Source organism: Clarias gariepinus, chromosome 4 (assembly GCF_024256425.1).
Source record: "Clarias gariepinus isolate MV-2021 ecotype Netherlands chromosome 4, CGAR_prim_01v2, whole genome shotgun sequence".
Taxonomy (NCBI): Eukaryota; Metazoa; Chordata; class Actinopteri; order Siluriformes; family Clariidae; genus Clarias; species Clarias gariepinus.
This window is the reverse complement of record NC_071103.1, coordinates 4,944,928-5,066,823: the sequence shown is the minus strand read 5'-3', so window position 1 is coordinate 5,066,823 and position 121,896 is coordinate 4,944,928. Positions and strand designations below refer to the sequence as shown.

Below are 121,896 nucleotides of genomic sequence, written 5' to 3'. Positions count from 1 at the left end.
AGGTCATGGCTTAAAACTGCAGCTCAGGAAAAGGATAAACAATTTCATTTCATTTTTACAACAACAAAAAAAGATAATTTAATTAAATTATTGTAAGAAATAATAAAAAAAAGAACTAAATAACATAATTATTATTATATATAAGGGTTATTTTGAATCCTTAATGTAAATTGTTTGCATCCTCTACCTGACATCTGGAATCCATGCACATCAGCAAACGCTGAATTTTTCACCATTGGTCTGCTCTTGCAGTGCTCCAGCTACCTTTAGTTGTTGCTTGTTTTTAGGTCTTCGTGCCTTTGTTTTGTCTTCCGAAAGTAAAAAGCAGGTCAAATGAGTTGAAGTCAGCCAACTGACTTGCCCATTTTAAAACATTCAATTTCTCTGTCTTAAGAAGCTCTTGAGTTAAGTTCATGGTATTTCTTCATTCATTAATTATTCATTTACTGTACAGGTTCACGATCTGAGGTGAGACTCAAACCCATGACCCTGGAGGTGCGAGGCCATAGGCTTTAATGCGCAGTTTTAAATTAAAGTCAAGTTAGTCTAATCTGGCCTTTCTGAGTGCTACCAGTGGTCTGCATCATGATGAAAATCATCTGTATTTACATTCATGAGGATGTCTCTTTGACAATGATACATTTATCTCCTCCGTAGGGGCCTTTTCTTGGCTAGAAGTTGTAAAAGTTGAAATTCTCCTCACCAAGCAAAGAATTCTGCGATCATCCACTCTATTTATCTTCTGTTGGCTTTTAGACCTTTTGGTGTTACTGAGCTCACCAGTGCATTCATTTATACCAAATTGTCGATTTGGCCACTTCTATCTCACTGATAGCTCTGTTTTTTGGGTTTGTTTATTATTTTCCGGCATAATAATGGCCTTATACACTCTTTGGACTACATATTAAGACTTCCGAAAAACAACCGCCAAATGTAAAATTGGAAGAAAAGAAAAACACTTGGACTCAATTCCAGACTTTTTATCTCTTTAATTTCTTATGCAATAATGAAGTACCAGGCCACACATGGTCATCAAACTGCTTATCAGTCAGCTCTCTGTTTACTGTTGAGCATCTAAAAATAGTGGGACTTTGTAAGAAAATGGCTGTAATTTACAAACGGTTAAAGAAGTGATTTTGTTAATACACCTATTAAATCTAAATGTCAACACATGCACAATGTGGCTTTAAACAACCTCAAGGGCATGAACAAGATACATTTTTTTTTTCAGGAATAAATAATTTCTTGTATAAAATGCTTGTATGAATAATGCATATATTATTGTGTCTTTTATTTGTTTAATTTTTTGGTCTTGATTTAACAGTTAGAAAATAATTTTCCACCAAACTTGGAAACACTTAAGACTAATTTGCATAAATAAATAATTTTTCGGAAATGCTCAATTTAAAAAATGCCAATCAGATTGTGATATCTGTTTATATATATCTCTTTATAATATATTATATTTATATAGAGAGAGGGAGAGATTGTGATATGTTATAGATCCAATTCGTCTGACGTAGCTAAAATGAAACAAATTCAAATAAAAAACTGAAGACGCAGACACGCGCGCACCACGCCGCCAGCGGAGCTCTATCACACGCTCTGTTTATCCAGCGTGCGCGTGCGGGGGGGGTGTGGCCACAGCGCCGCGTCTTATTGGCCAGAAGAGGGGCGGGTGCCCTGTAGTGGGCGTGTCCCTGTGAACAACAACTTTGAGCCTAAGCACACACTGGTTAGGGCGCAGCGCGGCATGCTCTTCACTCTTCACAGGTAGGGAAAGTCTTTCTTTCAGCATTTCTATTTATTTAAAAAAAAAAAAAAAAAAGCTCTCGAAAGGAATTAAAAAATAAGTGAGTAAGTTAAATGGTGAGTAAATTAAATATTTACATAAATTAGGGGAAATTGTGTGCTCATACTCATGAAATTGGCGCGTGCTGACTGATCTCCATGGCTACGTCCAGATGCCAAACGCTACGTCATCATCATGTTAACATCTTATCACTATCTATCTATCTATCTATCTATCTATGGCATTTGTGTATATTCTTATACAGAATGTGAAAATACTAATACTCAAGTGTGTGTGTATAACACTGAGATGCTTTTCTGCTCACCATGGTTGTAAAGCGTTATTATCATTTATTACTTAATAATAAAAAAATACTATTTATAAACACTACCTCAGTCCTCCTGCATCATCTCGATACAGTTCTCCTCTAAACTCCCTCCTCCAGGCCTGCCCACCCACAACAGTTCCACTCCCTGGATTTCTTTTGTTATTTTTTTGCTATTTTTGTTTGATCAGCGCTTTTGCAAATACTCGAACCAGCACCAGGACCAACGTCCATACCACAGTTGAAATCATCTAGTTATTTCCCCCCTTATTCTGATCAATGTGATCATTCTTTAAAGCTCGATATTTAAATTACATTTACATTTGGACATTTGGCAGACACTTTTTTTTTCTTTTCTTGAGAAGGGGGAGTTTAACCCAAATATCTTTTAAAAAATGGTAAGGTAAAAAAATATATGTCTTTAGTAGTCACTTAAAGATTGCAAGTGAGTCAGCTGTACGAACATCTAGAGGAACGTCATTTCATCATCTAGGTGCCAGAACAGAAAACACGTCTTCCTCGATCCCTGAGAGATGGAGGGAACAGTGCTGGAGGATTGGAAGGAACGTGATGCAGTGGGGGGTATGATTAAATCTGAGAGGTAAGTGTAAGTATGCCTGTCCATTTTTAGCTTGATAGGCAAGCAAGCATCAGTGTTTTGAATTAGATGCACGCAGCTACAGGAAGCCAGTGGAGGGAGCGGAAAATCTGTATCTGTGTGATTTTCTATGTTGCACTTCTGCGACATGATTGGCTGATTAACAGATGTTCCTATCAAAGTAACCAGTGAGTAAGTCACTTAAAAAAAGTAGTTGGAGATACCAGAGTGAGCTTTTTCTCAGATGCACTTTTTAAAGTAATAGAGCAAAGTGCCATCAGCCCTCTTCCACATACGTGAATGGCTAGTTTCGGTGTGATTGACAGATGAATAGTTACCCCATCTCTGCTCTGCAAAGAGCAGCAACCTGCTGTGTCCTTTTGGTCTCCATCCCACAAGTGGCTGACAGATCATCATCAGGAATCACCCTCCTGACCTTCTGACAACTGGATGAACACTTTTCAGTCACACCATTCATGAGTCTGCATGTTAATAAAAAATTGTTTAATCACATGTAAAATGTATAAACATGCATGTGGTTTCCTGAAGTTTTCCATTATGATTTAAGTAAGGAGTCTCAAGTTTAAACCACCTTTACAACTCTTTCTTAGTTAGATGAATAATTGCTGTGTTGTAAAAGGAATAAAACATTTCCAGACATGCTGTTATGGGAACATAATCGATGTCATGGTGGGAACAGTTACTGCTTCACTACACAACGTTTGATTTTTCCTATAACAGGTCACACCCAGGTTTTATATTACATATAAATAATAAATAATAATCCTTATGTATTAATAATGAAATTGTAGATAAATAGATAGATAGATAGTTCTGTGAAAATTCTTAGGCACCATATTATCTTTAATACAAATTCTTTTATATATTTTTATCATGTTTGCACAACCATTTCTATTTTCAAATATAGCTTAAAAACTAATTTTAAAAATGGCTGTAGGCCTCCAAGTGGCGCAGTAGTAAAGTGCTCGGCTTATCATCCAGAGATCGCGAGTTCGATCCCTGGGTGATGCTGTAACCTCTCACATACGGAGGTCTAGAGAGAGCTGATTGGCCAACTCTCTCAGCGGGAAGGGATGAGAGGTACTTCGGGCTCCCACATTAATGACGGCTCTACAGTCAATCAGGGGCGTCTGTGAGCTTACGCAAGCAGAAGGAGCGGATAGCGCTGTCCTCCGAGTGTGTTATGCTGTCCCTAATGATGCGTGAGCAAGCAGTTCGAAAAAGATGCGGTCGGTGACGTCACGTGGGACGGAGGAAACACGTGATAGTCTTCGGCCCACCCGACTGATTGGTAGTAGAAGCTTAATGAGGAAGCCCCCTAGTGATGGGGAGGAATTGGATACTGAGAAAATCAGGAAACAATCCAAAAAAATATAAAATAATTTTTTTAAAAATGCCTGTAAAGAAAGTGACATATTACATGACAGACCAGTTTCATATGGAAACAAAAAGTCCTAATGTAGGCTCCTGCATTAAAATAGAAAGGAGTGAGTGTGACAAAGTTACTATAAGAACTGTGGCATATTCTCCAGCATGCTCAGTAAAACCTCCTAGCTGTTTTACTTATAAAACGTATCTAACGCCACTGATTATTTAAAGGCAAAGTGTTTTCACATTAAATTTTGATTGTTGGTTGTTTTATTACCATTTAGTGCTCTTTATAGAAGTTTCTTTCACGTAGAGATTTTTTTCAAACACCATAAGCAAAGACGGCCTCGTAAAAAATCTACATAAAAGAAACTTCTATAAAGAGCAGTAAAATAACCAACAGTCAATATTTGACTGTTGCTTAAAAGTAGTGTAAGATAAAGAGTTTTATAAGTAGAACAGTTGTTAGGTTTTACTGAATATGCCAGAGTTCTTTTGGTAAAAGAACTGGTCTGTCATGTAATATGTTGCTTTCTTTACAATCATGCAAATATTCTCTTGTAATGTATATGTATACTGTATAATATTTTTTAAATATGTTTGAAAATAGTAAACGTTTTTTGTACATAATAATAATGCAGGCCTGGTGAAATGTTGAAAAACACAACAAAATTTGTACCAAAGATAATAAGGTGCCTAAGACTTTCAGACATCTCTCTCTCTCTCTCTCTCTCTCTCTCTCTTTCACTTTCTGTGTGTATGATATGAGTCAGCCAAAAAAAATCAACACACTACTTACGAAAAGAAAAACTTGTATAAATATCTTAATACTAAATGTACATTATACATTGACATATATGACAATATTTTAATTTTAATATGATACTATTATGAATATTATATTAATATAATATACATCATACTATTTTTCTGAAGTGTGTGTACATTCATATGTGTATGTGTAGTGCTGTGAAAAAGTCTTAGGCTCCGTTTACTCACATACACAAATATATATATATATATGTATATATTCTCACAATATCTCATATATATATTAATATATTAGAGATGTTGAGTTAGTGTATCTTCAGAGTGATGAGTGATTAGGGTGTTGTATTGTGTAATCAGTTACACCCTCAGGGTTTTTTTTTTGTGTGGAGTGTGTTATTTCTGTTATTGATAAGGGTGGGCTTGCGGTTCTGCACGTAGTCTGCGTGTGCGTGTTAGGGAGAGTTCCAGACGAGGGGCGTGGCTTGCTCGTGAAGTGGATGGGGTTAGAGAAAATTGCGGGCGGGGTTTGGTGTGTGTGTGTGTGTGTGTGTGTTGAGAAAGTCAGCTGGGGGAGATTGTCTGTGGGAATAAGAGCGAAAGCAGTGAGAGTGATCACCATCGTGGCCGAGACAGCACTTTGGGGGTGAGGAATCCACTTTTTTTTTCTTTTTTTTTTTTGCATCGCGCAAAAATCCTGGCACCCTGTGCATGTGCAACGCTGGGGAGGGGAGAGGCATGGGTTGGGTTGGGTTGGGGAGAGTTGGGATGGTGGTGTTGGACCGGTGTGTGTGTGTGTGTGTGGAGGCTTCGGAAAGTGTGCTGCTGATAGAAAGTTACATGTTTAATCGTGCGTCTTGGATACAAAGATCAAAGCGTGTCTCCATGCGCACGTTTGATTCATTTATCTATTTATTTACTCATTAGCTTGGATGTTTGTTTGTTTGTTTATTGTCAGCAGTTGATTATCTTTCCTTTGCAAAGTTCTGGCCTGGGTGGACTCACTGTGTGTTACACTCTGGTTAACGCGGTGTGTCCCGGACGGTCCTTTAAATTCCGCTCACGTTGCTCACGCGCCCCGTCGCTCACGCGCCCCGCTCTGACCCGCTCTCGCCTTGGTCCCGCACTCCGTACAGAGCGACATGTTCATGTAACAGCCCCAGGAATAATCACATACACGTCGTACGAGCTACTATTGATGTACAATAACTTTACCTCGGAATGCTTGCAGCCTGTTTTTTTTTTTTTTGTAGTTGAACGATTCGCCGAGGGAGTCGACTCCTTTGAGAGAGTCGTGCACGCGAATCGGTTCAAACGAGTCTTCTCAGGGGCTATTTAATAGTTGGGTTTTTACTTAATTAAAGGTAATCAAAAGGAAATAAAGGCCTGTTTTCACAGTTTTTATGAATTCTGCATAGCATTATGTAGTAGATTTTTGTTTTCTTTATTAGTATGTATTTTATGCACGGCGGTGTAGTGGTTAGCAATTGCACTAGCCTTGCACCTCCAGGGTCCGGGTTCGATTCCCGGCCAGACCGATTCTTATCTCTGTGTGCATGGAGTTTGCATGTTCTCCCTGTGCTTGGTGGGTTTCCTCCAGGTATTCCGGTTTCCTCCCTCACTCAGAAGATATGCAGGTTTGGCTAATTGGCATTCCCAAAAGTGTGTGAATGAATGAATGAATGAGTGTGTGTGTGTGTGTGTGTGTGTGTGTGTGCCCTGCGATGGATTGGCACCCTGTCCAGGGTGTATCCCGCCTCGTGCCCTAAGCCTCCTGGTATAGGCTCCAGGCCCCCGCGAACCTGAATACAGGATAAAGCGGTATAGAAGATGAGTGAGTGAGTGCTTATTTTATTAGTAATGGAATGAATTAAAACTTATTTAAAAGAATCAAATCTATCAAATGACCTGTGATCTCCATCTGTGATTCGCAGCAACTACCTGTCCTTTAGCTAGATTTTGCTAAAAATGTAAAATTCTCAATTCCGATTAATCCACAGATGTTGATCGAATAATTTTCTATTACCACAGCAGTGCTGGCAAAAGGGTAAAGTGGTACTTTTAAAGACATGTAGGTGATAAGTGAGTGCATTTGAGGTGGTAATGTGTTGCAGTTTTTCTATAATCCTGAAGGTATCGTGCTGTAAAATATTCACACATTGGCCAGCAGCGCAACATCCTGTGTGGTCAGTGCGACTAAATTTGTGAGCAAATCTGAAAAAAAAAAAAATAAATTATAAAATCAGGACAGAATCACTGTATCAAGATAATACTGTATAGTGTCTTCTTCTTTTTTTTAAGCACTCCTGTTATAATTGAGCTTTCTGTAAGGTTTTTTGTTCAAAGTTTTAAGAAGAAGGAGTCTCCAGTGCCATAGTTTCCATGAGCAGAATGTTTAGCATTATTTAGTTACTTGGGCACCTGATGTTATGTAACGTTGTCTGCTGTAACATAGCAGTCATTTTTGAGACATAACGCAAAGTCCTAAACTCCTGCAACAAGGTTGGTTTTGTTTAAATTAGACTGTGGTCATGTAGTGATCCATGAGTTGAATGGTTTATGTTCAAGTCACTGACTTACCGCCTTTCTGTTTATGTTCAATGTCTTTAAAAGTATAGGAATTTTGAAAGGATGGGAGACTTTCCCCAGTCGGTTGGATTGCTGTAAACCGTACGAAAGGCTTGAAGGCAGAATGACCTGCCACTGAGCAAACAGGAAAGATTTGACTTCCTTTCTACTTTGTTTGCGCTGTCATTGCTTGCAAAGAGTCGAACAAAATCCCCATTGTATCAGATGAAGGAAGGTTAAGACTGTTTCTCTAGGCAGCAGAGAAGAGCTGAGTTTCGAGAATGATTGCTGTTAACTGATAAAGTTGATAGAATTGAACTTTGAGACTGGGATGCACTCATACTTATACCGGTAGGAAGGATCAGTATGAGGGCATGCATGTTCATTCATATTCATAAACCTTGTGATGTAATATAAGCAACCTTTGCCATTCTATTGAAAGGATTATGGCAAAAAATCAAAGCAAAGCACACTGTAAAGTGTACTTTGTGAAGAGAAAATGCTGTATCTTAGACTGAACCCTATACAACTTAGCACGAGGAGCATGCACAATAAATATAATATCAATAATAACAACAATAATAATAATAATAATAATAATAATAATAATAATATATTAATGCTCACACCTCATATTTAAAGAAAACAAAACCCAGCATAATTTTTCTGCAGAAAAACGACTCGATCTAAGGTAACGAGCGTGGCTAGGCAATGTGTTTTTGTTTTAATTAACAGCTAGTTGTAACTGCTGTTAAGAACAAGTGCAATATCCTACTTGTGTGAATCGAAGTGTACACTTTTCCCATCCACTACGTAAACCAAATGCACAAAGAAAGTAAAGAAAAAGTTTTGTTACATGTAGGGCTGTAGCTATCGAATATTTTAGTTATCAAGTATTCTACCAAAAATTTTATCGAATAATTAAGTAATCGGATATAATGTACTTTTGCTTAATTAAACAGCAATGTAAAATATATAAGAGAAACAAAGATTAATTGGTGTTCTTTTTAGAAGGCTATACAAGGAATAGCTTAAAGTTGACTGAGATGAATTAAGTGCATTACTGTGCCATACATTATTTGGTATTTCAAATGACTAAGTATAAAAAAAAACTAAGGCACACATTAAAATAAATATTATATATACAAAAACACTAAGGTGTGCAACTAAACTTTCAGAACTAAAAGTTTTAAAATCTACAGCTCAGGCATAACATACAAGCCTTTACTAACAATTTTCTCTTGCTGGTTTCTTCTTCTTCTCCTGGCTCACTAATAATTTTATCGCTCCGTTCCATTTAAATTAATTAAAAAGCTTTGAGGCGGAAGATTTTGCCTCCATCATTTTTTGTAATCAAATTACTCGAGTTACTCGAGGAATCGTTTCAGCTCTAGTTACATGCTTGTTTGATTAATACTAGGTTTAAGTAGTTAGTAGTTATTGGCTGTCTTTGAATATTTCTTTTGGAATATAAAAAGTGATAAAAATAAATAAATCCAAATTGGAAGAACATGCAGACCGAGGTCATTAAACACCCAGAATTCAGGTTGTTAGTTTGAAAATACAAATTCCGTCCCATTATGTATACAAAGCTCTTTGTAACTTTCATGAAACAATGACATGAAATAATTTGCTCATGAAATAATGTAATGTATTCTAAAATCATGTTTCCGCATCAGTTAGGTGTTTCAGTTTACGCTCACACAATCAGAGTTAGGCCATGTAAATATCAGTTTTGCGATGGCAAGCAGAAAGCTTCATGAGTCACTACACAGGAAAAGCAGTTAATCATATGCCTCGGGTCAACTCCCGATAAAACATTTAGCTGTCTAACCTGCCTCCAAGTGTTTGTTGGCCAGATTTCTTGCCAAGATGTGAATTTTGCATATATTTATTTTCTTCCCTCCCTCGATTCGACTCGTACAGCTCTACGCTAGCAAGTTGCCCAACATGCCAGGATTCCTAAGAGGAGTTTTTCCATCTTATTAATTAATGCCCCAGCTGGCTAAGATGAACTTGGCTAACGTGTATGAGTGCACTTTCTGATCAATTTCACAATCTGTGTTGATCTTCTGAATTAATGAATGTCTGTCTTTTCTGCTGAGGCTGGGGAGATGGCTAACTTTGCTTTTTAACTGCTGATAATATCTACTGATTGATGTGAGCTAATCTGATTTGATTCCTGAGAGGAATTTTAAATAATTTGTACAAATGCTATTTACAATTGACCTATCCAAACAAACATTGACCTATCTAAATAAAATTTTAGATCATATATATATATATATATATATATATATATATATATATATATATACACTGTATATATATATATACACTGTATATATATATACACTGTATATGTACACACAGTGGCCTCGGCACAGTTCTTAAGGTGAAATTTCATATTGCCGTAACACATGTTCCCATAGGGAATAGTGTAAATGCAGATAATGCGTTCCAGCAACCCAAAAATATTACCATCAATTTCCAATAATATAATCATATATATATATATATTTTTTTTTCAAAACAATCTAAACATTTAGAAAATACATGTAAATGAAGTAAAACATGAAATAAATAGACATTAAACCTCATTTAACCATAATTTATTATTCAAACTGAAAGTGACTCCCTTTTTTTTCTTGTTATCGTTCTTGCTAACATTATTGGGACACATGATGCTATGTCTTTACTAAATCTTGGACAAAATGCAAAGAAAAATCTTGTGATCGTTTTCTTTTTTCTCATTTTTTTTTTTGGGGGGGGGGGTATTTGATCTATTAAAGATCTATGAAGTTTGTATTTAAACAGCTCCCGGACGTAAACGAGACTTAGCCAGCATTCGGTGTGGCTCGGGAAGCTGAAAATGCTTTGTATGCCGAAGCAAATTTCTTGCCAAATTTTAGCTAACCTGCCAAGTTTCTAAATGCTCTAAGTGACCATCCTGAAAAAGGACTTAAAAACCAAAGGACTTTGAAGATATATTTTAAACATATTTTTACTGAAGTGGAAAAGCAAGCTGGCTAGCAAAGATAAACTGATTATTTTCTGTGAGGAAAGTTAAATAGTATGTAGTCCATGTAGCTTAATGTTCCAATTAGCAAACATGAGCTAGCCCTACAAGTTTTCTGACAGGAATATTACATAATTTTCAACTAACCTGACAGGGTTTCAGAGGCAGATTTTGGGAACACCATTTCACAATATTTGCCAATTAAACAGTTTCATAATCTGCACTTTTAATGAAAGTCAGCTGGATAATTTATGCTAACAAGACCAGAAGACTGTGAAAGATGTTCGAGCACAAAAAAAAAAAAAACCACATTGATTGCCAGAGACTTACTCAGCTGGATTGTAAAGTTTTTGGCTTTTCAAAGTATCGTTTTAATCATAATTTTTTATTTGTCGTTATTAGTTTGTTTTTATGCTCCAGACAAGAATCCATGACTATGACTTCATTCTAATCAAGGATTATCAGAGATCTTCCATACAGCCATCAGGCATCCCTAATGAGCATCTATTTCTACGTAGGCCCCATGTGTCCATGGTTTGCCACGGCTCCAGGGCAACCATGTGTGAACCAAGCACATTCCGTTCACTCTTGCGTCAGTTTGCAATCATTCATTACAGCCTATAGAGCGCTAATACCCTCAGAGACGCCGGGCATGCGACGCTATAGAGAGAGGTGCGTTCAGCAAATCCCTGCTAGTCAGTCTTTGTGCTTTTCTGTATATTGAGGCGGTGCATGTTTCACAGAGTTTTTAGTTTTTAGGTTCCAGTCGGTTAACCAGCTTGAATATTGGTTAACGGATTTTAAGTTCATATGTTAACGTTTTCACAGCTAGCATTAGCCTACGGTTCTCACAGGCTCAAAAAATATCATGATAAAAAATAATTAAAGATAACGGCAAAAAAATATTCAAGAGACAAAGTAATTTAGTCATATTAAATGTGTAAACCTATGTGTATATACAGTATAAGTCTTGTTAGAGATGAACCTGTTTTTAAGGTGACGTGACGAGACGTGACGAGTAAAGCAATGTCTCAAACAACAATATTGAGTCAAGCACTTTCAAAATTAGGCTGAATAAAAATCAGTGTGTGATGGTGTATGAGTCACTACACAGGAAAATTAGTTAATCATATGCCTCAGTTATACTTTCAACGGAACCTTTGGCCTAATTCAGCCTGCCTCACCAGGCTTGATGGTGAGATTTCTTGCCAAGTTTCCTGTTTTGGCTGTTTTGCCGTAATGGTGTTTATAGCATGTTTTGCATTCATTTTAATCAGTTGGCTAATACAAGTTGAACTGCCAGGACTCATAAGTGGAATTTTAGATTCTATAAATAAAAAACAGTTTGATGTACTTTATAATAAACTAGCGTTAATACCCGACGTTGACTTTTTTTTCTTTTTTTTTTAGAAAGAGTCGAAAGGTTAAAGCTACAAATAATCTGATGAGCTTTAATGTAATCAATGATATTATTATTTCAGGTTACAGCCAACATACATGTCTGTCTATTTTTTTTTTTGTACGGCCTAATTCTCTAAAATAGAGAATGAGACAGTAAGTGGAATTATAAAGTAAATCTCATTAGTTTCTAAGGGCTTCTCAACACCTCTATTGTTTATTCTCTTCCTATTTTGTACCAATAATAATTTAAAGCTACTTTCACTTCTTTCAGTTACACTAATTGTAGGTCGCTAGTTCAACGTTAGTTGAATAGCAGGATTTGGAGGAGCAAAATAACATGTTAAATAAACAAACAAATCATAGTCTGTTGATAATTAATAGTGATGTAAAACTGTTGTATAAAAACCGTATGATACTCCAGGTCAAGCACTCCCTCACTGGAAGGCTGGAAATTATTTAATTAAAACATAAAAAGAGAGGTTTTGAACACGTGAAATATTACAATCAAAATCTTTTTTTTTTTTTTATAATAATATCACAAGAGAGGAAGTGCTGTTGTGCCGAATATCGTAGGCACATGAAATGTTCCATGAATGAATGAATTTGTCTTTACATACCGGACAGTGCATCTTTGTGGATCTTTTCTCGGTTACTTGTTAACCAACTTATAGATTTGATCTCAATGATCAATATATTGCACCAGATATCAGAATCAAAAATATTAGTATAAAATTCTGGTATCATCACCATGCTCGTTCTCGGATATGTACCATCATTAAGTTTTACCAACAGTTTTAACCTCACGGCTGGAAACTTTCTAAGCACACTAAAGTCATACCTAACACAGTGTTCCATTAAGAATTTGATTAAGGAGACTTTAATCCCTAATCTTTAATACGATTTGTCACCGTATAAAAAATGTTCTTTGAAAGCTGGTATGTAGTATTAAGAAGCATGATTTAAACGAACTGTATGCGTTTCCGACTGGCAACTTTGCAGCAAATCTCATGTACATGTTGGGCGCTGGAATTTGCAGACGAATGTTATGGTGAGCGGGCCTGTTGGAATCTTGGATCTGATTGGTCAGGAAGTTGGCACGGCTTTAAAAGAAGGTGAATGCTAAATCACAGTTTCAGGAAGAGCTAATACAGTGGGACTAATATTTTTGAAGGAGTCTCCAGTTTTAGCACATTTTAAGAGTTAGATGTAAAGCTGTAAGTGTTTTAGCACAGGAACCTCTTCTGTATTGTAATTATCAACAAATTGCTTATAATTGATTGCTGAAATGATAATATAGCATAAGAGATGCATAAAGTTATAAAAGTTTAAAGTATCTCTGCTTTTCTTTCGGCCATATCATAACCTGTCTAACTCATAATAGTCTAATGTATTACAAAAGGCCTGCGCTTTAAAAAAGTCCGGCCTCACCTTTAACCTTGAAGTTACCGCTACCTCTCAGGATGTTCCTTGGTTTTGGTTGTTAGTAGCGCATAAACACTATCCATTTACCCCTTTCTCACATCAGCGACACTGTCCATGATGTAAATCTTACTTGACAACCCTATTTTTGTTGCCTTTCTCCGAAGCGTGAATGGGACCTGTTGAATTACAAAGTTAGAAGCTTTTTTCCTCTCAGCCCACCCACGAAGCAAACACGGGCACTGGGACAAGAACTCCTATCCTATGAGTTCACTTTCCTATGAGGCTTGTTCCTCCTCACTGACTGAAACCGTCCTGCAATTAGTGCTCGTCTGTGTTCCCAAAGCCTTTGTTTGAGTGCTTTCCTTTATCCTTGTGTACATAATATAATAAAATGCAAAATAATATAACGCAATGTAGTGTAACATAATATATTGCTGAACTGCTGAAAGACTCAACACTGATAATAAAATAATGACCAAGCACCAAAGACGCTGTATGGCCTGAAGTTTTTGGATCGCCCGTCTTAATAATTGAGGTCTGGAGCTTCAGCCACGTCTAACTGCTTAGAAAATCAAGCCATGTAATTGTCTCAACGAGCTCAGTGTTGAAGGTTACCACATTTGCCACAAGTCAGTTCGTAAACTTTTGGTCCTGCTAGATGAGCTCCCAGGCCACTTTAGGTTCTATTTTTGTCAAATGGAAGCTTGTAGAACCAAGAGCTTTATAAAATGGATTTCCATGGTCAAGCAGCTGGATACAAGCCTAAGATCATTCTCTATGCCTCATGCTGAAAATCGGCTCAAGTGGTGTAAAGGACATCAGCTCTGGACTCACGTTGAAACACGTCCTCTGGAAGGATGGAATCTGAAAGTTATCATTCATTTGTCGTAAGGTTTATTCTTTTGTTGGAGCTGGTAGGATTAGGAATAGGAATTAAGTCTTCTTTGCCTTCTCACCTCAATTACTTAACAAATAAATATCTGTCTCTATTGCAAGTTCCTTTGGGGGCCCCAGCATTATTGCCAAGGAAAACAAAGATTCCCACAAAGAGTGATTCTGATATCATCATGCCACACGCCGGCCAAAAACAGAGCTTGTTTATAAAGCAGAAAGGGCTCAGCCATGCGCTAGTATTTCTTATGAACCTGCTAGAGTAATGTCTACACTGTGAACCCAAATAGCTACTTCGAGCCTACCACATGCTAGGCCAGGCTATTTCTGTTATCTTAGCCTACCCGCTTTAAGTGGAGATACAGCGGCTGTTGTCACACCACCCAAGCTTGACAACCATGTTATGCTATGAGTAGATCCCTTCTGGCCTGGATTAACCTCCTAAGCATAGGACTTTGAGCTTTTGGTATGCAGGCTACATGTGAAAAATCACATAGCACATACTGTACATACAGTATATAGATATAGCAAAATGTACAGGCTTTATCAGGCTTAACTGATGTGAGTGGGGGAGTTTGGAAAATCACTGGATCCTAATCAGACAAGGGTACATTTCAGTTTTTTTTTTTTTTTTTTTTGGCCCTCTTTACCTATCCTTTCAAACTGATACGCATGTTTTGGTTTCGATAGATAATATCAGAGCATAATCTGTTTCCATCATTCTTCGAGTGTTTACTTCTGTGCCCCTGCCTACATGTGTGTACTTGTGCGATGGACTAGAGATGGTTCCCACTAGAGAGTGGAGAGAGAGAGAGAGAGAGAGAGAGAGCATTTGCACATATGGCTGATGTTGGAGATTTGAGCAGTACAGTCATGGCATATCAACTCAAAGCCTGTCAACACGGTTGTAAGTCGACACTCTGCTTTTTCTTTTGGTAATCTGGATCTTGACAGGCTCGTGCAAGGGGTATTTGTATAGCCTTGAAGGGTGTCTTGTGCTCGAACGCATCAAAGTCAAAGCTCGGCTGCAAATTTATGGGGCTTTTCACCCTTATCTGTGCCTACACTGTCTCCAGTTTCCATCAATCTGCAGACTCATTTACTGCCTTTCATGGAGATCGTGTTGCAGTAGTTACAGTAGGGCATCTTGTGGACTTGCTGACTGGCACATTTATTTATTTATTATTTTTTTTTAATTTATTATTTTTTTTAACGGTACCTACCATTAATGAGGTTTGATAAATGATTGATACCCAAAAAAAGATTGACTTTGGACTTAACTGAAAATTATCTTTAACTTGGTTTAGTCTTTCATTTTCCCCTCCTAACACTTCTGAGGCAGTAGTGGCTCAATTATTCTCCAGTATCACCAGGTTGCTGCTCCGCCCCGATGACTGACATAATATGTGAAGAAAGAAATCATCTAGCAGAGGTAGCTCAGATGATCGGAAGGTCACAGGTTCAAATCCCAGCACCATCAAGCTGCCCTCATCCCTCAACTGCTCAGATGCTTAAAGAGATAAATGGAAGTGGATGAGGGCGTCTGCCAAATGCTGAAAATGTAGCATAAGACAACATATGCCATGTATTATAGTTCTCCCTGTGCATGAGTTCTAGCCTATAAGGCTAAAGTTGCTTTGGAACAAACATGCGGCAGTACTTTTACTTTATTGAAGGCGGCCACGTCTGCGCAGAAATGCCCCAAACTCTGGAATTCTGATTGTCATTACAAAAAGAATTTGTCTGTCAGTAAGACATTACATTTCACCTTTGTCCCAGTACTTTTGGCCACCACTTCACAGAGAGATCCATTACTAGCGTCTGGATGGAAAATGTTTGTTTTATAGGCAGAATATGACAATAACACAGGACTGATTAAATCTTCATTCACCTTTTACAATTTGCATTTGCGACAAGTATAATTATTAAAAGTGTGTTTTTTAATGTTAATTCTTTTTGCGTGAAGTGTTTGCGGCTGCGGGAAACTCATCAGGGTAGAGCAGGTTCTGGTTCTGGTTTCATTTCAAGCTGTAATAATTTTTTTACTGTTAATTTCCACTGCAACACAAGCAAACAGACTGTAAAAGAGAATGTAATGCGTCTACAAAGAGATACAGTATATTGAAGATAATAAGTCTGACCTGTTTTTTTTTGAGCATCTTGGCAGTAAGATTAATCAGGCCTGCCAGGTTGCAACACTACAAGATTAGAGTTAAAATACTTTCTTGGAACTGATGTGCTTAAGCTCTTGAAATTAAATTTAGTTGTTCAGGAAAGCTTTCAGAGTTGCCCAGGCATAGACTGCATGTCTCATCTGAAGCTAAACAAGGCAAACGCTGCAATTAGAGCCGTCTCGCCCTGAGAGAGAGAAACACAATGAGAGCGCTTATGATGACCCCTGCCGAAATGGTTTGATGATGTCGATGCAGAAATGCTGGTAAATAAATAAAGCGTGCAGCCATGAGTCAGACATTCAGGGAACTGTAAGGTTGTAAGTGCAAAGCTCAGGACCGGTGCCAAAATAAATATGTAGGTTTCTTCAGGCGCACAACTCCGTCCCCTGTGGGCGGGCCTCTCAGACCCTGGATGCTACAGCTGGACAAGGGTACAACCCACATTCCAGCTTTTCATTCTCCTTGCCAGAGGTTTGTTCTTTTCCCTCCTTCCTTTGCACTTTGGCCTACAAATCAGCGTGTGCATCTCAGCTGCTCTCCTTTAGACACACCATATGTTAAAAAAAATAATAATAATAAATGCCTGACCAGATAATGGATTTGGCATTAAACAAAAATCATTGAGTCTGTAAACATAAACTTTTTCTTTATACATATACAACAAATATGAATACATTTTTCTGACAGTTATTACTCCTAGATTGTTTAAATCATCAGGCATTCAGGTACGTTTGAATGACTTCTAACTGTTGAACTGAATTACAACCAGCACATTGATACACACCTTTAACCTTAAAAATACACCCGGGACGACTGTATGAAACATATAAAAGCACTAAAACCTTCTAAAGACATTTTTTCCCCACCCGAACGTGATCTCTATCAAATGAGGTCTAATAATAAATCTGACTTGATGCCTCTCTGTAGCTGAAGCTGCTTAAAGATTAAGTCTAAAGTTTCACTTATACTTTTACGAGGGGCATTTAACTCAAACTCAAACACCACTTGCACATTACAGGAACTCAGCTGGGAGTTATTGCCACATCCCTGAACAGTCTTGACCTCACTCCAAGCTATTTCCGGAGTTCCTGGGAGGCCTGCGTTTCACACGTGGTGCAGGCAGTCCGTTCAAGGCTCCAGTGTACTTAAAACGCTTTCTACCTTTAATTTAATTTAATTTGTATAGTGCAGGTTATTTATTTGTATAGTGCAGAATCAAAAGAAGATTTTGTAAATGTGTAGGAATTGTGAGAAAATGTGTATCAAATCAAAACACAGTGATGGTATCCAGGCAGAAGGGAAACACCAGGATAAGTGCATTAGTGTAGCAGGGGATAATGTAGAGAAATAAAGGGAGTTTCTGTTACTCTGTACAATCATCAAAAGTCCTGTATTTATTTTTGCTAATTTATAGTTTACTACGATCCATTTTAATGATCTGTAAGTGTTTGGTGGTTGTTAAATCTGTTTACGGGGTTTATTTTATTCATATGTCACTAACATGGAAATATTATGGTTTTATTTATTTTCCCTAAGCACAGGTCCAAAAATATCTTTCCAACATTCATCTATATTTACCTGCTTAAATAAAATTCTTATGGAGATGAAATCTGAAAACATCCCCAATGACACATTTTTTAATTCCGTACTATAAGTTCCAAACTTTTTCATTATTTTGTTTGGAATCATATTATTTAGTCACTAATCATTCACCAAATAAAAGGAACCAAATATACAAAATTCATGTTTTTAATAATTTTTTTGCTATTAGAATGGCTCTCAAGTCTTTGTAAAAAAAAACGGCTTGGTGTTTGTCCTTTTCTCCATCTGTGTATTGGCCAGGGTTTAAACAAGCAAATCAGAATTTCCTGCTATTGTGACCTCATAAATAAAGTGACTCTGTCTCATTTTGATGCTCAGTTCACTTCCACCCAGCTGTGCAGTTCCTAGGTGCCCTTTTTAAGTGCTAGAGCAAATAAGGCTAGCCGCTAACCAAGCCTCCTTCAACGACTTCTATTAAAGATGTATGTTGGACAATCATTTCGCCCCAGAAAAACAAGCCGTCCTGTAGTGAAGCAGAGACTGTTTTTGAAGCCTCTCAAAGCTGCAGTATGTGTGGTACTTCAAGCATGCGTGCCTCCTGTGTTGCTGTTTTGACTCGGACAGCCGCGTCTATGAATAACGTTAATATTTTTTAGCGCGGCCCAATTTGGGAGAAAGAATTTATGACCTCCTGAATGGCGTGGAGCTGGGGTGGGACGCCGAAAGATCTCAGCAGACACAGCACTTTTTGTTGCTCTGGCGCTACCCGCGAAAACATCCCTTGGGGATTTTGTGTCATCGTGCTGGCACAGAGCTCAGCCTCTCCCAAAGCCAGGCCCTTATTTTAGACTGCTGCATTCTGCCTACTTATACTCCAAGACCCTTGACCTAGATGTTTTGCTTTACAAGTCAGCTCATGTAAATTACATCTGCGATTTTGTCGTTCCGTTTTTTTTAAAGCCTGTCTTGCATTCCTTGCAGTCGTCTGTAGATTTTTCTCATTTACATTAAAGATGTAAAAGTGATTCTCTAGAAGATCTTTTATAATGTTTAAAAAATAATAATAATCGAACACCTTGGAAAGTAGAAAAGTATGAAATTTCTTTTAGTAGTTATTTTTAGAAGAGAAACTTATTGTCAACTTCTTCTAAAAACACAATAAATATGCTCCCAAAACTTTCTTTGCTTTTTTGCCCTTAAAAGTTACAGCTTAATTAATATAAGAACCAGATTTCTAAATACAACACTCCTCCCAAGTTTAGCTCTGTTCCTCCAGACGGAATTCCCAGTGAATAATTCCGAGATCAAGCCCCAGATGATTAGCTGTGCTAGTGCGCCTGGGGGAGTCGTATGTCTTATTCGTCTGTATTAAAGGATTTAGTGTTCCCTTCCTTCTGTCTGAATATACGGTAAGTGCCATGATTTATGCTATATAGAATACATGAGCTGATGCAAAGCTTTTTTTTTGCATCAACTTTCTCTGCTTGCCAAAAGCCTGCTATAAAAAAAAAACTTAAATTATTCATTGAAGCTGAACATGAGTCTGTTAACACTTATGCAATATCAACTGACTTAGAAAAGCACTGGTTAATTTAAATTCACCGAATGTTTTCTTTAAGTGGAAGGACCTCATCCCGTTTCTGGTGTTAATCACAGCACAACATTAAGCCTTAGCTTATTTGTTATAAGTACTCAAACTTCTTACTACAAAGCCCACCCCTAGATCTTATTTTGTGCTACAAGTCATCTGTTAGCAGCATCTTTTGTCCTTTAATGGGATTCTTGCTTGCTGCAACACCAACCCTTTTACACATGCCAGTATTTAAACCCCACCCGTGTTTCTGTTGACCAAACATGGCACTGTCGGGGACCGTTCCTCCAAACCCATGTTAAATCAGAATATTCCCTCAGCATCAGTGTGAAAGCCATGGACCTGGCAATATTGATGGGTTCCTACATTTTGGAACAAATAAGTTTTTTTTTTTTTTTTTTACATCTGTCTCTGTACACCTCTGAAACCCATGGGCTAACCAAATGCTGAGTTTTCTCCCTGGCAATGCTCTGCCAGGCCTTCGGCTCCTGATTGTTTGTGGATCTTTCTGACAGCGGTCTTGTCTCCAGTAAGTGAAAAACATGAGCTGTTGGTTTGGGAGCAGGTGACTAATTTGGCCAGTTAATTATATCCTATTTCTTTGCCTTGAGAAACTCTTGGGTAACTTTCACTTTGTATGTTTTTGATCATTATCTACCCGCAATACAAAATGGCATCTCATGCAGCATATGGCTGAATGTGAGGAGAGATCCTAACCCTATACACTCCAGAATTCATCCTGCTACTTTTATCAGCAGTAAAGTCATCAATAAACACCAGTGATGGTGTGAAACTATTTTACTGGTCACTTATGGTGCACCATAACATTGCCGCCATCATGTTTGACAGATGATGTATGCCTTGGATTAAGAGCCTTTCTTTCAATTTTGGTTTCATTAGTCCAAAGTGCAGATTTTGACAATGACTCTTTGGATCTCATGCTAAGAGTTCAAATGAACAGCTTTCAAATGCAAATGTAACACCCAGAACCACCTCCAGGCCATTTATCTGCTTGATTAGTCATGGAGTAACAAGGAAATGCTAAAACTCTTTGAAAGTTATTACAAAGTCTCAAATCTGTTGTTGCACAGAGGCCAAATATCAAAAACTTACCTTTGCTCAAAATGTATGGCTCCGACTCCAAGTGGCCTTTTGACATGACCTGAACTGCTTTGCTTTTACAAATGCTAGTGAGGCTACCTAAAAACCAAATCTTCTCTACAAGACTCATGTGTCCAACCCTGTTTAAGTCCTTACATACCTAACATCTGAACAGGGTTGCAAAGGATTTAGGAAGGAACCCTAGTCCATCTGAGTTAATGGACATCAACAGGTCAATGAAGCCTAGAGGCAGTTTTCCAGCCATTTTTAATCTTCATTTGGGTCCTTTGCCACTTCTCACCCACCAGCTCTCACCATCACTCAACAGCTACCAACAGTGACTGGGGTAAACTCATAGACACATGAAGCCATTGGTAGATGTGTAATTGTTGAGGCGCCAATGCTCAAGTCTGCTAAAGATAGACACCATAGGAAACATGGCACGGCAGTAACCCAAGTTCCAGATTGATCCCTGGAGCCGTGAGGTGGCACTAACTGTGCTGCCCACCACCAAATTTTCCTAAGTTTCTTTTGCATAACTTACTCTCAGGGGGTAGGGGAAAGGTGCATACCGACTCACTGAGTTGCTCATACGGGACTTTTGGATATCTCAGTTGTTCTCCCTTGCTGAACATTTGCAGGAAGAAACAAGTATGTGTGCTGGCGCGTCACTCCAAGATTTATGCTCTTCGTGAGTCTAAAGAATTCCTTATCCTTAGCCTGAGACATAAATCAAGCAATTAGCGTTGAGTTTAAAAAATCTAAAAAAAAAATCTGCGATCCCAAGTTTTGGCTTGAGATTTGATTGTGTAAGCAAAGCTCAGAGCTTAAATCAATCCAGAGACCTTTTCAGTTGGAAATTTATTGCATTTACATGCATTATGGGTTAAGCTTTACATGAAAATGACTTGAGTCATTTTCATGTTAAGTCAAAATGATTTAAGTCATGGCTTAAGTCATAGATAGTTGTAGCAGTCAATTTACAGTTTGTAAAATTATTCAGACTAACTATTTTTTTTTTTCAAAATGATGAGGGTTTTTGAAAACAGCTTTTTTTTTGCAGACAACACATTTTTCCGAAAGTACTTTAGTAGTTATGGGTGGTTGGTGCATACTGCCACTTACTGGACTGGAGCATGGAGCTTGAAGGAAAACACTGTCTTCCCTCTTCTGCATCCATGAGTTTGCAGATAAGGCATCATGCCATATGTTTCACCTGGGCACAGTTAAGATCCCATCAGCTGTTCCTGACACCGGTGACGGCTGTGGGGTCGGCAGAATACAAACTCCTATCGTTCTGTGATAGTGCCGAAAGTATTTTATTTAAATTTTTTTGCACCTCAATTACCCATGTATTTAACACCAGCTCTGTTTGTTTTTTTCGTGCTTGGTTGCTCGGTTTCTGTGACTTCTGTGTGCTCCTGCCAAATGTTTGTTTACATTTCCTGTCTCCGTATTTCCGACCAGCGAAACAAAGAGTACATTCTCGGCCCAGGCTCTTCCCATACATCCCTCACCAAAGGCTTTTTATATTGCTTTTTGGTTTGTGTAAAATATGGTGGGGAAATGTATTAAACCCAGATAGCAAATAACCCAGAACATATCGATTTTGGTGGTGGTTCAAAAATTTGTTATTGTTATTGTAAAAGTTGTTATGGAGGTTTCTGTTGAAATCTGTGCACTGCTTTATTTTCTTTTTGAATTTATGGAGAAACCTTACAAGGTCTTCAAATTGTTTTTCTACTGTTTTGGGCTGTCTTTTTTTTTTTTTTTTTTTTTTTGCTTAAGTTTTTTGTTAAGCTTCTAAACCATATTTCGGCCACAATTTTTATTACTAAAAAACAAAAGGGTTAAAAGACAAAAAACAAACCAAAGGCGTTAAAAATAAATGATTGTTAAATGATTATTAATTCCTGTGTTTTTGTTTTTCAGCTTTTTTTCCAGCTCCTGTTACAAGTGGATGCCCAATCTGGAGATAAAAGTTAACCAACATGGCAGTAGCTGAATGTCCAGATTACTTCCTACACCGCCCAAATTATAAGGTAAATCATGGTTGTGGGGTCATCCTTTTTTTTATTTCTTCCTCAATTTCCATTCTGCATTACAGTCACATTTAAAAAAAAAAAAAAAGAGAGAGAGAAAAAAGGAGCATTAAAATAATTTTAAATGCTGTTCAGTCAATTTGATTGAATGATTGTTGGCTGAATGAGAAAAAAATAGTTTAACAAGTATATTTAAAGGCTTAAATAAAAACGGAAGGAAAGCATAAACGTAGGTGCTGTGGTGTGTTTTGGTGACATTTTATGGTTATTATTATATCTAAAAATGTTTTTTTAGACTGTACTTAAAGGATAAAGGTTCATAAAATCTACTATTACAGAACATGGTTTGTTTAAGTCCTGCACTAAGTCATCTATTAATTAAGTATTAATTAAACAAAAAAAATATATATATATTATTTTTTATGAACTGCTGCCAGATGCCCTGCAGCTCCTTTGTGTATTTCACACTCCATTTAGTTCCAATGAAATAATTTCTTGGTTGTGTTTTTAGAATGTTGACTCAACTTCAGGCAATAATTATGGTTTCTGTGTAAAACTCTCATAAAACAAACAGTCAAGATGCCGTCCTGCTCTTACGTCAGATCATCTGCACTTTGCACCAGGGAATTTTAGACTTTTTTCCAGGGACTCCTTTAACTGTATAATCAGTTCTCCAGCTTTCCATCTGAACCAGCCATTCCAGTATGTAAAAGTAATGTATATAATAGTAATTTAACAGTTTTTTACAGTTGCATTTTTAATTTCAGAATATTCCACACATTAATTATTATATATTTTTTTATACATGTACCTCGTTTGAGTCTAAAAAAAGAAATTAGTGTTGCACAGTATACCACGGTAATAAAGTTTTAAAAATGGTATCCTAGCAGCATTTTAAAATAATGCGTACTTTTACTATGTGTGGGTCTGTATGGTCTGACTAATAGGGACCTGTCTCTTTAAGCACAGCACTTACAGCAGTGACGTGTTTGTGACGTCCCAGGGAAAGAAAAAAACTGAAATAAGAGAGTGGAGCACTTTTTCGTTTCATTCAGGGACTTAAAAAGATGGCCGCAGCAAACAGGCGACCCGAAGTTTTAAAGCATGGAAGTTAGTTTTACATCCATTACAAATTTGGGATTGTCTCTTTTATTTCTTAAAAAACAAACACATAAAAGTTATGCTGTCTAACTCTGGAGTGAACAGAGAAGTACATAAACCATTTAACATGTTTGCCCTGTAAAAACATACTGAATCTAATCTCTCAGAAATGCTGATCACCAGCACTTTAAAGCAAATGAGTGGGTTAAGGGACATTTTGGGACAGTTGCATGATCTGGACACCTGTGTAAGATTGTCTAAAGAATAAAGTTGTCTATTGCACAGAATATCTAAAGCACATACAGGATTTACTTTCCTTTTTTTGCTTATATTCGTATTTTATGAATGATTATTGACAATGTGTATTTTTAAATGAGCATTTATTAATATTAACTTATTGTACCTCAAAAAACGCAGGGCTAATCCTAGCAACTGCAGCAAGCTGCTGTGAGGAAAAAGACGTTTTTAATACTGTAGCTGTTTGTTTCTGCAAACAGAGAGAAATGCCGAAAAACAACTTTATTTCACTTCAATTCAACATCATGGCATAACGAACTCTTGCATTATGATTTGTCTGATCAAAATGTTTCACAGGCTAAGCAGGCCTCTGCTATAACACATTTATCGCCACAATTTTCTAACCCAAGCACAGGCTCGGAGATGAGGTATAAAAGTTCATGATGGTGCTGGTATCAAAAGACAAATTTAGGTATCAGGACAAAACTAAAAGCAATAAATAAATAAAAGCAAGCAGCGTTCCAGGCAAACTTAGAGACTTTTTGTGGATATAATGGCTAACGAGCCAGACAGACAACCACAGAGAGAGAGAGAGAGAGAGAGTGAACTGCCTTTTGTTTTCAGTGTACCTGTCATAGCTTGTAAATTTAGAGCCTGTGCTTGAATGACAATGAGGAGAAAATGAATGGCCGTGGCATGGACGTGCATTCCTTTGGGCTGACCACATCTGATTCTCATGGTGCACCCTGACGTAAGAGCATCTAAACAAAGGCTTAACTAGCTTGTTTTGAAGGGCTCTCTTCACCATTGTTTCATTTCCACGTGCAGTGGTTCAAACCCAGTGGGAGATTTCCATCAGTGGCATCGAGCCCCGCAGAGAGCTGGATACGGCACAGGCCTTTCATTTAACCGCGGCTTTCTCTTGCTCGTCCACCATAGGACCTTCAGGACGCCGTTACAGGCTAAGAAGCATGGACGTTTAAATGCAAGTGCTTGTTGCATCACAACGATATACCCTTTTGAACAATGGGAGAATGAGGCCTTTTATAGCTCCGTAGGGGTATGGTATATTCAACGCTGAATTCAGGGAACCATTGAAGTTTGAACTGCGGGTGTATTTGTGTCAAGCCAGATGAAGATATAAGTCATCTGTGGAAGATTATGTAACTCCGGGAGTGGTGGGACTCTGGGCTGAAGTCCAAGAATAAAAGGCTTTGGCTTGACCTAACACTCGTAGCAAATCTCCCTTAACTCCTGTCTCAAATGTAGAGCTTATAGCGAAATAATAAAAGCATTAATCTCAGCTTGGGTTTAAACCCACGCTGGGGCTTTAACACATAATTAAAACGGGTAGTTTCTGCCGCAGATCAGTCATACAGCTACTTACTGTAAATGCAACATCCCTATTGATGAAACCTCACTAAACATCAAACAACATAAATCTCCTGTTCATCTCCTGTTCATCTCTGTCCTCGTGGCTACCGAGTCCACATTGGTTTGGCCATGCGACGCATCTGGCATCTCTAGAAGAAGATCTGCTCTCGGAATTCGGGTTTGACGTGATCTGCACCCTGCATAAGTCGTTACAGAACCCCACCAGCTCCCCCCTCCCTCTCCGGACACATCAGCAGCCCAAGGGCCATAAATTTTTCGCCTTGGGTTTTGTGGATGTTTTAGGAGTGAATCAAGTCGACTTTTGGCAGCATGCGGTTCCTGTTCCTGGAAGTCAAGCTCCTAGTCGTTGGAATTTCTTGGAACTGGTGGATTCAGGATTTGGCTCTTTTTATCGTGTTGTGTTGAGTTTTGCTCGGGGCCGAATCGAAATAGAAGCGCTATTCACTAACAAAAACGGCGCTGTGCTCATTTGAGGTCAAAATGAGTCCTCAGTGCTCCATTTTACTTTCCAGTTTAATCAAATACCAATTTCAGTGTTGAGCAACATGTTGCAGGGCACTATTTTAAGCGACTGGTTTCCATTTATAAAAAAAATACTGCCGTCATATTTGCTTTTTTATATCCTGAGAGCATTATTATTTTTTTATTTTCGCACGCGCACGCGCACACACACACACACACACACACACACACACACACACACACACACACACAAACACACACACACACACACTTTCATGCTACAGTCTTTTCTTCCGAGGAATGCACAGTAGCCTGACCTTTCGAGGTCAGAAGCTAAGCTAATCTAAGAGGATTGCTGAGTCAGAACGTAAGCCCGATTTTGGTCAACTGCAGGGTTGACATTTAAAACACCATGTGGAATTTTTTAATATCCCCCATCTAGGGGTATGGGTTTAGAGCTCGTCAGTCGATGTGTTTGCGCTGTGGCCTATATTTAGAAAGCAGGTTGCTGACTGAAGAATCTGAGTGTGATCAGATATCTAATATCTTGTTGTTGTTTTTTTTAATCACTGATTTTTGTCTATGAAAAAAAATCTAATCTATAGACATGCTATAGGGAAATAATATCGGTGTGGAGTTAATGTCATAGATCTGATTCCTTTCCAATTAATACAAAGTACAGTACAGCTTTTATAGTTATATTATTTTAGTTCCGTTTATTAGCTATAATCCACTGTTTTCTTGCAAAGCTCACTTTTTTCCTCTCTGTCTTCTTACGTTAAAGTACACTGAGCACCTTAATGGAAGACAAAAATCTTCTTCTTTGTCTTTCGGCTGTTCCCTTTCAGGGGTCGCCACAGCGAATCATCTGCCTCCATCTAACCCTATCCTCTGCATCCTCTTTTCTCACACCAACTAACTTCATGTCCTCTCTCACTGCAATGGAAGACAAAAATGTAAATGATAAATAACATGAGGACAAAGCACATAGAAAAATCAAAAGAAAAGAAAAAAAAGGTATATCCAGGTCATTGTTAAAAAGTTTCTGTACGGTATTGAGTAAAAAAAAAAAAAAAACTAAATGGTTAGCGGGCCTCTATGTGAGGCTCAGAAATCTCACTTTCTGCATTATGATTGGTTAGAATAATTCTCTGTTTTCCATGGGAAAGATACAACTGTATAAAACAAACTAAAGTAAGAAGGCAGGAATTATACAGTTGTGTTTAGCACAATATTTCTTATTTATTAAATCTAAGCTAGGCTAAAGTTAGTCAGCTTTTGTTACAAGCTTATGGGGGGTTAAAAAAAGTCATGTAGACGATGTGTCTTATCTACAGTGGGGCATAAAAGTATTTAGTCAGCCACCAATTGTGCGAGTTCTCCCACTTAAAAATATGAGAGAGGCCTGTAATGTTCATTATAGGTATACCTAAACTATGAGAGACAAAATAAGAAAATTTTTTAAAGAATCTATTTCCAAATAAATGGTCAAAAATAATCTCCTATTTGGTCAGTAACAAAATGTCATCTCAATACTTTGTTATATGCCCTTTGTTGGCAATGAGAGAGGTTTTTTAAAAGTCTTCAGAATGTTTTTACACACTGTTGCTGCTATTTTGGCCCTATTTTGGTCCATGCAGATCTCCTCTAGAGCAGTGTTGTTTTGGGGCTGTCGCTGGGAAACACAGACTCTTAATTCCCTCCAAAGATTTTTTATGGGGTTGAGATCTGGAGACTGGTTAGGCCACTCCAGGACCTTAAAATGCTGCTTGCGAAGCCACTTCATTGCCTGGATGGTGTGTTTGGGATCATTGTCATGCTAAAAGACCCAACCATGTTTCATCTTCAATGCTCTTGCTGATGAAAGGTTTTCACTCAAAATCTTATGATACATGGCCCCATTCATTCTTTCCTTTACTCAGATCCTGGTCCCTTTGCAGAAAAACAGGCCCAAAGCATGATGTTTCCACCCCCATGTTTCACAGTAGGTATGGTGTTCTTTGGATGCAACTCAGCATTCTTTCTCCTCCAAATACAAATTTTTTTATTTTGGTTTCATCTGACCATATGACATTCTCCCAATCCTCTTCTGGATCATCCAAATAGGTCTGCATTCCCGTGGCTCCCCCGCGGGACCCAACAAGGTTTTTTGCTACGCCGGAATAAACATGCAAACAAAACGCGGTAGCGATCGGTAACTCTGGTGTAATTTGGGTACTGTACTTGCGCTCCCACAATAATCACGGCTCTACAGCCAATCAGGGGCGTCTGTGAGCTCGCGGAAGGAGCGGCTAGCGCTTTCCTCCGAGTGTGTTACTCCGCCCCTAACGGTGCGTGAGCAAGCAGTTCGAAAAGATGCGGTCGGCTGACGTCACGCGGTTCGGAGGAAACACGTGATAGTCTTCGCCCTCCCGGCTGAATGGTAGTAGTAGCCGTAATGTGGGAGCCCCCTAGTGACGGGGAGGAATTGGCTACGACTAATATTGGGGAGAAAATTGGTATATATTGGTTATAATAAAAAAATTATAATAAATAATAATAATAATAAATATGCTACAATTTTGTACATTGTTTCTACATTTTTTTCCCTGCAACACATTTCCGTATTAACAGCATCTTGACAAGAAGAATAAAAATAAAATAAATTGTTGTACAACCTACAGTTTTTTGTTATCCCTCTCTTTCGGTTTAAATGTGAGATTCTGGAAACAGATAAAAATTTAGCGGGAATGGTCGTGTCGGGAAGTAAATTATTCTAAGCGGGCAGGGGGTGAACAAAGACTGACGATATAGTGGGAGCGGGTGGGGGCGGAATAAAACCTCGCGGGAGCGGGACTAAAAAAAAAAACAGTCATGTGCAGACCTCTACATCCAAATGCTCTATAGCAAACCTCAGACGGGCCTGGACATAAACTGGCTTAAGCAGGGGGACACGTCTGGCACTGCAGGATTTGAGTCCCTGGCGGCGCAGTGTGTTACTGATGGTAGCCTTTGTTACTTTGGTCCCAGCTCTCTGCAGGTCATTCACTAGGTCCACCGCCGTGTGGTTCTGGGATTTGTGCTCACAGTTCTTGTGATCATTTTGACCCCACGGAGTGAGATCTTGCGTGGAGCCTCAGATCGAGGGAGATTATCAGTGGTCCTGTATGTCTTCCAAATTCTAATAATTGCTCCCACAGTTGATTTCTTCACACCAAGCTGCTTACCTATTGTAGATTCAGTCTTTCCAGCCTGGTGCAGGTCTACAATTTTGTTTGTGGTGTCCTTTGACAGCTCTTTGGTCTTGGCCATAGTGGAGTTTGGAGTGTGACTGTTTAAGACTATGGACAGGTGTCTTTTATACTGATAACCGATGCCATTAATACAGGTGGAGGAGCGTCTTAAGGAAGAAGTTACAGGTTTGTGAGAGCCAGAAATCTTGCTTGTTTGTAGGTGACCAAATATTTATTTTACAGAGGAATTTACCAATTAATTCTTTTAAAATGTGATTTTTCCCTTTTTAAGTGGGAGAACTTGCACAATTGGTGTCTGACTGGTGCCCCACTGTATGATTGGTTAAAAATCTAAAAAAAAGAAGGTGGGACTTAAATTGTTGTTTTTAGTCCAAATATGTTTTAGCCAAAATAATGTTTAGCAAAATATTTTCTATTTTAAATCCGTCTCAGTCTTAACCACATTTATGCATAATTAAATGTTTTTGTAAATAATAATAATGATGATCGGCGGCACGGTGGTGTCGTGGTTAGCACTGTCGCCTTGCACCTCCAGGGTCTGGGTTCGATTCCCGTCTCTGTGTGCATGGAGTTTGCATGTTCTCCCTGTGCTTGGTGGGTTTCCTCCGGGTACTCCGGTTTCCTCCCACAGTCCGTAGATATGCAGGTTAGGATAATTGGTATTCCCAAAAATTGCGACCCTAAATACAGGATAACGTGGTATAGAAGATGAGTGTGTGAGTGAGTAATAACGATGATTTTTAAATGAATAGTCTTGGTTATGACTGGTTGGAAACCTAGAGCATGAAGGCATGAGTTAAATTGTTGTGTGTTCAGCAAAAAAAAAAAAAGAAAAGTTATTAGGACTCAATTTAAACCATATTCATGCATAAACAAGTGGTTTATAAATAATAATCCCTTTTTATTATAAAAAAAAAAACAACTTTTTCTGTTACTTCTATTAGCAAGCTTATGTGAGGTTAAGTGATTCTGCCTTCTCTGCCATGATTGGTTACAAAAAATTGTCTGATGTTGATTAAATCTTAAGTCTCAGTTTTATAAGACAGAAGTATATGTGACACTCAGGGTTTTGCAAACTCTTTCATTCTTATTTTCATATCCCTGTAGAAATAAGACTGCTTTTATAGATAATTAATCAACATATGTAAGTATGTACATTTTATATAAGAATAAAGAAATCATGATAATAAAAGCTTTTTAGTATTTTCTTTGTAAAATTCTACTTGAACCTTCAGCTTCTCTTATAATGCCTAAAACTATAGCATGTTCTGGTCAAATATTAGTATTGGCTTTCCCACAATGACCAGGAAAACTGTTTCTGCAGGAGAAGATTTAGGTCAAGAAGTTGCATCCATTCAACCATAGCGCCATCCCATGCGACACTCACTTTCGGCAAGTTATCCTGTTAGAAGTAGCATGTTTCTTTTATTTTTAAGTGCCTTGCATTCGAGCTCTGCTATAAACCCATGCCAGCCATTAAAAGCAGTATAGACATGTTTTATAGGGGCATAGTGCAGTGTTGCAAAATTTTATTGTTGAACTCAGATTCTATGTAATTACCGCATTTAGGTATTACCTGGGCATGTTGCGCTTCTTTCGTGTTTCCATCTGCATGGAGAAAAGAATGTGTAGAACGTTAATCTTTAAGCGTACATATGCTGATATTCTGTGGGTTTAGTGTTGATTTGCTTTGTTTGTTCATTATTTGTAGTTGTTCAAATCAGCACACATGATAAGACACATGAAATCTTCTCCTAGGCATTCTCGCTTACAGATCCTTTAAGGAGACAAAGCCAGCATTGTAGTACAGGGTACCACAGAACACGTGGTAATCTCTGCCAATGGGGATGATATAACATGCAGAGTTTCTTGGTGCTGTCCGAACTGTTTCACTTCAGAACTGGGAGGCTTAAGGGTACTTGGGTTTTAAGAACTTCTGGTTGATGCTGGCTCTGGTCAAAGGGATCTGTACGCTCTGATGCGCAGGCCAACGAAAGAACCCAAAGAAGCAGGGGACTTTTTAATAATTCCAGATCTGGCATGTGTCGCTGGGAATTTGCAGTTCACTCTGCAGGGAAATGTCCTGAGATGTGGAGAAGGGGTCTGGGGCATCAGCGAGGTGCAGTCAGTCAGAACCAAAGGAGCTGCTCCTGCTGTGACTTCGGGTGGAAGTGAAGATGGATCAGTCACACATGACTTGTTGGACGTTGACCTTGAGGTGCTGGTGCCCCTCAACCCCCAAGAAGCACACACACATAAGCTTGCATACTCGTACAAAGTCTTGGTCCAGACTTCCGGACATGGGGATTAGACTTTTGTTTGGAGACCGTCCAAAGCAATCTACATGGTTTCCATTAGATCCTATCAATATGGCATGTCTTTACACTATCCATGGAGATAATTACAAAGGCGAAGGTGCCATCATGAAATGCTGTGGATGAAATCACCCCAGACTTTTAAGATGGAAGAACAGTAATTTCAAGACCCACCCCAGACCACAATGACCTTGGAGAAGATAACTTACTTCCTCTAAGTTAAATAGTCATAATACTGCTGTCCCAGGTGCTGTATTCTAACGTGGCAATAAGTGGAGGTAGTTGCAAATATACCAGTTGGTCTGAACTCCAAAAGAAGGTTTTGAGCTGAGCTGATGCAAAAAATATCATTCCTACCATCCCAAATATCAGTTTCTGATGCTATGGAAAGACTTCTAGAACAACCAGAGGAAATGGCATGGGCTTATAAAACGTCTGCCTTCTAGGAAACGTGTAATAAAGTGTGTAGTATCGGGTGTCCTCGTGAAGCTATGACTAATCTGTTTTCTCAGTAAAATGAAACACTTTCAAGCACTCAACGACTTTGTTGTTGTTCTTTCCGAAGCATGCTCGTCGTGCTTCATTGGGCAGCTTTTAAGAACTTAACATTGCATCTGCATGTGTGCAGCACTCGTAAACTGTGAGCGGTGGCATTGGGAAAACAAGGCCCTGCTCTAATTTCGTAAAATAAAAATCTTTGGACAGCCTTTGTGGCAACATTAGAGAGTGCCACTAGGCTTTGCGGTCTGCCTCGGAACACCGTCTTCGAGTAGAAGAGAGCCGTAGGACATTCTGTTCCTGGCTCCTGCTGTGAAAGCCCCAATCAGTGCCGCTGCTCGAGATATCACATCCTACTCTACTCGTCTGTCGCGCCTTTGTATCCTAGCCAAGAACGAGAAATAGGAACTTTTCCTATTCCTGCTTTTCCTTAGTAGAGAGGATTAGAATACTTGAAGTGAGCATTTTGTTCTTACTTATGGTCTACCACTGGCACAAAGTCTTCACTTCCCAGGATAATTTTTGTCTTAAAAAAAGAGATGCAAGTTGGGATACAGTGGTGCAAATGCTACCCGCTGCTTGGGTATGCTGCTGCCTTTGTTATATATTTTGTTGTATGAGTTATTATAGTTTATGAGCAATCCAATATGAAGATTCTGGGTATTCTGGTATCTTAATTTTCTTTTGTTTAGGTGTTTTAATGCAGCGTGCTAGCTAGAGCTGTGTGATTTAAATTCATGATGCAATTGAAGCGATTTTTTGTTAGTTAAAGTTAAACATGTTTCTGGAAATTATGCAAGTACTTGCGATATACTCTCTTTTTTACCAGATTATCACTTGTTCTTAAGTTTATGCAAGGTCATTTGCATCACCACCACCTACTGGACTGGTGTGTGGAGCAAAATGTTGTCACTCACATCATGCAAGCAACCACAACTCATGTTATGCAGCATTAGAAATTATAATGAATACTTTAAGGTGTTTTGTTCCATCAAAACCTGTAGGATATAGTCCTGAGACCCGGAACTCCATTATTGTCCATTGCAATTTCTACCAACTGTTTCTCTTTATACATAGCTGATAACTATAAATTTAATCACTGTGCTTAACCAGGAAAAAATTTGGCAATAGAACTATCTCTAACTATAACTTAATCTTTGTACCTAATGGTACAAGGATATATAGACAATGTAGTTGGAAGACAATGTCATGCGCTCATATGAGGACATTCGGGTCTGAAGAGGATCTAGTTGTTTGAGTCCAGTTGAATTGAATCAAATTGAAGATTTTGCTCTGGATAAAATTCTAATATGTTATTTGTATCGACAAATCTACCTCTGATTAATATCTCTAATGCTAGCATTGGAATGGAATAATAGGTTGTAACCAAACTCCACTTCAGAGTTTCTATTGTAAAATTTGTAGAAATAATGTCTTGCATCTATTCCATGCAATACCTTGAGTATTGTTTAAGTAGTCTCATGAACTTCTGAGTATTTCCAGATGAGTGGCGGCCCATGCAATAGCTCAGTCTGTGCATCTTTTCTTTTTCTACTTTTGGATCTTTTGTTTTCAGTTGCTTATTTTTTTTACTCATTTCTAAGTTCTAATTTCCTTCATATCAATAAAGGATCTACTCTCTCTATTATTCTATCCATTCATCCATCCATTCACCCATCCATTCGAAGCAGTATAAATTGCGTATATGTGCAAGTGTAGCTTGTTACATCTAACTCATCTTTTGTTGCTGAAAGAGTGATGTTAAAAATAATGACAGATCATATCTACAGCATACTGAACCCGGGCATCTGTTAATTATTATAATCTTGGTGTCCCACCTGGCCAGGCTAGAAATTTGTCCACCTCGTTCTTCTATTACAGACCCCCATCTTAAAAATTAAATTAGTGTTTTTTGCCTCAGCAGGACAATGTCGACCGAACCGCCAATCACAGACCAGCGAATCTAATCGGGTCAAGTTTCCAACAAGCAGCCAGTCGGAACTCTCCCAACCAGCAAGGTTAGTTTTTTTTTTTCTTTTTTTCTTAACAAAATATGCACATTTTTAGAGTTATGAGCACAGTTTATAGGTGGGAAATTTGCTCATTAAATCTGATTTATGATGGTATTAACTTTGTAGTTTAAAGGCTTAATAGGTGTCCGGCTCATTAAGATAACCTAGTTTAAAAAAATAAATAAATAAATAAAAACTGGAACCTTGATAGGAAATACTTAGTATGGGAAGAATGTCAAGTGTCTTTGTTTCTTTTCTATTTTAGGAGGGATAACTGTAGCAGGAAGGTTGTCTGTTTAATGTCTTGATTTCACACTAGTGAATGGACACCAGAAGCAGGAAGATTTACATGGCTGCTACATTTAAACTTTTATGACTGCCTCTTGCTTCCCTTTGATCCTGTCTGTTCACTGCTTTTTCATTTAGTCATTTTTCTAATGTTTTTTTTTTTTTTGGGGGGGGGGGGGGCAGTGTTTGATTGCCCTGATTAGAAACCCCTCCCCCAGGGTGTGGCTAAGCTCTGCTGTTTTCTGACAGGGCATGGCTCAGCAGTAGCTCATTTACATAGACGCTGAAAAGGCGTGTTTGCAGGAGGAGTGAAATGGAGAAAGTTTGAGGTGTGAAAATATTTTGCATTATCTAAGGGTTCTTCAGCTGGTGCTTTAACAGAAACTTTGGTGGAGCACTGTGTTAACTTGTTAAAGAAATAGTAAAATACGGGACCTTTAAGCTCTTATCAGAGTGTTGTCATCTTATTTATTATAATTGTATAAATTAGGAAGACAAGAACATCTGCCTCTATATTTGTGTTCCAAAGTCTTGGACTCTGCACCAGTGAGCTCTTGTACTTCTACAAGCTAGATGAAATCTCCACAGGTCTGAAGCGAAAGTTCCTGGGATAGGATCAAATTGAAGGATCTTATTGCCTTTCAAAGTCTTCCCATACGTGAAGCAAAGGCCTTTGACTCAGGGCAGATCATGATTGCCCTGAAAGGTAATATTGCCACTATATTAAACAGACTGTTTTCCATAAGAACAGGTCCTGATCTAAGTCATTGTACTCTTCCTGATGTCTTTCTGTCCTTGCTGCAGGTTCCCAGGGGTACGTTTGTCTTGTATCCAGATAAATGGATAAAAACAATGACTTGCATCTACCTCTTTCCCTTTATATTGGCATGCTAATGCCTTTTGTCCAACAGTAAGCCTAAAAATGTTGAAATAAGTGTTCAGGCTCTGTCATTGTTTTGACATTGTAGGAAATCTTTTGTTTATTCTTTGTTGGATTTAAAGCTTGTGAGTCTTCGGTACTAATACTTTAAGTTCGGTGTTCCTTAATAGTGATAGTACTAATACCATCAGTACTGCGTCAAGCCAACAGTAAAGCATCCTGAGACCTTTAATGTGTAGGGATACTTCTCAATCAAGCGAGTGGGTTAATTCACAATTTTAAATGGTACAGAATGGTACAAAAACTTCCTTAGAGAGCAACTTCTCCCAACCATCCAAGAACAGTTTGGTGACGAACAATGCCTTTTCTAGCATGATGGAGCTCCTCATCGTAAGGCAAAAGTCACAACTAAGTGGCTCAGGAAAAGAACCATTGAAATGTTGGGTCTATGGCCAGGAAACTCCCCAAACCTTAATCCCATTGAGAACTTCCTGGTCAATTCTCAAGAGGTAGGTGAACAAACAAAAACCCACAAATTCTAAAAAAAAAAAAAAAAAGGGTTTAAGCGATTCAAGCCCATTCCAAGATTGGGCTTCCATCAGTCAGGATGTGGCGCAGAGGGTGACTGACAGCATGCCAGGGCAAAAAGAAGTCTTGGAAAAATAAGGGTCAATACTGCAAATATTGACTCTTTGTATAAACTTGATGTAATTGTGTATAAAATACACATATACATATATATAAAATACACACATACATATACACATACACTGTGGAACCTCAATAATAACTCTGGGTAATTCTCCTTCAGGGGTTTTCTCTCTTTTTTTGTTTCTTGGCCCCTAGTTTGTACATGGCAGCCATTTTCACTAAAAATCTATCCAGAGATAGACACACACACACAAACGCACACAGGGGTTGGACAATGAAACTGAAACACTGGCCAATTTAGTGTTGGGGGTTTCATGGCTAAATTTAACCAGCCAATCTTCACTGATTGCACATTCCACCAGTAAGAGCCGAGTGTGAAGGTTTAATTAGCAGAGTAATGGCAGAGTTTTGCTTAAAATATTGCAATGCACACAACATTATGGATGACATATCGGAGTTCAAAATAGGACAAGTAGTTGGTGCGCGTCTCGCTGGTGCATCTGTGACCAAGACAGCAAGTCTTTATCCTGGATACCGTGGCTCTTGATACATGACAATGTCAGCGTACCAACAAGAAGGACGAACCACATACAACAGGGGTAAGTGTGGACACAAGAGGAAGCTGAATGGGATGTCCAGGTGCTAACCAGGATTGTATTCAGAAAAATAAAACCACACCTTAACTCACCTGTTCGTCGGCAGCGCCACAGGGACAATGTACATGGCTGGGCTGCTAAGGGCGAACCTTTGGTCCCTCGTGCCAATGCCAAACATTGGTTTTAAGTGCCAGCAGCGAAAATCCTGGGCTCAGGACAATGTGAAACATGTATTGTTCTCTGATGAGTCCGCCTTCACTTTCTTTCCCACATCCGGGTGTGGAGAAGCCCCAAAGAAGCGTACCACCCAGACTGTTGCATACCCAGGGTGAAGCATGGGGGTGGATCAGTGATGGTTTGGGCTGCAATATCCTGGCATTCCCTAGGCCCAATATTTGTGTTAGATTGGCGCGTCACTGCCAAGGACTACCGATCCATTCTGGAGGACCCAATGGTTCAAACATTGTATCCTGAAGGCGGTGCCGTGCATCAGGATGATAATGCACCAATACACACAGCAAGACTGGTTACAGAGTGGTTTAATGAACATGAAAGTGAAGTTGAACAGCTCCCATGGCCTGCACATCACCAGATCTAATTATTATTGAGCCTTTTTGGGATGTTTTGGAGAAGCGCGTCAGGAAACATTTTTCTTCACCATATTGACCTGGGCACTATTCCGCAAGAAGAATGGCTCAAAATTCCTCTGGCCACTGTGCAGGACTTGTATATGTCATTCCCAAGACAAATTTATGCTGTATTGGCCACAAAAGACCCTACACCATACTAATGAATTATTGTGGTCTAAAACCAGGCGTTTCAGTTTCAACCCCTATACATACTATATATCTCAGTCCTGGAGATGTAATGGACATGCTTTAGCTCTTCAGATATCTCTCTAAGGGAAACCTAACATGCTTACTACAACATGCAGCTGCGGAAAGGAAAATGCTCAATTGGCATGTATCAGGTTTTAACATTTAATGCTATTAAATATCCAACCTGTCACTTAAAGCATCTAATATTGCCTGAGGTCCAGGTATAAAATTTAGCATCAGAAATCTCTTGCTTAGTAATCTTCACTAAGATAGCCAGAGAGTCGGCTTGTAATGTGTAACCATTAATTAATGATGTCTTCTGATGTAGTAGCCCATCTGCCAAGAGATGCGCTATTTCGAAAATGCTTTTTACCTTACCACTGCTGCGAAGATGTTTTTTTATTTATTTATTTAATTTTTGTTTTATTTTAAATATACTGCAGATTTCTGTCAGCTCAAGACCAGTCCAGTTATTCCGCTCTGACATTTCTTATCTTGCAACAAGAGGTTCACCTTATGAGCCAGTGCCTTTCAGGGAAGTGTAACCCATCTGTGGAACCCTCTGGCTGATTTGATTGGGCCGCCTCAGGAGCCTTTCAGCAGAGTGTAATATGATTAGAGTGGTCTGCATGCTGCAGTACAAATTGTTCTCACCGTAGCAGTCACGTAAGGAGCGAAACACTCATGGGGTGTGGTGGTGGTGTTGGAGACGGCATGGTGTGTCGTCAAGGTTAGAGTGATCAGTTATTATTTTTAATGCTTTGTTGTTGTTTTTTTTAACGAGTGTTTGACTGAGGCACTTTCTTCACTTGTCCTTTTTGGTCTTTCCAAAACGACCACGCTTTAACCCTGTTTATAGCTCCCTGGAGTCAAATAGCAGTTTTGTTTATTACCCTGTGATTCAGCACTTTGTCAGTTGTCTTGCCAACACACGCCACAGTTACAAATTCCTACCCAGATTTGAAAATGTGATTGGGTGTGATGGCTATTAGTGGCGTTGTCGCAATAGCAACATTTCTGTTCATTTTTCGATACAGCCATTAATTTTGATACTTTTTGTGATACCTTCTCTCTGAGCTGGAGGCACTAGACTTTTGGAAAAAGAAACGTGTTAGAAAATATCAGGTGATAACTGGAGGAGAAAAATATTAATCATAAAATTTGTTGTTCGCAGAAGCTTGACGTACTCGTTAAAACCACTCCTGGATTTTATGAGGCAAAATAAGGTTACATGTGTATTCACTTATTTCAGAAGGTGTATCATTAATAATCAGGTGTTCGATATCCTGCGCAGTAGATAAGTTTAATCTTTAACGAATCTTATACAGTCCAGACATTTACACAGACACTGTCCAGGTCATGCACTTTTTAGACGCTCCCTAACTGACTCCATAAACAACCCCAAAGTCTCTCTGTCCACTCCAGTCCACGTTTTGTCATTTTATATCTTTTTATTTTTTATAAAATGAAAGAACGAATTTCCTAAATGTGCAGTTAATTTCCAAATAATATATAAACCAGCTTAACCACGTTGTAAAACGGCACGTGCGCTGAACTCACATTTTTCACTCCAGGCCTTTTTACTGTAGCTCAACTTTCTCCAGTGTCACATTTCAGTGAAGCTGAGGCTTAAGCTGAGTTTTGTGGTTTAAAAGAGGAGTGTCAAATCATCCGCAATTTCCTTGATGATCAGCTTCAAAACTGAAATGGTTGCACAACTAAAAAAAAAACATCAGTACTTTCTGTACTTGTCGCTTGAGGTTAAGGATAGCAATACTCTACACTACTACATTACTACTACTTCAGGGAATACAGTTCGCCTTTTCCCCCCTCATGCATCCTGTCCTTCTGTTATATCTCTCATTGAAATTCTTAAATGGGTCCACATAGGCAATCTTTTTTTTGTTTTTTTTCTTCGCAAACAGTGTATTGCTATTGAAATTTTCATTTAGGCTTCAGTGTAAACCTCCTTGGCTTCTTGGTTGGAAAAACAGGCAACCGTGTAAAAAGGACCTTAAGCCGACAGTGGTGCTGCAGACAGAATCTGAAACTGCTGAGAGAGAAAAGGGAAAAATCAACACAAACTGTACGCCTACAATAAGCGCATTGTGGTAAAGTGCAGTGTTTGAAAACCCCAGTAGCACTTTTGCACCTGATACGGTCATACCGGCAACGTGTCGCCGACTCTGAAGTAGATCTGATAACCCAGAATCCATGAGCAGAGCTTACCTGTGTCCCGTTAATGCTCTGAGATTAGGCAGCAGGGAGCGGTGCAGGGAGCGGTGCAGGGAGCGGTGCAGGGAGCGGTGCAGGGAGCGGTGCAGGGAGCGGACACAGTTTCAGACAGAGGTTCCCGAATGTACAGGTCGCTCTGTCGAAATGAAATCAGATTAGTGTTTTTATTGTATTTATTTTATTTTTTATTATTTATTTTCCATTCTTCTACTACACCATAAGTCGCCGTTTGGCCTCAGAACCTCGATTATTATTATTGTGACTTTTATAACGAGAGCATATACAGTACATTTATGTAAAAAGTCTACACAGTTAGTTAAAATTGCATTACGCATCAATATGAAGAGAGGATGTAGTATGGTGCTGCCACCTTGTTGCATCACTGCGAGTGTGGTGTTTTAGTCATGGTTTTAGTGCCAAATATATTTTCAAATAATTAAAACAATTTTTTTACCTTGACTCACCTTTGTCAGTTGTATTTGTTTTGACCTTTAAAAAGCCGCCCATATAACTGTTTCTTTAACATGGTTTCAAGATCTCACAACTCTCCCAAAGTGTGCGTGCGTGCGCGCGAGTGTGTGTGTGCGTGCGTGCGTGTGTGTGTTTCACTTCTTTTCCTTTGTTTCTTTTTGGCTTCTGCTGGGCTGTACCCCTTTAGAGAACAGCAGAGCAAAGCAACAAGCTGGGGGAGGAGTTTCTTCTTAAATTAGGTCACAATAGAAGGAAAAATACCCAATTAACTTTTTAAAATGCTGTCCGAAATCAAAATAGAAAGGAAAAAATTAGCAGGTTTGTCTGAACCTGTATGAATATCTAAACATGGTTAAAAGGTTGATTTTGCACAATAGGTGACCTTTAAATGTGGGCTGTTGTACTGTATCACAAGAAGGAAAAAAAAACAGCCAATATGATTGTTCTTGGTTCATTTTTGTAAACAGGAGTGTAAATGTATTTATTAATTTATTTATTATCAAGTGTATTACACTTCTGCAATGTGTTTTTAAAAACATAGCATTTGTATTAAAATGCGAGTTTCTATACTCTAGTTAAAGTCAAAAATTAAAGCTATGGTGCCCTCTAGTGGCAGGAGACTGACATTCAGGTCCATACATTTGATTCTACTCACTGATTCATCGTCTATACCACTTTATCCAGTATACAGGGTCTCAGGGTGCCTGGAGCCTATCCCAGGACACCTAGGGCACGAGGCGGTGTATAGCCTGGACACGGTGCCAATCCATCGCAGGGCACACACACAGATACACACTCGCACACTACGGCCAATTTTTGGACTGTGGGAGGAAACTGCAGTACCTGGAGGAAACCCACAAAACACAGGGAGAACATGTGAACTTGATGCACACAAACCCACGGAGGGAATCAAACCTGGACCCTGAAGGTGCGAGGGTCTAGGAGACGAGACGGTGCTAAGCACTAAACCACCCTGCCGCCCACTAAACTCTACTTGTACTTTATATTATGTTTTTTTTTTATTATTATTCTACTCACGATTCAGAACCATCTGTGTTCCACTGCTGCTGTGTAAGAGTGTAGTTGAAAATGTTAAAATATTCATTTAAATTTAATTGAAACATTTTGCATTCTCTTCAGTAACAGCTGAAGAGATGCTAAGTTTAGCTCTTAGCGTTTCTAATGTACGGCTCCTTGCTTCTATCATACAAAAGACTTTTTTCTTTTTCATTTCAGTGAATGGGAAATGATGTGAGACAGATTTGTATTATGCTAAAAGCTACTTTAGCTTTATGCTGAGGCAGTCTCTGGTCATCAGCTCGAGCTAGAATGTAGCCTACCGTTTAGCCCCTCTGCTGTTAGCATGAAGTCACCTGGTACACCAACACATGCTAAAGTTTCTGTGCGGAAATTCCTCGTTAGCAAGTTTCACAGCTCGGTTAACTGTTTAAAACAGAGATCCATTTGTTTTTGTGAGCTGAAGACGACTTTATCATTTCAACCAGTATGTCAGGTGTTTGTTAGCATGCTCACGCAGGCGGTGAGATTCCGAATTCTCGTAATCCCTGCTTGGAATTCCTACTTAAGTGAAGGGTCCGTTAGACTTTTTTACAGTTCCATAAACATCACCACAGGCTTTTTTTTTTAAATCATTATCATGATTATTATTTTGTTACTGTTTGCAAATCATAGCTACTCCCCAAATTAAAGACTCTAGCTGGCATACAAAAGATAATGCTTTAATAATGCATCTGACCAATCAGATTAGAGAATTTAGCGCGCGTGTATGTGAGAGTGCGTGTGTATGTGAGAGTGCGCGCGCGTGTCTGTGTGTGTAGCCCCTCGTGAACCTGTATACAGGATAAAGCGGTATAGACAATGAGTGTGTGTGTGTGTGATGATTGTTTTGTTGTTGTTGTAATTGCAAGTCAGCCCCCTCGCTGAGCGTCCTCACCTGCTATTTGTTTCATTAATGTCCCTGTCTTTCTTTGTCTTTCTGTCCCAGATGATGACGTGGATCTGGAGGCGCTGGTGAACGATATGAACTCGTCGTTTGAGAGTCTGTACACCGGCGGCAGCGTGCAGTGCGAGTCGGCCCCCCTGTTACACAACGGCCAGCACATGCACGCCCACGCGCACACACACACACAGTCCTTCTTGCCTCACCAGAGACTGCGTCGCTCCCAGCCCATGCACATCCTTGCCGTCAGGTAACACACACACACACACACACACACGTTATACACATAAACACACACGCAGAAAGAGAGAGGGGGGGAAACGAGAAGTGGGTCAAATCCACAGCGCAAGAATGGTTGTGAGGTGTGTGTCCCGTACCATCCCGTAGTGGACTAACAATAGTTAAATATTTTGTCTGTGTGGTTTGGGACCACGTCCTCACTTGACTGAGGCTTGTCTGGTAGTGTATATGTTGCTGAGACGCACATGATCAGGGACATGTCCACTTTGGGATGATGATGATGATGATGACACAGTTATAATGGTTTCTGTGTCCTGTGTAGTATTTTTGTATACTATTTTTGTACTATTTCTGTGTGTGTGTGTGTGTGTGTGTGTGTGAGTGAGACATTTGGGGCATATCCGTGATGGGCTGACGAAAGTTAGACCATTGGGGGGGTATTTACTGTATATGATGAAATGGAATGTTACGCACATCACACTCACATGCACACTCACAAATACGCACCACACTTTCACACACACACACACAGTTTGCCATTTAGCAGCCGGACAAACACGTGTACACTTAAACGTCATGCCAGCTAAAGAATTTAACGCCCTGTGGCTGTTTCCAAAACAAAATAATCCTTGTACTCGTTAGTGCTGAGTCTACTTTTAGAACGTTTCGCTACTTCGCCCCACACAAAGCCAAGCTGAACCAAAATCCTTGAGAGAGGAACTGTTGTAAAGGTGTCCTCCTAAAAGACAACCTGGTCTTTAAAAAGAAAAAGACTGGCAACGCCTTCCTTAAATTTTAAATACATTTTTAGCCAATTATTTTCAAAATATTTCTTTGCTAAGTCATCTTTATTATTATTATTATTATTATTATTATTATTGTTGAGCAAATATTCTTAACTTTCTGACGTACCTGCTGCCCAAGTGGCTTATGCTCCCTCAAGTATCTTCTGTCCATCTGGAGGATTAAAAAGTGTCCACTAGATGGCACTTTAGAGCCAAAACGCCTGTGCATCAGCACATGTGAAGCGTGACATTTGGCTCTTACACACACAGAGACGTTAACGAGACATAAAAAAAATTCTACTGTCGTTGTGATTGGTGTCATTAGCGTCGTAAATAAAAATAAAATAAAATAACTCCAGAACCCTGGTACAGCAGACCATTTGCTACTTAAAAAAAATTCTGACATTTAATTATATTAGGAAAAGACATAACAGTTTAAAGTAGCGTATACATGTTCGATTTGGGACGCAACTTTACATGGTTTATTCAGTTACATACGTGGTGTCACCTGTAGAGAAGTTGTGTTAGTATCATGTGTGTCTGTGTGTGTGTGTATATAAAGTGGTCTTAATATGTGGCGTTTAGCTGCCGTGTGTGTATAGGTGTGTGTGTGTATATAAATATGTACGTGTTTATGTATGTGTGGGGGTGTGTGTGTGTGTGTGTGTGTGTGTGGGTTGAGTTTCTTTTAACATGGGTTCACACGGGGGTTAGCAGTCAAACTTAGCGCTGACCTCTTTGCCACACACTTCAGAGCAGACACACTTCAGAGTGTGAGACCCTACTTCAAAGGGTTCTAGTCCAAAAACACCCCCCCAGGTCAGTGCTGACACACAAACGCAGTGAGTGAGTGAGTGTGTGTGTGTGAGTGAGAGAGAAAGAGAACTGGTAATAGCTTACCTACAATTGAGCAAAAATTGAGACCACACCTCTTGTACTGTGACTGACAGGCACATAGACCACAAACATGAATCCAACACGACAGGCACATAGACCACACCTCCCTTACTGTTGATTGACGAGCACATGCCCTCTTTACTCTGACTGAGAGGCACATAGATCACATCATCTTGACAATGACTGACAGGCATATAGACCACACCTCCTTCTCTGTTGACTGACAGGCATATAGACCACACCTCCTTCACTGTTGATTAAAAGGAACATAGACAATGCCTTCTTTACTCTGATTGACAGGCACAGAGACCACGCACCTTGCTTACCTATATAGACCACACCTCCTTCACTGTTGACTGACAGGCACATAGACCATGCCCCCTTTACTGTGACTGACCTGCACAAAGACCACACCTTCTTTACTGGACAGGCACACAGAGACCACATTTCTATCACTCTGACTGATGGGCACATAGGCCACGCCTCCATCACTGTGACTGACAAGTCCACACCTCCTTCACGGTTGATTGACAGGCACAGAGACCATGCACCTTGCTTCCTGTGCCTGACAGGCACATAGGCCACACCTCCTTTGCAGTGATTGACAAGCCCTAAAGTCACGCCCTTTTTCAATTCAATTTTTGATTGATTATATGCAAAATATCACAGGAGGCGTTCAGGTCAAACCGGGACTAGTGATAAATTTCTGGTGAATGAAGGCGTAAACGCGATTCCCGCACGTGACGAGACACTTAGCCGCAATTTAAAAGAACAGCTTACGTCTGTGAATGATCCTACAGTCGGAGCACACTACAGTCGTCCTGGGGGCATTGAGTGAGTCGAGCGCCTGAGCCATGAAAACCGACAGATAACCTGTAGTTGTGTACCACAGGCACATTACAGCAGGAACTCGTCTGGGAGTTATTGCCACATCCCCCGTACAGTCCTGACCTCGCTCCAAGCCCTCTCCACATGTTTAAAGGAGGCAGGCGTTTCAGACGTGAAGCAGTCGGTCCGATCATGGCTCCGGCGTCCTGAGAACACTTTCTTACCATGATTGTCGAAATGTTTTGATGGATGTCAGAGTTCAGCGTGTGCTCATGTTGTTCCAAGCACGCAGAGTGCAGAGAGAAAATAAGCGAACGTTCTTCACGCTTACGAGGACGTTCTGACCCCGGGTCTGGAATAAGGAGCCGTGATGTTCAAAGACTTCATAAATCATCACAGCTGAGCACTTTTTTTTTCTTTGCATGCTGTTTTAAAGGTCACAGCAAACCTGGAATCGATTGTTGATAATAAATCATAGACATATGCAGCAATATAAGATCAGACTGAGTGAAAACTTTGCGTTTTTTTGTGTTAATTTTTTTTTTTTCATTTTCAATAATATCTATATAAAGGCCCACGCAGTCTGGTCAAATAAAGATGTTATTTGTTTACCTCTTTATTTCTTTTTCTCACTTATCATTTATCCCTTCCTTTCCCTTATCTTTTTCCTTCTCTTTTCTTCATTCTATCGCTGTTTTATTGCCTCCCTAAATTCTTTCTCTCTCTCTCTCTCTCCCTCTCTCTCTGTAGGAGGCTGCAGGAGGAAGAGCAGCAGTTTCGGACATCGTCTCTGCCTGCCATCCCGAACCCCTTCCCCGAGTTGTGCAGTCCGGCCAGTTCACCCACAGCCTGTCCCGGCTCTTTACCTCCATGTCAAGCCTCAGACAAACACGTAAGTTCGGTTCTGTGTGCGTGTGTGTGTGTGTGTGTGTGTGTATACATGATGGTATGGTATTGATTGCTGGTCATTTTCTCTTTAATATTTCATGCAAATGTTCCAAGCCTGAGGGTTTAGCCATTACATCTTACACATACACACCATACAAACACACACGTGCGCACACACAGGGAGTGAAACACTTGCTGATTTTAGAACAATGCACAGACCTGGGATGTCAGCTGGTGGCTTTGTTTGCATAGGTGTCTGTGTGTATAGATCTTTATTGTCAGCTTTGTTAGTACGTATATATACATACACCCCCACACACACAGGTCTGCACTCTATTCATCCTCTCGTGCGGGTTCACACACCTGCACCATGATGCTATTGAGGCTGTATAACCAGGTGGTGGAAACACCTCGCGCTCTCGAGGACGCATCTCCACCCGACTTACAGCCCCAGCTTGTCGTTCCTTCAGTTATCACGTGCATAGTTGCTGATATTCACAAACCCCCTTTCTTGCTCCATCACTTTAATCATCTCCACATGGAGTTTCACTCCGTTACCGTAACACTCCCTCCATTCCTGTAAAAAAAGAAGAAAAAAAACCCCAGCGCGTGCTTGATCCAATTACTCTAATCTTCCTCTCTTGACTTTTATTGTCGTATGGATTTGACCCAGCGGCCCTTTGAGTGAGACACAACCCTCCTAGCGCCCCACTCAGGCAGCGAGCGAGAGTCTGGAAGTAATTGAGAGCAGTCAGCACGCACGCCTACACAGGCTGTCCATAAATATCAGCGAAAGATATTCACACGTGAGGGCTGCTTTGCACGTGAATAGCTGAGATTCTGTTCAGCCTAATCTTGATGTATTGCTTTATTAATATTATTACACTCTTGCACAACAAAAGGACAGTTTTGTGGTGTTTCTTGTTCTTTTTTTCAACCTCCCAATTCCCCAGAAGATCCCGAATATCTGGGATTTTTCTGACGCTGACAGGAGCAGAGCGAGATCCTCCACAGCCACGGGCAACGGCGCGTCCATGTCCTCGACTCTCCTGCTTTTCGTTACACGCAAAGAACATTGTTCGTGCAGATGTCCCTCTGGGCTCTCTCGCTCTCTCCGAGAAGCCAAGCGCAGTGTTTACGGAATTTTCCAAGCTTCAGGCTTTCTTTTTTTTTTTTTTTTCTCCTGACAGGCCCTCGTTGCTTTGGCCGACCCCCACGTGGGAGGCACGCGAGCCAGAGTCCTTCGCAGGACCGGCTCTTCATGCAGTGTTATTCCACGCTGCTGTAATCTGATCGCTGTTTGCCGTTCTCTTCCCCATTCTGTCTTCCGTGGACCTGTGGTACTTCATGGCAAGCTTTTTTTTATTTATTTGTATTTCTTTATTTTTTGCCCTGTTTAGGATTTTGTAAAAATGAAGTTACCACCAAAGGCTAATGCTTATCCGTGATCTAGATGCGTGCTGAGAGTGTTAACGTCGGGAACGCGTATGATATTAGCGAGAATGGAGTCATGCATGCATGCTCCCTGACACGTACACTTGGTACATGTGCCTGTTATGGCATCCTGTTTAACCCAGTTTGAACTAGGCTTATTCAACAGAGACAGTGAGTATAGAGAAAACTCCACTCCTTGTCATGCCTCTACCCATTCTGTCGCTTTTCCTGCACCTCCACCTCAGCGACACAGGGCTTACTGTGAACGCCTCAGTGCGTGGGTTTTAATCCATTTAAAGCTTGCGCTGACCTCAGACTCTGGCGCTGGCTGCAAAGGAGCGGAGCAGAAATAAAGGGATGAGCAATATCTATAATAGCATCTTGCCTTTCTTTACAGCAGGAGCTGCTTATTTACTCCAGGGTGAGGTAAGTGTCTGAAAATAGAACGGCTTCACACTGGCCCAGCTGTTCAGCCTGATCTGCTTCTGGAAGGCTGCCGTTTCTTGGAATTTTGAGTCGGGATTTTACGTCTTTTTTTGTTCCCCCTTTAAGGCAGCGATGTATTTTTATTTCTGCAATAAATCACTAAGAGCAGTTTAATAATAATAATCAGGTGCGGGACATGAAAACTGGTACGTCGTTAAACAGCAAGAGCACGGTCGCATCGTAAAAGCGGGGGCAAGTTAGACGAGTTATAAGCGCTCTCGTATCCTCCTACTTGACACGTGACGTGTTTTACACGTGCTCCAGACGGATCGTCTACCGTAGAGGTAATTTTAATGAAACCTGTTAAGGGGGTTTGTGTTTAACTTGTCGCGTGTGCAGTGCTGTCCGGCATCGCCTTTAAAGCAAGGTAACGAAGGACTGTCAAAAATAAAAATGACCGCGTGTGTATAAACTTTGAAGTCTGGGTGCTTCTGTCCCTCAGTCTCACACACGGATTCCGTACGCCAAAGCTCGATATGTTTGCTCAGTGTGAACACTCCATATCCTACCTGAGCATCAATCAAAGTACCATCGTACTCCGGCGCGGCTCGAATCAACTACGAAAGCCGACCGTACCTGAACCGCGGAAATGGACCACTGTTTAGAACGCGACATCATCAACTGTGTCGTCTGTCTTTCTGAAGTCTTCATGGTGTACAGCACGTACGCTTTAAGGCACATGACCGGGCTACGGCTGAAAGTTTGTATGAAGATAATAACTAATATTAGTGCGAAGGTTTGTTTTTATTATACTCTTCTTCTCTCTGTGTTAACCCAGTGCATGCTGCCACCTACTGTATGGGAGAGTGTAAATGCCTAAGTGTACTCGATAATGGAGCAGCAATAATAATAATCATGTGAGTGGGAAGCGGAGAGTGATCATACCCAGGGTGCAGCACAGTGCAAATCAGTCGTGCCTAGTCTGAAAATCAACAACTTGGATCGAGTCTGTTGGACTTAGTACCAGTAATCCACTTGAGCTTAATTTGCACTCGGAGCTACTGTTCAGTTTATCAAAACATGTGAGGTTGTTTATGGAAAAACTAGTTTTTGGCATGTGGAATGGCTACGGTAATGGTTCACTGTTTGTTTTTGGCATTCTGTGATAAGCCAAACAGTTCCAGAGGATAAGTAGTAATAAGAAGTCAACTGAGCAAAATAAGGCCCGTTGCAGGCAAAGCAAAGACCAATGGTCTTACTTGTGCCATCTTTAAAGACCCAGTGCATGCGATGGGATCTGTAAATTAGCATGGATTTAAGGGACACAAACACTGCAATATTTGGCTGCGTTGCCGATCAGAAGGACTTCGAGCAAGACCTCTAACCAGCAGTGGCTCATTTGTCTCAATTCAAAGGCTCTCCGTGACTCAGGAATCAACTAGCTCCGATCAGATTGGCACAACTATCTCCGTTAAAGCCCTACATAAATAGTGCAACACACCCCGGTGGACCACACACATCTGTAAACATGGGTTTGGTTCACCTGGTTAGGCTAACACCAAATGTAGACACAGACTGGCACATCATAAACCATCAAACAACAGCTTTATCCCTGGAGCACCTATGCATGCTTCAACCTGGCCGGATTACCCACTGTTGCATAAGGTGACATGGAAAAGAGGTGAGAGTTCACAGAAGTGCTGTTATTAAGAACAAAAAAACCTGCTGTTACTCATCTTAAGATTTTACTTTTTTCTACACTTTTTCATATAGATCTATTGACACAGGATAACCTCATCACCAGAGCCAGAGGCTTATGGATCTTTGTAACTAACTCTTGCGTCTCAGATGTTACTAGCATTATTCTAGTAAATTGCTAGAATTTTGCTGGGATATGTTGTCTGTGCATTGTTCTGAAATCAGCAAGTGTTTCACTCCCTGGGTGTTAGTGTGTTTAAGTATAGTGTGTAGCATGAAGTCTTTTTTTTTTTTTCTTTTTTCTTCTTTTTTTTTTTGGCTGCATGTGCGTGCCAGTGAAGCACATCTCCACCTCATATTAAATGCTCAGCAAACTGCTCCAAGCTTTTTTTTTTTCTTCCCAGGAGCCCATAATAAAACAACGCACGCAATTGAACTTGTCGCCAAAAGATGGTTCGTCTGTTGATCGCAGGTCACGCAGACTTGCAGTTCGCCCGAGCGGCATGCTCTCGACCCGAGTCGAGAGGGAAGGGTCCTACCTTTTCAATCAACAAATCCGTGGAGAAAGCCACGCAGCTTATTCGCAGAGAGTGTTAATGATGTGTTGCATGATTGGAAACGACAGGGAAAGTGAACGAAGCGCCTGTTAAGTGGCGCCTGGACTTGGCAGGGACCCAGAGAAGCCTCATTACGATGGACTCGTTGAGACAGAATGTACTGTACTGTACTGAGCAAGCGAAGCAGAATTGTCTTAAATGTGAGAACGTTTTCTTCTCTTTTTTCACTCATCCTGAACAACCGACTGGCCCAGTTTGAGCACCGCACGCTTGCCTGCAAAGACCCCCAAAAACCAATATCATGATGTCAAGCCTGTTGATCCCTGTTGTGGTGGTATGTGTTCTTGCCCCCTGCCACTAATCCTTCATTCGTACTTCACATAGGTGTTAAATAACTGAGTTATTCTTGTGACAAAAAAACACTTGCCAGGCAAGATAAACCAGTGCGTTTGGAAACAGGCACCGGTTTAATTCCATGTCATCATCTTTATGAGAACACAGACTACGTTTAAGCCTGACCTGTCATTATCCACTCTGTCGGACTCTACAGTATGATTAGTTAAACAAATCTGCAAACCAGTTTGTCTGCTTGTCAGCTTAAGTGTCGCATTATAGCCAAAGTACACCAGACTTCTGTGTTTATAATAAAATATGTATTGCTTTGGTAGGTTTTTAAAATGCATACAATGCATCTTAATTTGTTTATTTTTTTGAATGTTCTTCTATTGGATCAGTTGCCAAGTTGCAACTGGGTGGCCTTAAGACGTGGGCAGCATCAATGAAACGCCGGACAGACAGCAGCGCTTGTCCTAAATTGATTTGTTTGATTAAAGATGATGATGTCATTCTCCCTGGGCGTCCGGCGGCCATCCCCAAACGCACAATGGTGTGCTGTTGGGGCAAACGGCTTCCCCTCGGTTTTGAGGGCACCATTAAAATGCCCGCTGCTATTGAGGAAGCATTTGGCTCTCCCTTGAATTCATCTTCGTTGGAAGCCAAAGGCTAAAGAGGTCGGCCATTTAGAAGCATTTTGTTCTAGAGGCTGTGTGTGTGGCAGACGGGCGATGAGGAGGGCGGCTGGACGTGAGCGCTGTCCCGTGTAATATATCTATATACAGTTATGTTCAAGAGTTAGTAACCACTCCTTTAATTCTATGTGGTTTTGTGTACAAACATATAAAAATCTCAGCTTAACATAGCAGCTCTTAGTGTAAATCAAATACAATCCTGAATTTTCCTGTTCGCCGTGTTGCCGCCTTGGCATATATCAGTACTTGCACTGCTAGTCCATTTTTGTTAAAAAAAAATAACAAAAAAGTTGTCAATATAACGTAAGTGTAAGCTTTCCAATTTACCATGCGTTTGAGTCTGGAATTATTTTTGTTACTTGCCTTTAGCATGATAGTTAGCATGTGGCAAGAACGCTGATGGCAATGTGTCGTTGCTGTGGAACTAGAAAACCTCAAAGTACCTTCAGAGAAGCCTCATGCTGCAAAGTCAGCACTTTTAGCCCACCAGGGAGTGTCGCAAACTATTTTAGAGCACTTTTAATCATACCTTTTTCCCTGTGGTGTCTGTTCACGATCAACCTCGGTGCCGTAGACGTGAAGCAACCATGGTTCCAAACACATAGGTGGAATAACCAACAGGTACTTTTTGCTTGACGCTGCTTTCTTACATCAGTCGTTCTAAGGAACCTCGACCCCAGATGATTAGCTGCAGCGAACTGGTGTAGAACTTGACTAGCGAGATTCGTAGTATTGCTCTTTTTTGCAAGCAAAGTAACCTATGTAATTTAATGCAGGGCTTTTGGTAAAAAATGAAAGAAGATTTATTCTGCCTTGATGCATCAATAGCTACGTTTCTGTAAACAATATTTCTTCGATCTGATTGAAATCATTTTAATTAGCGATTCTGACTTTGCACAGATGTTGATCTAATCAATATAACCTGTTGGAAATATAACAGAAGTAGAAGAGATTTCTTTTTCCCTCTCTTTAAATTTGAGATTAGATTAAGTCTTCACAATTTCTGCGATAAACTCAGCCTTTTGCATTATAATTGGTTACAAAAGTTCAGTGTCATCTGTGATGGGTTAGATGTGAAATGACAAGCCAATTGGTGCTCCTTCCTCAGCCAGAGACCCAGCGGATAAAAATCTGAAGTGAAAACAGGTCGGAGAGATTCATTACTCGTTCTCACAGAGTTTACTGATAAGGAATGGATGCTAAATTTCCCTGCTGGAAATGCGCCACATCATCTAATCTTAGCCCAATGTGGAGCTAACATACGCAGAAAGAACATGATTGTTCCAGCAATAGAGAAATTATCAGATCAAGTGTTTACACAGCTAATATTTACCAGATTATTAAAGGTTTTACACCTTGACCCCTCTAATTCCGATCAGGCTGTTCCTGTTTTGCAGCTATTCTAGTAACTTACAAGTGGCGTCTGGCACTAAACTCAGAATTCAGAACAGTTAGTCATAAAAAAGAAGGGAAGGGCATGCTTTCTCATCTGGAGGTCTCTCGCAGTTCCTCCTTGGGTTTTCTGTCATCGGCTTCATACAAGCAGCATGACTCGAAGGAGTCACTACAGATGCAATTAAACAAAGGGACGATGGTTTGGACAATATCAATGTGGTCGGGTCATCTCATTTACTTTGGAGCTACTTTGGAGGTTAGTCTGTAGATAACCTTAGGTCAAATGGGGTTCTTCTCATTGTGACCTTTTCATATAGATATCTTTTCCTTCAGATCAAAGCATCTTCAATAGCTTAGAATATATTAATTCTGGAATGAATCCATAATGAAATACCGTTCCGATCCAATTACCCTTAACTCCTCTTGACGAATGTCTCGATCCTTATGACTTGTGGTCATTTGGCATCATTTTGGTCTTTCCTCAGTAGTGACATTTGATAGTCAGCCACCGTGAGATTGAATGACTTGAACGACTCATTTCAATCCTCTGCAGTTAAACCTCTTGAGGCATTGCTTAGATTGGATTACATCACCGGGGGTAGCAGGGGCCTTTTCCTGTTCTTTGGACGTGTGCCTGACTGATGCAATTTCACAAAGAAGTATTCGGAAGTATCATTTTCACACACACACACCCACACACACACAGACACAAATCTCTGATCCGGCTATCCACAAACGTAGGTGAAGTTTCTGGCAAGATACTTAAAAAAGTGAAAGTTCAAACAAGGCAATGTGAATTTCTTTTACTCAAATCGAAATCTTGCCCGCGTTTACAGGAAACGCAAAACAGCCCCGGATCAGGCAGGAAGGACTGGAATAAGTCATCGGTAAGGATTCAGTGGAAAAGTTGAGCTGAATATCCTGCTGACTCAGCCTAAAGGCATGAGCAACTCCTAAAACAGGAAGGGATTTTTCTTATGGGATTGTGTGTATGTGTGTGTGTGTATGTGTGTATGTGTGTGTGTGTATGTGTGTGTGTGTGTGTGGTGGTCGTTGGTGAGTGTTAAGGAGGAGTGTCAGTCCTCGCTCGGAGTTTAACACCTTATTAGTTGCCCTGCACTTTTAAATTAAGGCTCTGTACTCGTCTCTTTGCGTGAAGGCTTTTCCATATGGTTTGTGAGAGACGTCCTCTGCAGCACATTCTCCTCTTCCTCTTCTGATTTAGATTTACGACCTTCCAGCCCAAATACTTTTCTGCTGTGATGCCGGAATGTTCCGTCGTGCCTATGGCTGCAAACAATCCCCCCACTTAGATTGGTGCTCTGAACTGCTAGAGATTCTGTAGCACATCCAAGTGAACGTGGAACATCACACACCTCACACGCACAAAGAAAGACAATTAGTCGATTTGGAGGATCAGCTAAAACATGAGGCAGAGTTTAATCCACATGCAGACCTTTACACTTACATGTGGAGAGACCTGGAGCAGGGAGAGCAGTGTGTGGCAGCTCACTGTGTAAACTCACCTGAAAGACAGAAAGAGAAAGAAACTAAGAAATAGCAAGGAAAAAAGAAAGAAGGAAAAAGGGAAAGAGAAGGGAAAAATAAAGGAAGCCAGCTAAAAATAAAAGAAAGAACCTAATAAAAAAGAACAAAAAATAGAAGGAAACAAAGTGACGGGCAAAAAAAAAGAGGAAAGAATGAAACAGGAGAAATAAAGGCTAAAAAGAAAGAAGGGAAAAAAGAAAGGAGGAAAGATAGACAGAGAAGAACTTTTTCAGAGAAGAACAAAAAATAGGGAAAGAAAATGAGAAAAAATTAAAGAAGAAAAGGAAGGAAACAAAAAAAGGGAAAAAAGTAAAAGGAAATTAAGAAAAGACGGGAAATAAAAAGGAAGAATAAGAGAAATAGGGACAAGAAAAGGAAAAAAGGGGAAATAAAAAGAAGGAATAATGGAATAAAGAAGGAAAGACAAGGGGAAAGTAGTAGGAGAGAGAAAAAACTGAAACAATTAAGAGACAAATGGAGGGAACAAAATGGAAAAATTATTTAAAAAAGAGTGAAAGAAGAAATAAAGGAAGGAAGACTAAAGAAAAAGGAAATAAAAAATGGAAAAATAAAAAATGAAGAATGAAAAAAAAATAGAAAGTAAAAAAAATGAAAAAAATGAAAAGAAAGAAAGAGAAACTAAGTAGGTTGTAGAGTAAGAAACTAGGTACAGTTTACAGTAATGATCAGAAAGAAAGAAAGAAATATTTGAGATTGTGCCTCTAAGATAGTAAATAAAAATTGAAGTTTTTTCTTTTTCTTTTTACTTGTTTTAATTGCCATAGCAGCTGCAGCTGTGCTCGATCAGTTTCTCAGCTCTGCCTTCGACCTTTGCAGCTTCGTCTCCTGTAATCTCCGGTCATCGCTTGACCAAGCTACTTCCTGTAGGCGTCTGCGGTCACCATGGAGACGCACCGCTGCGTAATGAAAGGCTTTCATCACTACATATCTGCCACTTTGACGGGGGGCAAAAAATGTCTGGGGGCACACTTGAAAGACTTGTTTGAAAAGGTCCGGCCTTTGAAAGATGTGTGTGTGTGTGTGTGTGTAGTATATTGTGATATGAATTGACGCGAGCGTTCTTGTCGGTCGCGCACTCTTCTCCTAGAGGCGCAGAAAAATGTTCTTGTAGTGCTCTCCGTGAACTGTTCATGCATGATGGGGAAATCACCTGCTCCGAACGAGAGACACTGAGGGACGAGGAATTCCCCAGTCTGTGCTAACACACACATAAAAACATGCACGCACACACACATGCATCCACGCACACACGAACACACTCTCTCTTCGGTCTGACTGCATGACGGAGCGATAGGAGGGAGAGGGGAGGGCCGTCTTGTCCAGCTGGAGCTCTGGAGAGTTAGCATGCCTTTTATGTGACTCTCCTAAAAAACTCTGCTTTCTTTCGCTTCCCCCACTCTCTCCTTCTCTCTCTCCTTCTCTCTCTCTCTCTTTCTCGCTGTCTGTCTCTCCCCCACCCCCACCCCCATGACCAAATCCCCCCGAGGCACTGAAAGAGCCTGAGTCATCCTACGCTTTCTTTTCCCACCCTGCCTTTTTTTTTTTTTTTTTTTTTTGAGTGGTTGTTAAAGGTAATTTTCGAGGCCGTGCAGACGGTGCAGCGAGACAGCCGCACCAGTTTTAGAACGAGTCACAGTGAAGCTCCAGAGTAAAGTTTCTTCGTGTCACAAGACAAACTGTGTGCATGTGTGTCTTGATTTTGTGCATGTAGGCGTTTCCAGGGCCATGTCCCTTCCAGTACACTAACGAGCCACAAGCTTCTGAGTTTGGGAGAAAAAAAAATAGTAATAATAATAAGTCTTTTCTCTGGACGAAAGTTTATACAGAGTGACATTTAAGCAACTTGACGACTTTACTGTAAGTCAGAAAGCAGGAGGCTACGGAGCGGGAAAGGGAAAGAAAAGTTTGTCATGCATGCGCATGACTGTGCGTCTGTGGGCTGTGCATGCATGCGAGAAGGGTGTGTGTGCGTGTGTGCGTGTGTGCGTGCGCGCGCGCCCAAGTGTGTGGGAATGATTACATCAGCCTCAGCGAGGCCTACGATTGGTTAGGGAAGTGTGGTTTGATTCGCTACCTAAAAGGCTGTGCCTTGTAACCCTTTGTGAGGAGAATAGTGCGAAGTTGTCGGCCAAGCTCGGGAACAGTTGCCATCCGCTTCCTCTGTCCCAAACCAAAAGCCAGATAGATAGTTAGGGAGGGAGGGTTTGGAGAAAAAGAGGGTGAAAACAGGAACGAGAGAGAGAGAGAGAAGCAGAGAGAGATTAAATGACAGGTACGATCCAGTGAGCCACTGACAGCCAAGCATCTGTCCTGGAACAGTTTCTTTTTTCTTTTTTTTTTTTTGTTCTGCATATTTTTGCTGAGTTGTGGAGAGCACCGGACACCAGCTTCGGCACTCGGAGGAAGCAGAAATGCCATCGTGCTCTCCCGACTGGTGCCTTCTCAGGCCTGGCGAGGTAAGGAACCGTACGTCACCTCCTGCAGGGTGGAAAGGAAGAGCGGTTCTCCTCTTTCAGGGATCCGGAGACAGAGGGATATGGAACTTTTTTTCTTTCCCCTCACAGGAAGCTTGTGGAAGCGATGGTTTTGGAAATTTGGAAGATATTGGAAGGCTGTGAGACAGGATTGGGAATGTGGGAGATGTGCGGGAGGCAAAGGGGTGTGTGTTCCACAAAATAAAGCTTATACTTTTGTGAAAGGGTGGCCAAGAAAAAGGCATGTTTTTGTTTAAGGGATTGTAAATCGAAAGTAGGACTGAATCTTAATTTGTAGTTTATTTAATCCTTTTTTTTTTTTGGTCTATTTGGAGATTGTAGATGGGCCAGCAACATTCAAAACTTTAAACATAACCAGTTCTTGTCTGACTTGTGTCTCCATTCTGTTCAACTTTCCATTTTTTAAATCGTTCCCTTTTCATGCATCTGTTTTCGGTGTGAAGGTGAAACCGGCCTGTGACGCAGTTTCAAATCTGCTTCGTCCATTCGCCGATCGAGAATCTTTTACGGTGTGAATTGGCTTTCCAGGCAGTCGAGCGGTATTTCTCAGGTCTCTGGTACACAGTGACTTAAGCGATGGCTTTTTTGTTGCAGATTGTAAAAATCTTCAGCGAGGACGGCACGGGCAAGGTGGTGGAGATCCCATCTGACATGACGGCACGAGACCTGTGCCAGCTGCTCGTGTACAAAAGCCACTGCGTGGACGACAACAGCTGGGCGCTGGTGGAGCATCACCCAGCCCTGGGGCTAGGTAAGGACGGGAGAAAGAAATTTGCACAAATAGAACACAAATCATTGAACTCGTGCATCAGTTACAGATAAAAAGCCATTGGTGTTTTTGGCTCGACATGTTTGTTTCCACAGCTGTAGCGCGAACTTAGGGTCGTCCCTGAGCTGCATAATCTACTTTGGTTGCAAACAAGTGCTACATCATGGATTATTAATGTGGAAATAATTTACTAAAACTGACAAAAAGAAACATGAACTGTTGGAACATGTTTAGATCCTATTTTTGTTTTTATTTGAGTTTTTTTTTTTTTTTTTTTTTTGGTTGTTTTCTCTTGTTTAGGTTTTGTGTTTGGTTGTTTATTTTGTTTTATTTGAGGTCTTTGTTTGATTTCCATTTTGTTTTGATTTTTGTTTTATTAGTTTGCTTCGCTTGTGTTTTTTTGTTTGATTGGTGGGTAAGTTAATCGTGGTACTTTGTGCTGTTTATCTTCTTGCAAATGTTTTTACAAAACAGACGCCATATCTCGTACTCTTTTATTTATTTCTTCCTGCCTCAATTTATCGGCCCACATTTCAAAGGGTCTCATATTTGTTCATGTTAATGAACCCAGTGTGATGTGAAATGATACATGAAGCAAAGTTGTTGTTTGTTTTTATTTTTCTTTCCCCTCTTTCCAATGTCTTTTTTTTTTTCATGTGGGCTTTATCCTTTCTCACTAAGCAATTTCACTACATTTGTCAGAAGTCTTATGCAAACAATAAGAGGAATAACAGGATAATGCGGGCAACCAAACATAATGGGTATGGAAGGAGTGTTTTCCTAGTTTTTAATTATTAATATACCAGGACGTAAAACATAAAGCTGTGGCGTTTCAGTTTAACTGCAGAATTCGCATAAAAACAGATGGAGGGAAAAGAGACTGTGAGGGACAGAGAGATGCCAAAACCATTGAACTTCTCAGAGGCTGAGGAGGTTCATAAGGGGAAAACTTTCCATGACTATGTTTTCACATATGGCTGGTGCTTGGAATTGATTAATGGCATCATACGGACCAATCAGGATTCAGAGATGGACTCAGGCACTCGGTTATCAGCCGAAAAAACCCACAAAACTTTGGTCGTCTTCCAGGCTGCACAGCTGTGCAACACGTACAGGTGATGAATGGGGCTTAAGTGCATGAGTAAGCATCGACGGTAAAGAATGATGAGGTGATATCTCACACAAGGCTATAGTGAAACTGTCTGTACTGGTGTCGGTGAATACTGGTTAAATCCGTCTGTCTCTCTCTCTCTCTCTCTCTCTCTCTCTCTCTCTCTCATTCCCCATTCAGTTGACTTTTGTTCTACAAAAGCTATAATCCGGCAGTTAAGACTAAACCATGAACCCAAGCCTATGGTATAAGCCTTTCCTTTCAGTTTTTCTTTTCCTACTGCCCCTTGTATTCGTGCCACCTTAAAGTAACGCTCTTTGTTTTCCCATCATCCTGCGAGATTCCCCGATTTGATATTCCGAGCACAACCAGCACCGAGCACGTCGCACTTTCATTTTTTATGTATTCGCCGTGCCGAAAGCGTGCTGATCGCATGACATCATCCCTCTGCAGTGGCCGATTCTCTGTTTACGGGAATGGGTTCTCTGTTGACCCAGGCGGCTCTTGATCGTAATGCAGTACACTCGCCGGATTCCATCCACCTTGTTATATCTTATTATTAGTGATGTAAGCAATACTTCCAGAACCCCCAAAAAAGCCTCTTTAGCATGTGAAGGACATTGTGGTAGCAGGCTGTAGAGAGAGTAAGAGATTAAAAGGGGTGAAGTATTATTTGTATTGTGTAAGAGGTATCTACTAAGGCACAAAAAAACCCTCAATTATTATGTACACTCTTTTTAATACAAAATTATGCTAGGTGCTCAATAACACACCCGCAAAGAGTTATTGTTCTTCTTATTAAACTAGGATAAAAAGAAGGGAATGATGGAGCTCGATGGATTTTTCTCAAGCGCTTCCTTCTGTCTCTACACCCAAATCTCTCTGATATATTTTGGTATTAATTCCACCTTGGAATGAAAAACTAATTCCATCTAAACAGGTTTATTTTAACACATTGTTAAAATGCTATGGTGTAGGAGCAATAAAATATTGCGTTAAAGTTTTAAGTGCCGATTTTAAACTGGATGATTTTCACCCAGGGTGTCCAAGCGTTATCTGCCAAGTATCGTCGCTGAGAAAGGCATGTTGGAGAGTTTCCGTTTAAACCCTGTTGAGATAATGTCACACAAAATATAAGCTAGAGAACTCCACTGGGGGGAGTGAATAAGACAGGGGGTGGTTCCTGTCTTCCAGACAAACTCGCTTTTCATTACGTGAGCGCCGCTTTCCGTGTTTATTTTTCGCTCTAGCCCCCGAAGGGAAGGCGAGCAGACGATGATATCATCCCGAACACAAATATAAGTACATTCGAGGCCTTTGCTTGCAAATATGCACTTGTCATTACTCGCGGGTGTGAGTTCCATGAAGCGGCAAGTAATTATGGAAACGCGTGGCTTTGTAGAGAACGAACAGTTAGGCCCTTGTCTGACTTTCTGCTTCTGCCCACAGAGAGATGCTTAGAAGACCATGAACTTGTGGTCCAAGTCCAGGCCTCTATGTCTAGCGAGAGCAAGTTTGTCTTCAGGAAGAACTATGCCAAATATGAATTCTTCAGAAATCCTCTGGTACGTCAATCAACACAAACACACAGCCATAATTTGGAGTTTTTTTAAATTGTTTGTTTGTTTGTTTGTTTTTGGCCGAAGGGGCAGGATTTGTATTATTTGCCTCTGCACTAGGGAGTGTGATGAATGACTTTATACAGTACCAGTCAAAAGTTCAGACAAAAATTTTGATTTATTTTCTAAATTATAGAAAAATACAGGATTTTTTTACATTTATTTTTAAATAACACATACAGAATTATGTAAATAAGTAACAACAGTCAGTCAGTTGTTATTTTAAGACATGAAGGTCAGCTGTTCTGGAATAGTTCTTGCAAGAACAGTGTATTGTCAAGTGCATTTGTAAACCCATTAAGCGCCATAATGAAACTGGCTCTCATGAAGACCTTCCCAGTAAAGCAAGACCAAAACTGAGCTCTGCTGCAGAGGAGAAGTTCATTTAAAGTTACCAGCCTCAGAAATCACCAATTAACAACCAGCACCTCAGATTAGAGCCGTTATGATGGATTTAGAGAGCAGAAGTAGCAGAAACCGTGTGGGTATCAACTGTTCAAAGAAGATTATTGCATATGTTGGATAAACACCTTGAGCATTGTTTTACAGAGTAGAAAGAAATAAAAAACAGGAAAGACCATAAAATTAGAAGGTGTGTGCAAACTTTTGACTAGTTTTTTTGTGTTTTGTCCTTTGTTGCTTACTTTAGTCAGACCTGGATCTGTTCTGGTAAAAATAGGACTTAAAAATATAAACGCTGAAATAAAATTGAAGTTTTTTTTTTTTTTTTTTTTAATGCCTACAGCATCAATACAACCTCAACTTAATCTCTCTACCTCATAATTGGTTTTGACACAAGATGCAGACTCGCATCGGACATAGTTGAATCTATGACATTAATTTTACCACATTGAGTACCTGGAGTAGTCTTAATTTTATCTTGATTCAGAAATTAAAACTATTTCAAAGTGACACAATTTCCTTAGAACTCTTTAATGTTGCTAGTAACATAATCATTTCTATTTGACCTACAGCCTTTAAAGGTGATTTGGTGATCGAATGTATATAGCATTCAGATCTAAATTAGACAGATTCTGTGGCCATGGCAATAAAGCATGTCCATATATAAAAAATAGCTGGACACCAGAATTGCACCTCAGAATGGACCAGAGGTAGCTCCGGGACCGTCCCTGGTGGGTGTCTGCTGAAGTTGTAACGGGTTATTTCCACTAGACTGAGACCATGGGACAGCCTCAGGATCCGATGAAGGAGTATTATGTCTCACAATTGGCAGTTGGTTTGGGAAAGTCTAGGGATTCCCCAGGAACAACCGAAATCATTGGATACGGATAGACTGACCTCCTCAGTCTGTTGCCAGCACCACCCAGAGCAGGAATGGTGACAAGATGATAAACACATAACTGGAACATACTATAGATCTGAAACTTAAGACTTTTAAAAGGAACTCAAAAGGTCTATGTAAGGAAATATATCTGGCATTCTGATGGGAATGGTCTCTCCATGCATGATCCTCGCCCATCAACAGGGTTATGATTGGTTTGATGTAAATCATGCTGTCGCCGTCCTAATCACCAGAGCTATAAATATGAGCTTTTTAGAGGAGATTATGGACCGCACCAAGTTAGAAATACAGTTTGGAACAAAGGTAATCATATTTCTGTTGTTTCAGAGGCTTGACTGTTTTTGGTAGCTGTGAATGAGCAAATATCTTGCTAGCAAACTTTTCTTTCTAGGTTTTATTATCTCTAGTTGAGGTATTCTAGTTGTTGGACATCGAACTTGTAGAAGAAAGTAATGTCCACACCAAGATACATCTTTAAGGATCATCGATAGGGTTTTACCTGGTACGATTTTTGAATGAATTTCTTACTGAAGAACCTTCATCCTTGTCAACAGAGCTTCTTTCCAGAGCAGATGGTGGCGTGGTGTCAGGAAAGCAACGGGACCATTCCTCCATCTCAGCTGTTGCAGGTATGAAAAGCTGCCCAGTTGCCTCTTTCTTTCTGGCTTTATTTTTAACATCATATTTAACTTTATACTAAAATGGTATTTCTGGAACTGGTTACATTCTTGGCCTCATTTGTTCCTCAGAACTTCTTAAACTCCAACAGTTGTCCAGAAATCCAGGGTTACTTGTATGTGAAAGAGATGGGCAGGAAGTCATGGAAAAAGCCGTACGTGTTTTTGAGACGCTCAGGATTATACTACTCGACAAAAGGAATGTCAAAGGTATGCCAAGCTCTTCTGTGTACAATAAAACAGCGGCTTATATTAATACATCCGTTCTAATGAGTGTTTCTATAATAACAGCTTATGGCACATTATCTCATAATAACAATTAACGGATTGGAAATGTTTGTTTTATAACAAGGAGAAAAAAAAACACTGAATCATTTTACACAGTAAAACTATAACGTGTACGCAGAAGAAAACACTTGAGGACATGCGGTCAGTGGAAATGAATAAACTTTAAATTTCATGTGTTGTTGACTGTTTTTGTATAAAAGCATGACCACAAGTCTTTAAGGTCCTATTTTATTTAATGCTTGTATTGTAGTCATCATTCGAGAACTTTGGCTGTAGAAAGTGAATTTTAAATTTAACCAGTGACCAGGGTTAAATTTCTTGCCTGTGTTAGAGTAGATTGCGTTAGAACCAGTTCTTCTTCACATTCTGTCTCAGCCCCTAATCGGGTAAAGAACCACATGTAGTAACTTAGAAGTGCCAGTATCGGTACCTCACGGAAGAAAAATTATTATTATTTTTTTTTTTTGCACATTTTTATGTTTAAATATACAGTATGATATATATTACTTTGAATTTTTTTTTTTAATTATGCCTCAGCTTATTACACACACCACACATTTGTGGGCACCACACACAAAATTGTTACTATAGATGGGCAAGGAACCTGACCTGGATTAGGATTTACAACATAAAAATGGCTATTAGAATTTTGTACACACTCCAAAATGATAATTTTGGATTATTATTATTATTATATATATTTTTTTTTTAATATAGTTAAATTTACCTACAAATGTCTATATTAAGCTTCTTTCTAATCAAAAATTACTAAAAAATTTAAGGAAAATTTCTTCTTCTGTTGGCAGGTTATTTTGCTAATTTTAGGAATTTATTTCTAGAAAAAAGCAAAATTCTCTGCCAGTAGAAAAAGAAATTGTCACTTACAATTTCTATAACATTTATTGGAAATAACCATAAACTTGTATTTGATTTGTGTTAAACCTACTTTAAGAATTAACAGTTATAGGTTTGGTTAGATTCAAGTCATCCAGTCTTTGATAACAAAGTAATGTGACCTCCTTCAGGAACCGAGGCACTTGCAGTTACTAGCAGACCTTGAAGACAGCAATATCTTTACCGTAATAGCAGGCAAGAAGCTTCACAACGCCCCAACAGAGTACGGGTTTTGTATAAAGGTAAGATTATACCACACTTCCCATAAACCGTTTGGATAAAGGCCAATGCATAGCGTAAATATGAGTCATGGCTAAAAAAAAAAAAAAAAAAACTTGGCTGGAGCCATTCTTTCTTGAAGTTATTTTGGTTCACTTGTTTCCTTTTTTCTCAAGACTCATGCTGGCAGAACGTTAGAGTGACGCTAAGGCACCTGCTTTTATGTCCTTTTCTTTCTATTAAATTGCATTAAGTGCTGGCAAAATTTTTCTGGTCACTGCTTTGGCTGTCTAGGCTGTAAAATAAAAAAAAATTGCTAATATCCTAGAGAGAGAGAGACACTTTGCATAAGAAGTCATCATTGTGCTAGTTTTAGTTTTCCAATTAAAATCTTTTGCAGTTACCGCTGTAGGCTAAAGATTTGACTTCACCTCAGGATGAACACTAACACTATGTGGGGTTTTATACATTTATTTACTGTTTTTTTTTTTTTTTCAGTCAGTGCAAATGCTAACACAAGACTCTTATCTCGCTCAGCCCAACAAGGTTCGGATTGAGCAGAAGGAACTGAGGATGTTGTGCGCGGAAGACGAACAGAGCAGAACGTGCTGGATGACGGCCTTCAGATTGTTTAAGGTACGCCAAGCTACTCGTCCTGAATTAAAAAAGCAAGTGTTTTCAAAACCGAATTCAAGGTTTGTTGAAGTCCACAAACTTCTTCTTTTCTTTTTCTCCCTGTACAGTATGGGATTCTACTTTATCAGAACTATAAAATTCCACAGCAGAGAAAAGCTTTGCTCTCACACTTCCCAGCACCAATGGTGAGTTTTTTCCCCGTGTACACCTCATAGAATATTTTGCGTGCCTTGTTTTATTTTGATTTATTCTGGCTGAAAGTGTTATATGATGCACTTTTTATCCCTATTTTAGGAAATATGTATTAACGTCCATTGGTGACGAATATGTTATTCCATTAACTGTGTTAACATTCAATCTAACGCCTTTGTAAGGGAATGTTCTTTTTGCTTATAAAGAACATGTCCAATTTTAAGCAACTCTGGCAGCCTTCAAAATCCAAACCATATCTTGATGTTTAGTTCTGCTTTAAGCTTTCTGATCTTATGACTCACCTTCCAGTGCTTTAGTTGGTTTCACATGGATACACTTCTCAACAACAATTTACTGTATATCCAAAACTTACTCATGATTTAATATCTTTTATATATATATGATGATAATCTCACCATCCAGCTGTAGAAGATGATAGACCCCCTTCGAGTCAGGTTCCTCCCAAGGTTTCTTTCTCATGGGATTTTTTTTTCCTTTATCCTGGCTTGCTCATTAGAAATCTAAAGCTACATCTGGACTTCTAAAAAAGCTTCTCTTTTCACTTTGAAGTTTTTAATTCCATGTAAAGCTTAAAGCTGATGATTTCCCAAATCTCTCCACAGAGGAGTGTGTCAGAGAACTCTCTAGTAGCCATGGATTTCTCAGGGACAATAGGCAGGGTGATCGACAATCCTGTGGAAGCTCAGAGTGCTGCTCTGGAGGAGGCCCATGCCTGGAGGGTGAGCATCACTACCCATAAGAGACCAGAGTCAGGTGCTGTGTACAGGTTTGTTCCAATGACTGTGCATGTTCAAATTTGTGGTCCTTTTTTTGTTGTTGTTGTTACAGAAAAGAAGTCAGCGCATGAACACTTTGGGGAGCCCTAGTCCACTCCACCCCTCATCCTTAAGCGGAGGTACTTGTTTTATTCAAGTTTTTTTTTTTTTATGTAATTGATTACATTACAAGATAAGTCTAACTTGTTAACTCATGCTGAAGCATGCTTTACACTTTTGCCTAATCTTTACCACTCAGTGATACACAAAACTCAGCTTTGGTTTCACGGTCGAATCACAAGGGAGGAATCGCACAGGCTGATCCACCAACAGGGCCAAGTGGACGGGTACGTGATTTATTTTGAATACCTTAGTATACAAATTAAAACAACATCTTATAAGTATAAATTTGACACTTCAATCAAATTTAGTATTATTTCTATTTTGTAATTTGCTCTGTGTACTTTTCTTTTCCTGCGGTCAGATTGTTTCTCTTGAGGGACAGCCAGAGCAACCCAAAAGCCTTTGTGCTTACCTTGTGTCACCATCAGAAAATCAAACACTTTCAAATACTACCGGTAAGCAATATACCACCGCTCTCACAAATTCATATTTTAAATCCAGCAAATCTGTGCAAAACACAACGCTTCATTCAATTAACAGAATTCTTTTTCGAATTTAAACTTCAGTGCGAAGAGGACGGTCAAATGTTCTTCAGCCTTGACGACGGCACCACCAAATTCACTGACCTGATCCAGCTGGTGGAGTTCTACCAGCTTAACCGAGGAGTTCTGCCTTGCAAACTCAAGCACCCCTGCACCATGGTTGCCTTATGATCCCGCACCATCTCTGCTGCAAACGTACCACTGGTTCTCTGAGAATCTGACCGCTGAACCTGATTTAATGACGTGCAAGTGACTGGTTGTCTGCCGACAAGTTCTCTGCAGATATTCCTATATGACTTTCAGAGGAACTACACGCACCACCAGGGCTGCTATAAAGCTTCCAAGATGATGTTGAGAAAGATCTTGGATGGCAGCAAGCCTTGAGCCACTGACTGGTAAAGGTTCTTCCATGTTCAATCATCAACATGTTCATCCTGTTCAATATAATCAGATGGTCTGTTGTTGAAAAGATCTCCATGATGATAGAAGATGGACCATCACAGTGTTTTTTGTTTTGGAAACATCTCTCGAACCTGTAGATGGGTGCAAGACGGGAACTTTACATCTACGAGTTTTCTTTAAAGCACAGCCAGGAAACAGCCAAGTGGGCAGAAACCCATGAGTCAGTTGAATCCTTCTGTCTTTGTATTGTTGCTTGAGGCAAAAAGAGGTAGGAGGTCAAAGCACACGGATGTAAAAGATACTTTGGACATGGTTTGTGAATGAAATCATACGTTTTGCTTTTTGCTAGGCCTCTTTCTTCAGCCTCCTCCATCTGGATCAAAAGAATGTTACACTGCTCATATGGTTTATACATATATAGTCGATAAGCTCTTTCAGATTGCTGTCCACGTGCCGCAGTATCCTTTTGCACTCTGTTTTGACTCTTTGTCACTGTAAAGCCTCAGCTAATGTCCAAATGTTTCACCACCCTCCTATTGTTTAAACGTTTGAAGCGCCCTCTGCTGGCCGTCCAGGGTAATACAGCCTGAAGTGGGAGCTTGGATCAGCTTCACTACTGCCACCATCATTAAGGGCGCCTTGAAGTGGACATAAAATTTAAAAAACAGTGGAAAAATAACCACTACGATCCCCTGAAAAATGGCAAACTGCAGGGAGCTCTGTTTTAACGGATGCCATCTTTTTTTTTTTTTTTTTTTTTTTTTGAGAGACAAAATCAAGAGGCAGGAATCCCCAGATCTGCTTGTTTTGTCTTTTCAGTGTATTGACAGATCAATAGGACAGTGCACTGTGAAGTTTCCAGAACAGCTGGGGCTCTGTTTCTTTTACTGCCTTGCTCAGTAGTAGCACGACATAATGGACGGATTTTCAAATTGTGACTTTTTTTGGAAGAGCCATCTTCTTTAGTATTTTACTTAACATTTTTAAGCTAAATGGAAAAGGCCTGGCCGCAGCATCTACGAGCTCTGCTGAGTGATCACGACTACGCAGACATAAATGCAAACGATGCAATCATTTATAAGTGTTGTTTCCGTGGATCTATTTATTTATCTGGATCTGAATGATTACTTGAAATTTAGTGAACTTCTCAGCGCTGTTCCGTACTGCTCTTCCACAATTTCGTTTTTGTTTTTAGTTTTGAGCCTCATGTATTTTGTTTCACCTAATATCAAAAATTTGTTATACTAACCATGTTTTAGTGAGCTCTTCACCATTATCTGCTGTATTGTTGCATTGTACATTTGGCCTTATTATCACCAGTTATGTTCACAAATACAAAAGTTTGTACTTGTCACCATATTTCCCCTTTGTTCAACGATTTTATTTGGACTTTCATGAAAAAAAGAAAAGAGCAGTACAAATGAATTTGCACACGATCGCGGAGTGATTTTTGCTCTTTTTTTTGTGCCGAACACGGTGGGTGGCCTGAGAGCAGTTCCCAACTGCCGTCTTGTGAGGAAACAAAAGCAGGCGCCGTTTCCCTTTTATTAGCACTTTTTATTACTTTCTCTTTCTATGGAGAAGAAACATGAAATGCAATACACAGACAGCATTGATTTTTGTTCATGAAGTGAGGACGATGTGTCGGGCTGAAAAGCAAATCTGTTCTGTTCGTTGCGGCTGCATTGCTCGGGCTCGAGAGGGGTTTGCTTTTTAGGAATTAAAGGCCGACTTGTCGATGCATTTGTTGCATTTCACTTCCTCCCGTGGGTTGCAGATGATCCGCACAGAAATGCAATAACTATCCAGTCACAGGGGAGCACACTCACAGGGCATTATGTAGTGTATTCGAGGAAGGGCTAAATGCATTCAACATCTAGCTAAAGAATATTGGTTGCATGGAGCCTTCCCATGTATCTTTCTAGAAATCCTGGTACAGATCACAGATATCATGTGCAACATTCCCAGAAGGAAAAAAAGTCCTAGACGTCGCTGGTGTGGTTTCAACGGGGTGTATCTTGGGTATCTTTCACATGGTAATCTGAACGGAGTATAAATGATTTAAGGTACAAAGTTGCGTTTTAAGGACCTTTTTTTATGGGTTTTAGGTTAAATGCACAAAAAAGCCACAACACATGCATGCTTGAGGGAACCAACCCACCAACAAGCAAAGACAACAGAGTCCCTTTCTTTTCTTGAGTGGACAAACACTTTTGTGTGTGCTAAATCACATGAAAAGCGAAGGTTATTACAGATGTTTTAGATTTTGCAGTCAGTTTTTTTGCTTTTTAACTTTTTCTCATTTGTTCTTTAGTAAACTTTTTTTCTTTAAAGGAAAATGGGCTCCTTATGCTTCAGTGTAAAGAAAGGGAAATCATCATTTGTTGGTTTGATGAAAAAGCTGATCTTATTTGGGGAAATAGAAAAAAAATTACTTCAGGTGGCTGTTCGTTCGCGAATTTGTAAAAATGGAGAATTTTCTAATCCACTGAAGGGGAAAGGGAAGAAAAAAACAGGCATTTAGTTTTAGTGATGGTTTACCCGACTTTCTCTGGTTAAACTTTAACCTTTGATTTTCCAAACCTCATAAGTGTGAGCCAGTAGAAAACTAATGGAGGAGCTGCAAATTATTCATTAACAGTTACACCAGACCATATCCCTTCCCCTGACATTGTAAGATTTCCTTTATATCCTATAGAACCGAAGCCCTATTAGGGTTTGTAGAGATACCGTTTCAGCTCGGTCTGTAATTTCATCCATGTCTAGTTTCAACCAGTTGCGTTTTTATCCTGCTTTTGTCCTCGTTAAAAAATGATCCACTGTTCTGAATCCGCAAGAATGAGCTCAATTTCATATTTCCTTCACGAAACTAACAAACAATTAAGAATTTTTTTTTGTGTGCGTGTGCAAAAGAAACCGTAAAAAGTCTGGAGATTTGACACTGTATTTTAGGTTTCAAATCACTATTTTCATTATTTTTTATTTGATTCCTTCTTTTTTCATGCTTACAAAATGAAGAAACTTGACTCTTTTTTTTTTTCTTTTGTTTGTTTGGAGGGGGAGTTTGGTTTTATTAGTTTATTTTGGTAAAGTGTAAATGTAATGCTTTGTTATATTTTCCAGTGTTCAAGTCCATTTAACATTTAAATTAAGCTGGCTTAAAGAAAGAAACTGGAGTCTGGGGCTGTACTTCTTGTGGTCACAGTAACTATTAAGCTAAACAGCTTTTCTCCACAGAATACACTTTAAAAATGCTGACCTAGCCCTCGTGGACAGTGTGCTAAAGCATAATGTCCTAAATGTTCAGATGAGCTGGAGTTGCGAATCATTATTTACTATCGAAAGTGTATAAGCGAAATAATAAAATATTGTTTTACATATATACATATATAAATATTTAAAAGAAATGAATGTAACTGGGTTTGCTCAGGGTTGATGTGGAGCCTGGTGAGGCCCGGTCCCCAGGACTGGTGCCTTTATTATTATTTTTTTTTGCTAAAACTTTTAATATTCTTTCTAGTGTTTTATCTTTGACAGCTCATGGTGTTATCAATGAGTTTTAGGAGATTCCTGTCTTTTCTAGTTTCTTCTGTTCTCGTTCTGTTGAACTGTATACTGGATTGTGAAACATGCTAAAATATTAGTAACTTCTTGGTTTTAGCTTTACTTTGTATTATGAAACCTATAAAATCCAGCAGGTGCCTCAGACCTCTACTTTTGTCTCCATTTTACACCAACACACTAACCAGATTTTTGTTTGTGTATTTGTGTGTGTGTGTATATATATATATATATATATATATATATATTGTATACATCAGCCATAACATTATGACCACTGACAGGTGATGTGAACAGCATTTGATTATCTCATTACAACGGCACTTGGAAGTTTGTGAGATATACTGTATGAGGCAGCAAGCAAACTATTTGTTCCTAAAGTGGTCATGTTGGAAGCACAAAAAAATGGGCAAGCTTAAGAATTTGAGTGTCTTTCACAAGAGACTGATTGAGATGTCCAGACATCTGGGTCAGAGATACTCCAAAGTCAGAGTGGGGTCCTAGTCTGCAGTGGTCAGGACCTACCAAAAAGTGACCATAGGAAGGAAAACCGGATCATTAATAGACATGGGGTGCGATGGCACGCATGTATAGGTGCCAGAAAGGACAAAATCAGCAAGGACGGTGCATCACAGTATGGGGCTGTGTAGCCACAGAGTGTCCATGCTGACCTGTGTCGACCTCCAAAAGTGCATTTATTTTACATACTGTGGATGGCTGGGTGTGTGTTTGTTATTAACCTAAAGAAGAGATGGCACCAGAATGCACTGTGGGAAGAAGGTGAGCCTCTGGAGGCAGAGTGATGTTCTGCTGGGAATCTTTGGGCCCTGCCGAGTACCAAGTACCCACCTTCATGGAAATGGTCTTCCCTGATGGCAGTGGCCTCTTTCGGCAGGATAACGCACCCTGACTGCGAAAATGGTTTGAGGTGTTGATTCTGCTTCCAAATTCTCCAGATCTCAATCCAATCGAGCATTTGTGAGATGTGCTGGAAAAACAAGGCTGATTAATAGAGGCCCCACCTCACAACTTACAGGACTTAAAGGATCTGCTGCTGACTGCTTGGTGCCAGATACCACACACACACACACACACACCTTCAGACGTCTAGTGGAGTCTATGGCTCAGTGCTGTTTGGTGGCAAAAGTGTGACCTACTCAGTATTTAGCGGGTGGTCATAATTTTATGGATGATCAGTGTATATCAGACAGCTAGGATCAATTTACTGTCTTTCGTATCTCTACATAAAATAGGCCAGCATTCCTAGTCTTAACCTGAAACACCGCAAACATTTAGGAGAGCATCTTTTTATGCACCATATGTAATCTGTGTGGTGACTAGATCTTAGTAACAGCAGCATGTCTCTGCTCCTGTTGTCTTCTTGCAAAGGAATTGTGACTGTACATACATATAGATATATACATAAATAAGAAATATATGTTTTCAGGGAATCAAAACAAAAATCAATAAAAAATGCTTTTCCTTCCGTGTTTTTTTTTTTTTAAATGTCCTGTATTGATAATGTGCTTGCTTGGTCTTTTAAATAGCTGCCTGTCTTACAAACGCTAACTGTAACCTTTTCAGGTATTTTTGTACAAATAAGGGTCCGCTATATTCTGTTTATTGTAAGTAGAATAAAACATTAATACATTGCTATAACTTTGCCTGGCCTCATGTTATCTTAGCGAGGGACATTCAGCCTTAAATAAATTTGTCGTCATGGATTAAGTGTCTGGCTTTCTGAAGTGACCCATTTTTTCATCCAGAAACAAGCAGGTGGATGAATGAGCATGTGAATTGTGCATTTTAATGGACTGGTGGCTCATCTGGGTATAAATTCTTCTACTACATGACCAGTGTGGTCGCCAGATTCAGCACAACTCTAAACTAGAATGAACTGGTTAGAAAAAAATCGTATTATCTGCTCGTTACAATGAATGTGTAATTCCAGTGTCCCACCTGGACATTCCATCCATGGTCCTGGAGAAGGCCTTACCCTAAATATTTTAGTTACTCCTGCTCCCTAATATGCCTTATTCAGCTAATCAGCGTTCCTGATTTAGTGTCATCTTAAACCAAACCCTAAACCAAAATTTCATAACAGTGGGTTAGTGGCTCTTATCCAGAGTGACTTACAAAAAGTGCTTTAAAGTTTACATCACTGGATAGATACTTACACTGGGTTAACTAGGTTAATAACTAAGTCCCATTAGTCCAACACAACTGGAAAGAGGGTTTTTTGGGGGGGTATTAGTCCAAGTACTGGAGAAACAGATGCGTCTCGAGTCGTTGTTTAAAGATCGTCAAGGTTTCTGCTGTATGGACATCTAGAGGAAGTTTGTTCCGCCACCTACAGTAGGTGCCAGAACAGAAAAGAGTCTGGATGAATGCTGCCCTCGATCCCTGAGAGATGGTCGGATGAGGCGAGCAGTGCTGGAGGATCGGAGGAAACATGGTGCAGTGCGTGGTGTGACAAGAGCAGAGAGGTAAGTGGGTGCTGGGCCATTTTTAGCTTTGTAGGCAAGCATTAGCGTTTTGACTACAGGAAGCCAGTGCAGGGAGCGGAGGAGTGGGGTGGTAAGGGAAAACTTGGAAAGTTTAAAAACGAGATGTGCTGCTGCACTGTGGATCAGTTGCAGAGGATGAATCGTGGACAGAGGCAGGCCTGCCAGGAGTGAGTTGCAGTAGTCCAGTCTTGAAATAACAAGGGACTAAACAAGCACCTGAGTAGCCTGTGAAGAAAGAAATGGGCGGATTCTTCTGATATTGTAAAGAAGAAATCTACAAGAGTGAGTAAGGTTAGCGATGTGTGGGGAAAATGACAGATGATTGTCGGTTACCGCAAGATTACGGGTGGTGGCTGAAGGAGTGATTTGATTGTTGTCCAGTTATATTACAAGGGATAAGCAACAGTTCGGTTTTACTCATATTGAGCTACAGCTTATGAGCTGCCATCCAGGATGAGATGTCTGCCATACATGCCGAGATCTGGGTGGAAACCTGAGTGTCAGAGGGAGGAAAGGAGAGAATAAGTTGGGTGTCATCTGCATAACAATGGTATGAAAATCCATGCGATGATGACCTTACCAAGAGACCAGGTATAGAGGGCGAACAGAAGAGGACCAAGTACTGAGCCCTGTGGGACACCAGTAGAGAGTCTACGTGGGGCAGATGTAGATCCCCTCCATGTTACCTCATATGACCTATCTTCTAGGTAAGAAGCTAACCATTGCCACGCTGTTCCACAAATTCCAAGGTTTGTAAGAATAGATAATAGAATCTCATGGTTCACTGTGTCAAATGCAGCTGACAGGTCCAGAAGGATGAGGACAGATGACAGTTTAGCAGATCTAGCGGCATGGAGCTTCTCAGTGACTGACAGAAGGGCAATCTCTGTGGAATGTGCCACTTTGAATCCAGATTGGTTGGGATCATTAAGGTTGTTCTGTAAGAGATGAAGAGACATTTAGTTGTAAACAGTCCTTCAAGAAATTTGGAAATAAAAGAGAGAAGTTATACTGGGTGATAGTTGTTAACTTCTTATAGGTCCAGGCAGGGTTTCTTGAGGATGGAAATAACCCTTGCTTTCTTAAAAGCAGCAAAAACATGACCAGATGATATGGAATGGTTAATGATGGTTGTGGGGAAGGGAAGAATTATCTTCAAGAACTAACACCTTACTGTGTTATGAGTGAGCTAGTGTGTGCTCACACTCAATACCGCTTTACACTCTCTAAGCAGATGCGCCAATGTCTAGAGTTTAGCCATAGCATTTACAATTTTTTGACACCTGCTACACCAAAACCATACAAACCAATTAGACGCTTCACCTGTTTAATCAGTTAGTCTTACATTTAAGTGTTAGATAAGCCTTGGGCAAAAAAAGTTCCTTTGGGTGCCTTTGTTTTAAAACAAAGGAACTATGCAACCTATTTCTCTTGGTTTCAGGCTACAAGGATCCTACTACAGCTGGTCCTAAAAGCAAATAAATAATGTCCTTCTTTTTTTGCTTAATGAGGCCAAAACAAAGATCAGTGTTCAGATCCATGATTCTTTCTGTTCGTGGGGTCAAAGGATTGTGAAACAGTCATGACTTTAAGAAGATGGCATACTGAGACAAATCATTATAATTCAATTTAATTCAACTTTATATAATGCTTTTAGCTGTGGTCGTTGTCTTAAAGCAGCTTGATAAAATAAAAAGAAAATCTATGGAAGTGTGTTTAGATAATCATAAGATTGTTCCTGATGAACAAGCCAAGGGTGTCAGCAACAGAAGCAAGGAAAAACTCCCTAAGATCCTAAGATGGCAATAGAAAGAAATCTTGAGAGGAACCAGACTTAACAGGAAACCCATCCTCATTTGGGTGATAACAGAAATTATATAATGACATCATGTGTGTTAGGCTGCTGGAAGTTTAGTATAACAGAAGTTGTCCAAGTTATCATGGAATCCAGTTCAGCACCAGGATGATTCAGCAGGTGCAGAGGACAGAGGATGGTGTGGATCACTGGGAACTCAGGAGCAGCATGTGTAGATCCAAACCATCATGAAGCAGAACTCGGCTGGAGGTGGTTCTTCACTGGATGTCTCAGGATCATTGCATGGTTGCCCTCTGCCTACTGGAGCTGGCATATTAAAACATATAAAGTATACAGGGAAAACAAAATGTTACAAGGAAGAATTCTACAAGCCTTCTCAGATGCCAGTGGAGACATATTCATAAATAGGAGTATATTTGAAAAACTGATAAACAAAAACAGGTAGTTATTTTTTTTATTATTCTAAAAACTTTACACTCTAGACATCGGCAAAGTTTGTACAATATAATTTTGTGTCTGGCACTGGTAAGAGAAATTAAATCCGTTTATCGAATTTGCTGAATTGTGTTAAATACAATTTTAAATAACATTTAAACATCTTTAAACACTGTTTTATTTCTTTTGTACACTTTTTGACATTTTAAACATGAAAATCAAATTTTAATATTCAGTTATACTATAGATACTTGATTTTTTTTTAAATCTTGTAAACACTTAAATAAAACTACAGTTTTGTGAATTGTGAACAATAGTTTGTTATTCAAAATTTTAAAAATTAATAGGATTTTATTCTATATTTTGTGGTAAACTTTTTAGGTAACTGTTTTTGTGAAATTTAAAATTTTTGGTAAACGTCTATTAAATCATACTAATATGTAATAATAATAATAATAATAATAATAATACATTTGTAAACTGTGAACATATTTTTTCAAATGTGTATGTTCTTTTTGTCTAAGCATCTGTGTACAACTAAACATTTTTGTGCGTAGAAAAGTGCGTAGAAATAGAATGTGCTGTATTTCCATAAGCTGTAGTAATGCATTTTAAATCATTACATATTTGTTTGAAAAATTTTATATAAATATTTGTCTCCATAGAAAGAACAGAATTTCATGATTTATCCCCTTTACTCGCCCTCGGCTGATGCTAATAGCTGTTGTTTGAGGACTTGTGACTGTAGTTGCTACAGTAGATACTGTAGTTCAGGACTGGAGTTTTCCACAGTCTACCTGAGTCTCCCATTACAAACCGGACTCCATATTAACTTAAAGGCTTCCAACGTCCTAACACATAGTATGACTGCAAAACCATTCCTGCTATCTGTTATCACCCAAATGAGAATGGGTTTCCTGTTGAGTTTGGTTTCTCTCAAGATTTCTTCCTGTTGCCATCTCATTTTGCCACCCTCGCCCTTGGCTTGCTCATCAGGGTCTATCTAATCATTTTGATTTATACACATTTTTTTCACATTATATGCATATTTTCATAATTTATAACAATAAAAATTGTTAAAAGCGATATAAAAAAATATTATTTAAACTGAATATAGACAGTATATGCTTTATAAGCTGTCTGACTTGGAGAGGGTGACTTGAAACCATAAACCCCAACTTAAACTGTCACCATAAGATAAGTTTTATCAAATAAGCAATAGGTTAAGATATGAAAAGCTGTTGGAGAATGACCAGTCATCAACTCTAGAATATAAATTAGTAGTTAGATAGTGATCTTCATATTACCCAAGAAAAAGTGAATATCTTACATGCTATATCTAAAATGTGTAATGCTTGCTTACTTGAGAGGTTAATTTCAGAGCAGGTAATTACCTCCATCTCGAGTGATTTTCATACTCAGCACTCTGAGAATGAACCTAGAATATGATAGAAACATAAAGAAACAAATGCAAGGGTACTAAATGATAGAAGTCCTTTTAAACTAAACAATGGTAAACAAATCCTGTAACTGATGATTGCGTGTGGCCTGGGACAACAGGTTCCTGAGCAATTGGAGCTGTCCTGGTGGCTCACACGATGATCTTTAATTACCAAAGCCTTATTGTTCTACCTATAGAGAAATGAGAAATGAAGACGGCTTCTTTCTTTAAAAAAAACAGGCAATTTGAGGTTAAGGGTGGGAACATACAAAGCGGCACATTTGTCAACGGGTACTGTAAGTAAGAGCATTCACACCCAATCGCCATGTTACTTTCTGTGACCAGGTGTGTCTATCCATAATTTAGCTGTCCATTTTTGTTCTCTTGCTATGGAAATGGGACACTAAGGCCTTGTTCAAGTTTTTGGATAAACGAACGCGCTCTGAACGTCCTAGACGTTTATGTTGCAGTTTGTAGTGACGCTTAATTGACTTCTACACCGGCGTTCGTTTGTCTCTGTCTAACGTCAGCCTGTAGCCCAAATTGTAGTTTGTGTGTTAACCTGTGGGGGCAGTGTGTCGGGAACTGGATATGAAAGCCTGCCGCTACCGGGTTCACTCTCTGACTGCACAACGTCGGATTAAAGGAAGTTTTTTTGTGGTTTATGAAAAAATAAAAATTTCCGCGTAAGTTTTTCAACAATGAATTTTTTTATTTTGCCCTTTTCCGCATTTCCCTATGTATAGCATGTAGGATCATGGGATATATCCGGTCCTCCGAAGCGTAAAATGAACGCGCAGAAAACGAACTAGAAGCGGTTTCCTTGCGTTCGTTGGGATTTGAATGCCAAGAAAAAGCTGCATGTAATGTTTTTTTAATGCCGTATAAGCGCGCAGCCGGACAAACGCACGTCACCAAAGCCCGTGTGAACACACTCATTGACTCCTATGTGTAGAAAACACTCGCTGCTTGATCCGCGATTACCGGACGCTACAAACGCAAAAAAAACGCTCGATTTTAACGCCCGTGTGAACAAAGCCTAATGAAAAAGAGGAAAGGTCACTGTAATAAAACTGTAAGGGTTCTCTCTCACATTACTGCATTTGATCCAGGTCAGTGAGATTTTAAGATCATAAAAAAAAACATCTGTATGTCCTATGGTGCAGGCGAAACCAAAAATTCATTTAGATGAAAAAAATTAAAAAACATTTGTCACAGTTCTTAAGTTCAAGGGTTGATTATAACCATTTGTAGGTGGTTTGTGCCTCTTTACAATAAATCGTAGAATCTGAAAATATGCTGAAGTGCTAATTAGGGCAGTTTTTGAGCTGTCACTACTGGAACACTAAAATAAAAAGTAAAAAAAATAAAAAGTAATAAATTCATGGCTAAATCCAGTTCTGTGCCCTAAACTACTAAGTAGCATATTCTAAACGATGCTACACTTATATGGTGATATTTATCACAGATGTGCGTAGGAGTTTAGTACAGTAATTTCTGTAGCCATAGGCAAGTTTTGTAGTCAATGTATTAAGTTCAGAGGCTCTATAGCGTGTGACTTCATAGAGTTGGATGATCAAGAACATCAGGAATAAAAAAAAAATTATTTTATTTATCACTTACACAACCATACGCAGTATGATATGAAATGCTTATACAGCTGTCCATGACCTGAATTAGAATGAATACAATGAAAATGTTATACTAGAGAGCAAAAGGAAACTAGATATAAAAGATAGAATTTTCAATAAAAAAAAAGTAAAAAAAAAATTTGGCAGAAAATTTTCCAATTACAAAATAAAACAGAATTAAAACAGAAATATATCGATTGCACAGGAAAAGAATGTTCAAAATGTAAGTGTAAAGTGTTTTGGCATACTCCAGCGAAAAAGTTTTTTTGGGGGGAGAAATGTCAAGAGCAATTCCAATGCTGATTGGAGGGTTGGGGGTTCAAGCTTCACCACTGACAGTTTGTCACTTTTGGGCCCTTGAGCAAAGCCTTTAACCCTATGCACATATACTGTATAATACCCAGCCACTGGTTATACAGGATGTCCCCAGTGCCTGTCACACACCGAGAGAAATGGTTGGGCTGCAGCAGGAAGAACTCAGCGTAAAACCTGTGCCAACAACTTGCGGATCAAATTCGAATTTATTTGTCACATAAATAAGTTTAGTTTAAGTTTAGTTGCAGTTACTTTTTCTTCACTCTTTCCCTGTGTCCAAGCAGGATCCTCTGAGTTTTCCTCCAAATGAAGAAGCTGTTACTGTCATATATACCTTACAACTAAGTAAAATTATTTCCGTGCTCTGCGGATTGAACCCACCACCTTTTGATCAGTAACTCAGAGCCTTTAACACTGAACCAGTATTGCCCCATATGCAGTACATGCAGGTCATACTAAACTGGTTTTGTACTGGTCATACTAAACTGCCCCAAGGCATGAATGTGTGTCTAAATTGAGCTCTCTTATGACCCGGAGGCCCATCTCAGTTGTTTTCTCCAACCTTTTGGTCAGTGTTGACAGAATTGAATTTAAGTGGTGAACAAGGATGTGTCAGTCGCAATAAACTAGTGACAAAGACACAAAAATATGTAGGCGAATGAAAAGTTATTAAAACTGGAAGATGATTAGTAATCTGTAGCAAAATAATCTTCTATTCCAAACTTTATAATTAATGTGATGTGGCTAGGGAACTCTTCATAAATCATAAAGATGCTAATTCCATGCTAGAGGAAATCTGCAGGTCCAGATGTCTTTGTGTTTAGTGTTAATGGTGCAACAATAACTGTATGTGCCTTATAAAACCTATGATGATTAATGATTGAAAATGGTAATTTTGCACAATCTCTGTATACGTCCAACAGTTCTTGTATCTCCATCGTCTTCTAAATTGTGATCAGATTGTGGCCAAGGTGTCAACATTTTGTGATATTTGTCAGAAATGAAACAATGATCTCAAACTGGGATGCTCAATCTTGGAGCCAAGGAATATAAACTGTCTCGATTTCCTTATTGTGGATCTTTATGCTGCAACCTCTATCACTGTGGTCATCATCACCTTCACCTTCATCCTCTTGATGTTCAAGCACAAACCCACCTTCCCACTTTCAGTCTTTCTACTTGCACTTTCAGGATGACTTGCTCCAGATTTTTTCTGCTTTCAGCCAGTAAGGTGGTTGTTGTTGGTCTTTCGGCTGCAAGAGGTCGCCAGTTCGCACAACAACTTGGCACAGGTTTTTTACACCTGACGGAATCCTCCCATTTAATCTGGGCTTGGGACCGGCACTGCATCCAGTGCCTGGGGTTTGGGCACTGGCTGGGAATCGAACCTGGGCCTCCGGTATGGCAGGTGAAACACCTACCACTGAGCCACCAGTGCCCCCCAGTGTCATCCGCATACTGTATATGTATACAGTATATAGATTGTTTATGTTAATGTTCCTTTGTCAGGTTTGCCAGGCAGTCACCAAGGTAGATGTATAATTGCTCGCAATGCTGTAGACAACTTGCATAGCCTCCAGCATTGCCTCTGCACTGACTTGACACAGAAGCATAAATCTGGATTTATATGCAGATGATTTTGTAAAGCTAAAATAAGTAAAATGATAGAGCTGAAGTCATTTAACAAGGAACAACTGTGACACGATCACAGTATGCATCACCTCACAGTCACTAAAGGAGCAAAGGTACAGTACACACTCAACATACAAGCACCATCTGTGACAAAGAATCGCCATCTCACAGTCTCTACTTTGATGTAACTATGATGTAACAGTATAGGGTCTGTGTATAAAAAAACCTGCGTGTAAGAGACTACAGTCAGCAACATGTGAGACAGGGAAGCACACTGGCTGTTGGTCATCTCAGGGACCCTGATGGTATGATAATACCGCTCTTTACTTATACAAAGTATGAGTGCTCATTACAAGAGGAAAGCAGTAACTTACTGTATGTTATACTATTATTGTTGTTTAAGTGTTTGAGTGTTTTCTGTCGGAGCGAACTAACCTGGAGTGACCAGAAGATGTAGCTTAGCGGTTAGCCCTTTGTGTGCATGGTAAACCCAAACGCGGAACCAAGCGAGTGGGCAGGATAACCACGCGAATTAGTCTAAGGACGCTCACAAAAGGGGAGCAAGGAAAAAACTAATTTAACCCGCGTCCTATAAACGCACACTCAAATTAGAAAGTACTCACGAATTGGTAGAAACTCAATGACTGAGCGATGTTCCATGGTTTGTTTACCTCTTTTATACTTCCTGGTTCGCGACAGCATTACTTCCGGGTCCTAGTGCCTGTCGCGGATTGAGTGTATATGACAGTACCCCCCTGTCCAGGACCGACTCCCGACGGTCCTGGGGTGGAGGATACTCGATGACGGTAGTCCCGTATGAGCTCAGGGTTGAGTATGAACCGAGCCGGAATCCAAGACCGTTCCTCGGGGCCGTAGCCTTCCCAGTCGACCAGGTACTAGAGGCCTCTGCCCCGAGGGCGTGAATCAAGGATTTGGCATACGGTGTAAGCGGGACCACCCTCTATGATACGGGGAGGAGGAGCAATCATGGGTGATGTAATGAAGGGTTTAAGTTGGGAGGTATAAAATACTGGATAAATCCGGAGCGCCGCAGGCAGCTGGAGCCGGTAAGTGACAGGATTGATACGGTGAGTGATGCGGTATGGGCCGATGAATCTGGGTGAGAGTTTCTTGGATTCTGGATGGAGATGCAGATTCCTTGTAGACAGCCAGACTTTGTCAACTACATGGTACAATCGTCCCAGTGGGTGTTGACGGCGATGTTGGGCAATGTAGCGGGTGTTGGCTCGTTAAATGGCTGCATTGGCTTGGCGCCATGCCCGTAGACACCTGCGGACCAACTGTTGGGCCAAAGGTACATCAACCTCCGGTTCTTGATGTTCGAACATCGGAGGTTGGAAACCGTGGCACACCTCAAATGGGCTTAACTTGGTAGTGGTGGACATGTGAAGATTGTGAGAAAGTTCCGCCCAAGTGAGGTGGCGGGCCCAGGAGCGCTGCCGATCAGCTACGAAACATCTCAGGTAGCGCTCCAGTTGTTGGTTGGTCCGCTCCATCTGACCATTAGTCTGAGGGTGATAACCAGATGAGAGACTGCAGGTGGAGTTGATCAGACGGCAGAAAGCCTTCCAGAACCGGGCAGTGAACTGGGGCCACCTGTCCGAGACGATGTCCTTGGGGAACCCATGCAGACGGACTACGTGCTCTAATATCAGCTCGGCTGTCTGTTTAGCTGACAAGAGTCCGGAAAGGGCTACCAAGTGCACAGCGTTGGAGAAACGATCTACGATGGTTAAGATGGTGTTCTTCTCTTCCGAAACCGACAGGCCCGTGATGAAGTCGATGGCAATGTGCGTCCAGGGCCGGCGGGATGGTTGGAGTTCCCCGGGTGTCGGTTGGTTAGTGTCCTTGGCCCGTGCGCACACTGGGCGCGCCTGAACAAACTCATCAATGTCCTTGGCCATAAATGGCCACCAGAAGGCGCGTCAGATGAATTGGAGGGTACGCTGGGTGCCTGGGTGTCCGGAAAGAGGAGTGGAGTGACCCCACTGGATGACCTCATTCCTCACGGCGTTGGGTACGTAGAGTCGTCCAGGCGGCACACCTGCCAGTTCGTTCTCCGCCGCCTATGCTTGGCGAACCCTTGTCTCCAGTTCCCAACGGAGTGGGGCGATGATTTAGATGAAGGGGGGACAGGCGTGGGATCCCCCCGGGGGATGTTCTCTTCATGCTGTCGTGAGAGAGTGTCGGCCTTTGTGTTCTTGGACCTCAGGCGGTAGGACAGATGGAAGTTGAATTGTTTGAAGAACAGGGCCCACCGCGCCTGTCTGGGATTCAACTGCTTTAGATTGCGGATAGTGAAAAGATTTTGATGATCGGTCCAGATGATAAATGGCTCTATGGCGCCCTGGAGCCAGTGTCGCTATTTCTCCAATGCCCACTTTATGGCCAGCAGCTCGCGGTTCCCTTCCCTATCGCTGCTGAATGGGGTCAAATTTTTTGGAGAAGAAGCTACAAGGGTGCAGCTTCTGATCTGGACCTCGTTGGGATAGAACGGCCCCGGCGCCCACAACCAAGGCGTCCAATTCCACAAACGGTTGATTTGCATCTGGATGGAGGAGAATAGGGGCTGTGGTGAATCAGCGGCAAAGCTTGTGGAAGCCAGAGATGGCAGCAGGGTTGAGTTGAAAGTGATGAGCTGATGGTCATGTCAGAGCGGTTAAAGGGGCCGCAACTGTACTGTAGCCCCGGATAAAGCAACGATAGAAGTTCGCAAACCCAAGAAACCGTTGAAGCTGCTTAAGGGTCTTGGGTAGGGGCCAATGATGCACAACTTCTAGCTTCTGCGGGTCCATGGCCACACCCTGGGGCGAGATGACAAAACCCAGGAACGTGGTGGAGTGCTCGTGAAAAGCACACTTTTCCATCTTACAGTACAGTTAGTGGGCGATCAATCTCTTCAGCACCGCTCTGACATGTTGGATATGTTCTGTAGGGGTGTGTAAGTAGATGACTATATCGTCTAGGGCCAGGGGTAGCTCAGTGGTTAAGGCATTGGACTACGGTTCGGAAGATCCCAGGTTCAAACCCCACAACCACCAAGTTGCCACTGTTGGGCCCTTGAGCAAGGCCCTTAACCCTCAACTGCTCAGATGTGTAATGAGATAAAAATGTAAGTCGCTCTGGATAAGAGCGTCTGCCAAATGCCCAAATGTAAATGTAAATGTAGGTAGACGAATACCCACCGGCCAAGCATGTCTCTGAGAACATCATTGATGAAGTGTTGGAAGGCTGCTGGTGCATTGCAAAGTCCAAACGGTATGACTAGGCTCTCGTAGTGTCCTGTGGGGGTGATGAAGGCCCCCTTCCACTCATCGCCTTCTCTGATACGCACCAAGTTGTAGGCGCTCCGGAGGTCCAACTTCGTGAAAATGGTGGCACCAGAGAGGGCGTCCAGGGCTGAGTTGGTAAGAGGCAAAGGGTGTTGGTCCTTGATAGTTATGTTGTTGAGCCCCCGATAATCGACACATGGGCGTAGTTCGCCGCCTTTTTTCTTTACAAAGAAGAACCCCGTGTCGGCAGTTGATGAGGAGGGCCGGATGGTACCATGACGAAGCTAGGTGTCGTGACAGAGAGGTGAAGATGGCCCGGCGAGCTGCTCCCATTTCTCACCGGGCTTGGCCGTTTTCCGAGACCCTCTCCAAAGTGCCGTTCTCATTCTGCAGCGGTCAGAGATGCGCGTCCGAGTTGCATGGGTTCACTGGCTCCAGTGTTAACCACGGCAGGGGGTGAAAAACCGTGATGTCCATGGGTGGTGTATGTGACGGAGGTCAAGGGTCGTGGGGAAGATGAAAGTGGATGCTGGCGGCAGGGTTCTCGAGGCTGGCTTCGGGCGAGAGAGGAGGCTTTGGTCGATCCGGAGTGCGAGTTGGATCAATCCCTCCAGCGTGGCGGGAAGCTTTTGCCTGGCTAGTTCATCTTTGATTCTGGAAGCCAGTCCCTCGTAGTAGGAAGTCCGGAGCACAGTGTCTCCCCAGGTAGTCTGGACAGCGAGAGTGCGGAATTCTGCGAATTGGATGATCCTCCCTGCCGCAGGTGGTATAGCTTGGTGTCGGTCTCCACCACGCCCGCAGGGTGTTCAAAGGTGAGTTTGAGCTGCTGGGTAAATTCGTTATATGAATGAGCGGTATCAGAATCATATCTAAGAACTGCTGTGGCCCACTCAGCTGCCTGTCCGGATAGCAACGAAACGAGTATCGTGATGCGCAGCCGATCGGTGGAGTACTTGGTGGAATTGAACTTAAACACCAGATCTAAAGCCGTCAAAAATACACTGCACTTCCCGTCCGTGCCATTCCATTTCTCTGGTAGTAAAAGGAAAACATCAGAAGAGGGGGTGGGGGGGGCAGTTGCGACAGGAGGCCGGCTAGCTGCATTAGCAACAGATGCGCGGAGATCCGCGTTCTCCTGCCGGAGCTCCGCAACCTCGCGGCGCAAGGCCGCGATGTCTTGGAGGCCCCGATGCAGATTAGCGATCTCTCCGGTTAGCTGATCGATAAGCGTGGCGTGCTGATCTACCACATCGCAGAGGTGCGCATGATCTGCTGGGTTTACCGCGGATGGCTCAGTAATTTTGTCAGAGCGAACTAACCTGGATTGACCAGAAGATGTAGCTTAGCAGTTAGCCCTTTGTAGTGTGGATGGTAAACCCAAACGTGGAAGCAAGCAAGTAGGCAGGATAACCACGGGAATTTGTCTTAGGACTCTTACAAAAAGGGAGCAAGGGAAAAACACAAATTTAACCCGCGTCCTATAAACACACTTAAATCAGAAAGCAAAACCCAATAAAGTGAGTACTCACGAATTGGTAGACGAACAGCCTGAACCGACATGGGCGAAACTCAATGACTGAGCGATGTTCCATGGTTTGTTTACCTCTTTTATACTTCCTGGTTCACGACCGCATTACTTCCGGGTCCTAGTGCCGGTTCCAGATTGAGTGTGTATGACATTTTCACAAAAAATGTAACATGATGATGTGTATTACATGTTTCCTAAAGGGTTAATGGAATAGCATGTGTTACACTTAGTTAAATACTTTTGCTGTTGTATTTGTTTAAATTTTATTTAACTAATATTTATTAGAAGTAGTGATTTAACTATTATTTATCAGATATAGTGATGTACCTTTTTTGTGTTTTTTTTCGTTCATGGTTATCGACTACTTAGTTGAATCTACTTTGAACAATTGTTGTGCAACCTGCAAAGCTGTCAGACACAAGAGGTAAAAAGTGATTCCTAATGGATTTTTTCGATTTGGAGGAGAAGCTGAAGTGCTAATTCCCAGATAACTGTATTGCTGTATCTCTCAGACTGCCCATCGTCTGTTCCAATTCTTCTTAATTTATTAAAAATTTTGGTTACAATTAATCATGATCTACATATTAATGCCTCTTTCAGACTAATTTGTAATCATGTGTTTCCTTGCTTCTCTTCCATTAAAAAAAATGTTAAACACTTAAATATTGTTAAATACTTTTCTCAAGCTAGTTATTTCCAAAGATCCTAGGCTAATAGTTAGGCTAAATATTACTGAAGCCTTAAAGAACGTTAAAACCTCTGTTGAGAAGACAACTTTGCCTCTTTCTTTAATTGGTCATGGTAATGCAAACAAAATGTCTCTCTCTCTGCCATGATGACTTTTTCCTGAATTTATTAGTTTATCCGCCATAATCATTAAGACAGGGTACTTGGACAAGGGTTGATTAGACATTTTATTTGGGAATACTCACAGCTCTATGACTCATCTGAGCACAGAAAAAAAATAATGTAAAAAGAAAAAGGATATTGATAATGTAGCGTCAAAGGCTTGTATAGGATCCATGCATGCTGAGTTACTATAATGTTAAAGTGATACAGTACATAGGGTAGATCATAATAGGTCATTATTACAGATCAAAGCTAAATACAATTTCTGCTAGTGTTTCATCTATTTGTGAAATGTGCTAATGCCAAGAAGGAATTGTTCCTTAAACCTTTTGATTTTGGGCCATTCAAAATTGTTTCTGGCAAGATGTATTTAACAGGTATTCAAATATTTATGGTAAAGAGAGCATTACTGACTGTAAGCTTGCTTTGCTTGTCTATTCTGACTCAACCAGGGATCTACTCCAGCATGTGGAGCTGCTGTATTTCATGTTTTGAGACCGAGAGGAAGTCATCACTCATCATTTATTACATATCAGAGATGGTTTGAACTGTCAGTACTGAAGCCTTTGCAAAAAACCTTTCAGAAAATCCTATCCTCTACACCAAACAACCAAGATATTACACTCGCTAAGAGACACTAAATCCAGGGCTAAATCAAACTCTGTACTCTATAATGTTAAATAGCATACTCTCATAGACTAAGATAAGAACTGATTAAAAACCAGGTGGACAGTAGTGTGGTCTTTCTAGTACAGTTATTCTTAATAATAAGCAGCTCATCACAATATACATTTGCCTCTCTGTTGAGTATCATTGCTTGGGTTTTTTGCTTGGGATCTTTTTTTGCCAACATATTCTGGGGTTTTATAGTTTACCCCCCATTGTTACTCTCTAGATGCTTGATTTTCTTGAGTAAGAGAACAGGGTGAGTTTTAGTTTTAGTGAACTGTTTCAGTTTTAGGATTCTGAACCAAAATCTTATTTTGCTGTGCACTGTGAATTGGTCTAAGCATTGAAGTCAGAAAGGGACCAGGGGTCATGAAAAGCAATGCTTTGGCTCAATGCAAAGCAAAATAACTGCACATTCTTTCATTTGTACTGCAGCAATTTAGCTGTACGACTTATCCATTTAGAGGTAAAGGCACTGATGCTAATGGAGCAAAAGAGCAGCATACAAAAACTAGTATTGCCACTTGAGATTTCTTTCATTATGAAAATAAATATTTCTTCCAGTAATTAGACACTGGTCAGTAATAATATTAATATGACATACAGTAACATTGATACATTAAACTGGTGACAGGATCATGGACACCCAAGGCTTACCATGCCCGCCGCAGACAAGCCAAAGCAGCACAATTTGCAGAGAAAAGTCACTGCTGGCCATGATAGAAAGGCAGCAGAACACCCAGTGCACAACAGCTTGCCACGCACTGGGCATCCGAACTCCCCAGTTCCCAATCCGACCAAGCACCAGGATGCACCGGACAAACAAGCCCCACCCCACAACACACAGCACCCAAAGCATCTGCTGACAACACTGCAGCACTCCTAGGTGATTTTAACATTAAAGTGTTTAATGATATGGCTGATTGATGTATGTTTTTCCAGAATGAATGACCTGGCATGGAGCCTATCACATGGAACTTTGGGCACAAAGCAGAGTAAACTCTGGCTCAGGTGCCAACCCATGGAGAAAACCACAGTGCCACTGAGTTTAATAGCTAATTGTTAAATTTGTTGTTATTTTTTGGTTAGGTGGCACTTGCATCATACAAGCTCCTGTAAGCCACTTGTGCATGTTTCTATAGATACAATAATGCATTAAATGTAGTTTTATTATTATTATCAGTAGTAGTAGTAGTAGTAGTAGTAGTTATTATTTTTTTTAATAGTCTGTGGTTGGTGTATATCTCTGCCTTGGCCACTAAGTGGCAGGCAGTTACCAGTGCTGAGCACTCCCCAACGCAAACGCATGAAAATCTTATTCCTAACTGCTGAATAGGGAAAGAGATTTCCACAAAACAACTGAAAATGGACTAATAAAGTAGCAAAATCTGTGCACTTCTCTGATTTATCGTTGTGTCTGCTTAGCCTAATAATGTTTAGCCTAAGTGCTGTGATTTTAAGCTATAAAGGTTTATTATAAACGTTCCAGAGAGTAAAAATTTAAAGAAAATGTTTTGTCTTAACAATCTCCATGATTCGTTCTGTTTATGGCTATGAAGGTCATAACAATGCATTTTTCAAACTAAGCAAAAACATTTTTTGTTATTTATTGATTTATTTATAAAAAATATAAAATATTTTAATATTATATAAAAAGATAAATATGATAACTCTGAAAGGGTTCAGAGTTTTTAATTCTAAAAAAAATAATTAAGAATTATTTTAAAAGCCACTGACTTGACTGAAATTTAAACACCATAAAATTTATCACATTGGAACATATTACTTCTAAAAATGTCAATCAGTCAATAAATACATCAGTCATATTTTTTGAAGAATTTATAATGCAATCTTTTAAACTGAGCTACTTTGAATATCAAGAATGTTCACTCTGGAACTAATAAAAACAGATGTGCAATACAGATGTGTGTTTGTTTTGGCAGTTCTACTTTTAAATGCTGTGAATTCATTACTAAAATTAGTTTTTTATTAATATCTTAGTTGTGCTGAAAATGGATGATTTTTCTTGCTGAAAAATACAAAGAAAAAAAAAGAGTTTATTAAATTGACTGGATACTCGCCAGAACTTCCCATGAAGCCTGTATGCATTGTTTGTTTTAGGATTTTGGAGGTTAACAAAGGTCTGTTTTATGTCTAATATCCTTTTTTTTTCTTTATAAGAAAATATATATCCATTATTTCTCTCATTTTAATTTTTTTTTATGTAATCTGTCATCTATTATGAAAACTTGGAATGTAAAACAACCTAAAAACTACTTAATGAAATAAAAAAAAGGAACTGTTTGTTTTTGTGTTTACTGTATACGTATGTGATTAGAAAGAGAGTGGGATCTGGTTAACTCTTTGTGAATCTTCCTGCTGTTCAGTGCCACGCTCTGATTGGCTGACTGAAAGGTACGCTCAGCAGATAAAGAGCCAGGCTCCTTATGCCGCTCTGCTCTGGGTGAGTGTGTATGTGTTTGTGTATGTGTGCGTGTGTGTGTGTGCACTTGTGTGTGTAATTTCCACACTGAAAAGGGTGTGAGTGAATACAGAGGAGGAGGAGAAGGAAGAGGAGGACTGGCTTTTTTTTGACCCATACTGTAAGTACACTGTTGCCTGGTCAAGTTCAGCAAAAGCAAACCTCCATTCATATGAGAAAGTGCATGTGTGTGTGTGTGTGTGTGCGTGTGTGTGTGCGTGTGTGTGTGTGAGTGTGTAAATGTGAGTGCGATCACACTTGTTGAATGATCAGATCACAGTGCAAGGTTCAATTGTAGTGTGGATAAGGGCTCAGTAAAAAAAAAAAGAAAAAAGAGGAGATTGAAAAAAAGGTCGTTTGATTACTGAGTTTAAATTGAATTGACTTTTCTGCCTTTAGTGTAAACATCTGTTTATGGCTATAGAAAAGATACTCGCCAGCAATTCCCATGAAGGCTGTATGCATAATTCATTATGACAAAGCATATAATTTTTCACTCATAATGCATTGTATGTCTGTAAACTCTAGAACAGAGCGCTTTGTAAAGTCTAATGTGTTGTTTACAAGGCTTTCGTATACCACTAATAATTATTAGAATAAGGTCAACAAGCGTTATTTACAATATTGACTTTACAGAAAGAGAAAAAAAATGCTGAAGAGATATGGTACATGATTAGTGTTCGTGTGTGTGTGTGTGTGTGTGTGTGTGTGTGTGTGTGTGTGTATGTATACATATATATGCGTGCACCTACATGTGAATTGTGGAGTCATGGGTCGTTCTGAGTGAGAGCGATGTGGGATTAAGAGCTTTAACACTATTTGCCATCATGTAATCAAATAGACCTGTAGCCTGTGTGTGAGCTGATAACCTCTTTCTCTCTCTCAGACACACACACACACACACCTGCATTAGTGTGTATTAATATGGATTAGAAAGTGTTTACTCATGACTAACGGAGACAGCAGAGCTTGGGAGATTATTCACCAGTGTCATCACTCCTTGAGAATATTCAGCACTTCTTAGAAAGGTTTTATGGTTGTTCAAGCAATGATGAAAGGTTTTGTTGATTTCTTGACTTTTGATTGACAATATAATAAAAGAAAATATTGAAATGTGTTGTTACAGGTTAACAACCCATATTATATCTGAATGTGATTTGATTGTAAGTGCTTTGCTATATCTCTCCTCCCACAAATGCTGAATAAAACTGGATATAAAGCTGAAAATCATCATAAAAATGCAATAACAGAAACTAGCTAACTAATTTAACAAACTGATTTGCAAAACTAACTAGATACTTTAATAGATATATTGTTAACATTTTTCTTTAAGTTTAATTGTGAATATCTAAAGAGCACTATTAGGTTTTTCATCATGTTAGCAACAACAACAAAGTGTAACTACAGTAGCTATGTAACTTAAAATAATGTACAAATCTTAAATAGTAAGCTTGTTTAACCTATTTTACAAAACAATAACTAAGTAGCTAGCTTTTATCGCAGTGGCAGAAAAAAACTAAATATACTCAGCTAGCTAATTTAACATTAGAATTTTCAAAACCTGGCTAGATAAACTACTAAACTACTAGTTAGTTAGGTAATATAGAAGGCTAATTTACTAAAACTTATAGTTACCATTGCTTTTTAAATTTTATAGTAAAATTTTTTTTTTTTTTTTTTTATAAATTTACTTTTTAAAAAAGCTACAAAAATATCATGTGGGTTAAGACTTGTACCAAGTATTTTAAAGTAAAATAGAAATATTAGGAGTAAAAAGACAGAAACGTTTATATTATTAAGTGAGAATACTGTTTAGGGTTTTCAGGGTTTTTCTCTGTTTGATCCAGGACGAGCCCCCAAATTGTTAGGTTTAAAATTAATGATGAAAACTGAGATAATATGTCCACTGTGCTTCATTATGCTTGCTTACTGGCCCCATTGCTTAATAACTAGAAGAGAGAAGATTCAGACACTTGTTGCTTGTTCATGAAAAAAATCACATTAAATGTTGCAGATTTCCCAATAGAAATGCCCAGATATTAATTGAGGAGGAAATTCATCCTTATCTATAACAGGGCTCCAGTAAATCCAGTCTCCAGTCACAGTGCTTTGTAATGGTAACTTTCCTGAAGACAAAGGAGTTTCATGACTGGCAGTTTCTTAGTAGTATGTCGAGATTTTTTTAAGATAAGGGAAAAAAGGAGGCAAGTAACATAAGTGTTAATGATTGTTCATAGTAGCTATCAATAATAAAGTGACAATCAAATTGTTACATTGTTCTTGTTTAATAAGCTGGACAAACTGGAAATTTGGTGTTCATGAGAACGTAGTAACTTTCTTTGTGCTATTTGTGTTTTACTACTAGTACAGAATCTAATTTGATTTATTCCTTAAGTGACACTAATTTGTTAACATCTTCTGTTAAATTTAATTATTCAAATAAAGATTGCTTAGTTAAGGAGAGCCTTTATCAGCTGGTAACCTGCAGCATAATTACAAAGAGCAAACCTAACCACAAGTCTGAACAAAATCAGAGCTGCAAAGCTTTATGTACAGGCAAAGCTTTTTATGTTGAAAATGTAAGTATTTAGTAACATGTATAATAATAAGTATGTGCTAATCAATAGCCCTTGATTAATTAATTATCAGCAGGTGTGCAGACCTTTATAAAAGCATCATTTTTTAGCACTTTGCTGGTATGGGAATTTAGGCATGTATTAAAACAAGGGCAACTGGAAAAGACATAAGCAGTTGTTTTATAGAATAAACTGTTGCAGCACATTAATTTAGAAAAAGTTGTGAAAACCATTTCCAAACAATTTGGAGGGCAATGTTTTACAGTAAGAAAGAATATCGCAAGTGGAAAGCATTCAAGACAGTTGCCAGTCTTCCCAGGAGTGGACCTCCCAAAAACCAAGAGCTACATCTTACAGGCGTCACTGAGCATGTTAAACGTTAAGGTCCATGAAAGCACAATTAAAAAAAGACTAAACCAGTACAGGAGGCAGCATGGTGGTGTAGTGGTTAGCACTGTTGCCTTGCATCTCAGGGTCCAGGTTCGATTCCTGGCCAGGCTCGATTCCCATCTCTGTGTGCATGGAGTTTGCATGTTCTTCCCGTACTTGGTGGGTTTCCTTCGGGTACTCCAGTTTCCATCTTTCCTGTCCAAAGATATGCAGGTTAGGCTAATTGGTGTTCCCAAAATTGCCCTTAGTGTGTAAATGTGTGTATGTGTGTGCCCTGCGATAGATTGGCACCCTGTCCAGGGTGTACCCTGCCTCGTGCCCTAAGCCTCCTGGATTAGGCGCCAAGTCCCTGCGACCCTAAATACAAGATAAAGTGGTATAGAAAATGAGTGAGTGAGAGTGAGTAAACTAGTATGGCAGGTTTGGAAGGGCTGAAAAGCCTCCATTGTCTGAAAAGAATTTGGAAGCACGACTGAGATTCGCAAAGCTGCATCTGAACAAAAGCACTTTTGGAACAATGTCCTCTGGACAGATGAGACCAAAGTGGAGCTGTTTGGCCTTAATGCCCAGGAGCATCTTTAACATTAACAGCAAAAACATTTTATACCTACTGTACTGTCATGCACGATAGCAGAAGGGTGATGATTTGAGATTGTTTTTGCAGCCACAGGACCTGGGCACCTTGTAGTCATTGAGGCGACCATGAACCCCATTGTATACCACAGTATTCTAGAGGCAAATATGAGGCTATCTCAGCAAGTTATTGCTGCTGAAGGTGGATCTACATGCTATTGAATCATAGGGATATTTATTACTGCCCAAATGTTTTGGTTAAATTTTTGTTACATAAGTAATGGGAAAGAGAAAAAGTTGAAATGTTGTTTGTCCAGGGTTTTATTCGCCTAATTCTTAGTCCCTCTACAATCAAATTATTGATTTTTACACAAAAACACCAAGAATTAAAAAAAGTGGTGCTGACTTTTACATGATTGTAATGTACATCAGAAAACCTTTTCTTTTTCAATTATATTTCATATCAACATACGTGTTCATCAACGTATGCATGCATACAAGTACGAAGAAAGTCTTTTTGTCCAATACTTTGCAAATCCCACAGAAATTTGCTATATTATCTGCTTTAAATCTGCTTTACTAAAACATTAAAAACCAAGATCTATTAAGTGTAACTATAAACTAGCCTAATTAAAAGCTCAGCATTATATTTATTAAACAATAATTTTGTGGTGTAAGAAAACACCCTTGTCTTGTTTTAGTCCTTACGTGACACTTATCTAATGACATTATCTGTTGACTTTAATGACTCAAAACAAAGATTCCTTCAGTCACAGGATTTCAGGTTACTTAAGAAGAGCCTGCATGTACTAATACACCATAGCCTAATTATACAGATACATACTGTACCTAACCACAAGTCAAAACCAACATCAGAGCGAAAATCTAAGGGATATGGGAGGATTCCATCAATAACATTGTAAACCGATTTCTTTTTTCTACCTAATCTAATCTTTTCTAAGTTAAATCTTTGCAATACATTTTATAAAATGTCTGTCTTGGCTTCTAACCAGTGAAGTAATTTGTCTGTGTTAACTTTACACAATACTTAACTCAATGTGCGCAACTATAAATATATAATTATTTTAATGCATTGATTTACAGACTCCGTTTGGAATCCTTCTGCAATTGTTATAATCTCTGGCAATATTTACTCCTGGATGGAGAAAATTTGTTCACATATTTATTTCAGAAATTTTTTGTATCACATTGTGGCACATTTTTAGCACACACATTGTAACTTTAACACAAATTAATTCAATATCACACAATGTCACAAAAATGACACAGTCTAAAAGCTTCAATTTCCATCTAAAACTTTCTCCAGGTGGTTTAACATCTTGTCAAGGATTTCATTTACTCCATTAACTATGAATTGTCAAATTGAAGTAATCTAAGGTAAGTCATAATTAATAAATATACTGTACTATATAATGCAGATTAATTGACAAGTCACTGAAATAATTATTAAAAACAATTGATATCACAGGCTTTTCTGGATTTTATTTTAAAATTTTAAATTTTAAACTGTTCAGAATGGGCAGATCCGCAGGCTGCTACCACAGCAGTATTCCATAACTTTGGGGCTTTGTAAAAAAAAAAGCTGCCCCCTGCTGTAGTTTTAATAAAACATGGTACTGACAAGCAGCCTGCATCCTTTGATCGAAGTAGGCGTGGCGGATTGTAAGACACTAGGAGTTCACTCAGGTACTGCGACGCAAGGCCATGTTTTCCTCTGTAAACTTGTAGATGTGATTGAAGTGAGACCATCAAGTTATATTTAAGGAATTTAACAAAAATATTGAATTTACAGGAATTATGGGCATTTTCTGTAAATTTTCACAGTCAAATGTCAATGTCACAAAAATGATCCTGATGCATCAATAAGCACCAATGGCACTGGTCAATTAGCAGCCATACATGCTAATGCATAACACTGCCTCCACCATGTTTGGCAGATGATGTGGTATGCCTTGGAACGTGATCCCTCTCTTTTCTTCTCTATATTCTTCTTTTACAATCATTCTGCTTCAAGTGTTGCCAGTGGTTTACATCTTGGCGTAAACCCTTGAGGTATTTATTTTCTCAAAGGATCACTTGATTATAGACTTTGGAACTATGGGCAATTATTGGTGTTTATTTCCTCACCAATTTCATATTCAAAAAGCTACACATGTTTTTGATAACAGCGCAAATTCTGTAAGAAAGACTAAATTTACAAAATCTCACTCTCCATTGTGGTGGAATTTATATTAACAACTCTGGAGACCACAAATAATATCACAACAAGAGTAGAGGTTTATTTAAACAGCATTGGACACAAATCGCAAAAGCGTCTGCAAGAAAAAGGTACTCCCCTACATCTCACAGTGACTTACATATTCTAAAGGAGCAGATCATGGTGACATCTCAAAACACATAATGTTGAATAAAACAACAGAGATGGTCACTCAGGTGCTGATAAGCAGATGAGGATCCTGTCAACGTACATAGTCCAAGGCCTTTAGTCCCTGTACATCTTGCTCATTCTTGCACGTATGCAAATTCCAAATCTGCAACTTTAACTGACTCATGATTAGACTTTTAGTAAAACACACAGTTGATTAAAATTTTCTACCACATCTCTCCAGGTGTAAAGATGGACATCTCAGAGTTCCGCAAACATGGGAAGGAGATGGTGGACTACATAGCTGATTACCTGGAGAACATTGAGAAAAGGCATGTTTACCCTGATGTACAGCCTGGATACCTACGTTCACTCATTCCTGAGGCAGCTCCTGATGATCCAGAGACTTTTGAAGATGTGATTAAAGATATTGAGCGGGTCATTATGCCAGGGGTGAGTTTGATGCTTATTAGCATTGCTGCATATACACTATACAGGCCTTCTTGTCCAACATCATTGTCTGAACTTACAAATGAGCTTCTGGAAGAATGGTCTAAATTCCCATAAACACACTCCTAAACCTTGTGGAAAACCTTCTCTGAAGAGTTGAAGATGTTATAGATGCAGAGGGTGGCCCAACATTATATTAAACCCTTTGGATTAAGAACTGGATGTTACTTAAGTTCATATGCATGTGAAGGCAGGTGAGCAAATACTTTTGGCAGTTTATTATATATACTTTGGTTACTCAATAAGTCTCATTTAGTATAAATTTTTCTTCTACAAACTATGTACAACAATAACACGATGATTTGAATGCATTGCAGATAGTTTTACTAATCTGAAGAAGAAGTCTAGACAATCTTCAAAGTTATCAAAGTCGTGTTAATGATAAATATACTGTAGGCCTGTTTAAGAATTTTTATTCAATTTGATATCAGAACTAATAGAGTGACTTTTAATTAGCCTATTTCATAATGTTAGTAACGCATTAAAATTGGCAATTACTTTTAATATTGAACAGGTGGCAACAATTTGCCTCTAAGTGGCTAAGATCCTAAAAATGGATCGTCATGGTGGCGTCCAGAAAGCAACAGATATTTCAATTTGATATCAGAACTAATAGAGTGACTTTTAATTAGCCTATTTCATAATGTTAGTAACGCATTAAAATTGGCAATCACTTTTAATATTGAACAGGTGGCAACAATTTGCCTCTAAGTGGCTAAGATCCTAAAAATGGATCGTCATGGTGGCGTCCAGAAAGCAACAGATATGGTAGCAATACAGCGTGTTGTTGTGCTAAACCGAAGACAGCGCTGTCCACAGAGCCATGTGGTTTACTTACATTTTTTCTTTAGGCAAAACTTCAGCTCTTTTCATATTTTGCCTTAGGTGGCTATTTTAAGAAAGTTTCGCCTTCCAAGGCAACAGATTATGGAGCTTCTTGACCTGCTCAGACCTGCGCTTGCCAGGCCAACGCGTCGTACTTACGCTCTACGTCCCGATGTCCAGCTGCTTGCTGCTTTTTGTTTAAAATATGTTTCATTGATCATTAGCCATCATTCATGACTGGATGGACTTTTCTTTTGACACGTTTTATTTTATGATTCAATTCAATTCAATTCAATTCAATTTTATTTGTATAGCGCTTTTAATTATTTACATCATCACAAAGCAGCTTTACACAATCAAAAGAACTAAGTTTGTATGAAATGTGAATGTGTATGAATCAAAATGATATGATTGTCCCTGATTGTCCCTGATGAGCAAGCCTAGGACGACGGCGACAGTGGCAAGGAAAAACTCCCTGAGATGGTAATAGGAAGAAACCTTGAGAGGAACCAGACTCAACAGGGAACCCATCCTCATCTGGGTGAAAACAGATAGCAGGGATTGATGTCCATAATAATATGCGAGACTGGAAGTTCAATATAAGAAGAGATGTGTAAGATTAAAGTCCAGTTTGTTCCTGGAGGCTCAGGTAGACAGTGAAAAATTTCAGTACTGAACTATTGAGCGACTGAAGTCACAGGTCCTCAGAAAACAGCTGTCTGCAGCAGTCGAGGACAGGACCACCTTCATGGAAAAGTGAAACCAACCCCAGTCACCACACGCATTCCAGGCAGACCACACGGGGGCATCCATGTGATGAGATCTCCAACCAGAAGCAGGACTCCAGGATGAGTTAGAGAGGTCCAGCGGGCAGAGGGGGTCTGGATCACTGGCAGCTCAGGAGCGACATGTATAGCTCGACAGAGAGATAGGTAGAGGAAAAAGGAGAGAGGGAGAGAGAGAGAGAGGAGAGAGCAGAAAAGGAGAGAGCAAAGAGATGGAGAAATAACAGTTAGGTATGGTCACAGTCGAACAATGTAAAAAGTGAATGTATATTTAGTGCAGAGTGCAAGCAGGGACTCCGGCAGGACTAACTATGACAGCATAACTTAAAAGGGAGAGCAAGAAGGAAACACAAACATGAGGGCTTCCAGAGATGTAAGGCAACCAATCACCTCACCGTCAACAAACCTGAGTGATCAATGAGAGTGAGGAAGACAGCATCTAAACATACCAGTTCACCTAATACTCTACGTCCATGAGTCCCCCAGATCTGCTCCTTTACCTATGGCTAATCTATTTATAAAAATGCTTGGCTAAATAAATAGGTTTTTAGCCTGGACTTAAACACTCAGACTGTGTCTGAGTCACGAACACTATTTAGAAGACTATTCCATAACTTTGAGGCTTTGTAAGAAAAAGCTCTGCCCCCTGCTGTAGTTTTAATAATACGCGGTACTGACAAGCAGCCTCTCGCTGCTGAGGACTCTCGCTGCTGCATTCTGGACTAATTGAAGCTTGTTTAAGCACCTAGTTGAACAACCAGACATTAAGGCGTTACAATAATCCAACCTAGACGTGATAAAAGCATGAACTAGTTTTTCTGCATCGTTTAGTGACAATATATTTCTTATCTTGGCAATATTTCTGAGGTAAAAGAATGCTATCCTGGTAATATTATCTACATGTGCTTCAAATGAAAGGCTTGAATCTATAATCACACCGAGGTCTTTTACTGTTGCACTTGATGGAACAGAAAGGCCATTTAAAATCACAGTGTGATCAGAAAGCTTACTTCTAGCTGCTTGTGGTCTTATGACTAGAACTTCTGTCTTATCAGGATTAAGCAGAAGGAGATTAATTAACATCCAATCTCTTATGTCCTGCACACATTGCTCAACTTTAGTAAGCTGGTTTTTCTCATCTGGTTTTGCTGAAACGTATACTTGTGTGTCATCAGCATAACAATGAAAACTAATACCATGTTTACGAATTATGTTGCCTAGAGGAAGCATGTAAAGGGAAAAAAGCAGTGGGCCTAAAACAGAACCCTGTGGAACACTAAACTCAACTTGAGAACATGAGGAATGGTCACCATCTAAATCTACAAACTGATAACGATCAGTCAAATAGGATCTGAGCCATAAGAGGGCCGTTCCCTTAATTCCTACTACATTTTCTAATCTGTAAAGGAGAATATTATATTAACTAATATTATAGTGTCAAAAGCTGCACGAAGGTCGAGTAACACAAGTATAGTGACACAACCCTGATCAGAGGCCACTAGGAGGTCATTTACTACTTTAATGAGTGCTGTCTCTGTGCTGTGATGAGGCCTAAATCCTGACTGATACAATTCATGTATGCTATTCCTATGTAGATATGAACATAGCTGTTGTGATACTACCTTTTCCAGAATTTTAGAGATAAACGGGAGGTTTGATATCGGCCTGTAATTGGAAAGCTGACAGGGGTCAAGGTCAGGTTTTTTTTGATTAGGGGTTTAATAACTGCTAATTTAAGGGATTTAGGAACATACCCACTGCTGAGTGAACAGTTAATTACTTTTAACAGGGGTTCTGTTATTGCTGGAACTATCTGCTTGAGAAAATGTGTCGGTATAGGATCTAATTCACAGGTTGACGATTTTAAAGAGGAGATGAGTGAAATTAGTTCACTCGCTTCAAGGGGAGTAAAGTATGATGAAATTTGATTTAGTTAACTAAGAAAATAACCTTGGGAGTTTCAAACCCCGCATTCCATTCATTGTTCTGAGTGATTGTAATTGATTGTATTGCAACTATGATTGTATACCTGGTTCGTTTCACCGCCACTACTGGTTACATAAAAATATTAGTGACAGTTTGATGATTTAATTTATATATTTGTCTATTATGGCATGCTATTGATAAGTTAACCCATGTCGGAATTAACGTTATTGGAAGAATTTTCTGCGATGTTTAATTTGCATAGAAAGTGCTGTCTTTCTTAATGCTTTTATGCAAAAGGAGTGAAAAATCGATTCCTGAGCAATCGATGTCAGCCAAATCAGTACCCTTACTGTAGACAGCACCTTGTAACGTCGATATAAGATGCAGCGACTTAAGAAGACTTCTGAAAGACAGTTCGAAAAACACACTTTGAAAAGTAAACAACTTATGTAAGATATATCTTAAGAGTCTTTTTAACGCGCTAAGAGTGTGCGTTATCGGGAAACCGGGCCCAGATGTGTTATTGATAGCTTTCCATTTAGCGTTAACAATATAAACTTCATTGTTTCCCTGGAGCCCGTCAGGTACATTTTATTAGTGCACATTAAACCTTATTAATGACTCATGTTGGAAAATTTCTGTATGGACCCATGCAGCCTTTCTCTCACACACATGGGATTACTTTTAAACAAGGAAAAAAGAGTCATGTCATTCATTTTAAAGCATTTCATATTAGGATTTTATGTTTCATGTTGACATGAACACTAGCAGTGGCAACTGAACTAAACTAATTTAGTACTATCAACCATCGACCACCTATTTGCTTCTTTTTCTTTTTTCTTTTAATCGATAGATGTATGGATGAGTTGATAGAAAGATGTATGACTAGATGGATGAATTGATTATCTCCTTCCTTCCTTCCTTCCCTTCTCAAATAAAATGTCACCCTAATGACGTCTCTTGGTTTTGTCTTTAATTCGGCCACCTATTAAAAGATCCATCCACTCACCCACTTTTGGTCCATCCATCCATCCATCCTTCCAGCTAAAGAAATGTTGGATACTCAAGTACATAATAATAAAAAATATATATAAAATGAAATAAAGTGTATTCATTCTTGTAATAGAGGGAATTATTTTTCTGTTTTCTTCCAAAACTGGAAGATTTTTTTTTTTTTTTATTAATACAGCGAAGCTCTGAGTCTGTGGCAAGATTTCACTCGTGTTATTTCCAAATGATAACATATTTCATACCTTCTAATATATTAGACGTCACTGTACCATTGGAATGTCTCTCTTTTTCCTTTTCAGGTCACCCACTGGCACAGCCCAAACTTTTATGCCTACTACCCCGCTGCCAACTCTTTCCCTGCAATGCTAGGAGACATGTTGTCAGGGGGAATCGGCTGCATTGGCTTCTCCTGGGTATTAATTATTTCCACTATCATCTATCTATCCATTCTTGACTCTTTCTCAGTCAATTTGTCTTTTCTGTAAAATGTTCATGACTTGCTTCATGACAACCATCCACCCATGCCTCTATCATTATTTTGCCTCTATCATCCACCCATGCCTCTATTATCATTTTGCCTCTATCATCCATCCATGCCTCTATCATCATGCCTCAACTTCCTCCCTTCATTCCTTGGCTGATCTGTTGTCTTTTGTGTCCCAGGCTGCGAGTCCGGCCTGTACTGAGCTGGAGACAGTGGTGCTCGATTGGCTGGGAAAAATGCTGAAGCTACCCGAGGATTTTCTAGCAGGAAAAGAGGGCAATGGGGGAGGTGTGATTCAGGTGAGCTCCCAAAATGTTATGGTTTATAATACAGAAAAAATATATATTAGAGTTATGCTAAACAATGACTCAAAAGTTTGAAGCTACAGTATCGTGACCATTTTAATGCAGTCCCTATAAATATTAAGCAGTGATATTCGACTGAAATTTTTACGTTTTGCAATATGTGTTTTGTTACAAGAGATATTCCCAGGGCTCTACATTCAAGCCATTTGAGAAGGTAGAAATAGAAGGAGTCTCTACTATGACTGCTTTGGACCTCTTCGAGACTTTTTGCTTTCTCAGTAACATGACAAGCTACTATTTTCGGAACTATTATTTTCTTTGTCTTATGAACATCGTGGCGGAGGGAGGAAGTCAGGTGTTTATAATCTGACTTGTTTTGCATTAAACGTATCATTAAGCAGACACCCAAAAAATGCATTTGTCACTCTTCTCTATGGACAGAACATGCTCTGAATGAAAAACAATCAATTTAACGGTGGAAACATTGCTTTGCCTCACACCACCCTGTCATTGATTATTTTCCCAGAACTGCCTTTCCCCACAAGTGTTTATTCTCTAATGTCAAAATCAATTCCGCATCGCCTCGAGACGTTTTCCCTTGACACCTTATTTCGATTTCGACGCAGACGACCCGGCGGACAATTTTATTTTAACCAACCTGAAGAAATCCATCCGAGCCTGTTCACTCAAACATCAATTTGCTCATCGAATTGTGTTTATGTGGCCCATCTGCTGGAAAGTGGCTTTAACCGCGTCAGGGGTGGACAAGTCAGGGAGGCATGGGATGAGCGCAATTTACAATAATGCCCGAGTTAGACGTCATGCAGCAGGATCCGTGTGGATGATAGATCTTTTGATTGTGGGGACATTTTTTTAGGTGCGTGCATGTGTGCGTGAGTGTGTCTCCTCCTCCTCCACCACCTGCTTCTGTTTTGTCCTTTCCAGTGATGTTCACTATGGTAACAAACAGCTCTCACTTCCTGTCTGTGTGATTGAGGGGGTCGGTGCTTTAAATGATGCTTGATAACAGAGTGGCAGGAGTGGTGATTAAATTTACATTTAAATAATGTCAGGCTGACGTGTTAGATGCAACATTCAGGGTTAACTTTAAGTGATCGTGTTTGGCAATAGGGTTTTCTTCTTCCCTGATTACTTTAAGTATATTTATACCGTACTGTATTTACATGAGTTAATTGTCATATAATGAATATTGGTTCATGATTGGTTATACCAATTTTTTGGTTGTATATTGTTTTTGGTGTACAACAAATTATTATTATTATTATTTTTAATTAATTTGGGAACTTAAAATAAACAATACAGCGGCTTATTCTGATAATTAGTTCCAGTTTATACTTTTAGGAAAGCCAAGGAAATAGTTAAATTGACAATTGAAAATCAGACTTTGATAAGACGAGAACGCTGTAATTAGTGTAAATAGTAGTGTAATTTGTGTAAGTAGTGTAATTTATACTGTGTTGCTTGTAGAGGAGCTTGTTCTAGCCTGCACGGCAAAAAAACACTTCTTCATTGATTGATCAATTTTGCTTTTTGTTTGTACCAAATGGCTAAATGCTAGTTATAGGTGACTATAAAGCAGGACTGAAAAAAATTGTAAGCCACATTAAAACTGTATTTAATGTCCAACTCCTAACAAAGGCTATTGTTGTTTATTAGACATTTATTTGCATAATTTCCAGCTCTTACTAAATCACAAGGATTTAATTTGATAATTAGTTGTTTTCTCATGTGAGAAAACCAAAGAGAAGAAAATAAATAAGAAAATAACAACAAAATAATTCTAATAATAATAATAATAATAATAAACATCATCATCATCATGATCATCATCATACAAAAGTACTGTAATGAGTTAGAAAGAATTGCAATGTTTCCAAAAACAAAAAAATCTAATTGTGGAAGAAGATATGCACAACTAAAATAAATATTGAAAATCATGATTGATAATAAGTACAATTGCTTCTGTCTCTTTTTTTTTTTCCAGGGTACTGCTAGTGAAGCGAGCCTAGTATCGCTTCTTGCCGCCCGCTCCAAAATCATGAAAAAGGTTCAAGGTGATCATCCTGATTGGACTGAAATGCACATCATGTCCAAACTAGTGGCCTACACATCAAGTCAGGTCAGAGTCTGTCTGATTTCAACTACAGAAAATGAAGAAGCTTACCTGCTTTAGATTCTACACCTGCCTTGTGCTCGGACTCCACCTGAATGCATTGTTTCCTCACAGAGACCAAACCAGGACTGTTTGCAGGACTGTGCAATTCTAAATAACGATATGTTATTAGCCTACAAAACAGAAATAAACGCGTGTTTACCTGATTTAACATTTCGATAGAAAGGCTTTTTGGTTTCATTCTGTAATCACAGTGTGTGTATCTTTGTCAGAGACTCTTGTCAGGATAATCTTTCTTTAATGGTTTAGAAAGTTGTTTTTTATGTCCTTCAGGCTCATTCATCTGTCGAGAGAGCGGGTCTAATAGGAAGCGTGAGAATGAAAAAACTTCCCACTGACAGTAAGTTTGCAGTGAGGGGCGAGACGCTGAGGAAAGTCATTGAGGAGGACAAAGCAGCAGGACTCATTCCCTTCTATGTAAGTGTGTTAGTACATGGAGGTCCATGTGTAGCTTATGCAAACATTCACTTGTCATAATTTCTTATTATAATAAACCATTTTTAGGTCTTTTTATATTTAAACAAGCAAAAAAATCTTAACAAATATATTACTAGGCATATTGTTTTTTTAATTTTTCATTATTGAATTGTTTTCACCTTTATTATTATTTTCATTTACATTTAGGCATTTGGCAGACGCTCTTATCCAGAGCGACTTACAAAAAGTTATTTTTGACAAAAAATTATTATTAGGGCCCAAGCACTATAGGGTGCGCAGGACCCTCTTGTTTACTAAAGATTTCACATATTCAATTTTATTTGTATAGCGTATAACATATGCACACGAAACTCGGTACACACATTTAGGGCTCATTTTCAACTTTCTTATGGCCTGGGCTTAACTCAACAGGAAGTCAGTTATTTTGGGTCACCCGATGGATTTTGATATACCCCTCTTAGGGAATTTATATGATCACCACCAAAATGGGCGTGATCTAAAGACATTGCGGATGCAGAGGGATTTTTGATATCTCAAACAGGTCAGCCGTGATAATGTCTTAAATCTTTGCTGAAAAATGATTAATGACTTTCTGTGTGGCATTATATTGAATGACACGTTCAATGACATCACTTTAAGTAACATCATATTGTCATCTGCGGCCTATTCTACACACGTACACATCACAAATATTAACACTCACACACACACATCTCTCTCACACACATATACACACACACAGACTCATATCAAACACATACACAATCTCATTTGTCTCTTTCTCACACACAGACACACACGCATGCATTTACATTTACATTTAGGCAGACGCTCTTATCCAGAGCAACTTACATTTTTATCTTATTACACATCCGAGCAGTTGAGGGTTAAGGGCGAAACGATTCTTTGGCAATAATTTCAGTGATCAGTTGAGTGAAGTTCAATCATTACAATCAGACCAGAAAGAACACCAAACAAACTGATTACTCATTGTCTGCTGTATACGATCATAATTATTTTCATAATATAATTTGTTTAGTTAGTAATTAATTTAATTAGTTAAATAATTACATTTGTAACTGCTATTTGCTAAAAATTTAATTAACTATTAATCTGTTTTAAAAATCTGAAAAAAGAACATTTAAATGCATCTAACTGTGCTTTTTTTTTTCATTTTTGATGGTAATCAGGTATTACATTAGACAAAAAAACAAGTGAAATATTCTTGAAATAAAAAAGAAATATACACATGTTTACGTGATTCAACATTTTGATAGAAAGCTTTTTTGGTTTTATATACACAGTGTGTCATACCTATCCATAATCTCTTAAAGTAAGTTTACAACAAACCAAATTAATCTTATACTGTATCTAGTCAAACATTACATTTTAAAAACTGCTGGGTTAAAAAACAACCCAACCTTGGTTGTTTAGACATTAACTTTTAACCCAGAATTCTGGGTTGTTCATTGTTCAACCAGTGGGTAAAACTTACACTCTAACTGGGTTATTTTATTTGACCTAACCATGACATTAAGAACAAGAACAATAAACGTTTTTGAAAATATTAATAATTTAATGTGGGCTAAAAAAACTGTTGTCCTCAAAAATTTCACAGACTCATGTCCATCAATCTGATAGACAGTATGCTCGAGAAACTCCCAGAAAGAGTCTGTCTCAAAAGCTTTGCCTCCAACAATAGTGAAGGTCTGTCAGGTCCCTCTTGTCTCTACAAGTACCTGAAGTACCTAAAATAACCCAGAATTTTGCCCCAGCATGAACAACCCAACAATGCATTTACAGAAACAACCCAGCATTTTTTAAATATACTAAAATCATAATTACAAGAAATCGTTGCTTAAAAATGTATTACAATTTAATTAGAAATAAGCTTAAAGATCTTATATTCGTTTTTTGTTTTTCATCTTACTTTAAGAAAGCATAGATAAATTAAACTATGTTCAGGATATTTTCACTTGCTATGATTGAAATAAATTCTAATGATTGTATAAATAACCATCAAAATTATTTTATTTTATAAAATCATAAAAAGCTGGTAAAAAACGAAGACATATTACAGTACATTTTTTGTAGTAAAATACATATTTTTTTACTGCTTTATAAAATTCCATCCTTCCAGTTTTGTGCCACACTGGGAACGACTGCATCATGTGCATTCGATTGCATCACTGAGCTCGGACCCATATGTGAGTAAAAGTCTGTCTATTTGTCCTTTATTTTGAGTTGATACTTGACTTACTTAAGTAATTAGTAATGTTGCGGTGACATAATCAACATGTAGTTCTTGTTTTTCTTTTGCCACAGGTAATGCAGAAGGGATGTGGATGCACATTGACGCTGCTTACGCAGGTAGTGCTTTCATATGTCCTGAGTTCAGACCTCTATTGAATGGCGTGGAGGTGAGTTAGTGAAACATTGTACTTTTTTGTTTATTTTTACCTCTCACAGGAAAATGAGGAAAATAAAAAAGGGTAAAAACTGTGTATAAAAAAAAGGTCAAGAAATGAAATCTACAGACTTCAAGTAATGTAAAAAATCACTTGACAACAAAGTGTATAAAAGAATAATATATAAAACATTGTGTATCTGGGGAAATAACTGGAAATAAGTGTGTCTGGAGAAATTTTACAAATTTTATAAAAAAATAAGGTACGGTATGTTAAAGTAAATGACTTTCTAAAAGCATAAACGATAAATGTATTTTGTTAGAAGAAATGCACGTTAAAATAAGCAGGAAACACGAGGGCTTGAAGATAACACATAATAGTCCTCAGCCCTTTACTTATTGGTAGTCTTAATGGAGGAGTTCCCTAATGGTGGGTGGGAACTGGCTACAACTAAATTAGGGGAAAAAATCAGGAACCCTATTCTTGTGTAAAAGAAACCACCTAAAAATGCATTTTGTTGTTGATTTAATTACACAGAAAGCCTTTAATCCAGGAAAAAGACTTAATTTGTTTGATATTATTTTCTTTTTTTTTTATATAGTAATCTAAAGAGAGGGTGAATGAGTGTTAAATAATCCTTGACCCTACATCAGTTTTCTACCTGGCTTACCTGTGTCTTAGACGTTACACAACATTAAAGGGGTTAAAAGGCACAACATGTTCGTTACTAAATATAAAAATATAATCACTGGAGAAACCCGCTGTCGATTAAAAGGAAATGTCAAGCAAATCATTCTGAGATTTGTTGCCTTGTTTGCTAATTAGTTTGCTTTTAATCACTAGTTAGCTTACTGCTTCTTGCTAGTTTGCTTCTTCTAGTTTTTAAGCTAATTGCAAGCAGTTTGTGATCTATTCAAATCCTACCTCAATATCAAAGTGAATGGTGGTGTAAATTTTGCCATATTTAATAACCGAAACAGTTCATTAAGTCCATACATTTGATTTTGCTTTTTGCTCAGTGGTTTGCTTCTTCTTGCAGCTTGCTATTTTTCGTTTAGCTAGTTTGGGCTTACATTTGGGCAGCTATCTGGTTTCCAATTTCCACCCCATTATCCAATTAATCTCTGAGTGCATATGAAGGGTATTTTAGAGTTACAAATCTTTTAGCCATATTTACCTATCAAAGCCCATCACCAAAGGTCAGACCAATACGTTTTCAACATGGGCTATTGTGTGTGTGTGTGTGTGTGTATTCAAATGTCAAAACTGATGTGCGCTGTAGTGAGTTATGTGTGGAGAAATTGTCTGGAAATTAGAGAGCCTTTGGGTTGCCCTGGCACCCAGCTGAGTATTTTGGAGATAAGGGTAAAGTAATTTCCTGAGGCGCATACAGACCTTTAGATAAGCCCCTCCTTTTTCCTCCATAACAAAATCTCCCTGTTTATAAGCACCAGTTCAAACAATACTGCTCAGGCCATGCTTGGCTGAAAAGGCCCTGGTCTTTATCAAAAGCTGGGATGACAGCACCATGCCACTTCCTGTATTGGGTCCGGTTGCCAGGAAGCGAATAGGATGTAGTAGCTTGCATGGCAATAATCATACGTTCCATATATCGTCTACGGTTTTCTTCTCTGACCAACAGTCATAGCAGCAGATGGAGAGGATATTGAGCAAGAGACGCCTGGGCAAATAGATCAGGAGATAGATAGAGACAGGTCCTAGATAGTCAGATGGCAGGTGTGACAGCTGATTACAGTTTTAAACCAATATTGTGTTTATTTAGGCTTGCATCAGGAACAATTGGTATTATAGAGGCAGCCGTTATGAAAATGCCTGACCTGCGTCCTGCGCATTTTTACTTATCAATGTTTGTAATCAAGAACTTATGATGTATAAATATCACATACATTGTGATAAACAATACAGAGCTGCCTCGATTGGACCTATTATGACCAATTCAAGGTTTAGGAATTTTTTATACATTGAGCTGACTTTCAAATGGGACTGTACAAACAAAAACCATCTAAAAAAATCAAAAATGGTCAGTTTTTGTATTGGCTAGGGCTTAACAAGCCAATTAGATTTCCCCCCTATCGTGACCTCATATAAGGGAACTCTTCCCTTGATTGTTTCTAAACAGCATATTTAAAGTTAACAGATACTCCTTTAGGGGACTTAAAATATTTATGTTAACTTCTTGAGGAAATAGTAAGATATGGGACCTTAAATGTTTAAAGTTTTACATTGTTAATCTGTGGTGTTCTAAAGGACTACATTCAACTGTGTCTTTGTGGACTAGCTAGTGGTTTACTAAAATATGAAAGTTTGTGAAGTTTCCTGTCCATTTGACAGATGTTAATGTTAATTAAGTCCTCATTCAAAACTCCATGACTTTTAATTGAAACATGTTACACTTCTTTCTAGACAAGCAGACAGGACAGTTAAGGCCAATGTTGCCAAGGTTTCGATTTTGTAAGGCAAACTACTTTTATTTAAAAATACCACCAAAATCTTGTTTTTAAGCAAATATTCTAATATAAAAGTATAACATTTCTGCAAACAAAGACTAAATATAAGTCCTTTTTAGTTTTTATTTTAAGATATTAAGATATTAAAAGGTATGGAAAAAATGCCTAATAGAGTGGATAATAATATATTTCTAATATATTAGAAATGCATACGCACTACAGTAATTTTTACAATAGGAATGATTAAGGTTCTCTATAGAAGAACGATGCGGTGGTGGCTCAGGGTTTTAAGGCTCCGAGTTACGGATAGGTCAACGTTTCAAGCCCCAGCTCCACCAGGTTGCTAATGTTGGGCCCTTGAGAAAGGCCCTTAACCTTGTCTGACCCAGGGGTAGTGTGTAATGGCTGAACCTGTGCTCTGAACCCAGCCTACTAATAAGAAGATGGGATATATGAAGGAAAAAAGAATTTCACTGTGCAGTCATGTACATGTGATGAATGAAGGCGGATCTGAACTGATCTTTTAGTTGTAAAACAGTTTTTAGTGTTTAAAGGGCATTATTTTTCAGGAGTTGAGCCACACAACCTTCTAAAAAAAAAAACTACCATTGAACTTATAATGAAGGTATATAAAGACTGAGAAGTATTTTACTGAACAAACAAATAACAGCTTGTCTAGACAGATATATGTATTTATTCAGTATATTTTAGATAATCGATTTATGTGCATGTATAAGTAGCTATTGTTTACTGTTAAAAAAACATGATTCATTTTATATACTTTTTGGTAAATGATAATATTTATTTGTGTTTATTTGCTTTTCAGTTTGCTGACTCCTTCAATTTTAATCCCCACAAATTTCTGCTGGTAAACTTTGACTGCTCCACGATGTGGTGAGTTTTGCTCAGCTCTGCCCAGCCAGATAAAGCAGGTTTTAGAATAAAGGACTTTATATTAAATATTGATTGTTGTAAACCAAGTTCACTTCATCAAACAACAAATTATTCTTATCATCTTGTTTGCCATTATTTAAAAAGATCAGAATGTGATTTAAAAACATTCAAATTTCATTTTTGTCTCAATAGTTTTGGTCACTGTACACACATTTTCTTAATTTCACCAAACAGATTTTAGATACTTTTATTAGTCTTTCTTATCCATGTGGAAATAAAAAGAGCAGGAAGACAAATCCAGCTGCTGTTTCTGTCAGTGCCGTTCAAACAGGATATGAGACAGACAGGGACAGAGTGCACTAAGAGGCGTATAGAGTTTTAATAATGCGGTTACTGTCATATTGCTTTTGAAAGGCTGCTCTTATAGTTGTTTTGTATGGGAATCTAATATTGATGTTTTAAGTAATCAAATATGATTTGTTTTATTATAAAATCAGGCAATGAAATGTAATGTACAGCTGTTAAATGAATTCAAACATTTACGTGCACTACAGTGTGGCTGAATTCTCTATTCTGATTGGCCAAAAGGCGTTGATCCAGTTTGTGCAATAGCTTAGTTCTTAATTTTTATTTTAGCTTAGCATTGTGCAGAACTAACTCATTTAAATTTAAAAAAAGCATGTACTGTATTGTGGCATTGTGCATGAATTAAAATGATACGGTCCATGATAAGTTTTTTTCTTTCTTATTAGCATAATTAGAGAGAGAGAAAAAAAAAAAAAAAAAAAAAAAAATATATATATATATATATATATATATATATATATATATATAAGTCATTATATCACTATTTTAGAATTAGTTTGCTGCATTAAGCAAAAAAATAAATTGGGTTCCTGGAATTGTGTTAAGAACCTTTAAACAAACTGGAAGGACAGTGCTGAAACGTCAAGAAAAATCATGAATAGAGATCATTTAAACACTGTACAAGCCTCTGGAGGCAATGTTATGATCTGGGGTTGCTTAGACAGTTATGCCTGAAACTTATGCCTAATGTTAAAATTCTCATTTAGGGTGAAGAGAAGGGCTGATATTATTTTGGCGTTTAAGATGGACCCACTTTATCTGAAGCACGACCACCAGGAGTCAGGTATCCCTGCAGCACCCACACAGCACTAGCAAAACAAATGTCATTTTACTTCATTACGATATCTTAAACTTGGTCATTTTTTTCTAAAATCATTTATCTAAAGATGACATAATATGATTATTAATCCCATTTCTATTATTGGCATCTTTACTCATTTCAAGCTTGACATAATCTTATTCCATTAGCAAATGCTATTGCTAATATGTTTTTGATAAATATTCAAGATATATTCATTTGCTAAGTTGAAATTTTTTGAGAGCTAATGTAAAATTGTCTTAACAAATAACCTACAGTAGGTATCTTGTCAGGACATGAAACAATAATACACATTTTTTCTGAGAATCATTATTCATAAAGTTGGAAAAGTGTCCTTCACCTGGTTTGGGATCTGATGTCGGCCCATCATGGCACTTAGACCAGTAACAGATGAAAGGAACAATAAATAAGTTTATACTAGTATTTACAATATAGACAGTCAGTAAATGATTCAAAGGAAAAATGGCATAAATGACAGATCTCCCCCACTGTCCATCATCCTCCTCCTACGTGAAACCACACACTCTAATTACCCATCATGCTTCACTCTGCCTTTTGCTCGTCTCCCATTTGGAGCACAATAGCAGCCTGGGATAGAGCAACACAGCTGTGCAGCTGCAGCCGGCCTCTAATTGCGCTGACAGCAAGACAAAAGGGGTGGCCGTGTCTGTACGAACACACACACACACACACACACGCACGCACTTCACAGGCCCTATCCATAGCTTGCGCACAAAGCACGCTCCTACCTCCAACAACAGAAGCCTAATGAAGTTATACTGCACTGCTCCAGGCTTTTCTGCCTTATAAGGAGTGTAATGGCCATGACATCATCAGCATCCACACACAACAATATCGCACGTTTCCGTATATCTGTCTCTGCTTCCAGTTTCTCAAATCGAACATAAAAAAAGTCAAATCAAAATAAAAGCTTTAACAACATGACATGCAGCTTGACTTTGAATATTTTATTTCATTTACATACATCATTCATATGTCACATTTGTAATACATACGATGTCCAGAAGGTCATATCGTTTTGTGTTCATTTAATAGGAAATTAACTTTTTTTTATCTGAAAATAAAACTCTCCCTAGAGCTCCCCCGAAGAGAAAACCTACTTTTTTAAATTAGCATGGAAGGGGGAAAAAACAATACCGGCTGTTGTTATTGATCTGCTTTATTTACCCTCCTCTTTTTTATTTGTTTTTAGGATTGGTGACGGATTATAGGGTAAGTATTATTGATTTTTTTTTTTTTATTGTATACCCGAATGATTACAGCTCAAAACCCCACACAAAACACCTAGAACTCAGTTGTTGGAAGGATTTGACATACAAAACCCTCTGGGCTTGGGTTGATAATAAGGATGCCCTGCATCCGGTGGCACTGTTTATTATTATGTATATACTGAATCTGGATTTCCACTTCTGCTTCAATTGTTGTAGACGTTTCATAAGGAAATTGATTAGCCTTAATAAAATGTAAAAAAACTAAAGATGTTGCTTAAACAAATATTATAACACAGAATACTAAAGCAGCCCAAACCCACAGATTTGCCCTAATTGGCGTAAAAGCTAGACCCTGACTTGTGTATGATATATATTTAAATATATATACAGTAGCAAGTATAAACAAAAATATTCTGTTATTTTGTCACCACGTTTCTTGTGTTTAACTGATATCATTCAAAGAAATTAAATTGTGTAAGACAAGGACAGACTGTCAGGTAGCATAGTACTTTGAACAGGAAAGGACACAAGCTGCCTTGGGGCACGATCTGGTTTTCACAATCGTATTCCGAAGAGAGCCTTTTGCCTCGTTGTGCTTATGTGTCATCTCTGATCTCGTCTCCTCCTAGCACTGGCAGATCCCTCTGGGTCGAAGGTTCCGCTCGCTGAAGTTGTGGTTCGTCTTGCGCATGTACGGACTCCGGGGCCTGCAGGAGCACATCCACAAGGTAATCACTCAAAGATGATCTGTCAATCAAATCAGCTTCACTGTATGCCCTGTTGGAGTCCATGCCCATTTCCTTTCAGATTCCAGATGATCATTGAGTTTAGAGAAAATGCATTTACATACTTTAATTGATATGGGCAGTGTAGCTGCCCTTTGGTATTGATAAAAAAACGGGACACAGAGTGCTTCAGACGGGTGCTTATCCCTTTTATTTTGTGCTTGTGGAGAGCCCTTGAGCTTTGGTCGCGTAGCACCGTGAAACCACACAAAGAAACAATAATCAAATAAATATCATAAATAAAGTGCACATTTACAAAGAACCATAAAAAATATTTAACAGTAAAATGAATAAGGACAGATTGAAACAACTTATTAACAAGTAAAGCTCATGGCATACAAAGTGAGCCTATATAACTTCGAAATAAAGTACAAAATGCAACATGTGTCAGCTTCACATACCTCGCTCCACTATACCGAAGGGTACTACAGTTAGTTTAAATTGAGCTGCATCAAACTGCATTCATGTGCTTCGAAAGAATATGAATCTTCACGCTTCTCCCTGATGATCTGATGACTTTTCATAACCCCACTCCTCACATGCACGTGCGTAATGCACGTAACACGTACAATTAATTTAAAGAGACACAACCATTTTGCGGTCATTTACATGCAGATTTATTACCTGGTCTTGTTTGAGTGTTAGTGAAAAGATGCATGCTGAATAAATGTATACCTATTGCTGTAAATAATAATGCTAGAAATATGTTATTTTCAAGACAGATAATTGTTCATTTGTTTTTGTAACAATAAAGTAAAATAGAAAAAATTATTTCTATTTAAATTTTAAAGAAGAGGCTTATTAGAGGCAGGGCTTGAATGGTTTGGTTGACTTGCTTCTCAAACTTGAGGGCAAAACTAAACCAACTTAGTCTTGACTTAATTGTTGAACATGCAAATTATCTTGGTTGTTTTTTTTTCTTTTTCAGGAATTATTTAAGTCTCCAGACTTAAAGATTTAGTCTGGTTTCGCATTTTGTGGCACTTAAAGTTTTCCTTTACGGCACAGTGGCTTAGGGGTTAGCAATGTCTCTTTGCACCTCCAGGTCCGGGTTTGGTTCCCAGCTCCGAGTGTGTGTGAATGATCTCCCCGTGCTTGGCGGGTTTCCTCTGGGTTCTCCGGTTTCCTCCAAGTCCAAAGAAATGCAGATAGGGCTAATCAGTGTTCTCAAATTGCCCGTAGAGTGTGAGTGGTTGTGTGAATGTTGACTCGAGGTCCTACCACAGTTGTAAAAAATTGGAAAAAATACAGTTGTCACCATTGGATTCCACAGTCTCTAGTTGGACTACAGAGATTTCCACATGGACGGATGAAAAGTATGATGTAAATGTGAATCTGTCGTTTCCATCCATTGTGATATATTATATGTACTTAACAATAATAAACTGGGCTTATGTAAAAATGAACAAACTAAATGAAAAAAAAAACAACAACAACAGTAGATTCATTTTGGCGTATTTTATGTTTTTCTACATTTGGCAAATGTTTTTTTATGCAGAATCCTATTCAAGATAAGCAGATGAGGACTAAATTTTTTTTTTCTATTACAAAGATCATTTATCCATTATTGTATCTTTAATCACTGTTGTTTTCTTGAGCTCTCAGAGTAATGAGTTTTTTTTAATCGAAACATAAAAATAGTGTGTTTGAGCACATCATAATGCAGTGCTTGGCTGAGATGAAGGAAACACTTTGTCCACTTCTTATGGATGTTCTTAGTCACGTTAATGTCGTTAACACGACTGAGTTTATGCTTTTTGGAAAAACCCTTTTTAAGAGGTTGTGATGATTTCAGGTACTGAGGGAGTCACAGCTGTATAAAGAGGAAAAGGAGGACAAGAGTGCTACCTGCTGGGGAAGCCAGGATCTGTCTTAGTTTTATAGAAGCAGTTATTTCAATGTGAATGTTTCAGAAGACATTATAGAATTATATGATTAAGGAGATTACAACAACACATTTCAGTTAAACAATGTTAGTCTCCTATTCTGTTGCGTTTAGCCCAATAAAACTACAGTAAATTAGTTATGCAAAAATAAGCAACACATAAGCATTATAAACTTGTAAGCATTATAATTTCATCTGCATATTCTTTTTATCCAGTTTTTAGTAAGCCACCTAAAATGTTTACAAAAATCTTTACATTTTTATCTATTCTGGTTAAGATGCTGGTGGGGGGAGGGGGGATGTTCTCCCAAGTCAAATACATATCTGGTTATTCAGTGTCAAAAATGATTGTAATTCTGTAAACAATATATATTTAATACAATAGAAAAAAGTATCACATTTATACTCACCTAAGTGTAAATTAACTATAAATGAATATTCATGTCTAATCTTATCCTTGTAATTGTAACACAAATTAAAATGTGTCTATACTTAGAAATTTGCCGCTTTGAGATAATACAATCCTGCATGATTTTTTTCAGCAAGTTGCGTTGGCTAAGGAGTTTGAGCGTTTACTGCTAGCAGATGAACACTTTGAGATCTGTGCTGAAGTGTTGCTCGGCCTGGTCTGCTTCAGACTAAAGGTTGGATTTACAAATATTCAGTTCTTTTAGTAATAGCAAAAAATATATAATCCAGAAAGTCCAAGGATTAAGTTCTGTTTCCTCATGCATATTGCTCAGGGCTCGAATGTTCTGAACGAGGAACTGCTGAAGAGGATTAACAAAGCTCGCAAGATTCACTTGGTACCGTGCCACCTGGAGGGTTCGTATGTGCTACGCTTGGCCATATGCGCCCGCACCACTGAGTCACGGCACATCCGCGAGGCCTGGACTCATATCTCTCAACTGGCATCTGAGCTTCTGCGTGAGAACCAAGCCTGAGCACCGAGCACAACCCTGTGCTCGCTAATATTTCTCTCTTGCACACACCCTGCTGCTGCAATCCTTTCTCATCTTTCTGCTTGTTTATGTCTGTGAGCTCTGTCTGTGTCTGCAAAGTGAGTCCGCTACCAAAGACATTTCGATTTCATTTATTCATTTTACTGTCCTGTAAGGAGTCTCTAGTGCCAGCATTTTAATTAATGTTGTTTCATGTGGGTTTCTCAGTAACATAACAAGATGCATTTAATCTCCTATTATGGAAGTGATAACAGAAAATGCAGAAATTTCACAATGTGCATAAAAGGAATAAAACACTATTAAAAAGCAATGCAAATGGAAAATACTCAACTTTAAGGTGCTAACCCATAAATGCTAGAATAGAGTTCTACAGAATACAGAATACAGGTACAAATACAGTGTTTTTTCACTATTTAATTTATACCTCACTGTTTTCTCATATTTCCCAAACAGAAGTGTTAGAACCGTCTTCGCTCCAAAATCTTGATAATGCCTGACTTGTTCTGATGTTTGTTAGATACGTATTTCTCAGAATTATAATACAGATAAAAATGACACCAGTTTATGGTAGTGGACTCAGTAGTGGACTTATCTATATTTTCGTAAAGAATAAATAAATATATGCATGTGTCTATAACAAATTATGAACTGATTTAAAAAAATTATTTCAGAGATTTTATTGGTGGTAATTTTCAGAACAAAGCATAAAGGAGGTGTATTGGGTGTTATTTTGTTATTGTGTAAACTATGTACTGTACCCTGAAGTTGGATTTTTTTTTTTTTTTTTTTTTTTTTTGCTGTTGTCGTTGTCTGGCTTACCAGTTTGCACAAACTGTTATTGTTATTGTTAATCAGCATCTTAAAATCTTGGAGCTTTATTGAAATGGGACATCACTTGGTTTCTGCAGTGTGTTCTGAAATAAACAAATTACTATTATTACACTGTTCATTCATTTCTTGAACTGTTTCTCAAACTCTGTTGTTATTATTATATCATATTAGTGCATGCTCACATACATAAGGTCCCAGTTCTAAAAATACATAATATTTCAAATCAAACAAAAAAGGTCATTACTTAATACAGCATTGAATAGAATTCAGACAAATCTGTTTTTATTCAATTCAATTCAATTTTATTTATATAGTGCTTTTAACAAAGGTCATTGTCTCAAAGCAGCTTCACAAAAATGAAAGAAATTTAAAAAAAAAACATTTTTGCATGTTATTTATTTTTGCATGTTATTTTGCTATATATTGTCAAAATTTTGCAATCCCTCTATATTCCTACAGTGTGTGCGCTCTAAACCATTCATTTTATTTACTCGTACAGTAGGAACAAAATCTTTTTAAAAAATAATAATAATTTAATCGGATCAGGATATTTAAAAAATTTGTGATACTATTTATTTAAATCGGCACCTAGGTATCATTAATATATATTCTTAAAAGTCTTAGGCACCTTACTTAAAAAAAAAAAATCCAGGTCTTAAATGTTTGTTTATTATTTTGCAAATGAAAGTGAATTAAATCCTGATGTACAGCTGACCAGTTGTGTTAAAAAAAAAAAAAAAAAACAGAAAAAATAGGACTATTGCTATCTATTGCCAACTAAATGTTGACTATGTTAATTTTACCACTGTGTAACGCCTTCACAAGTCAATTTTTAAATATACAAACTTTTTTTAAGGCATCTTTGGTTGCATTAAGGCATTTCTTTTCATGTGCCTAAGACTTTCACAACTACATATATATTAACTGGAAGCTTATCCATTAATAACATGCATGCATACAGTGCAATACGGTACATAAATCCCTATATATATATTTTAAACAATTTTTATTCTCAAAAAGCATTTATTTAGTTAGTTATTTATTTATTTGGTGGAAAATATCTGTTGGAGATTACATACTTATAAAACTGTGTAATTAATGAATTATAAACACTACTTCGCAGTGGAATCACGTGGGACGTCTCAATGCATGTCAGATATGTTATGCATTGTTCCCCTTGTTCGCCAGCTATTTCTGGGTGTACTAAGCTGAATCGGCTGTACTTCCTGTACCTGTCAAGTCTCATTTACTTTGAGCATCATGATGAGAATAGACAGCTGTAGCATTTGTCTCCAAACAGCCCCCTGGGGGTAAAAACCACCAATCTTCTTCCTGTCTCAGTTGTAACCTGGTAATGTCACACTCAGGCCAATTTATTGTGTTAAAATCAAGCTGGAAGAGAGTGCAGTGGACCAAACATTCGATTAAAAAATATTGGTTCACATTTTAAAGAATTCTAGAAGATTTACACTTACAGTATATATTATTAATTTCTTCACTTCCAGACATCCAAGGGATTTTTTTCCCCTTCAGAAATATCAGAGGCTGCACTGCATATACATTAATTTTAGTGACTAACACACAGCTCACACTCATAAATAATACTGATACTGTGCTTCAAAAGCTCACAGGCAGAGGCTTTGCCTTGCAAATTTCTGCGTCCTTGATGGTTTGGTTCAAACATGCTCACAGTGTTGTGAATCAGCGCAGAGGGCTCCTGAAAACGTAACATAACTAGCCACATAGCATTCATTTGAGAATTCTGAGGCCCTTTTATTTATATGAAAATTTTCCACACATTTATTTAGCCATCTGACATAAAATATCTCTTTGTGGGAAGAAAAAAAAATTGTTAGACCATAGCCTCAGGGTGTGCACACACCACTAGCAACACCTCCCATTACCATTTAACTATAATAACATTAGCAACAGGGGAAAAAAGGTTAGCCTGCTATATTTAGCAACCTGTCTGTTTCTATCTGCTTGTGAAATGAGTTTTCCAGAATACTGAATACAATTTGAGAAAACAAAATGTCTAAGCTTCCTTTCCATAATTAGCGTCCATTTTTCCTGAGTTAAACAATAAGCATTCAAACATAGTTGTACCCTCCAGATCTCTGTGTACATCAGTTAGTGTTAGCAATCAATTAGCATGAGAATCATTTTGCAAATGAAAGTGAATTAAATCCTGATGTACAGCTGACCAGTTGTGGGTCTTGCTCAAGAGCCTTTGTGAAAGTTGTCAGTGCTAGCTAGAGCATATAATATTTGGTTTTTAATTTACATAAAATTAATATCAGCACTACAGCAAGCTAATTCTAGCCAAAAGCGTCACCAAGAACATCAGGTTGCCGAGCAGGAACAGGATCATGAAAGTTGTTTCCGCGCTGATCTAACGCACTCAAAAAAGGAAAAAAAGAACTTCAGCAGGCCCCCTGAACCCAGTCCACCACCAGTCAAAAGTTACACTCTTTATTTCATCAAAAGTTAAATTGTATGTTCTGGGTTGTGGCTTTGGCACATTTACCAGTTCAAAGCCACATTCTTCAACATCTGTAAGAAAAATAAATTAATAGAAAATAAATAAAAATGTTTGGTCTTAAGTGTTTGTTTATTTATTTTTTTACTGAGTTAATTGAAAAAAAATTGAGCATAAAAATAATTTTAACATTGCAGGAAAATGTTCGTACGGCAGTAAAGGAGAAAGCGTTACATAATACACAATTTTATAGAGGAAAAAAGAACTCTATCTCCTTGAAAAAAAAAAACAGAAAAAAGTATACCTAGGACTATTGCTATCTATTGCCAACTAAATGTTAACTATGTTAATTTTACCACTGTGTAACGCCTTCACAAGTCAATTTTTAAATATACAAACTTTTTTTAAGGCATCTTTGGTTGCATTAAGGCATTTCTTTTCATGTGCCTAAGACTTTCACAACTACATATATATTAACTGGAAGCTTATCCATTAATAACATGCATGCATACAGTGCAATACGGTACATAAATCCCTATATATATATTTTAAACAATTTTTATTCTCAAAAAGCATTTATTTAGTTAGTTATTTATTTGGTGGAAAATATCTGTTGGAGATTACATACTTATAAAACTGTGTAATTAATGAATTATAAACACTACTTCGCAGTGGAATCACGTGGGACGTCTCAATGCATGTCAGATATGTTATGCATTGTTCCCCTTGTTCGCCAGCTATTTCTGGGTGTACTAAGCTGAATCGGCTGTACTTCCTGTACCTGTCAAGTCTCATTTACTTTGAGCATCATGATGAGAATAGACAGCTGTAGCATTTGTCTCCAAACAGCCCCCTGGGGATAAAAACCACCAATCTTCTTCCTGTCTCAGTTGTAACCTGGTAATGTCACACTCAGGCCAATTTATTGTGTTAAAATCAAGCTGGAAGAGAGTGCAGTGGACCAAACATTTGATTAAAAAATATTGGTTCACATTTTAAAGAATTCTAGAAGATTTACACTTACAGTATATATTATTAATTTCTTCACTTCCAGACATCCAAGGGATTTTTTTCCCCTTCAAAAATATCAGAGGCTGCACTGCATATACATTAATTTTAGTGACTAACACACAGCTCACACTCATAAATGATACTGATACTGTGCTTCAAAAGCTCACAGGCAGAGGCTTTGCCTTGCAAATTTCTGCGTCCTTGATGGTTTGGTTCAAACATGCTCACAGTGTTGTGAATCAGCGCAGAGGGCTCCTGAAAACGTAACATAACTAGCCACATAGCATTCATTTGAGAATTCTAAGGCGCTTTTATTTATATGAAAATTTTCCACACATTTATTTAGCCATCTGACATAAAATATCTCTTTGTGGGAAGAAAAGAAAAATGTTAGACCATAGCCTCAGGGTGTGCACACACCACTAGCAACACCTCCCATTACCATTTAAATATAATAACATTAGCAACAGGGGAAAAAAGGTTAGCCTGCTATATTTAGCAACCTGTCTGTTTCTATCTGCTTGTGAAATGAGTTTTCCAGAATACTGAATACAATTTGAGAAAACAAAATGTCTAAGCTTCCTTTCCATAATTAACGTCCATTTTTCCTGAGTTAAACAATAAGCATTCAAACATAGTTGTACCCTCCAGATCTCTGTGTACATCAGTTAGTGTTAGCAATCAATTAGCATGAGAATCATTTTGCAAATGAAAGTGAATTAAATCCTGATGTACAGCTGACCAGTTGTGGGTCTTGCTCAAGAGCCTTTGTGAAAGTTGTCAGTGCTAGCTAGAGCATATAATATTTGGTTTTTAATTTACATAAAATTAATATCAGCACTACAGCAAGCTAATTCTAGCCAAAAGCGTCACCAAGAACATCAGGTTGCCGAGCAGGAACAGGATCATGAAAGGTGTTCCCGCGCTGATCTAACGCACTCAAAAAAGGAAAAAAAGAACTTCAGCAGGCCCTCTGAACCCAGTCCACCACCAGTCAAAAGTTACACTCTTTATTTCATCAAAAGTTAAATTGTATGTTCTGGGTTGTGGCTTTGGCACATTTACCAGTTCAAAGCCACATTCTTCAACATCTGTAAGAAAAATAAATTAATAGAAAATAAATAAAAATGTTTGGTCTTAAGTGTTTGTTTATTTATTTTTTTACTGAGTTAATTGAAAAAAAATTGAGCATAAAAATAATTTTAACATTGCAGGAAAATGTTTGTATGGCAGTAAAGGAGAAAGCGTTACATAATACACAATTTTATAGAGGACAAAAGAACTCTATCTCCTTGAAAAAAAAAAACAGAAAAAAGTATACCTAGGACTATTGCTATCTATTGCCAACTAAATGTTGACTATGTTAATTTTACCACTGTGTAACGCCTTCACAAGTCAATTTTTAAATATACAAACTTTTTTTAAGGCATCTTTGGTTGCATTAAGGCATTTCTTTTCATGTGCCTAAGACTTTCACAACTACATATATATTAACTGGAAGCTTATCCATTAATAACATGCATGCATACAGTGCAATACGGTACATAAATCCCTATATATATATTTTAAACAATTTTTATTCTCAAAAAGCATTTATTTAGTTAGTTATTTATTTGGTGGAAAATATCTGTTGGAGATTACATACTTATAAAACTGTGTAATTAATGAATTATAAACACTACTTCGCAGTGGAATCACGTGGGACGTCTCAATGCATGTCAGATATGTTATGCATTGTTCCCCTTGTTCGCCAGCTATTTCTGGGTGTACTAAGCTGAATCGGCTGTACTTCCTGTACCTGTCAAGTCTCATTTACTTTGAGCATCATGATGAGAATAGACAGCTGTAGCATTTGTCTCCAAACAGCCCCCTGGGGATAAAAACCACCAATCTTCTTCCTGTCTCAGTTGTAACCTGGTAATGTCACACTCAGGCCAATTTATTGTGTTAAAATCAAGCTGGAAGAGAGTGCAGTGGACCAAACATTTGATTAAAAAATATTGGTTCACATTTTAAAGAATTCTAGAAGATTTACACTTACAGTATATATTATTAATTTCTTCACTTCCAGACATCCAAGGGATTTTTTTCCCCTTCAAAAATATCAGAGGCTGCACTGCATATACATTAATTTTAGTGACTAACACACAGCTCACACTCATAAATGATACTGATACTGTGCTTCAAAAGCTCACAGGCAGAGGCTTTGCCTTGCAAATTTCTGCGTCCTTGATGGTTTGGTTCAAACATGCTCACAGTGTTGTGAATCAGCGCAGAGGGCTCCTGAAAACGTAACATAACTAGCCACATAGCATTCATTTGAGAATTCTGAGGCCCTTTTATTTATATGAAAATTTTCCACACATTTATTTAGCCATCTGACATAAAATATCTCTTTGTGGGAAGAAAAAAAAATTGTTAGACCATAGCCTCAGGGTGTGCACACACCACTAGCAACACCTCCCATTACCATTTAACTATAATAACATTAGCAACAGGGGAAAAAAGGTTAGCCTGCTATATTTAGCAACCTGTCTGTTTCTATCTGCTTGTGAAATGAGTTTTCCAGAATACTGAATACAATTTGAGAAAACAAAATGTCTAAGCTTCCTTTCCATAATTAGCGTCCATTTTTCCTGAGTTAAACAATAAGCATTCAAACATAGTTGTACCCTCCAGATCTCTGTGTACATCAGTTAGTGTTAGCAATCAATTAGCATGAGAATCATTTTGCAAATGAAAGTGAATTAAATCCTGATGTACAGCTGACCAGTTGTGGGTCTTGCTCAAGAGCCTTTGTGAAAGTTGTCAGTGCTAGCTAGAGCATATAATATTTGGTTTTTAATATACATAAAATTAATATCAGCACTACAGCAAGCTAATTCTAGCCAAAAGCGTCACCAAGAACATCAGGTTGCCGAGCAGGAACAGGATCATGAAAGTTGTTTCCGCGCTGATCTAACGCACTCAAAAAAGGAAAAAAAGAACTTCAGCAGGCCCCCTGAACCCAGTCCACCACCAGTCAAAAGTTACACTCTTTATTTCATCAAAAGTTAAATTGTATGTTCTGGGTTGTGGCTTTGGCACACTTACCAGTTCAAAGCCACATTCTTCAACATCTGTAAGAAAAATAAATTAATAGAAAATAAATAAAAATGTTTGGTCTTAAGTGTTTGTTTATTTATTTTTTTACTGAGTTAATTGAAAAAAAATTAAGCATAAAAATAATTTTAACATTGCAGGAAAATGTTCGTACGGCAGTAAAGGAGAAAGCGTTACATAATACACAATTTTATAGAGGAAAAAAGAACTCTATCTCCTTGAAAAAAAAAACAGAAAAAAGTATACCTAGGACTATTGCTATCTATTGCCAACTAAATGTTAACTATGTTAATTTTACCACTGTGTAACGCCTTCACAAGTCAATTTTTAAATATACAAACTTTTTTTAAGGCATCTTTGGTTGCATTAAGGCATTTCTTTTCATGTGCCTAAGACTTTCACAACTACATATATATTAACTGGAAGCTTATCCATTAATAACATGCATGCATACAGTGCAATACGGTACATAAATCCCTATATATATATTTTAAACAATTTTTATTCTCAAAAAGCATTTATTTA

The 121,896-nt window shown here is 38.8% G+C and overlaps 2 protein-coding genes across 5 annotated transcripts; both read left to right on the top strand.

The window, feature by feature from the left end:
• Positions 1-1,726: 1,726 nt before the first annotated feature.
• On the top strand, positions 1,727-68,425 carry grb10b (growth factor receptor-bound protein 10b). 4 transcript variants are annotated; one of them, XM_053494106.1, is made up of 17 exons: positions 1,727-1,773; positions 22,514-22,623; positions 33,786-33,882; positions 41,821-42,025; positions 45,276-45,417; positions 56,610-56,766; positions 59,345-59,460; positions 61,372-61,446; positions 61,567-61,704; positions 62,808-62,918; positions 63,433-63,531; positions 63,639-63,716; positions 64,347-64,463; positions 64,573-64,639; positions 64,759-64,846; positions 64,984-65,077; positions 65,189-68,425. In XM_053494106.1, the coding sequence occupies exons 2-17, from the start codon at positions 22,573-22,575 to the stop codon at positions 65,333-65,335; spliced, it is 1,782 nt and encodes a 593-aa protein (XP_053350081.1). In that variant the 5' UTR covers positions 1,727-1,773; positions 22,514-22,572; the 3' UTR covers positions 65,336-68,425. The 4 variants fall into 4 exon arrangements, with proteins under 4 accessions (XP_053350081.1, XP_053350082.1, XP_053350080.1 ...); XM_053494107.1 differs by lacking the exon at positions 1,727-1,773 and adding an exon at positions 5,439-5,518 and having other exon boundaries at positions 33,789-33,882; XM_053494105.1 differs by lacking the exon at positions 1,727-1,773 and adding an exon at positions 5,439-5,518.
• Positions 68,426-87,737: 19,312 nt separating this feature from the next.
• On the top strand, positions 87,738-114,733 carry ddc (dopa decarboxylase). The gene is made up of 14 exons (XM_053493660.1): positions 87,738-87,846; positions 93,895-94,103; positions 99,007-99,120; positions 99,371-99,490; positions 101,502-101,636; positions 101,964-102,107; positions 104,269-104,335; positions 104,454-104,548; positions 107,831-107,898; positions 108,972-109,048; positions 110,298-110,317; positions 110,946-111,044; positions 113,529-113,630; positions 113,730-114,733. The coding sequence occupies exons 2-14, from the start codon at positions 93,903-93,905 to the stop codon at positions 113,928-113,930; spliced, it is 1,443 nt and encodes a 480-aa protein (XP_053349635.1). The 5' UTR covers positions 87,738-87,846; positions 93,895-93,902; the 3' UTR covers positions 113,931-114,733.
• Positions 114,734-121,896: the final 7,163 nt, after the last annotated feature.

Bases quoted from the DNA above. Each gene is read 5' to 3' on its own strand.
- grb10b (XM_053494106.1), top strand. From the start codon at position 22,573: ATGGCAGTAGCTGAATGTCCAGATTACTTCCTACACCGCCCAAATTAT. The intron at 42,026-45,275 runs GTAACACACACA...CTCTCTCTGTAG, and splicing joins ATGCACATCCTTGCCGTCAG to GAGGCTGCAGGAGGAAGAGC. The intron at 45,418-56,609 runs GTAAGTTCGGTT...TTTTTGTTGCAG, and splicing joins GTCAAGCCTCAGACAAACAC to ATTGTAAAAATCTTCAGCGA.
- ddc (XM_053493660.1), top strand. From the start codon at position 93,903: ATGGACATCTCAGAGTTCCGCAAACATGGGAAGGAGATGGTGGACTAC. The intron at 109,049-110,297 runs GTATCCCTGCAG...ATTTGTTTTTAG, and splicing joins GCACGACCACCAGGAGTCAG to GATTGGTGACGGATTATAGG. The intron at 113,631-113,729 runs GTTGGATTTACA...CATATTGCTCAG, and splicing joins TGGTCTGCTTCAGACTAAAG to GGCTCGAATGTTCTGAACGA.